Source organism: Haemaphysalis longicornis, unplaced genomic scaffold (assembly GCF_048455015.1).
Source record: "Haemaphysalis longicornis isolate Haplotype H1 unplaced genomic scaffold, Haemaphysalis longicornis Haplotype H1 scaffold_7, whole genome shotgun sequence".
Lineage (NCBI taxonomy): Eukaryota > Metazoa > Arthropoda > Arachnida > Ixodida > Ixodidae > Haemaphysalis > Haemaphysalis longicornis.
The window spans coordinates 74,933,610-75,076,476 of record NW_027526422.1 but is presented as its reverse complement, the minus strand read 5'-3'; the positions used below and the strand labels follow the sequence as shown (position 1 = coordinate 75,076,476).

The following is a 142,867-nucleotide window of genomic DNA, read 5'->3' as shown; positions in this document are numbered from 1 at the left end:
ATGGCACACTCTTGATCCGACCTGTTGGTTGAGGCGATGGCGATTTGGAGATCTGCGGGGTATTCTGTGAAGCTGACGCCGTCTTGTATGGCTGCACAGTCCATTAGGATGTGCCAGCGATTGGCCGTACCTTGTTTGCAGATGTCGCACTGTGCGCTGGGATAATCGTCGGGGTATACATGCGATGGAGGAGCGCCGGCATGAGCACCGACGCAGTTTGGAGGCGTCGTAGGTGGAGGCGTCGTAGGCGTCGTAGGCGTCTTACTGCTTCTTCCCTGCTTAGAGATTTGTGGGGTGAGGGGAATAGCCGGCGAGCAGCCCTCGTGTTCTTGAGGATTTCCACTGGGTGAGTCTTCAGTCGCCGTCCACCATTCCCACTACGGACGGGCACTTGCGGTGGGGGCGCGGTGGGTGAGAGCGCGCGCTTCCCTGTGGGCCGTCTCATTGTGGTTCGGTGCATACGGTGAACAATCTCCCGCATGGGCGGGGATCCATCTCAATTCCTTGCGTAGGCCTGGCGAGATTGCTGTTCGCTCTATAATGCGGGTGGCTTGGAGGTTGATGCGTCCTCTTGCGAGGTTGCGGAGGGCTTGTTGAGAATCACTGAGGATAGTGTCGCAGTCCGGTTCGGTCATGGCGAGGGCGATATCCATCTCTTCGGCCGCAGTGGCGTTGTTGCAGCATCAGCTGGCGGATTGAGTAGCTTGGCCCGTGCCGGCGTTGATCGCAACCATCCCGTATCGGCCGTTGCCGTACTCGGCCGCATCGACGTAGCGGGCGCGGGGGTCGTCCCCATATTGTTCCACGAGGAACTTGGCCCGGGCTTGACGGCGTTCTTGGTTGTGGTCAGGGTGCATATTCTTAGGGATACAGCTAGGGAAATATTCCACAAGTTAAGTACACAGAGGAAACAAACATGTAAAACAATCCAGCCTGTGCAGTGCAATAAACATGGGATAAATTCGGGAGCCATTTCGTTAACATTTTATTGTTGCGGAATTAATTTCAATTTCAATTTCAATTTCCCCCTTCTCCTCGCCACCGCTGTATCAAATTAAATGCAGCTGAATTTTAACACGAAAGTGTTTTATGCCTGGATACACCAAGGCCTCATATCCGTCACGACAATGACATCGCCCGAAAAGTTCCATTGACGAGGCTGCGCCATGAATCGAGCCGGCGATCTCTCTGCCCCCAACAGGAGGTGCCAAGCGCTCTACCAACTGCGCTGTGAACTTTTTAGGGTGGAGCCCTTTGTCGCGCGTTCGTGGGCTGAGCCCCGTCGCCTTTGTAACCGAGCGAACGATGGCGGGACCGACGAGTGAAAGAAAGCAGAGGAGGAGAACGTCGCGAAATCGGGAGGGGAGGGCGGTTCGCCGTGGTGGCGCCAGCCAGCGCTCTCCGAAAGTGTGCGGTGGGCAAGGGAGGGGGCAGTATGCTGTGCCCGCACGAGACGCTCGACGGCGCGACAACGTGAGGGGGGCGTGCGCGTGTCTATGATGTGCGTTCGCCTAAGACGCAGTTCATGGTCCCTTCCTCAGGCGCACTTCGCGCCGCCGACGCAGAAGCTCATCATCGCTGCCGTCGAGAGAACCCACGAGGGAGTGATGCCTCAGCGCACTGCTGCTGCGCATAAATACCGCATTAGAGAGTACCGTAAGTCAATTTTTAAATGCAGAGCATTTCTTTAACTCACAATGTCACCCGTTCGTTGGCGATCGGCGTCCGCAGCCAGCCAGCACGTGAGCCCCTCCCCCGCTCCTCCTCCCTCTCAACATTAGGTGCGGGCGCGCATGCGCGTGCTGCGGCGCTGAAAGAGGCGTTGCAGCAGCAGGTGCTACCTCCTCTCCCTCTACTGCGCGCGCTAAGGCAGCGGCGAAGCGTCAGCGTCGAGCGGCCGATCCCGAGCGTCGAGAACGAGAGGCCGCCGCCAGTCGTCAGCGTCGAGCTGCGGATCCATCGAATCGAGAGCGAGACACGGATTCGAAACGTCAGCGGCGAGCGGCGGACCCCGCGTTACGAGAACGAGATGCCGCGGTCGGCCTTGTTGACGTAGTCCACGATGTACGCCGCGCACGCGTAGTGGTCGAGGATGATCTGCAGGTCCATGTTGGAGTCGAGAACCCTTCCGATCCACGGGTTGAACGCGTTCACGCGCTTCTCGGCGGGGGTCCTCGCGTGAAGCACGCACGGACGCGACGCGCCAGCCCGCAGAATCTCCGAGTACTCCTCCCCGGACCGCACGTCGAAGGCGCGCAGGAACTCGTCCAAGCTCGCAAACTCCCCGTGCTCCAACGCCTCGTGCATTTCGTCGTACTTGGCCTTCAAGCGCCGTCGACGCACCCGTACGACAACAACAACTACAACTACCACCGCCAACTACCACAACCTACGCCACGTGATTACGCCCAATGTTCTGCATCTACTCGTGTCCCTCGCGCGGGGGCATGCGACGGAGGTTTTTTTTTTATTATTATTATTGCAAGGCTTGCACTTTACAACGAAATGTATGACACCAAACTGAAAAACGCCACAAACCCGACCCGAGCTGGCGTTATCATTTTAAAAGGATTTTAACGCTGCCAGTGGCTGCACACTTGAAAGCCATTCCGGCAGACATTCATGCAATTTATGTTTGATTTCTGTATACCTTGAAATATATTCGCCGAAATGCACCCGCGTCGACCGACGAGCGTCTACATCGCTGTAGACATAAGCCGAGCGGGCTCGCCGAATACTCTGGAGGCCCAACAACATTATCATGTCCAATGGCATACCTTCATTGTCATCCACTGCCAGGTAACGAATTCCGTGTGGGCTCAGAGGGCGCTCTTCGGGCATAGTCCTCTAAAGAACGTTCAAGAAAAAGACACCTTCCCAACGGTGATACAAAAACACGATCGACTGTTTCGGGCATTTTACGCAGTGTACATTGCGTACCCCACGGAGCAAATAAACCCCTTCCTGCCATCCATGTATTTGTATTTAATGTGTTGGTGTGAAGTTTAAAAGAAAGATTTCACACCTGGCGGTACTGACATTTTCTTAAGACGTTTAAGAACATTTTGCCCAGGGCCTCCAGCGTATAAGACTCGGTAGACAGGAACCGGGAGGATAACGCTACATACATCAATATACGATTTCTTCCGTGTAACAGCACTCAAATACTCCTTTGAAAAACGTACGCTCAGAAACCTCACCGCGTCGACTACTTCCTTTAAACAGCCATGGAGGCAGCCACTCATGCGGCCGCTGGTCACGACAAAATCGGGAAAAGCTCGTCCGATTCGAAATTGACATACAGCCCCTAAAAAGGGATCGCGTACATCGCGAAAAAAAATTAAAAGCCGTTCCACTCAATGTGAAAGCTGTCGGAAGTGCAGAGCAGTGATTCGCCATTATGGGCTGCAGCGCCGTTATCCGCTCACTGCTGCATTTCAAATTTCCCGCCTTCGCAGTGCTCGCGAGCCCCCTGCCTGAAACTGCTCCAGCGGGAGTTCTGTTCTCTTTGCGCTAGCTTTAATTTCGTTATGCTGGAGCTGTTTTGCGTCATTTCGAACGCGCAATTTTTTCTTGCGCGGCTGGAGCCTTTCTGCGTCATTTCGAACGCGCCATTCTTTTCTTGTGCGGCCGCTTTTCTCGCTTACTATTGTAAAAACCAACCCAACGATCGTTCCTAACTAAGGGAACGCAGGGGCTACCGGTTATATCAACAGATTTTGCCTCAAATGTACCTGAAGTTTTCTTTGCGCTAAATAACGGGATGATGTATGACAAGCGCCAGCGGTTCATGAGGTTTGAACGGTTATGACTACTTAAAAGGCGTAGTTTCGAAAATGTTGCGCAAATGTTGGCGAAAATCTCTGTGTTTGTTGGCCAGTTGCAGTGCTAGAACCCGACCCACTTTCTCCTGTTCACCACATGCAGGCTTCCTGTGACAACGCCAAACTGTTTCATGGTTTCGACTACGTTAACCACACTTCCCTTGTAGAACAACACCGCGACATCGTCTCCATAGGCCAGAAGTTTCACTTCATACGTACGTAAACGGAAATGTCGAATATGGTCGTTCCTTATAATGGTTAAACACGACATTTCAATGTATATGCAAAAAAGCAATGGGCTGACTGGGCAGCCCCGGTGTACCAAACGCTGCTCGTTAATCGGCGCTCCCCGTGACTTGTTTGTAATTAATCGCGTCGTACACTTGTGGTATACGCCAGTTTAGCTTGAGGAGCACGGTGCGGGTGGTGGAACCCTTGTCGTGCACACCTTGAACGTGTCAGCGTTCCCGGGTTACTTCACTCACTTTGCCGTATGCCGCAAACGCCGCCCGAATGCCCCTGTCCGCAGCACCGTACAACAGCTAGCGAAGTTTCAATTTCCCCACTTGGTCCTTCGGGTTCATGACCAGGCAGCGTAGTCGCAAGTATATTTTTCGTCTCTTCGGGGCTGTTAAACGTAACCGCCCAGACGTGGTTTATCTGATATGCCCCCAAGGTAACTACCTCGGAAAGCATACCACACTTGGCCAGCATGTCCCTGAAATCTTCCACTCGAAAAGGTCGAGCGCGCACGTCGCAACGCAGAAAAAACTGTGTTTAAAACGATACGCCCGGTAGGCCGAGAGGGCAAAATAATCTGTACTCTTCGTTACCATTCACGCCAATTCTGTTTCCACGGCTTGGCTGCGCCGCAAATGCAGCCCCTTGGGAGCACATGACCCTACGCCCTTTCACTGTGGTGGCCGCGGAAGTAAAATGCTGCGCTATCAACTCATCCGTGGAAGGATGTACGAACGCGACTTATACCTTTTCCTATAACCTCCTCCACTCAGATGGTGCTGCCGTCTAGGTGAGGGGAAACGAAGTCTAGCATCACGACGCTAATGAGCGCCGACAGTTGGCGCCTCGGTGGGGCAGCGTAAGCTGCGGTGTTTCTCCTGCAACGTTGCATTAAGGACGAAAGGCAGCGACGCCGACGGACGAATGTCGCGCTCGTGACTGCTTTGGTGCGGCGAGAGTCATGCCAGCGGGACGCGGAACGCGTTGACGCATTCACGGTCCAAGCTACGAACTCTGCCTCTGGCGTTCCACAAGATGAGCTCGTCGCAACGCAACTGTCTACCGTACACGCCACCGAGCAGGACCGAAGTGGTCGCACCTTTGCCGAAGCGCCCCGCCAGCAGGACGTCGCTCGCCAAGAACACCCACGAGACATCCCGCAAATCATGCTCCTTTCGCTGCAGTGGACCGTGAGTTCACCAAACGATTCGCTGACAACCCGTTCGGTGTCGTTCGCGCGGTTTGCGAGCGCCTGTGGTTTCAGTCGGATTTACGCAATGCTCCGGCGCGCGCAATCCAGTGTCTAACGTTGATGCGTCTAACGGGGCCATACCGACGAAATATAAATATTGATTAGCAAGTTCATATCGATGCACGATAAACATTCAACTGATCCTGTGAAGGCACATTTCCCTTAAGTGTTTTACCGATTCCTGTGAAAGAGGGATCACCTCGCTTTGTCCGTGGCTTGTCCCTTGGCGTCCGTGTACACAGTGTTGCGCATGCGCGAGGAGCATTGGATTGGATTGGATTTGGATTGAATTTGATTGGATTAAAGTGAATTGTATCGGATTGGACTGGATTGGAATTTTCTACCTGTACACACGCGTTGTCACTCATTTACATGCGCGAGTGGGCAATGCCATGAGTGATTTACGGTAAGACCCATCCTCAGAGCTTCGCCCACTAGTCATGATTCACTTCATGGAGATGCCTGAATTTTTTTTATATAAAAACGTTCAAACTTCTACCCGTAACTCCACCGGGAGCCTGTCGCTAATGCCATCGCGCACGCCATCTTCGAAGCTCCCGCGTCGAGGCTGACAAGTCCGAGAGCTGTGCGAACACCTACGAGACAGCGGCTGGCGCGTTGGCCGCTGGGACGGGGGCGTGTTTTTTAGGCTCGGCAGGGGGCGATGCGGGCCCGGGAGATGCGGCGGCGGCCTGGTCGCCACCGGCTTCGGGGGGCAGAGCCGACCCCTCTGGGATGAGCGGCTGCTCCTGCTCGCTAAGGGGGTGCATGCCCCGCTCCTGCAAGAAGCGCACGTACTCCCGGTACTCGTCGGGATCCTTGGGCCCCCAATCGGGCACCGGACGCAGCGCCTTGCGCACGTCCTGCGGCCGGGGAGAGCAGGCACGGATGTACACCCAGCGTTAATGAAACTTGCTCGTAAAAACCGGTACATAGCATTCGGAATAAAGTTTAGCGCAGGACAGACAACTCAAAAGAGGCAAACGGGACTGGCATTTCCCGCCAGTCTCTCTCGTGTTGTCTATTCTGCGCTAACTTTTATTGCATACACTAAGTCAGCGACGGTGAGGTCAGTGGAGGTCTGCGGCAGAGGCAAGCTTCCTCCTGAAGTGGACACAGGGCATGGAGGAGAGAGCCGACTCAGGAGAGACCCTGAGGTCACTTTTTGTGAAGCCGCTCCGGCGCGCCGAGACGACCACTGAGCTCACTACCCTTTTCCGTTCTTTTCTTCCGCTCCTTGGTTTCTCCGCCGCCACTTCCGTTCAAAGAGCAGCTGATAAGGGACGCTGGGGCACGCGAATGCCAAAGAATGCTGCTGACACCATAGAGTTTCATACTAATATATACTAGAGGGAAATCTGTCGCTGCAGACATATTATCTCTATGCTGCAGACACGGGCCGCCGTGTGCGGCGCCATTGCTGCTAGCGACGTTCCTCGCCTACTTGGCTTAGATAGCCATATGGCTTCTTTTTTGTCTAGAAGCCAAAATCGACAAAAAAGGGTAACATTTTTTTCTCGTTCATCGTGCATGAAACTTCTACATAATTATTGGAAAATTAATTTTTCTGGAGGTTTAATTTTATAATAAAACAAATTTGATGAACCTTCTACCAGAATATTGTTGCTTTTTGCAGCCAGAGCCAACTTTTCAGCCTGTTCAGGAGCCATGCCAAGGACAAGTGGAACGTGCCTGCCCGGTACATGACAGAACACTCGCCGAAGAGCGGTTCCCGTAGACAGTGGCGCCAGATTTCCCTGTAGTGTATATTAGTATGAACCTTTATGGCTGACACCGCGAAAACTGTTGTTCATATTGTCACGGGACGTGGCGGACAATCCCCGTGGCGCCATAGCCCACCACCAAGGATGGTGACGACGAAGAAGAGCTGGTGCGCCGCGCCTCAGATCATTATAAATCTCATGGGGAGAGAGCGGTCAGACACGGAAGTCTTACCGCTAGAGTAGGGCCCCAAACCAGCCCCTACTTATAATACTGTCCCCTTGTTTTGAGAAATGCGATAAAATCATCTAGGAGAGCGTTATTTTGCAGAACGTGGGGTGGACGCAGAATACTTATTTGAGACGTTAATACTATTTTATTTCTATAAGCTTCTATTTATGTGTCCTTAGCTCACTGTCACCGAATTAAAAAAGGCGAGAGACGCAGAAGATATTGTCACGGGACGTGGCGGACAATCCCCGTGGCGCCATAGCCCACCACCAAGGATGGTGACGACGAAGAAGAGCTGGTGCGCCGCGCTGCCAGGCCGGGCTCCGTTTTGGCATTATGTAAATAGTTCTTTAACCATTATGTAAATACATCGCTTCATCGCTACATGGTCCGTGTAATCTGCCGCCACGTAATAATATCTATAGTTCTGCCGGAGCGTCGTAAGAACTGCCCGGAGTGGCTCGCCAGATTTAGCCGCCGCAGCTGTAAAGAAGTAAGCAACACTGTCTGCGGGCGTCCTTAAAGTGACGTAACTTCCTCCACACTTACTGCAGTGCGTTGGGGATGCTAAGGGCCACTCCTGACATTCTTTCCTCCATGACAGATGACGATGGTGTTGATAAAGAAAAAAAGAAAACAAGTTTATCACAGCAACGACTGTTGCGTTAAGTGAACGCTTCATTGGGAATCTACTGAAGCGTGAGGGAGCAAAACAAAGGTACATGTTGGCTACTGCGCTGGAAATTCGTTCCTATTTTAAGGAGGGGGCGAAAAAACCGGATTCACGCAGCCATAGACTATCGAGTTTAGGCGTCTTTTTCATCGACACTTCTGGTTGTTGTTATGAAGTGTTGTCACAATACTCGCATTTTTCAAGCAAAGCTTTCCTAATCTCGTCGAGCGGTTTCACCGTCGCGGGAAATTTCACCTTCATTTGACCGCAGCTGTGCCGTATCCTTGGCACTGCATCACGTGACCCGAACGCGACCCGACGGCCGAGTTCGCTAGCCGCCGCCGCCGTTGCCGCTGCAGGGTTTGCGCATGCGCTCTCCGCAGCTGGGTCGACGCCTGACCGCGTGACTCAGCGCGCGCATGCGGGTTCGACCATGGATGAAAGCGAGGCCGGGCCGTCTTCTCCGAGCATTGCGCGGGAGCTGGAGGCTTTGAGCCGTCGTCGGCAAGCGGCGTCTGACCACCCCGCGGATATCGCCCAGCCGGCTACTTCGCTGGAGAGGGCCCGGAATTTCAAGCGCGCGAAGCTAGCGTCGGAAACTGAGGAAGGGCGAGCCGTTCGGCTCGGAAAGTGCCGGAAGCGGGACCACAACCGTAGACAAAGGCACGCTTTAGACGAATAGTATAATAATTACAGCTAAATCAAAGGTTAACCAAGTGAAGCCTAGACTAAACCAGGCTCAGCTTAGCTTTCGCTTTGCATATCCATGGTTGGCTGAGCTAATCCGCAGCCATTGTTTTGCATTGAGCTTCTTTGCCAATCACTTGTTAGTGATTGTGTCATGGTAGAGGGTTTGTTTACGAGCAACACCGACAAGATTTCGCCTCCAAACTCGCAATTCTTTAATATCAGTGCCCCGTCGTTTGTGCGCTTTGTGAAGTTTGTTTTCCCTCATAGTGAAGCGCTTTACGGAGAAGCACGCTTTACAGGAATGAACTTAATCGTTCTCGGCACGATGCCAATGGGGTACGCTACGCTTTGTGCTGCGTGATGTGTGTTGGGAATTCGGGGTGGCGACAACACACGCTGTGGGTTGCTGGTGCTGAGGTAGTTCCTTTACCAGAGAAGAACATATGCACAACTGTCAGGCACTTAAAGGAGCCATGAAGAGAAAACACAAGTTTGGTTCATTCAAAAGATTGTCTCGTTAGAATCATACTGACACCACTTTTAACGTAAATTTCGCTCAAATAAGCTACATAATTAGGAAAAACGGGAATGGTCATGCGACCCACCAGCTCATTTCCCGCAACAGAACCTATGATGTCACATGAGCTAAGCTCTGCGATTGGCTGAGGCTGGCAGAAGCAGACGCAAATTAGGTAGAGCTTACAAACTAGACGAACGAGCTATTTGCGCTTAAATTTAGGGCACATTCTTTACAAAGCAATAAGAATGATGGGACAAACAGTGGAAGTTACGAAAGCACATGTAAACATAGAAGTACTGATGCGTTCTGCTGTTCATACTGCGCACAGCATGCTTGGTTTAGCTTCACAGCACTACGGGGCTTGGGGTTGTCTCAGACGACACTGGCCGATTGACGCAAGCAACGGTGTCTTACGTGACCCCATTTGTCGAGCGAGCACTGTTTCAGGGAACGAATATTTTCTCCCAGAACAAAAACAAGCCAGGTTTAAATGCGGGCAAAAACAAACCAAACGCTTGCCACGGTATGGTGGCGCCATCTAGGTTACGGAACGTAAAGAAACGCGGGAACAAACCAACACCGCTGTACAGGGTGGAGACAACCTTTGAACGGTCCCGTGCCGCCGCAATTGGGCCAACGGGCTCAACGCGTTATTCTTTTCGTTTCCCACGAGACCTAGCAACGCGAAACAGACAATATGATTCAAACTTCTTCAGTAAACCGCGTTGCGGCGATAATTTTAGCGCGGTTTTGACACAATGACTTGCTTCTTCGGCGAGCGAGCAACCGAAAATGGCGGCGCCAGCGTATACGTGTCTCTACCCTGTACGGTGGATGCGTGAATGAAGGTACTCTAGGCTGCAGAGCGGTCGGTTCCTGTGATGTCATTTGGGACCACGAAAACGCACGATTGAGCGGGAAAATCAAAATTTTAACCTAAACTGTTTAATTCCTCAGTGAATAAAGCACCGTTTGTATCCGGACAAGCGCTGGGGGCACTATAAAACACGAAATCTTTCGAATAAAACCAACTTGCATTTTCTCTTCATGGCTCCTTTAACACACAGACGACAAAGGAGGAGTAAGAAGAGGAGGAGGTAAAAAAGAAAGGAAAGGCAAGGAGGTAAACGTATATTGGACGCGTTCTGTACGAATACCGAGAGCTTTAATGGCCTGCTTTCCAAATGGTACGCGATAGGTAAACGGCTGCAAAGTTACACAAAGTCAAAGTAAATTTATTTTTTCAACATCGCGTTCAATGTTAATTCCACCCGGACGATTCCCCAAAGCTGGTACAGTTCACCATCTGACTAGAACCACGTGCCATTTCTTGTGGTGATTGGGTGGCTCGCAAGTTCAGCCTGCAGTTCTAAGTCTGCGCGCGGGCTGAGCCTACAGCTTGCTTAGAAAATAAACCCGCAGTCTGGTTCTGCTCACCTTTCAAATCACTAATCTTTGTTCCTGTGGGTCCCTTAAATAATCCTCAACAGAAGCGTCCTTTTAGGATGTAAAGGATACTACCTCCCGTATAGATTAAATCCGTATTCGAGAAAATTATTTCAAGCTGTGGTCAGTCACCTCATCTATAGCAACTTTCTGGGAATACATTTAAGGTTCTTACTTCCTACCCGATATCCCTGCACGGCCTGATTCATAATGGAGGCGTGGACATGCTTGACGACGTAAGTTCAGATCCAGGGCGTCTGCGAACGGTTCGTATTCGTTTTCGTCGCTTGCAGTGTGAATGAGCTTTAAGCATTCAACGGACTCACCCATCCGCACTTGTACCAGTGGTAAATGGCGAAGCCGGCCATAATCTGCAAGGCCACGGTGACCGAGTAGAAGCCGATTCCGGTGGCCCACGAAGGGAACGTGTACTCGCCCAGTTTGAGCGGCTCGCTGTACAAGAACACGTCCGCAACCGCGATCCACTGCGAGGACACGGCCGTGAAGGCCGGTTATACGTTTAGAAGCGTGTTCACCAGAAACGGCACGGACGTTTGCAGGGACCACGTGATGGCACCAGTACTACTGAGATCATCTGTAGTGCACCAGGGGCGGTATTCTCGTAAGTGTCCCCTTTGAAAACGTCCCTTTTGCGTCCCTGGCATCGTGACGTACTTCCGGTTAAGCAGTGGGCGTTGGCAGTAGGTTTGCCGCACTTGCGCTACGTCACTTCCGGTTGTTTGCTTTTAGCCAATCAGGGCTCGCCAAAAGGGACACTTTTGAAAGGGACGCAAAAGGAACAAAACTCGAGAATACCGCCCCAGAAGATGTGTAGCATGGGATTTCAGGAAGGACAGAGTAGGTCGAAAAGACGAGGAGACGAAGTTACAACGCGCGCAGTACACCGAACAGAATCACCATTGTATTGTTTCGTCGATAGAAATTTTCGCTGTACCTACACGGCCGCCCTCTAAGTTGCGACAGATCACCATGCATTGCAGAGACAGTTGTCACTGGGGAAGGTCTCCACACGTCTCGGCCGCTGGTTTCTTCGCCTACACGGGTACAAACTTTGCCGTTGCGCAAAAGTAAAAAAAAAAATAAAACTCTTTACGGAGACTTTCTTTTAAAGACAATAGCCTTTTTTGGTCTACTTCAAGGGGAAAATTTTTGTCTGTCTGTCTGTATGTTAGACTGTGATAACTCGATTTAGCCAGCCCGCCGAAGTGAAACAGACCCTGCGCAATAATGCTATATACTCACGCAAAATATAAACGACTAAGTCTAGTGTTAATGTTCATATTTGTCGACATTGTTGAACAAGAACAGGAGATTACGCAAATATAAGGCAAAAATCAATACATGAGTGATATTTGGAGCGTTCCTTTATACAAAATTTACGGATACTTGCTTCTTTGAGAAGAAATAAAATACTACATCAACTGCAGAAAACTGTCGCTTGCCGTTGCCCGCGCTATCTGGCGAAATTCTAAAAAATCAAACGGCAACGGCAACGAAAGGTTCCACTAGACAGGTTTCGCGTTCCGCCTGGAACACTCGTGGAGTAGGGCAACGTGGTTCTACAGACGTTGTAGTAGGGTACCTCAATTCACGCGCATCTCCGCCGTACGGAGCGCTGGCATCGAGGCACCCGACTTGGAGCTGTGGAACGCGGTAAATTTAAATTGTCTTGAGCAAGCCTCCAGCGTGTTATCTTGGAAGGAACGAGACGGGAGAGAAACAGCTAGGGAGGTCAGCGGGAAATAGAAGGGATGCATTCACCTTGCCAGGGGCGCCAGTCGACTATCGTGCAACGGCACGAGCAGATACGTGGCCAGTTTTTTTTTTACTTTCCCCTCGATTGTGCCTTCGCACCATCGCAGGTTACCATCTAACCAAGGGGCTAGACAATTACGTTGACGTCAATGACCTTCCCATTTTGTCGACCGTCCGCGAGCAGGCACCTGCTGCCGCACAATAATTAACCACATCCCCAGTGCCACACAGCCACTCAAAAGTTATTTCCGCGGCAAGCTAAACCAAGCGAAGCTTGTTGATGTTACACTATACCGTTCCAGAGCACCATCCTTATGTCCCTAAATGAGTTCCTGCTACTCCACAAATACTCACCGGCAGATTTAGCTGCTATTCACAATTGCCCCAACACCATCTTCTAGAGAATTATGATCCTATCTGTACTCGTTTCTTATGGCCTCGGCTGTATACTTGTGCCGCTGGCAACATGACTTCGTGCGTGCACCTCCTGTAAGCAGCGACAACGCCCTTCTTCACTTCCTGATGGACCTTTCCTGCCTCTTCCCTGCTAGGCCAAAATATGATTTGCCAAGTTGGCCGTTATGTTCAACTACTTTTGGCCACCTGTGTAGTGCGTGCAAGGCGTATATCAGCTTCACACTATTGTCTTTGGCACTTTGGGTTTACGCGTTCTACCTATAGTATTCACACAGCGGAAGACCTCAATGCGGCGGAATTCCAGTCTCCTGCTTTCTGAACGCGGCGGAAGATGCCGCTAGTGCTCGTATAGCTTGTACTCACTGGCGAGGCACGCATGTAGGCAACCATGTAAGTGCACCGTTAGTGGTTACTTCGGGCTAGCTTCGCGGGATGGCGGTACTTGCCCGTGCTAAGCACATTATTTGTTTCGGACGTTCCAAACTCTACCCCACCGAACGCAAAGTAATGCCTCGAGTACAATGTGAGTGCGATTAATAACATCCCTGCTGAAGCCACCGTTGAGAATCTGGTTGAAACGGAGAAGACGACGCACGCCGGTGTTTTTTTTTTCTTGGGCGTGTGGGCGCAGTGGCACCAGCAGCGCCATCTCCGTGGCGCATCGGCCATGTCCGTGGCCGTTTCCAGGGTTGCGAAGAAACTGACGGCTAAACTTTTGAATGAATACCACCTACACAATACTAAAGTTTGGGCAGAAAAGGGCACTTGTGACTGTTTCTCTTCCTCACACTGAAATTACGTATATATACGCTTCAGGGATCTTTAGATTGCTCCAGGTTGCAAATAGAAGACAAAGACATGGACTCACCAAGAGACACGCGGGACAGCAGGCGGCCCAGCAGATCTTCAGTGCCAGGCTCGGCTGAGTACCGGACATGAACTCCACGTCGGCGCAGAAGCGCTTGAGCCCTGGGCGCATGATGAGAACAAGATAAGCTACATGCTCAGCTCGAAGACAGAAAGCGTGTTTGTGCATTACGCTTATCCTCACGTTGTTGCGAATAGATTTAAAAGTGCGTGCGGTGTAGTTATTGACGCATGCCGTGTTTGCACGATTCTAACGCGCACCTTTTTTTTTTTCGCTAAAAGAAGCCTTAAAATTTGCGTGCGCGTTACAATAGGGCTCAAAACCTAAATCTGATTTCAATGTTCACCGCATTTGTTTTAACGCCAGCAGCAGCTGGATAAGCAAGTGTATGAAGCACAAGCGAATTCGCTGCCACAGTTGCATGCGTAAAATAAAATGTCTTCTGTCAGGTACGTGGTGCCACGTCTTTTTTGCACCGGCGCGGTTGGATCTGCTTGAAATCATTTTTTTTTCATAAGTAAACTTACCTGCACGTTACATTCAGGGGCGCGTTACAATCGCTCAAATACGGCATGTTCTTGATGTCAAGTACAGAGATTTTTTTATCACCGAAGTCACCTGATTGTGTATAAGTTGTGCGCTTAGTTTTGTAAAAAAATTAGTTAATCAACGACCTTTTTCGCTTAGACCATTTTGAACTAGAAAGGAACTGTAGAATTGCTTGGAATTGGTATTGTTTTCGCATGTTCAAAGTGAGGTTTCTGTTTGCAATGATAAGTGGCTGCACTTCTTTAGTGCTCCCTAGTTGAACGAACTTCTATTCGTGGCAATTCCGTCATCGTCAGAAGAACTTGGTGAAAACTGGCGTGAATGGGTTGCATGGAGAGAGTCTGATTTGGCATATGCTGAATTATCACGACCCCCTATTGACGCTGCTTGATGTGCGAAAGTCCGCAGGCGGGCCACACCACTTGCTGAACAGAGGCAAGCAAGCAGGCCCGTATTCGTGAGCGGGAGTTAACCTCCGACGGCCCCACGCGGCAGCAAAACGCCAACACGCCAGCCGCGAGAAGTCGAAGTTATGGTGGCAGGTGGACCGTGAATTTGGTCACATACCACGCAACCCCATGGCGATGACCGAGCAGCCACTTTCCCCGCCCGCTCGATCCAAGTTTCTTCCTTTCACGAAGCTCTCTCTCTCCCTATATATCTGCTTATCGGGGTCTTTTAAAGCCTCGTTGTCACTCCGCTCTTTTCTTTGCAAGAGCACCTCAATTCACGTGCGTCCAAAGCGAGGGTGGAGCAAAATACAGGAGGCGATGGGTGGAGACACGTATCCGTTGGCACCGCCGTTTTGGGTCACTCGCTGGCAGAAGTCACTGTAGCAAGACCGCATTATAATGTTCGCCGCAAACCGGTTCACTCGCGAAGGTTGAATAGTCTTATTTATTTCGCGTTGCTGGGTCTTGTGGGAAACGAGAACAGCTGTGTGTTCAGCACTAAGACCAAATAGCGACGGTGCGGGACCGTTCAAAGGATGTCTCCACCATGTACTGCAATGCCGTTTTTTATTCACCTCCACCTTGTACTATCGGTCGTTTCGCTTTCCCTTGGCAGTTTCACACTAGTCTTTTTCCCTTTCAATTTGCTCGACCATGTCAGCCTTATATAACGCAGCGCGTGTCGCTTAGCTGTCGGGCTAGCGGGACGCCGTAAAAGGGAGGGGGCACAACATAGGCTTGCTTCTTTTACCTTGGGATTTCAGCTAAAGGTTCGCAAATCGCGCAAGAACGCGCTAAATATTGTAGTTTAAATAAGTTCGTAGCCCACCTGTTTCCTGAGACTGTCTACTAAGGCGGCATTTACCCACACCCCGGTGGTAAGACACCCCGGTCATACGACGCTTTCTCGCGATCCCTTGAAAGTCGTATTATCGGGGTTTCACTGTATTCGCTTACAACTTCCACTGCCTCGCCACCTATCTCAAATCGCTGTGCTATCCCGAGGTTATTGATGATTATTTTAGTTTTCTGCATATTATTTTCGGGCCCACAGTTCTACTGCTTGTCCAGTGCGGTAAACATGCTTTGCAATGCGTCCCCCGAGTTACTTATCAAGGAAACGTCATCAGCAAATCTGAGGTTACTGGGGTATTCTCCATTAACCCTTACTCCCACCTGTTCTCAATCCAATGTTCTGAATACTTCTTGTAAGCATGCTGTGAATAACATTGGAGAGGTTGTTCCTCCTTGTCTGACACCCTTCCTTGTAGGTATTTTACTGCTCTCCTTATGGAGGATGATGGTAGCTGTGGAACCGTTGTCGATATTCTCAAGTATTCTCACATAATGATCATCTACCCCCTGGTTCCGTAATGCCTGAATGACTGCTACGGTTTCGACCGAGTCAAATGCTTTGTCATAATCTGTGAAGGCTATATATAGGGATTCAGTATACTCCGCGCACTTCTCTATCACCTGATTGATCGTTTGAATATGGTTCATTGTTGAATACCTTTTACGGAACCCTGCTTGTTCTTCAGGTTGACTGAAATCTAAGGCTGCAGAAATTCTGTTTGTGATTATCTTGGTAAGTACCTTGTAGACGATTGGCAGTAAGCTGATCGGCCTGTAATTTTTCAAGTCCTTCATGTCAGCTTTCTTACGGATTAGGATGATGTTCGCGTTCTTCCAAGATTCCGGTACACTCGTGGTCATTAGGCATTGCATCTACAGGTTTGCCAGTTTTACTTGTTCAATTTTCCCGCTATCCGTCAAGCGTTCTGCTGTTATCTGATCTTCACCAGGTGTTTTGCGCCCTTTCATTTCTTTCAAATCCTTCCTTACTTCTTCTGTCGTTACTGGTGGGATGTCTATCTCCTCTAAACTACTTTCTCTTTCGGTATTGCCCTGGATGTCCTGGCTAGTGTACAGATCTCTATAGAACACCTCGGTTACTATGACTGTTTTATAACTATTTGTGATGACATTGCCTTGGTTGTCTTTCAGTGCATACATCTGATTTCTCCCCACGCCTAGACGCCTCTTCACTGCTTTCAGGCTGCCTCCATTCTTTACAGCATATCCGATCCTCTCCATATTATACCTCCATATGTCATCTGTCTTACGCTTATTGATTAACTTAGAAAGCTCCGCTAGTTGTATTCTGTCAGCTGGGGTTGGATATTGTCATGCTTTGCTGTTTCCTAATTAGACTTTTCGTCTCCTGGGAAAGTTTACCAGTATCTTATCTAGCCATCGTGCACCCGACTTCTACTGCACACTCCGTGATAATGCGTGTAAGATGGTCGCTGGCTTCCTGTGTCGTAAACTCTGCTTCCTCGGTAAGAGCTTAATATCGGTTCTGCAGCGCGATCCTGAACTCTTCAACTTTACGTCTTACTGTTAGCGGATTTATCGGCTTCTTACGTGCTAGCTTGTTACGGCCCCTCCTCAAATCTTGCCTAATTCGAGATCTTACCAATACGGTGTTCGCTACATCTTACCCTTCCGAGCACTTCCACATCCTGCACGACGCCAGGGTTATCGCATAGTATGAAGTCTATTTCATTTTTATGCTCCCCATTCGGACTCCTCCACATCCACTTCCGACTCTCCCGTTTGCAGAAGAAGGTGTTCATGATTCGTAGATTATTCCGTTCTGCGAACTCGACTAATAGGTCCCCCCTGCTATTTCTACAGCCCAGACCGTAGTTCCCAACTGCCTTGTCTCCAGCCTGATTCTTGCCTACTTTAGCATTGAAGTCTCCCATAACTACGTTATACTGTGTTTTTACATTAGCCATTGCCGGTTCCACATGTTCATAGAATCGTTCAACTAGTTGGTCCTCGTGGCGGGATGGGGGCGCGTAGCCCTGTACCACCTTGAGTTTGTATTTCCTATTAATCCTAATTACAAGACCGGCTACCTTTTCGTTGATGCTATAGTATTCGTATATGTTGCCAGCTATGCTTTTATTGACTAGAAATCCTACGCCCAGTTCTCTGCGGTCCTCTAGACCACGGTAACATAGAACGTGTCCATTTTTCAGCACCGTAAAGGCTTCGCCTGCCCTCCTAACCTCGCTAAGCCCTATTACATCCCATTTAATGCTCTTTAATTCCTGGAACAACACCTCTAGACTCGCTTCGCTAGATAAAGTTCTCGTGTTAAACGCTGCCAGGTTCATATTTAAATGGCGGCCTGCCTGGCTACAAGGATTTTTAGCACCCTCTACTGCGTCGGAGGTCTGACCGCCGCCGTGGTCAGTTTCTTCGCAGCCACTGGAGACTGAGGGCCGTGGGTTAATTGGCGTATTCATGGGAGGTTGTGGCCATTACTACACCAGAGTGGCCCATCCTGCTCTGGGGCAGTATTCTCGAGTTTTGTCGCTTTTGCATCCCTTTCCAAAGTGTCCCTTTTGGCGAGCCCTGATTGGCTAAAAGCAAACAACCGGAAGTGACGTAACGCAAGCGCAACAAACCTACTGTCAACGCCAACTGCCTAACAGGACGTACGTCGCGATGAAAGGGACGCAAAAGGGACGTTTTCAAAAGGGACAGTTACGAGAATACCACCCCTGATTGGCTAAAAGCAAACAACCGCAAGTGACGTAGCGCAAGCGCGGCAAACCTACTACCAACGCCCACTGCTTAACCGGAAGTGCGTCGCGATGAAAGGGACGCAAAAGGGACGTTTTCAAAAGGGACAGTTACGAGAATACCGCCCCTGATTGGCTAAAAGCAAACAACCGCAAGCGACGTAGCGCAAGCGCGGCAAACCTACTACCAACGCCCACTGCTTAACCGGAAGTGCGTCGCGATGAAAGGGACGCAAAAGGGACGTTTTCAAAAGGGACAGTTACGAGAATACCGCCCCTGATTGGCTAAAAGCAAACAACCGCAAGTGACGTAGCGCAAGCGCGGCAAACCTACTACCAACGCCCACTGCTTAACCGGAAGTACGTCGCGATGAAAGGGACGCAAAAGGGACGTTTTCAAAAGGGACAGTTACGAGAATACCGCCCCTGGTGAGGGAGTGCGTTACCCGCAATGGTCGCCGGGGTCAGGCCGCACCCCAAGCCCCATTCTGCAATTCCATCAACACGCAGATTTTTTTAATCCGGCGGGAAACCCGGCGGGAATTGTCTGGCACCGGGATTCGAACCACGGTCGTTCTACACGCGCGGCAGGTACTCTACTTCTACGCCACCGCTAAACCCCTTTGTTTCAGCTGACTGGTAAACACAGAGAGTGCAATGAGAACTTAGTAACCTCCCGCAAGAATGCGAGTACGAACTTAGCCATTAATAAGTGGCTACACGAGTACATGAGGGACAACAGGAGAAAGAAGGAGAAGAAAAAACTTTATTATAGTCGCCTCTGTTAAGACGGAGTCACTGCTTGGGAGTGGCAGTGTCCTCGTCCCTTCAGACGGCGGTCAGGAACCCATGGGCCCTGGCGGCGGCTTCCGCCAGCTGGACGACTGCTGTTTGGACGTCGGGTTGGGAGCTAAGCAGCGCGGCCTCCCATCGCTCGTGCCTCGTAATGCGTACACCTGGTGTCTCCGGTTTACTGAGACACGCCCAAACCGCCGCACCACTTGCACTTATCTGTGTATGTTTCTGGAAAGTTGCGGTGGCACAGGGCGGCGTGTGGGAAGGTGTTCTATTGTACCCTGCGCCATGCAACCGATTGCCTTCTGCTAAGTGTACGATGAGCGGCCGGAAGTGTGCGTCCGCCCAATCTATAATGCTGGGTAATTTCTTGATATAAAGCCAGCCTGTCCCTGCCCCGTCGATGACGGCACGTTGTCTTTGAAGTCGGCCTGGTAGCTGAATCCTCGAGCCGCTTCGTGTGCCATCTCGTTTCCCGGGAGAGACGAGTGTGCTGGTGTTCATATCAAACGGATATGTCGTGAGGGCAGGATTGGTCTGCTTTGAATTATCTTGGCTGCAGCTTCGGATATTCTTCCTCGTGAATAATTTCGTAGTGCGGTCTTGGATTCGGAGATAATTGTCGTGGCCGACGTGCCCGCAACGGCTAGAGCGATGGCTACCTCTTCCCCAATTTTGGGATTAGCCCCTGTGACGGAGAATGATGCGACCGTATTGCCCTGCTGGTTTGCTGCAACAACCCCTGCCGCTCTTCGTCTGGTGTAGTCCGCCGCGTCAACGTAGCAGACCTCTGAGTTGGAGTGGTACTGCTTGTGAAGTGCCGTGGCTCGGGCCAGCCGTCTCTCTTGATGATGCTCCGGATGCATATTTTTAGGTAAAGGGGCCACACTAAGGTGTGCGCGTAACTCGTCCCCAAGCAAAATTTTCGACGTCACATTTGTGAAGCCGAGTACCACCATGACTTGAGCCCACTGAGGCTGAGCCCAGCTCTCTATACCATCATCCTTTGCTGCCTCCGGTTTGATTTGACTAACATGGTGTCGCCCTGCCCTCCCGCTTCGAAGCGAAAAGAGCTTCGTCGCTAATTCCTCGGTGCGATGTCATGTTCTAAGCTGTTGATTTCGCCTTCAATTTGCCCATTCTAACCCTCACGCAAAGTTTCAATCGAAAAACTGCCTTTGTTTTTGGGATAGAAGGACGATTTTTCAGCTATTAAGCCTGGCAAAGTAGCGTTTATCGTCATCATAGCAACAGGCTCGCGGGGTGGCGAACGCAGACGACGGGAGCATTGTTTGGTGTCGTACAGCACTGCGGTCTTTGCGCGCTACGTCACAGCAGCGATAAATTTCACTTCACTTCACAACGAAGAAACACAAAGTGAGCACGAACTGTGGCTCGCGACATCGCTGAGCGTAGGGGATTTTCCCGGCAGGTCGCCGGCGGCGGCAGCGGCTCGCTCCGCCGATCTCGACGCGACGTAAGCGCCGCTGCGGCCTGGGTACGAGTTAAGGCCGCCTCCGACGGCGGAGTTTTCAAACTGGCCTAATCTAAAAACGTTTGTAGTAGCGACTGCGCGGGTTTGCAAGCGTAGCCAGGCAGCCACATACCAAGCGCCTTAAAATTTTGTCCGTTCTATTCGCCCAAATTTGGCCGCCGCTGTTATAAACAAGTAAGCAATATTGTCTATGGGTTCAAGAAAAATCACGTGACTTCCTCCACACTTTTCGCAATGCATTGGGATGCTAGGGGCCTCTCCTGAGTATTCTTTCCTCCATGCCCACTGCCAACTTGATGGCTTTGCGTATAATACGCTCTATTTTTTCTTTCTCTGTTCGAGTGAGCTTGAGGTACGGGGTGACGTAGGTAATTCTGCATATAATGAAAGCATGCACGAGACGTAGGATGTTGCCCTCTTTGAGCCCATGGTGTCTGGTAGCTATTCTTGCAATTAGCCTACTAATTTGAGTAGCCGTGTTATGCAGGGCCTGTATTGTGACCGTATTGGTCTTCGTTTACTGGATGCGCAGACCAAGAATACGCATACACTGTGTTCGAGGTATGCATCTTCCCTGTAGCTGAACCTGTATATCCGGATCATTTCTCCGCCTCCGACCGGCTGTGGTGGGTCTGAAGAAGAGGGTCTCTGACTAGGCGAACACGCGAGTCCGCGTGAGGAGACGTAGTTTTCAACAATCTTGGCAGCCTCTTGTAGTCTTTCTTGAATGTCTCCGTCCGTGCCTCCTGCGGTCCAGATTGTTATATCATCAGCGTAGTGGCGGTGATGTACGTCAGGGATTTGCTGTAGTAAGGGAGGTAATTTAATCATGGCCACATTAAATAGATCGAAATGGTGATAAGACCGACCCCTGTGGGGTGCCACGGTTACCCAGACTTATAAGGTCAGATTTGAGGTCCCGTACCGTTATTCGGGCGGTCTTTTGGACAGAAAGTCGGCGATGTAGTTGTACGCCTTGTTGCCCACATTGCGTGCAGAGCCTCTTCTGTATACTGTCTTTGGCCTTCCACATGTGCAGAAGTAATGACTCTATATTTTCAAGACTAGCCTCTTCCGGTACTACGTGTGTGGACAGGTCAACGTCATTTTGTAAACTTTGCACCCATGTGTCCAAGTCCTCGATGGTAGGGTCCTCTCTTCTGTGTCCTGCACCCGCCTTAGTTGACGGAACGTATCCCAGTTTACTATCTTGTACTTCCGGCCGGTCGGCTTAGACGGTCCTGTTGTAAGCGTAGTCTCCTAGATGAAGTGGTCACTGCCCAAGTCTTTAAAGGTGTTTGTACACGTAGCGCTTGGAGCATTATTTACGAGTGTGAGATCAGGGGTGGTGTCTCGTTGGACACTGTTGCCTCGCCTCGTTGAATGTGCCGGATCCGTCAGAAGTGTCAAAATGAGTTTTTGTATGGCTTCCCAGACTTTCTCTCCTTTTTAGTTGGCCTTGTGTAGCCCCGTGCGGGATGTGGAGCATTGAAGTCGCCCAGAATGGCCAACGGGTGTCCACGGGACGTGTGGAGGGCTTGGTGTAGTAGCTGCGTGAGGTTGCGCGACTGTTTGGGTGCGCTGTACACACTTAAAATGTACAATCTCTGGACGTTCCGAGCAGACGTAGGAAGAATTTCTAAAAATACGTATTCAGGGTCAGCGCTGTTGACATACAGTTGTTTGGCGGGGATGTTTCTGTGCAGCAATGTTGTTACCCGCTGCTTCTGTGGGGCGTCTGTGTCAGCTGCGATACCCTGAGAGTTTGGCCGGAACTTCTGTTTTTTTGTAGGGCGATTAGATCCGGCGTTAGGTGTGAGTTATGATACAGGAAATTTAGGAACATATGTAATACTCCCTTTTTGGATCTGTATCCTTTACAGTTCCACTGCCATGTGTGGTAGCTGTTATTACGTCTTGTCGTTATCATTGAGAGTTGTGTTTTGTTCAGTCCCGTTGTTCAGAATCGTGACGGTCTTCACTGCACGCGTACGAGCGTAGGGAGGAGGCCGCGTGGGACCAGGGGAGCTGTGCGGAACACGCGTAAGGCTATATTCCAGGGATGTTACCTTCCTGCCAATCGTCTCTTTGAACTTGGCGAGCGCTCCGGCCAGAGTGGCTACCATGTTGGCCAGCTTGTCAAATCGCTCGTCGAATTTCTTTTCCAGCTTGCTTTCCAGTAATTGTAGGTCGTTGTGTACTATTGGTTGTTGACGGGACGTGTTGTCCTCGGCTCGTCGTTTCGGTGGGGAAGGGGTCAGTTCTGAGGAATATGTGACTTGAACTGCGGGTGTCGTGGCCGGAGTTGATGTAGTGATTGTGCTACGTTTGAGTTGTGCTATTTCTGCCTTGAGCTGTCTGTTTTCAGCCACGACTTGATCGAGTGTGGCGCGTATGCTAGCTAATTCGGTGTGCGATACCGGTTGGTGTTTGGGAGGGGTCCTGGTGAGTGTGTCCCTGTGAACTGCCCTTACATGAGGCCATCGCTACCCAGCTCAACTGTGAGGTACCATCCGGTGGTCTTCTGGTGCTCTGCCGATCCTGCTGTACAGTGGAGCCGTGCCTCGACCACGCTTCTTCGATTTAGAGCGAGGTCGTCGCTGGACTGATACACTGGTGTCTCCTGCCGATGCTGAGCGGAGTGGTCCCGTCGGCGTCCTTGCGAATGTTGACGAGCGGCTTGTTCTTTCCGCCACTGACGCTGTTTGAGAATAAATGGAGTGCGGTAGCGCTGCGCGCACTGTTTGTCGCCCGTGGGATGGTCTTTGCCACAAAGGGCGCGCTGGATGACACATTCATGTTCGTTCATAGGGTTAGCGAGTCCGCAGGCACTGCAGTAGGAACGGTCCGGATGAGGACACACACCCAGCTTGCCGCAGGTTGAACAAACCTCATGCTTCTTCTTGTGAATGTAGCACCTGTACTCGGCTTTCCTGTAGTAGACGAAGTACAGCCCTCTATTGCCGGAAAAGGCGATAATCGCCGAATTTGTTCGGCCCATGCATCTCGCATGCAATGCGGTGGGGTTTCTTGAGTAAAATATGCTTCGAGCTATATCCTCTGCCGAGTCGTATGCAGGGATATTGTGCATCACGCCTTTTACGGAGTTTTCTGGGGTCGTGACATACGCTTTGGCGGAGAACGAGGTTTCCCCTAGTTCTTCGATGCGCGCATAACGTTCAGCTCGATCTAATAGTGCAGTACTTACCACGAGGATGTTCTGCTCGTGGTTAACTCTGAGTAGGTATTCGGTTGCTTCGACCGGTTCCAGGCCGGCGGCTTGTAGTACGCTGTCTCTCAACGAAGCGTCACTTACACGAGCTACATTCATGGCTTCCCGCGGGTGGATGACGACCTTGATATCGTCTCCGGGGGGTCTGGGACGGGGGCGCTTACTCGTACGGAGGCCTTGACGTCGCTGTCCTCGGGTGGTCCGTTGACGGTGGTGGAGAGGTGGTGGAGAGGTGGTGATCATGTGGACGCGTTGCTGCAGGGAACTGCTGCAGGGCTTGGACAATCCGCTTAACTTCGTGGTTGCCAATGGTCTAGACCGTAAGCGCACTAGGGGTCGGCCAAGGACTTGATGGAGTGATGAACTGCGTAAATTCAGGGGCAAACAGTAGATGTGGCTAGCACTCGATAGGCGTATGTGGAGATCCTTGATTGACTGTAGGGTTCAACGCGCATATGCAACGCAGGCGAGGAGGCGCGCCGTAGAGGAGGGCTCCGGATTAATTCTGACCAGCTGGGGATCTTTAACGTGCGCCGAAATCTCGTGTACGCGGGCGTTTTTGATTTTCGCCTAAGTGGAGATCCTTGGGAGAAGCGTTCGTCCTGCAGGGGACACAGCCAGGCTGCCCAAAGGTGGTGATGGCGACACGAGTGGCTACGTACCGTATCCGAGGAGCACGACGAGCAGCTCGGCCAGTCCGATCCAGGGGAGCAGGTAGCCGCCCAGGTAGGTGTCCATGAGGGTGAGGATGTAGAGGCCGCCCCTGCAGGCCATGGGCATGCCGCAGACGCACATGAGCGCGCACACGATGAACGACAGCAGCGTGCCGTGCGCTCGAAGCCACGGGTACTCGTCCTTGAACGGCGTCAGCAGGCACTCCACCGACGCGAACTGCCCAAGGGAGGAAGGACAGGGGTGACGGAGGAGACATGAACTTCAGGAATAAACTTTGCCGAGCAAAACGGTGTGCCGGTTGTGCCCGATTCCCCCGGGGGGAAAGTGCCTCAGTCCAAAACACGTACTCCTGGGACTTAAAAACTTATTCTGCAGAGATTCAGAGAATTATGTACCAATGCGTAAGTCTTGAGTGTGAGTTTTCACAGTCAAATGTTTTTTGGTTTTTCTAAATCCTGTCCGATTAATTATCTCAATTTACGCTATTACAACGATTCGAAGTGAAAAATTCGCAAAATTTGCATTATTGGAGGAATGCAGGGCGTGATACGGTTTCCGATTTTTCGTAATTGCTTGATATTTTTCGTATTCCTTAGTTTTTCAAAATTTCGTTCCACCAAATATCTCCATTTACGCTGTGGAAATGCAGGGCATTACACGGTTCGACATTTTTCTTAATTTTTGGAGCTCGTATTTTTTTAGTTTTTCAAACTTTCGCGCGACTAGTTATCTCCATTTACGCTATTATAGTGACTACAGGTGCAACTTCCGCGATATCTGCATTTTTTGTGGAAATGCAGGGCGTTACCCGGTCTTGGCTGTGGGGCTATCCGGCAAAGAATGCTACGCATTAGAAAGGCTGTGGTGGCCTGGGCAGGACGGGTCCCCTTCTTCTGGTCCTCCAGCGAGGAGCTGGTCAGTGTGCCCCGCACGACTCAAGTGTGGAGAAGGGTTTTAAAGCAAAGCTTTCTAGCTCTACCAGCCAACGGTTCTTTCGTGGCGTGCGGGACAAGAAACTCCCAACGCGACTGCGGAGGGAAGGGCGGTTTTCCCTCACGGAGCACAGTGTAGATGGCGCGGCGAATTTACGCAGCGTTCCCCGCGCGCTCACGCCAGCGGGCGCATCGGCGCGACCCGGCTTTGTTATCTGCTTCTGCGACGGTTGTTTTGGACCTGTTTAGGCGCAGCTTCGCGTCCAATGCGCGCTTCCTTCGCACGGCTTGATTAAATTGTTCGACAGCACCTCCAGGGTAACCCAGACACGGCGGAATTGAGTGGTCGTACGGCAAAGATACGTTAAAGATTCCTTTACGGGACATGAAAACAAAATGTAGAGACCACATGAAGACACCTGGCCGCTAAACAAACACAACCTTTTGCGCATTGCTTGCCACGAATGGGACTCCGTTTCATAAATGGTGAATTCGGTTGTGTTTTAAAAGGCATTACGAAAGGCGAAAGGAGCAACTGGTTCTGATAAATAGCGATTACAAGAGTCCTCTCAGCTTTATCGCAATTCTCGAACTTATGAAACTAACTAGTTTAAATCGGTATAAATGGGAATCACTAAGTCACATGCCCTATTGTTTCGGTGTTTGCGCTTGTGCCGCGTGGTGATGTAGGCCCGAGCTAGCACATCACGATGGCTAGGTTTCGCTGTCTCACCCTTCGAAAGACGCTCATATCCATTTTCTTTCTGTCTTCGCACGTCCGGGCTACAACGGCGGAGTCCGCCACTCAAGCCCGGCCGTGGCCGACGCTGCTGCTGCGTTCGGGACGCCGCCCCAGCGAATTCTAGGTAACGCCAGGCAGAATCTCTGGGTTTCACTCTTTGTAGAGCCACGCGTGTGAATTCAAGTGACGTCGCATGGGCAGTTGTTGTGGGTATCGTTTAAAGCTTTTGCTTTCCAACCACCTTCACAGCGTGGATTGGAGCCAATTTTTTCTTTCTCTCCTTCTTATTGTCACCCTTCTATGGCCCGTCTTCTTTTCTTATGTTCTACTTAATTTTCCGCAAACGTAATTCACACACGCACACCATACAAACTGGCAGACCAAATTCCTCATCGGTCGTGCTTGTTTCTTCTCTCGTCTGTGCATTTTTTTTTCAGTATTTGTCTTCTTTGCCACAATAAGCGTTTTAAATAGAGTGAATGGGGAGCACGCTCACCTCTGTGTCTATGGCCAGGAAAAATAGCATCGCGTAGAACACGACCGCCCAGGCCTGCGGGTAGGCGATCATGGTCAGCGCTTGCGGGTACGCGATGAACGCCAATCCGATGCCTGCAATCGAAATAAAATGGCGCCATCACGCTTGCTTGCTTGCTTGCTTGCTTGCTTGCTTGCTTGCTTGATTGATTGATTGATTGATTGATTGATTGATTGATTGATTGATTGATTGATTGATTGATTGATTGATTGATTGATTGATTGATTGATTGATTGATTGACTGATTTATAGTGGTATACCCTTTGATGACGGGTTGTCATCGTACCAAGAAAAAAACTAATATATCTATTTTTTTGTATACTAGCGCTGCTCTGAGGGCAAGCACACAATACTTTTTTCCTGTTGCAGGTGGTAGCTGTCGTAGACATTATTTCCCTCTTTGCTTTTCGTCCACCAGCATTCTAATCTTCTTTTAGTCGCCTCGACAGCCTTGAAGTTAACTCCCTCTGTTCTACCCGTACATCCTATAGCAGCCCAATGTTTCCCTCTTCAAGATCTAGATAGATACACTCACATTCTAAAACTATGTGCCACATAGTTTTTTTTTTTCGCAGAACACGCATACCCCGTCATTGGAAATGCCTCATTGGAAATGCCTCCCCCTTCCATCTTCTGCCACGATTTTTGACAAAAAAGCAATAAATTGCTAATTGAGCAAAAAATGCGGCGTTTGGTGTCCGTGACGGAAAAACGGCTACTAGAGAAGCGTTCCAGAGCACAAGGCGCTCCACAGCGTGAATTTAAACTCGGCAGTAACGAGAGGTAGTCGTTCACGCCTTTACAGTGCAGATGGAGTGGGCGGAAGAACGCAGCCAAAAGAGCAAACAGACGAGCAGTGAAATTCACCATCGTCTTCAACTCTCCCATTATGTGGCGTAACGAACGAGCGGGGGCGCAATGCGTGGTAGTCGGACAGAAGCCGTTCGAAAGCGGTGAGGCTGATCGTAAAGCAAAACGTCTCAAGGGGCAAGATTACGAAGCCCTTCGAGAACGCGAGCAGCAAAACAAGGTGTCCCACGCGTTCCATCCATGGGAATCTATGCATTCGCAGTCGCAACGCATAAGAAGTACTCAGGTATCTTCGTATTTTTTTTTTCAGACAATCGTGAACATGACAGACAAGACAGTTCAATTTCTTTAAATAGGACTAAAGCGCCGGTAAATAACAAAAAAAGTACAGCCGCAGAACAATCTACACAAGTATAACAAAATAAGCCGTGTGATGCAAGCAGATGGTACAAGAAATGCAGCAGTAGATAGATTGCAAATATTGTAATTTTGCGTGCTTATTAGGTTCTGAACATAAAAACACAAAGACGGTAGAAACAAAATGGGGGGGGGGGGGGGGGGGGGAGGAAGAGGCAGAAGAACAAAAGACGGTTAAAATATATGGTACATCAAGGTTCGCTGATCTGCGCTTACAATGAACGACTGCATTTGTGTTTAAAAATAAAGATGACCCTTACAGGGCAACGATATACTAGCCGGTAGCGAGTTTAAACATACACACCCACGCACGCGCGAACAGACGACCGCACGCAAAAAATATTGACATTTTCAAACCTCGGGCTATCAAACCTCAGCAGGGATGTCAACGACCGATGACACAGGGGCAAGGCGAGAAAGCGATAAGTTGCCGCTGCTTCGTATCTTTTTGTTATTATACAGGTGGTAAGTTCGCGTAACAGTGGTAGGGTTCTTGCAAGTGCACCGCCATCTTTTCAGTGAACCAAACTTGTACTTATAAAAACAAAGCCGCCAATTTGACACTGTTAACTTCACGCCCGTTGTGGAAGTGCACGCAGGTGCATCAGACCCGAAAACGAAAGGGTGGTTGTCGTCCCCGCCCCACCCACGTCGGCTCCCCTGAGCGAGCGTTCTCGTTCAAAGTCACGCACCGGAGGACACGACTTCGTGCACGGGCACGCCCAGGTTATGCGCCATGTTGCCCAGCACGGAGAAGACGACCACGCCGCCCAGAACGCTCACCACAAAGTCGGCCAGGGCCACCACGAGCACGTCGCTGCACAAAAAAAGAATGGTTAAGGTTCAAAGGGACCCTGCAACACGTTTTTCAACTTTTTTTGAAATCCTAAATGCTTGCAGAAAGTAGTCACCCAACACACCCGGTCCCAGAAATTGGTTTTGGAGGGGGCAATTTTTTTTTCGGGGGAGAAGGTGGGGGGGGGGGGGGGAATAAATAACCGCTCCCCTACTTGCACCAGTTTTGCGGAGGAGGTGATCACCATGCCGGCGTGCGCGCGTATGCGGAGTAACCCGCTTGCGCACAATCCCTTAGTGGCACAGTGGTTTTTGGCCCCCCCTAGGCGGTACAACGGCAGGCTCGAGCCCGCATTTCTGGCGGTCACAATACGTTTGCGACATCGCACAAGTGGGATGCTTAAAAAAAGAACGAAAAGTAAGAAACTGAGAACCGCTTTGGGGGGGGGGGGAGGGGCGATCGCCCCCTTCGCCCCCCCCCCCCCCCCTTGGGACCGCCACTGCACCCGGTACTTAAACTAGGGGGTCGCAAGTACCTCAGCCAAAAATTACTGCTCTATGCTCATCAGATAACTTGGACACTCGCTCAAAAGATATTTCTCTCTTCCGGTCTTGACGTTCTTCCACAGGTCGAATTACGTGAATAAGGCCATAAAGCGGCTGTTGGCCGGTTTTCCGTCAGTTGAAGTAATAAGCGCTTTTCGATAGCAACTTAAAAAAAAAGCCACAAAAACAAAGCAGAAACGGAAGGCGTATTTGGTGTGACGAGCAAATCACGCAGTGCCGCTCCGTACTGGCAATGGTTCCCGACGCGAAGGAAAGAGCGAAAACGCTTATCGAAAGTGTTGCAGGGTCCCTTCAACACTTCTAAACCTAGTTATCAAGAGCCAAAGCAAAGACCGTGCACACAGCGTTTCGCGAAAGTTTGCCTTTGATTGAGATTATGCAGCCTGTCGTCTAGCTACATCTACTGGACGATTGGATTCAGCCTTTCGCTTGTGCTGAAGGGCACTTACAGAAAGTCCAGGCGGCGTCACCCATAAACAAGACTGAGGGGTCATGCGCCGGCGAAGCAGCCGTTAAACCCCCGCCTAGTCACGTGGTACCGCACCGGCGATGCTCTGAGCGGTGAAAAAGAAAGGCGCTGCTTGCGCGCCTGTGGTTGAAGGTCAGCTGCGACGCGATGAATGACCGTGGAAGATGCAGTGTAGTAGAGCTTTTGCTCTAAAAATAAGCGTCAATTAGTTGCAGCCGTTCAAGACGATTCCAGTCGGTTAGAGACAATATTCTCAGTTTTGTCCAGGCCATGTCCGTTTTAAGGTGTTCATTTTGTGCGAGCCCTGATTGGGTGAAAACGGTCGACCCGGGCGTGACGCAGCACAAGCTGCGGCCCTGGCGTCGATTTCTGTGCATGTCATTGGTCAGAGGCCTCGCAAGTGCAAGTACGCCACGATCGAAACGGACGCGAAATGGACATTTTTAGGGGCGAAGCAACTTGGGACCTCGCTCTGGCCGGGGATTGGCGTCCGTGTACACATTGTTAAGCATGCGCGAAAACCGTTGGAATGGATTGGATTGGATTGGATTGGATTGGATTTGGATTGGATTGAAATTGATTAGATTGCATTAGAATTGTATATACTGTACACAGGCGGTGTCAGTCATTTACACGTCTAAGCCCGGTTTATATGTTCATAATTGTCAACTTCGTTGAACAAGAACAAGACGTTACGCAAATATAAGACAGAAAATTAGTACACAAGGGATATTTAGTGTTTTTTTATTAAAACATTCATGGATGCTTGGTTTTTCGATATCTGCATCTACTGCAGAAAACCGCCGACTCCTGGCGGCATATGAAAAATCACGCGGCAGCAGCAATGAAAAGTTCCACTAGCTAGGTTCCACATTCTGCTTGGAACGCACGTGGAGCATGGCCACGCGGTTCTATAAACCTTGTAGTCGGCCGCCTCCATTCCCACGCGTCTCCGCCGTACTGCAGCTCTGGCATCGAGGAACCCGGCCTGTAGCAATGGAACGCGGTAAATTCAAATCGCCTTGCGCATACCTTTAGTGTGTTTACTTTGGGATGAGCTCGACGGTATAGGAACAGCATGAGAGGTGATCGGGAAAGCAAAGGGGGGCATTTCCTTGGCAAATGTCTACAAAGACTATCGTCTTTTTTAGTAGGCGTTGGCGATTGAAAACTGTGCAAACCCAGTCTATGATCGCACAACGAGGACGCTGAGTCCCAGCGCCGTAGCCAGAAATTGTTTCCCGGGGGGAGGGTTGTGGGTTATGAGAAGGGGGAAGTTTTGCCAAAAGGAGCACTAACACTCGATTACACGCTTCCTAGAGTGTGCACTTTATCGCCGGAAGCGGCAAAAGACACACATACTCGGATACAAATTAAAGGGGTCATGCGGACGAAACACACACTTGGTTCATTTGAAAGATTGCCACGTCGGAATCATACTGACACCACTTGTAACGCACAATTCGCTCAAATAAGCTATATATATTAAGGAAAGAAGGGAATGGCCATGCGACGCCACCCACTAGCTCACTTCCCGCAACAGAACCTATGATGTCATATGCCCAGCTGTACGATTGGCTGAGGCCGGCAAAATCAAATGCAAATTAGGCAGGGCTTGCCGAACGAGCTATTTGCGCTTAAATGAAATGCATATTCATTTTCCAGCAGCAAGAATGGTGGAGCAAACTATTAAAGTTGTGAAAATGCACGTAAACATAGAAGTACCGATGCGCATTGCTGTTGGTACTGGGCGCACTATGCTTGTTTCAGCTGCGCATTAGTCCACCGTTTCACAACACTGGCCCATTAGCGTAAGCGACGTTGTCTTATATGACCTCCTTGTTTGTCCAGGATGTCCCATGTTTCACGAAAAGATTACTTTGTACCGTAACAAAAACAAGCCAGGTGCAAATACGCTCAAAAACACAGCAACGGCGGACAACGGTCCGCGGCTTACTATGGTAGCGCCATCTGAGAGGACTGACGGTGAGAAAGGCTGCAGAGCCTAATGACGCACTGGAAGTTCGTTTGAATACCCGCCCTCATGACTGCATAGCAGGCGTCACGAAAACATACGATTTGGCGGGAGAATCAAAATTTTAACCGAAATTGATTAATTTCTCAGTGAATAGGGCACCATTTGCTGCCTGACAAGCGCTGGGGGCACTATAAAACGCGAAATCTTTCGAACAAAACAAACTTGTATTTGGTCTCCGTGGCCCCTTTACGAACGACAACGGAAGTGGCCACTGCACCTCACTCACAGCAACCGGCTGTTCCCCCGCGCGGCGAAAAGCGCGCCTGACTGCGAGTATTTTAAACATGACGCCAGAAATTTCGGTTATTTTTCAAACGTAATCTGGTTATAAATTACCGCAGTGATGACAAACAAACAAACTACGTGAGAAAACATGGTTAAGTAGCGCGACTATGTGAGAAAACATGGTTAAGTAGTGCGGTAAGGACGGAACAAAAGTAGAGACCACACAGGACTAGCGCTAGTCCTGTGTGGTCTCTACTTTTGTCCCGTCCTTACCGCGCTACTTAACCATGTTTCACAGTTTCAAACCAACTAGCCCACATTTACGCGTTGATATGTGAGAAAAAGCAGGCGATGTCACGCATTAAGCGCAATCGTCTTTTCAAACGCGCGCCCGCGCTGACATCCGGGGCCGTCGCATCGGCGGAGTGATACAATGCATGAGCTAGATAAGCGCATTCGTTAGTTTGACGATATTTAGTAGCAGGTTTAAGCTGGCATTCCAGGGGCCACAGGGTTTCCTACTAGTATAGGTTAGAGGGGAAAATGTCGCTGCCGTACTACGCCGCCTTGGGGCCGCCATAACAGCTAAGATTGCTCTATTCTTACTTGGACTGGCTTGCAACATGAGAGCTTCAAAAAGCCCCCTCAAGAACTAATTTAAATTGGTCCTGGGCCACCAGGAATTGCTGTGGGGGTGATTAAGCGGCATTGCGCGCACCAGCTGCTTACACATGAAGCCGGTTTCTGAATTCGTTGAATCCACCGAAGCAGATGATCATTCCCTCGGCGATGCTTAGAGAGTAGAATATCTGCTCAGCAGCATTCTTCCAGACCTGGAATGCCGAATGTTCCGCAGATGAGTAACCGATCGGCCCACCACACTCTGTCCTAACACTGAAAGCAACACTAGCAATGGTTAAGCTACCGTTAGGCGCAGCCAAAACCAGACGAAGGAATGAATGCTGCAAGGACAGCCGTTTGTCATTGTCTCTCCCGTCCTTTGTCTTGTTTTTGCTGTGCTTAACGGTGCTTAGATGTACTTAACGGTGGTTTAACATGGAGTACGATCTAGCGCGTACCCATACGTCGTTTAGCATTGTAAAGGTTGTTGCTGTTGTTGAAAACGTTTATTGAGAAAAGGAGGGAAGAGAGTTTGGTTAAAAAGTGGTGAAACGGGTGGCCATTCTATTGCGGCAGGCCGCAGCCTGTGGCTGCAGTCTTCGCCCGCATAATCGGGGCTTTCTGTTCTTCGAGATGGCAGCAGCGCAGCACCCGCTCCCAATGCTCAGGAGAGGGGGGGGGGGGGGAGAGGGTAGAACAACTCCTACACACCATGTTTGGCGTTCGGGCGCAAAGGTTACCGAGAAAGTGAAATTACAAGCGCGAACGTGCGTTGTCAGTGAGATGTTAGAAAGACTGCAACTTCAAAGCGGTGATAACGGATGTTTCCGCGGTATATTATACAGATTAAGAGTATAATAAAGCCTGAAGCAATGCACATGATGCCAGTTTATATTTTGTACTAATTTTAAATGCAGAGCATTTCAGTAACTCACAGTAACTCACGATGTCACCTGCGTTAACGTCTGTAGTCGTAGTCCGCACCTCTCCCCCTACACTATATAAAAAAAAATACTATTCGGCGCCTGGTTTCGATCCCTCGACCCTGCGGGCGGAACGCAATGTACATGGTGCTCTACCCACTGCGCCACAAAGCCGACACAGAATGGGAGGCTACGAACGCGCCTTATATCCTTGACTCATTCAAACTACGTCAAGAAGCTGCTGATACAACGCATTCACTACCACCAAACTCCAGAAAAAGCGGCAGTGCAACGCCAACATGCGCGGGAGGTAAAACAAGCACAAAAAGAACAGAACTCCTGCTGGCGCAGTTTCAGGCAGGGGGCGCGCCAGCACTGCGAAGTCGGGAAATTTGAAATGCGCCGGGTGGTAGCAGTGAGCGGATAACGGCGCTGTAGCCCATTATGGCGAATCAGTTCTCTGCATTTCTGACAGTTTTCACGTAGAGTGGAACGGCTGTAACTTTTTTACGGCAGAGCTGTTCTGGGGCTGCCCCTGACGACAGTCTCTGCTGGTATCGTGTCACGCTATCTCTGAAGCAGGCTTCCCCGCCGCGCAAAAAACCGTTTGCCAGTATAGGAAAAATCATAAAGAACTGTGGTTGATTCCTCTGTCATACGAATCGGTAAAACAAGAAAGTGAAATTTGCAGCGACATCTGCAGCTGAGCATGATTTGCGGGTCGACGGCTCCCTTATGGGTGGGCTTGGCGAGCGACGTCCTGCTGCCGGGTCGCTTCGGCAAAGGTGTACTGGCGTCATTTCCATGACGGATATGACGACAGTGAAATATTGGTGTATCCCGGCAGAAAACACTTTCGTGTTAAAATATAAAACCCGAAAACGAACAGTCGTAAGTAAAACGTACTCTTTAGTACTAAAGGTTGCTTCCCCGAAAGAAGACCCTGTGTGCAGAGGTGCACCCTTTACAGGCCGCTTGCTTCGTTGTACTGGTGCCATTTCCGTGACGGAAATGACGTCTGCGAATTGTTGGTGTGCCCCGAAATAAAACACTTTCGTGTTTTAAAAAAATGCCCTATGTTTTTCATATTTTGATACAAAACGACTCGTTTGCTCCGAAGAAAATGTCTTCCTAGCAATGCGCTCGCGTTCAGAGGTAAAGGCAACTTTAAGGTAATCCCTGTAAGCTTGTTTTTTGTAAGCTGGCTTCCCCACACCGGGTGTTGCACGGTCCAGCACGGCCTCCTAAGGAGGGAGTACAATTACACAAAACGGCTTTAAGTCTTGTGTTATGAAAAGTATCTCGAAACACGTTTTATGGCCAATTAGCCGCTAAGACGACCTGCTACCATTACGCCGAGTTTAGTTTGTTTGCAATGATCAGTTAGTTCCCAGTGAGGTTGTAAACGTTACAGAATCACTTCTGCTGTCAATACGTGACCATTCACGGGGTTACAATAAACGGCTTTAACTGTCATCTTGCAGGAAATATCCGGAAACAAATTGCATGACAGTTATCCGCTAAGACGACTCCAGCGTTACGGACCACATATTTGCTGGTCAACGTTCTCCACAGCGTGGAAGGGGAATGATTTTTTTGTTGTTGTTTTTTTTCAACGAGAAATCGATGGTCATAATTGGACGTCGAAAGACCCCGGCGTGGTCGTAGAGAAGATTTGACACGCAAAATGGCCAAAAGTTAAAAAAAAACAAAAATATATGAAAGAATGCTCAAATTGGCGCCGAATTTCTCAGGGATGTCCCCAAAACATAGTAATGTAATTAACATAAAAATTGAAATAAGTAAATTTGGGTTTGGGCTGAATTCCAGCTATGGGGCTTGGAAGTACGAGACAAGCATGCGAACCTAACACTACTGCGGCCCATTAAAAGACTAAGTGTGGCCCTGGCGAATGCGTTGGGGCCTTTGACCTGTTGTGGTGTCGCCTTGTTTCAGCCAGCTGTCTTCTGGCGCCGCCCGTGACGGGGGGCACAAGGGGGCGTGCCCGAATAAAGTACTTCTTGTTGTGACGCTGACGGCTGCGGTGGTGTCTGTTCTGGCCCCGACAAAAACAGCGTCGGGGTCAACATAAACACAACATGGTGTCAGAAGTGGTCGAATAGACGCCTTCACTTATCCTTACTGAGGCAGACGAAGAAATTATGGCCGACGAGCAACAGACTCCTGAATGCAAGTGGCTCTGGGTTTCGCTTCGGCAACCCGACACGTTCGACTTCACCAACGCTGCGTCTTGGCCAACGTGGAAAACACGTTACGAGGACTACACAGCGGTCTCCGGAGTATGCCACGCCTCTGCTGAAGTGCAAGTAAGCTCACTTTTGTACTGTATGGGCCCCGAAAGTCGACCCCTGCTCGACACTTTCTCGCTTTCTGCGGACGAGCTGCTCTCCTACGAGACCGTCGTCAAGCGTTTTACCGAACACTTGTGCACCCGGCTAACGAGCTCTATGAGTCTTCTCGCTTTTAGAAACATGTGTTAGAAACATGTACTGAGTACTAACGCGTGTACTAACGCGTGTTAGAAACATGTACTGAGGCCGACGGGAGCAATTTTAGCACGCTGATAGAAGTAGTAATTAGGCGAGTAACGAAGTGCGTTTCCGCTAATAGCGTAGATATAGGCCCATGGTAAGGGTTAAGGCATTCGAGCATGATAACGAAGTAGAAAAAATAACCCAAAAAGAAAAAAATGATGATGGTAGTAAGAAGGCGTAACGATGGCTCAGGTGTCCCAGTAATTTGTTTTTGCGTTGGGCGCGAGAAAATGAAGAGCCGATCCAAGGACGAAGATAGATAAATTAATTAATTAATTACTTCACACTTTCCTTTACCTATGAACCCCACACTCCACCCTCTGTCATACTCTTCGCCTCTCTGCCCACAAAGCCTCACACAGCACACCCGCTATCACTCTCTCTCTGTGCGAGTGTCCCCACAACCCGTTTCCCCCTTTTTCTTCCCCTTTACACTGGGAACAGGCCCTGGAAAGATCCGACCCGGAAGTGCATTTGGCACGAACCAATCGGGCGTGCCATGGGTCGCGGAAAACTTAGCGTGCTCAGCCACCCCTCTCCACTAGCCCCAGTTTTAAATAAGGTGTTTCTCCTCCTCCTCCCAATTCATTCATTCATTCATTCATTCATTCATTCTCATTCCTAATTTACAAAATTATTGAATCAAGCCTTAGTTTGATCAGTAAAAGCATTACAGGACTCTGGTTCGGTTAAGTGCGCGCGAAGGAGTGAGTACCTTGGTCTGCATTATGCTGGACCACTTGGGCACCAGGTAGAAGCGGATGCCGTCGCCGGCGCCGGGCAGGGTGATGCCGCGCAGGAACATGCCACCAAGGATAAGGAACGGCACCAGGGCCGTCACGTACACCACCTGCGACAGCGACGATGCACGCAGAGCGCACTGACGCGTACCCATCCCTTTCGCGGGGAGTGCAGCAGACGCTGCCCGTTTCTTTCTCACCTTCCCCGAGGTCTTGATGCCCCTGAAGACACTCAGGAAGACTAACATCCAGGACACCACCAGCGCCACGGACAGTGGAGCCTGTACGGAGCCCAGCTCTTCGATGCCGCTGCTCAGATTCAGTACGTTCCGGCTGCGTGGACGGAACGGTAAAAATTCCAATACCACGAAGTTTTACGGACACGACGCGTGCCCGGACCAGGATCATGACAGCATCGGAACAGGTTTCCACTTGGTTAGGGAAGGCAGCAACTGAAATTCACACCCCTTTTACAGCGATGATGTACGTGCCGAAGGTCCCGTAGAGGTTTCGTGTCCGTGGGCAAAAGCACGCAGCGCTACGTGTCGAATGTCCGCCATTATTCCCCGGTTGCGTGCCATCCATCAGCAGGTTTATTATCGTGTCCGTGGGCAGACACTCCCAGCGCCACGTGTCCAAAAGCGGCCATTGTTCTCGGGTTGCGTATCATCCATCAACAGTTTAACTTTCGTTTCCGCGGGCAAAAACTCTCAGCGCTGTGTGGTTAAAAGCAGGCATCGTTTTAGGTTGCGAATTATTCATGAGCAGGTTTTGACAGCTGTTAGAGTTCCGCGCCTTCTGCCACAATGCACTGGACTACATCGGAGAAAGCAATGGCCAGTTCCTATCGAGCCACTGCGGCAGTGCCGAGTGGCCGGAATGTGCAACGCGACTGCGTACGGTGAAAAAGAAGAACGCCGAAGGATATGCTAGAAAGGCCGGTCGTATGCGGCAGGCCAGAAATGGGGTAACGCGTGGTTAGAAGCGAATAACCCGGCGAAGGGACGCAAGTGCGACGCTGTCAATACGGAAAACCTTTAAATGGGCGTACGGGAAATTGAAGAGAGACTTCAAGAGAGAAATTGTCTGGGTAGACAGTTCCGGTTTAGTTGTGGAGTGTGCACCATAAGATCCGTTGCCTCGTTCATTTCGCGCAAGCGGGACCTCTCCTCCAGCATGCACGTCGGAATGTACACGACGTCATGGCTACTAACGGGTATGCCCTGTTACAATGCACCATGGAATCTACGTTGCTTCCTGCGACGACTTTTTGGTCGTTTTCGGAGTGTTTGCTCCCAGTACTGTAAGTATCTGCGCATAACCGCAATTTACAGATCAGCTGGCCCCCCGCCTACGCAAGGCAGAATGACCGTAATTGTTTTTATGCCTTGATGTCGGGTTAATGAATCCGTGCTCTGGAAGGTCGCTTCCCATGGTTTCCGAAGATCATCGGAAATATTCAGAGTAATGGGGTGTCTTAAATATATTAGTACATTCCAAAATATACCAAGAGTCATAACGTTTAAACGGCGTTAGGCCGCTTTTCTGATGGAGGCGAAAAGCAAAAACGCCCGTGTGTACGAGATTTCGGCGCACGTTAAAGATCCCCAGGTGGTCAAAATTAATCCGGAGCCCTCCACTACGGCGCGCCTCATCGCCTGCGTTGCGTCGGCGCGTTAAACCCTACAATCAATCAATAAACGGCGTTAATATACGTCGAAGATAATGATGAAACCCGAAAGAGTGGAGTTCTTCGGATGACTTTTAGACCAACATGTACAAAGTTTCGCTCGGTAAACCTTCAAATGTCAGCTTTCTAGCATGAAAGTGTTTTATTCCCGGATACACGAAGATTTCAGTGACGTCGTATCTGTCACGGAAGTGATGCCAGTACAACGACGCAAGCGGCCTACATAGGGTGCACCCCTGCACAGACGTTGTTCTTGCGGGAAAGCAACCTTTAATACTAAAAAGTATGTTATACTTCGGGCTGTTCGTTTTCGGGTTTTATATTTTAACGCGAAGGTGTTTTATGCCGCGGTACCCAAAGATTTTACTGACATCATATCCGTCACGGAAATGACGGCAGTACACCTTTGCTGAGGCGACCCGCCAGCAGGACGTCGCTCGCCAAGCACGCCGACAAAAAAGCCGCCGACCCGCAAATTATACTCAGCTGCAGATTTCAATGCACCTTTTCACTTTCGTGTTTTACTGAGGGCTATGACAGAGGAATCAACCACAGTTTTTAAAAACATTCTCAAGTGGGAGGGTACCTAACATCGAAAAGTACGGTGTATCGGCACTCAATTACAAGCGTATTAGTAATCTGAAATCTCAAAAGCATCCGGTAAATATGCGTGGAAAGTGTCGCTTGAGGGAAAGTCTCTTTCGAATAGCTGAGCCCCTCTCTAGTGTTCGCTTCGTGTAAAAACCCTCTTTAGGGAGCCTGCTGCAGAGAACTCGGCCCTAGCTTAGCAGTCACTTCAGCTCCGTGTGGAAACATCTGCGAGAGTGAACTGATCGCCTCCTGAAACTACTTTTTGCCGTGTCAGTCAAGGAAAGACGTGCCTATATAATATACATAGCGAGAGTAATTCCCCATGTAAAAAGTGAACTGCAGGTTTCAGGAAAAAAGCAATGAATCCAGGATCATAGACGCGGTTACAAACCGAGGTTAGAGAGATCGCTGTGCAAAGTTAGGCGTGGTCATCCAACGGAACTCCTTAGGGGAAGTTTTCCTTCCGGTGAAATTCGAGGTCAACACCAAGTCTGACGAAAAGACGCCGACGCTACCAGACCGGCATGATTTCAAGAGAAATAGGCGAAGACAAAGAGAATAAATGAAAAGTAATATTTTGCTGAAACAGCTGGCGCAGCCATTCGTAAATGATGCAGGCAGGATTTCGCTAAGTTCATGCTGAGATTGGCGCTCCCGCTTCTGACGGTAAACCTGATTACCTCTAACCTAAAACTGGTTATTAAGGCGAATACGAGCACGAGATCAGCGCAACCCAACGGTTTTTCACCGATACAAACACACGCTGACCATCGCCCGTTACAAGGCATCGGGAAGGCTTCAGCAGGAGTGTCGTCACGGCCAGGGCAAAACTCGCAGCAAGATAAACATGCACAAATGAGTTTTAACAGTGGAGACATTCTTCGTGTGCATCGCATTTGCAGTTCCGTTGTGCTTGCCGTGGGAAACAAATCTTTTCAACGAGGTTACGTGCGCGGAACGCGGTGTACAACCCCGGGCGACACGATACGAAACAGGAGCTGACCTGCACAATCGATTGGCCAAGCCTGTCGCTATAGAGCCTCCGTAAGCTACCCAAAGAGGGATTCCTCGCTTGCCCCATATATCGATCTCCTTTCTAGTTAGGCGCCTATCTCGGAATCTTTCTCGGAACTCGTTAGTCCATTCACGACGACCCTCGTATCGGCGACTTCGTCCTCTGCAACTTCGATAGATAGTTTAAAAAACACAATACGATAAAACGAAACAAAAGTTCATACGTCCACTTATTTTCCAGCAAACAGTCCCCACGAATGTTAAACTCTGACAGGGTTTGTTCCAGTTAAAACTAAGTGCTCCCCAGCATCTTTTCTCCCCTTCTTAGGGAGATAATTATTCTGAAGGGAGCGAGCTTGCCATACATACATACATATATATATATATATATATATATATATATATATATATATATATATATATATATATATATATATATATATATATATATATATATATAACACAGAAATAAGAGTTGGAAGTCAAGACAACCTCGGAAAGCAAAGGGGAGGATGTGGTTTCAATTGTGGTTGAAACAGATAAAGGATTTGGAAAGAAAGGAAGAAAGCGGAGAAAAAATGCCCACCAGGTGGGATCCGAACCCACGACCTCCAGAATACCGGTCTGGTGCAGTAACCACTACGCAAGCGGCGGGGCTATTTTTTCCCTCCACTTTCTGGGGTATTTATGTCAATGTAATTTTTTCCTGTGCTTAGGGTGGTAGCCAGCGCCACTCCAAGGGGAAAAATAGCCCAGGAAATCACAAATACCGTATTTACACGATTCTAACGCGCCCCGATTTGTATCGCGCACGTAAATTTACGTGCGCGACACCCCGCGTTAGAATCGCGCAAATACGGAATTTTATTTATTTATTTATTTATTTATTTATTTATTTATTTATTTATTTATTTATTTATTTATTTATTTATTTATTTATTTATTTATTTATTTATTTATTTATTTATTTATTTATTTATTTATTTATTTATTTATTTATTTATTTAAAGTGCTCACAAACAGCGCAAGGGCCTCCTCGGGGGTTGCACTGGGTACATGAATGTAAGGCATACAACAAACATATAGGAAGGGAACAGCGAACAATCGTGCGCGTTAAAATCGTGCAAATACGGTACTTGAATAACCCAATGTCAGTTTTATCCGCCATGTCTTAGCGATGAGCTGACCAGCCAACCACATTGTGTGCACGGGGACGTCGCACGGCGGCACGCGCAACGCAGGGCAAGGCCGCTCACTAAAAGAACTGCTCCGGCGCCGTCTGGGTGGCGTTGGTGCAGGAGTTGGTGAGCTTGACGAACTCCCCCAGGGGCACCAGCACCGCCTCGTCCCCCCGCCGAAGAACGTGCGACTCGGGACCAGTGTAGTTGCTGTCCACGTACCGCTTCCACAGGTTACCCTCGACCGACCCGCACTGCACCTGTAGACGGAAACGAGAGCAAATAAGGGTGGTAATGCGGCGCGTTCTCCGGCTACGAGGGTGGGGTTTTGGGGGATCCGGAATGACCCACATTTTGCTCCGTGTTTTTTTTCTTCTGTATGCTACTGCGAAGCAGTATACCTCTAACCAGCCAAGGAAATTTTCGTGTAAGCGTCAGCAGTAAACCTCCAGGCTACTACTGGCTACAAAAAGAAACATCCCAGGCTACTGCTGGCTACTGGGTACACCCAGGCTGCTGGCACCCCAAACTACTGGCACCGCCAGGGACCGAACCTGGGCCCGCATGGAGAAGCGGAGCGAGAGCCGGTCGTCTTGCCGATTAAGCTACGCCCACACGTGGACACGGGGGAGACAGACGGTGGTTTGGATTCAGCGTCCGGGGAGGGGGATGGTGCTCTTAGGCGGCGACGCATGAAATACGAGTCAGGTGGAGGCAGTGGGAAAGATGAAACCATAGCCGAGCGTGCCGCCCTCCTCCTAACCCTTCGAAAGACGCTACTCTCCGTTTTCTTTCTGCGGACGCTGCTGCGTTCGGGACGCCACGAGCGCGAATTCCAGGTAACGGCTGGCAGAGTTTCACTCTTTGTAGAGCCACGTGTGTGAAGTCGCATGAGTAATCGTTGTGGGTGTCGTTTACAGCTTCGCAGTCCAACCACCTTCACAGCGTGGATTGGAGCCATTTTTTTGTGTACCGGAAGAAAGCGTTATCGTCGAAAAGAGTTTTGCCTGTAGCGAGTAATGAACAGAGGGTCCGGAACTCAAGATTGAAGTGTTTTACACATCGTCTTACTCAAAAAAAGGGCCAGTAGGTAAACATGAGAGGAAAACATGGTAAACGAGACCAAAAACAAGGAAGAAACGACAAAAAACAAAACAATGGGTTTATTCAAAATAAAAATGAAAGAAATATGTGAATACTGTGGTTCTACTATACATGATACTCGGATTGCTTTGCTCAATTTTTTTTTCGGGCAATCCTAATGATGATGGTTGGATTTTTATGCCGAAAGGCCAGATGGTGCGAAGAGCGCACAACAGATCTTTGGGTCAATCATAATGTAACCCATGCAATTCCTTGCCGGCGTGCTGGTGGTCCCTTTCATATCTCGAACTGCCGTAACAGTGAGCCTGTCCCGGCCTCTCTGTACAGAGCGCTCTCTCCTTGCGGTCTTGGTTACGGTCTTGGTTAGCGTCACTAAATAAGCTACGCCAGAGTCCTTCGCTACGCTTAAGAGTACCGCCACTTCGGGCACCCGGAAGCGCCTGGGGGCCATTTTGTTTCTGTCTTGCAGTGTTACCTTTCCCAACGAAACCGCCGCCGGTTCTGACGGGCAGAGAGTGACGGCCGCTCTAACGTCCGCGCAGCAGAGAGAGAGGAGAGGCGCCCAGAAACAAAATGGCTGCGCCCATACGCAAACAAATATCACGTGGTGCAGACCAACCAATGAAAATCCTGGCGGCACATAACAATGAGAGAAAACAGTGCCGACACTCTAAAAGCCTTTATTTAGTGACGCTAGTCTTGGCTAAGGGGGACTGACCTGATCACGTTCCTACGGGACTTACTAATTCATGAACCACGGGCTTAAAAAGCATTGTGTACCGATACGAAACGTTTTAAAAATCCATAAAATAGTTCCCAACGACCTAGTTTGCTTCTTTTAGAACTATAACACTTGTTTACTGTGATACAAAATAAACAAGAAACGCATTTTGGTTTATCCAGTTTTCACTAGATGGCGCTAGCTGCATAGCAAGCAAGATTTTTTTTTTTAATTTTCGTACAGAAGTGACATACCTCTAAAATAAGGAAACTAGGCCGTTGTGAACATTTATATGCGTTTGTAATGCTTCTCGTATAGGTGCATGATGGTTTTAAAGACCGTGGGTAATGAGGCTGTAGGTCCCATAGGGATGTTAACAGGAGTAGTGACGCGAAATTTCAAAGCTGAGATAACTCTGTAAAATACTTCCTTTTTATCAGGCGATATCTTCCAGCAAGTTTAAGCAGTAGACGTTCAGTATAACATATTGTAAATCCATTTTAATCTCTGCCCGCGCGAGAAAACCCAGAGCGGCCAGCATGACAACATCTTATACTTGCCCCAAACTGCCGACGTCGGGGCTCCCGCGACGTAGCCGACGCGCTGGCTGCGGTTGGCGCGCGCTGCTACACCGTGTGTACACGTCATGGTTTTGGGACTGACGTCATACTTCCAGGGCGCGCGGGGATGGTGAAGACCTCGGCCGGTCTGGGCGAGGGCGTTCGCTCGCCCGCGCGCGCGTCCAGACCGGCAGCGGGGCGACGAGGACGGTGACGTCATGTGCTACCTCCTGTCATGGCGGCCGCTCGGCATTCGTTTTGTCGAAACCGAAACTGACATGAATAAACGACGCCGTAAATGATTGTTTACGCTGCGATCGACCATCTAATGTGCCTTATATGATTAGTGGGCTAATAGGCACCCATAGGAGCGAAAAAAACGTAACACAAAAATTTCGCGTCGGTACTCCTTTAATCGATCGGTTCCGGGATGGAGCGAGCGGGAAGAAGGGCACCATCGCCATCCCTAGGCCGATGTAGACACGTTTCCACATGCGGCGCTGCGTTTCCTCGTTCGCTACTCTCCCTCTCCGCTTTCGTCCTCACACTCTCTCTTCGCTATCACCGCCATTCATTCTGCGCTGCGCGTTCGCTCTCTTCCACCCTTCCCTGTGTCAATAGATCGTTCACTCGGTCACGCCGACAGCGACAGCGCCGCCAAACGGACGATAAACTGCATGATAAACCCCAGGTAGCGGCTGGCAGAGTCTCTGGTTTCACTCTTTGTAGAGTAACGTGTGTGAATTCAAGTGACGTTGTATGGGCAATTGTTGTGGGTGTCGTTTAAGCTTCATTTTCGAACCACCTTCCCAGCGTGTATTGGGGCCAATTGTTTCTTCAGCGTTCCTCATAAGTACAAAGGCAATGCTTTCAGTCTAAGGCCCTGTCCTTACGATGTGCTACGAATTGCGTTCATTTTTCTCGCCCTTATAATGGCCTATGAAGGGACAAGTTATGACGACGGCGGGAGGCGTGGTGTGAAGGTCATGTGAGACCAGCAAAGCTACTACGTGTTCCTTCGGACTGGCTGATCTGTCTGGCTAGTTAATCGGACTGGATGGTTAACCGGGCTGATTAATCAGACTGGATAGCAACGCTACCGCATTTAATGCTCCTTGAAGGCAGATTAGAACTTTGTTAAATTTAAAGGAACTATCATATGGTAAGTCACTCAACTCAATTCATTTCAAGCCCAAAAAGATGTCTTTGAAACCAAAACAAAAAAAAAAACGTAAATTATCGAAAAAATGTCAAATTTTTCGCTAAACGACTTCAGCAGTTACGAAATATAGTAATTCTAAATACAGAGCTAACAGTGTGTTAACGGGATGTTAGCAGTCAATTAATTGATGCATCAAACGGAATTGCATATACCCGCTGAAATTTCGCAGTCATGTTTCTTGTCGGTGGCGCCTTTGGTCGGCGGCCATCAATCCCACAAACAACTTTCTGTGACGTCATGCAGGACGCGCCAGAAAAGGGCTAAGGAGTCTCCAGAGATTTATCTTCTCCTTAAAGGGACCCTGCAACACGTTTTTCAACTTTTTGAGAAATCTTAAATGCTTGCAGAACGTAGTCACCCAACACACCCAGTGCTTAGATTAGAGGGTCGCAAAGTACCTTAGCCAAAAATTACTGCTCTATGCCCATCACATAACTTGTAAACTGGGCCGAAAGATTTTTATTTTACTCCGGTCTTGACGTTCTTCCACGGCTCGAACTACGTCATTAAAAGACCACGTAGCTGCTGTGGACCGGTTTTCCTTCAGTTGCAGCAAGGAACGCTTTCCGATAGCAACTTTAAAAATAAAGCCACAAAAACAAAGCAGAAACGGGAGGCGTATCTGGTGCGACGAGCAAATAACGCAGTGCCGCTCCGTGCTGGCGATAACTCTAGCTTTCTCACTGCTTCCAGACGCGAAGGGAAGAGTGAGAGCGTTTATCGAAAGTGTTGCAGGGTTCCTTTAATATCTGCGCTATTTGTTTCAGGTTTGAGATAGAATTGGTTCCACTGGTGTCGGGTCAATGCTGTCTTTTGAATTAACAAAACTGGTATTTTGTGCTTCTTGTTTTGCTATTGCATTTCGCCACTCAGCGGGCTGCTGCACTTTTTCCCCGGGGGTGCCGCTGCCCGAACCGCGCGTTCACTATTCCCAGAAGGAAAGCAGCAGCAGCCGCCAATCACTCACGACTCCGGGCAAGGGGTTGTAGCAGTTTTCGTCTGCCCAGCTGCTGTAGTCGCAGCTCTGCCAGGGAAGCCGGTTGCTGAATGAGTAGGCCAGGTAGAGCAGGGCGTAGCCCAGAATCACGTTATAGTAGAGGCTGATGAAGGCGCACGCGTACACCATGGCCCAGCCCACTCCTGTGCACGGAAGGCAAATCGAAATCAATTAATCAATCGATCAATCAATCAATCAATCAATCAATCAATCGAACGATCAATCAATCAACCGATCGATCAATCAATCGGTCACTACTCAGTCAATCGATCTATCAATCGATCGATCAATTAATCAATCGATCGGTCAGTCAGTCAATCAATCAATCAATCAATCAATCAAATGATCAATCAATCGATCAATCAATCAATCAATCAATCAATCAAATGATCAATCGATCGGTCAGTCAGTCGATCAATCAATCAATCAAATGATCAATCAATCGATCAATCAATCAATCAATCAAATGATCAATCGATCGATCAATCAGTCAATCGGTCACTCCGTCGATCGATCTCTCAATCGATCGATCAATTAATCAATCAATCGATCGGTCAGTCAGTCAGTCAGCCAGCCAGCCAGCCAGCCAGCCAGCCACTAGGCAGTTCAGTACACCATTAGGCTATGTTCAAACTACCGACGTAACAGCTATGGACGTAAAAAAAAACGGCGTGTCACGCAGTTCGGTTGGCTGAGACGTGAAATGACGTCATTCTTTAAAGATATTACGGCAGTTACGGCAACAGTCGGGTCCCGGCCTTACTTTGTACCACAATCTAACATTATCCGTAATAATCGCTTATTCATGCGACATTTACGTGTAACCAGTAAATATTACTAACCAATCATTTCCTTGCTAAAAGAAGCGAACGTGCACAGACAGTTAACGCAAAAACGTCAATGTTCAGTCCAGACAGGCTATTCCGCAGTATAACGAATTAGTCGATACAATCAAATTAAACCATAACTCCACCATGTGTATGCATCATTGAAACTATTTCGCAATGTAACGAATTAGTCGATACAATGAAATCGGACCATAACTCCACCATGTGTATGCATCAGTGAATGTAATGTACAACGCCGGTGTTCTATACTGCTCAACAGCCGTCCGCGTGTGCGCCCAGAGTCCTCACCCACGGCGAGCGGGAATCCTCCGAAGGACCTGGCCTGCGCACTGCTGGCGAACTGTCCCATTATGAGCTCCAGGTAGTACATGGGCCGGCCAACCACCAGCATCAGGATCATGTAGGGAACCATGAACGCCCCTGCAGCAGCGCACAGGTCGAGACATCTCTTACGCACAGGCATACAGCCACGCAGGATGGGAAGGAAAATCGTCAGCTGCGCTCCGAGCACCGCTATTAAGCGAGATGTCTATATAGACGAAAAAAACCGTGCTTGATTATTACTCTGTCATAGGAATCGGTAGAACACGAAAGTGAAATGTGCAGCGAAATATGCAACTCAGAATGACTGGTGGGTCGGCGGCTGTCTTGTGAGTGGGCTTGGCCAGCGACGTCCTGCTGGCGGGTCGCTTCGGCAAAGGTGTACTGACGTCATTTCCCTGACGCATATGACGTCAGTTCAATCTTGCTGTATCCCGGAATAAAACACTTTCGTGTTAAAATATATAACCGGAAAACGAACGATTTAAAGTATAACGTACTCTTTAGTAGTAACGTTTTCTTCCCCGCACGAAGAGCCTGTGTGCAGTGGTGCACCCTTTACAGGCCGCTTGCTTCGTTGTACTGCGTTTTCGTGACGGATATTACGTCACTGAAGTCTGTGTATCCCGGAATAAAACAATTTCATGTTAAAAAATATTCGCGTTAATTGGTTGTTCCCACAGCAATGCGCGATACGCAGCCACAACCTCCGTTTCTTTGAATGCACAAAACACACCGATTATTCAACGTACGAGTTCGAGCTAGTTGGTACTTCGTGCGCGGAAAAAAACCATAAGCGCGAAACATTTTACGCAAAGAAGGTGAGGCGCAGAGACAGGTACTACTGCCCTTGTGTGACAGGTCTTCCGACTAAAAATTTTACTTTTTATGGTGGTTGATTCGGATTCAGTGGCACAGCGAATAACGTTCCCGTTTGTGCGTCTAGAAACCCATGCATCCAAACGGGTCAGAGGAACGGCATTTTTTTAGGCTGCAAACCGTCTTTCCTGCTCTCTGCCAGGTCCACCCGTTACACTGGTGAGCGAACAACACTCCGCCACCGACACTAAGTTGCTGAGAGAGAAGCCTTAGAACGGTTCAGCCATATAAATATTCATGGCAATTTGTGCTGAGGGTTACGGAAGCTTAAAGGCAACACAACGCTAACAATCGCAACGAGTGCGCTCAATCGTCTGCCAATCTTTTCTCTAATCCCTTTCGCCTATAGCATATTCAGTTTTTGAACCTCTTCCAGCTCCTGTAAGCATATGTAGGGAACGAATAGGTAAAAGAACGTTAGAGACTTTGAATAAAATTAAAAGGTCGTGTCTAGAGGGCCGTCCGACGGTATTATAAGCACTCACTATATCGACGTCCACCGGCGTTTTGTGAAAAAATTGCCGCGTCTGGCCGTACATCGCTCTAGATAACGTTAAGCTGGGCAACCTAACCTAAACATAACATGACGTAACGAACAGGAAAAAATCATTTAAGTCACCAAAAGTAATCTAAGCCGTAAGAATTTAAAGGTGAAAAAGGAAAAAAAAACCGAGGCAAGAGCCGGTCTTGAACCACCATCCTTGCGGTCAAGAAACTAAGACGGATCCTCTACACTATAACGACCTTTTTTTTTTTCTTTATTGCCATACTTTGACACACCACAAACAAAACAGTACACTCTTAAAAACTCTAGCCAGCACTTCACTGAGAGAGTAATGGCTAAAATTGTTTCATGTTTGTTAATGTTTCAAACACGGCAACCATTCCGGGGGCTCGGGCTGAGCCCTTCACACTTCAATAATCAGACGAACAGACTCAGAAAAGTACTCTTTGGACTGTTTGGCATCGATGTCGCGATGGCGTTTGGCCGTGCGCAATTTCCAAATGCCGTGCAGGGCCAGAACCATGACGAGTTCATATGGTACCCCATCCTCGCTTTGAATGGGTAGAAACCTGATCCCGTAGGCATCCAGGGGGAAGTCCTTCTTTAGTGTGCGCTGAAGCACATCCCAAAAGAAGACCCCATCCCAACACTTCAAGAAAACATGTTCAACCGTCTCGGGTTTTTTGCATGGGTAACAGTCAACCCCCCATGGAATGTATAGACCTTTCTCTTCTTGCCAGGTTTTTACTGGAAGGACGCCCACGTGAAGTTTAAAAAAGAACGTTTTAACCCATGGCGGCACTGCCATTCTCTTTACTCGTTTAAGTACGTCCTGCCCAGGCCCTGGACGGTACATGGACCTGTACATCGGCTCAGGCAAAACAATATCCGCAAGGTCATGGTACAGTCTTTTGCGCGTCACGTTTGACAAGTATTCAAGCGTGAAGCGGGCCCGTAAAAACTTTGTTGCCAGTACCACCTCACGAAAATATCCTCTGGGTGCACCAAAAGTAAAAAACGCAGAAGAAACAACAAAATCAGGTAGCGCCATAGCTAGCCTCATCTGACACACAGCGCGCAAGAAAGGATCGTTCACGTCACGCAGAAACAAAAACCGGTTGACAACTTGTCGCAAAAACAAATGCGAGAGAGAAAGACCCCCGACGCGCACCCGCCGAAACAAGTTCGTGCGGCTCGTTTGTTCGCACGCGGACCCCCACATAAACAGACGCTTTGGCGGCAGCTAGCCTAGTCTTTAATATTGTAATGTCGCCGGACGGCACTCTAGCCATGCCCGCAGCGATCAGCTAGAGCGCCGTCGGACGGCACTCGAGACACTGCGAAATGAAAAGGTAGTGTCTATTATCACGGCAATCGTGAGAATTACCGTAAGGAATTTCTCACGGCAGTCGCCTCTGATTGGCTAAGCACGCCCCCCGAAGACTTTAAGGGAGGAATATTTCTGTAAAACTCGTTCCCACAGCTTCTCCTGTGGCGCTATGTTGTAGTACGTGCTTTCAAAACGAGAAGACTCAGGTTCGAGTCCCGCATAGCCAAAGTTGTGTTCGTTCATGGTGATTTATTTTGTTAATGATTTTTATTCTGGTTATTATTATGCCAGGAGATCGACGTACAGGACTTCTAGAATATGTATATAGGTTGGATTAGGTTTAATATAGATTGTATTCTGCGTCGTTGGCCTGGGTTAGGTTAGGATTGTTGCAGCTGGGTTCGATTTAGCTAGGTCATGATACGTTAGGTTAGGTTACGTTGGGTTAGGCTTTGTTGGGTTGCGTTGAAGGCAAAATTGTTCAGCCAATTTTAGGCCAGCCAACTTTTATAGAAACTGCCGGGAGAATTTCGCGGAAGCAATTCTCACGGTTACCGTGAGATTAGACGCAGCCAATTAAAAAATGCAGCAGAACGGACGATACTGTCCTTTCCTTTTGCCCCTTATTTTTCAAGTGTTTTGTCGGCCAAGCTGAACGTTTAGATCCTCAGGGGATATATATCGGAAATCCAAACAGGGCACTTGCCTCCACCGTTCTCGAAGACCACGTAGGGAAAGCGCCAGACGTTGCCGAGGCCCACCGACATGCCGATGCACGAGAGGATGAACTCGACCTTGCTCGACCACTTCTCGCGTTGAACCTCGCCGGTCATGGTGGCGACTCCTGAAACGGCGGCTCAACCGGAACAGCGCTTGTTATCAATGCAAGCTGCAGGCCGCGGCGGGCGTCTCCGGCGTCGGGCACTGTTCGGTATACAAACACGGCAAATACGGCCCTGTGGTCGACGACGTTTACGACACTAGGCAGAAGAGAGGACCGGGTCCTCCGCCTCTGCCTGGATAAATGGGAGGTAGCAGGGCCGCTAAAGCTTTCGAGGTGACCAGTAGCGTAAAAGGAAACGGTGAAGAAGAAGAAGAAGAAGATGATGATGATGATGTCCTCAAAGATTTCGGCACCTACCCACAAGGGGGGATTGGCCAGGGCTAAATCGGTTGTTAAAGACGTGGGGACTTCAAAATACTAAATTATTTCCGGAAAGAGGCTGTAAAAGGAAACTCAGCTGTGGAGGTCCCGCTACAGTCTCTGACCTTGGGACCTCCTTCTGTATATAACCTCCATGTATCATTTTGAGATATTAATAAATTGATTGAAATTGATTGAATAAAACCCGAATTACCCATTAATTAGCACCCTTCAGCAATTCAAACGACCTGAAGCAGAAAGAAAATTTTGAATGCAATTATATATACCCCTTTTTGAAAACCCCAAATTTGATGCGCCAACAGATAATATAAGTGGAATCGAAAAAATCAACCCCAAACGCTCAATTGGGCCATTTAAAAACAGTTGTCTAGCTGTTGAGAAACGGGGGCAGTCGAGAAAAAATGTTCGACTGTTTCAGGGACCTGGAACCGCACACATAGTTCCGTAGGTGAAAGTCCTGACCTGAACAGATAGAAATTAAGCCTTGGAATCCTGCAGCGCAGCTCGGTGAAGGTCACCTCGCACTGCCGAGAACCACAAAAATGAACATTCCACCCGAACTTTAAATGTTGGAACTCTTCAAATGATAAAAGTGAGTCTGAACGAGTAGCGTCTAAATGCCAATATCGTCTTAATCTTGATGGGGCAAATAGAGCCACATTAGGAATGCCGAATTGAATGGGAGCTGTGACAGCGAGGTTAGCTAAATGGTCCGCTAGCTCGTTGCCCCTGATGTCCGTATGGCCAGGGACCCAAAACAAGCGTACCTCGTTCACGTGCCTTGCAACAAAAAACAATAATGAGTGGTACAAGGGAGAGTCGGAAGAGGAAGTTAATTCCGATATAACTGTCATCGAATCGGATAATATGATAATTTTTGATACATGATGCGGTACTTTGCATAGAGCGAGAGCCATTGCCAAAAATTCGGCCATAAAAATGGGTGTGTAATCCGGGATTCGTAGCGAATAACTCCAATCTAGAGATTGTGAAAAAATACCAATTCCAGCTTTCTCGCCATTTTGAGATGCATCAGTATAAATCACAGAAGAAGCAGGATACTTGGATAAATATTCATTTAAAATAGCGGCTAATAGCGAGCGGGGGAGAAGTTTTGCAGCTGGAAGGGGTTTTGAAATAAAAACTCAGTTTCTCGCTCAATTGTGGATACCGGAATAACTTCATATAGCTTAACAGAAATACAATTCAGGCATGATTGAACGAATAGCACTTGGGGGGAAATACGTTTAGGCCACGGAGATGTAAAAAATAAACTCGGATCACAAATACATACAGGCTTGGCAGCTTCTTGTTGTTGTTGCTGCTGCTGCTGTTCCTTTGTTTGTGGCGCATACCCACTTGGGGAATTGGCCAGGATCGGGAGCTCCTAAATCGGGCACATTAGCCCCAATAAAGCAACGGTGAATTCTTCTTTCGCAGGTGGTAGCGGTGATGACCCATAAACTGGCGCATACCCACTCAGGGGGGGGATTGGCCAAGAATATTAAATGCAGAGCATTTCAGTAACTCACGATGTCACCCGCGTTGACGTCCGTAGTCGTTGTCCGCATCCCTCCCCCTACACTATATAAAAAAAATACTATCCGGCGCCTGGTTTCGATCCCTCGACCCTGCGGGCGGAACGCAATGTACATGGTGCTCTACCCACTGCGCCACAAAGCCGACACAGAATGGGAGGCTACGAACGCGCCTTATATCCTTGACTCATTCAAACTACGTCAAGAAGCTGCTGATACAACGCATTCACTACCACCAACTCCCCAAACACTAAACGTTAACGCAATACACCCACCCCCTATGCGACGCATTTACTCGAGTCCCCCTCGCGGAGAGATGGGCCCAATTTTTTTATTTAAAAGAGCCATATAAGGCAAAACAGCACGGCCGAAGTAAGAATTTAGTACGTAGAATCAAGAGAGAAATAGAAAAAAAGGAAGAGGAAGGAGAAAGCCTGATCGGAATTGTTTTAGCAAATAAGTTAGTATTCTGAGGTCCTCACGTGTTTTAACAACCAGTTTAGCCCTGGCCAATCCCCCTTGTAGGTATATGCCATCCTTTGAGGGCATTAACATCATTATCAAGGTAGACGAGCCGTCTCTGAAATGAAGGAATGGATGGCGTGACAAGCCCCCCCCCCCCCCCCCCCCATGGCAGTGGCCTAGCTTCGTGCCCCCCAAAGACAAAAGCACTGGCAGAGAGAATGGCAGTCCAGGACGTCGCAGGGGAGCCTGCAGCAGCCTTCTTCCATGATGACAGAATCGGCGGCAAAAAAAAGGAAGAAATGTTCATCTGATTCAATTTCATGGCAGAAGTGGCACAATGGTGAGGTTGTTAGATCTGCTCGATATAGGTATCGATTAAGTGGGGGAACACCACAACGAAAGGAGGCCAGCGAAACGTCGCACGAGCGAGTTTGGCAGAGGCGTCATTTCCAAGGGAACCTGAGACGTTCGAGTTCCGGAGAAGTGGGTAGCCCGTGATCAGACACGTCCTGGGCCAACAGGTATTGGCGATAACGGGCTAGCAACACGCAAGTGAACGGGGGAAGCACCTCCAGAATCGGTAAAGCCATTGTCATTTTCGCTAACTTATCAGCGACATCATAAAGAGATAATCCCCAGTGGCCAGGCAGTCAAACAAGCCTAATTGCCCGCACATGAATGGGAACGCAGGAATAAAAAGTTTTAAGCATAGGACCGACAGTTTCCGAGGAAAGGACCATGCACACGGGAAGGTAACCAGTGAGTATCATCACTGAAGATTGCGCCGAATCGAGTTTCAGGACGGCAAGAATAATAGCAAGGCGCCTCCCGAAGCGTGGTCACGTGAGGCATGCAGGCAGCTGATTTGGTTGGTCGGTCGGTCGGTCGGTCGGTCGGTCGGTCGGTCGGTCGGTCGGTCGGTCGGAGCCATAACAAGAATGACACATACCCCTCTGTGGTAATGGCCAAGCCTGATTGTGGTCTCATTGTTGAAAAAGCTTACGAATTAAAACTAAGGAAAAATTGAAGTGGGATAATAGCGGGTAAAGTGATGCTAACAATTTGAGAACCAAAAAAAATCAATTTCCTTTTTCTCATTCTTTTTCTTCACATTAATGTAGAGGATCGTACCAACACAGGGGATTGGCCAGTACTTGAGAACGGCTATTTAGTTAAGCAATGCACCGGATGTAGCTGCATTGAACTGCCGAACCTGTACTAAACTACATACTCTACTGCTGATAACATGAACTGGCCCAAGAACTAGCCCATTCATTCAAAGAACTGAGCCTTTAGAAACTACCAACATTTGCTTATTTTTCCTTTCCCCCTCCTCATCCCTTTCCTGCATCGTGACAGTACTCCTTTATCACTAAAGGTTCTCTACTATACTAATGCCATGATACATAGCAGAGTAAAACAGCAAAAAAAATAACCAAATTCATTTCGTAGGGGCGGGGAGACATAATGAAACGGTCGTTTTAACAAATGAGCCTTCAGGTGGCCGAAATGAAATGGCGAAACAAGAAGTAATTCTCCCGTTTTGAGTTTCCGAGGCTGTTAGTGCCGAATGAAGGAAGTACAGCACCCTGTGTGCAGGGGTGCAAACTTTACAGGCCGCCTGCTTCGTTGTACTGGAGTCACTTCCGTGACGGATATGACGTCAGCGAAAGCTTCCTGTATCCGGGAGTAAAACAGTTGAAAAAGTTTCCTGCGGTCGAAACCGAGCCTGGAACACTCACGTTAGGAAACCGGCGTCTAAGCGATTGCGTTATCGCATTCTGTGCGTACAGCATTTCCCCTGGGGTTCATAGCGCGGGCGCTGGCTTTAGAATTTGGCTGAGTTGAAGTGGACTTCGGCAGTTTGGATTTTGGACTTTAGGAGGGTGGATTGTGGACTTTGATTCAACTCAGTTTGCATCGAGAAAGCTTCGCTTTTTAACCATCCCTCTCTTTAAAAAGAGGCAGACCTAAGAAAAAAAAGGGCCAATCTCCCCGCGAGGGGGACTCGAGTAAATGCGTCGCATAGGGGGTGGGTGTATTGCGTTAACGTTTAGTGTTTGGGGAGTTGGTGGTAGTGAATGCGTGGTATCAGCAGCTTCTTGACGTAGTTTGAATGAGTCAAGGATATAAGGCGCGTTCGTAGCCTTCCATTCTGTGTCGGCTTTGTGGCGCAGTGGGAAGAGCACCATGTACCTCGCGTTCCGCCCACAGGTAGTGAATGCGTTGTATCAGCAGCTTCTTGACGTAGTTTGAATGAGTCAAGGATATAAGGAGCGTTCGTAGCCTTCCATTCTGTGTCGGCTTTGTGGCGCAGTGGGTAGAGCACCATGTACCTTGCGTTCCGCCCGCAGGGTCGTGGGATCGAAACCAGGCTCCGGTAAGTATTATTTTTTGATATAGTGTAGGGGGAGGGGTGCCGACCTGTTGTTGAGAGCGAGGAGGGTAGCGTGATGCGGGAGAGGAGGAGTGGGGGAGAGGGCGCACCTGGAACGGCTGTTGCGGACGCCGAGGCACGCCAACGCCGACAACGCCGGGTGACATCGTGAGTTAAAGAAATGCTCTGCATTTAAAACCAAGTTAAAGCTAGTGAAACCCACCAGCTGCGCGGTTTCCTCAGTCTTCGCATCTCAGTTGCGAAGGTGGCCGACCTTTTTGTGACCTCCGGAAGCTAGGAGTATATATCTTCTGCTACTTTGGAAGTCATTATATTTCCTAGGTACCCACTGGATTTTACGAAGGTGGGTATCTCGTCTCCTGCTAGTATTTTTGCCGCTTACAGGCATAAGCGACTAGTGGTGACGCTCGTGACCGCTTCATAACGCCGAGGCAACAGCTCTCCACCACACTTCGCCGACTCGACGACCACCCCTTTACAGCGCAGACAATTTTGTGTCATAGGCGTTGTCCGTCACAGGCCGAAAAGGCTATAAAAGCCTTACTGCGCTCTTTTTGAAGGACACGGGCCTGTCTGAACGATTGTAGGAACATTACTGTAGTGCAGTGCCCTAGTTCGCCAATTTTATCAGTGGACCGTATTAGTTTTTGTGCATTTTCTGGTTGTGTGCGTTGTTTGTACCGCCTCTCTAGTTGCCTGGTAACAGTTTGTGTTTTTCTACTTTTCTTTCTCTCATTTTCTCCTTTAATATGTACCGCTGTCCCTTCTTTCCCTTTCATTTCCCGTATCCCCTCCCCCCTGAGTAGGGTAGCCAACCGGACAGTATTCTGGTTAACCTCCCTGCCTTTCCTATACTATTCCTTCCTTCCCGGTCTCGGATACGATAACGGGGTCGCTTAAGCGGAACAACTGCCGGCAGTTTTATGCAAGGCTAAGTCCGCTTCATCAAACAACACTTACTACTACTGCTACAGCCAAGAGCCTGTCTTTCCCGTCGGGTTTCGCAATGGCAGCATTAAAGTCGCGGACGATAACTCTCGATGTGTCATCTTCTCGTCTGACATTTAGTTCTGGACGTTTTTATTAAAGTGCTACGCTACTTACATTTTTACGGCTTTTGGGGCTCGCACTATGCAAGAAATCCTGGGAAAAAGTGCTGGCCAATGCACCACTGCAGGCATGTGCCGCTCTATGTGCATATAATTAACACTGTGTGAGTTTTGGGTCGCGCACGAAATGGAAAAAACCGCGGGTAAGCTTTGGCCAACCGACGTAGCGGTATGTGTTGCCCTGCGCGAATGTAGCACTGTACTAGTCAGCACAGCCAAGCGACGCGTGGCGACATCTAGGGGAATGTTTGAAGCTATGTCCACGCGCATGTGCTATGTGCTATGTCCACGTATCTGTATCGGGATTATTTGCGTGCCACTGTTTAAATTACGACGACGACGACGACGACGACGACGATGATGATGATGATGATGATGATGATGATTATCGGGACTGGCACCAACTGAAAATTCCCGGGAGAAAGCCTTGGCTTGTATACCTCTGCGGATGCGTGCTACGTCCCCTGCAAGGTTTAACGGTGGGTTGGTCTAACGTTCAGCTTATAACGAAGCGCCAAGCAACGCCCGTCTTATTATTGGTCAAGTTACGGATACCTGCTTACGTCGTTAGGCCTCAACGCGCAACGTTGGGCCTAACATCAGGATAATTCCGGGGAAGCGTATTTCCAAACGCTTCGCTGCACAGAGCACCCACATGACATCTCTGTTCAAGCGATGCAGAACGGTAATTAAATGTCATCATTGGCAGCACCCCTAACCTAAAGCGACCTAAAACATACGAAATCACAATTATTAACAGAAACAACACGTATATTTGTTTAGAAAAAAAAACATCAAATTTAGAAAAAAAAGGTAAGCAATAGAAAAAACTGGGGTTGATTCCTTTGTCATAGGACTACTACTACTGCTGAGAAGGTGTTACTTGAGAAGGAGGAGAATGAGTTACTTGGACAAGGACTACTACAACTACTACTACTACTACTGCTACTACTACTACTACTACCACTACTACTACTACTACTACTACTACTACTACTACTACTACTACTACTACTACTACTACTGCTATCACTACTACTACTACACTACTACTACTACTACTGAAGGATCATCATCAGCGCTTGTGCAGACAAGAAGCTCCTGCTCCTGAAAGTAAATGCTTTCTACCCCCCCATCCTCGCCACAGTGGTCTCGTGACGAAGTCGCTAACGACGTTGCGGAAGAAGAAAACGTGCTTATACGGTTACGTGCGCGTTATTTATCGTCACATGAGTATTAATTTTTCTTTGTTTCTAGAAGCTGTATTTCCCCAAGCTTTTCTGGCTTCTAGCTCCACCTAGTTTTACTTCTTAACCTTCTTCAGGATCAGATCTCAGTCCGAGTCAGCCAATCTCCCACAGTAGCTGCGCACCATTGTAATCTTGACTCCAACCAACCAACCAACCAACAAGATGAAGTAGCCTTACCCGAACACGGCAGGAGTGAAGCTCTGGGAAATGACCGCAGAAGCACCGACAGCGCCATCCGCGTGGTGCAGCCAAGCTAGCAGAAACCCCAGCAGGATATAGTCGCGAAGACAAATCAGGCATCACTCAGCCGTACAACTTCTCGAGGTTATAATTCACAAGCCGAGGATACTCTCTGGGGCAGTGGCAGCGATGGCGACGGCCAGTGCATAGCACGGTGGGCGGTCGGCACATACCCCTCTGCAGCGGCGGCGGGTAGTAGACGAAGAAGTGCACGTAGGCCCGTGTGCACGGGCCGAAATGGGCCCGCCTGCAGCCGCCAGGAGGTTTTTCGAACACAACGTGGTGGGCTGGTCGGTGTCTGCGTGGCCAGCCGTCTCTCTCAGCCGAGGCCGCCGCAAAAGTCTTGAAGAGCCATGAGCACCGGAGCCAGGGAGCTGCCCGCGCGCAGCGTCTCCTCGGCGCAGTGCCTCATTCGGGAGGGCTACACCGTCGGCAGGACCATTGGCGAGGGCTCCTACTGCCGGGTCAAGTAAGCCTCGCGCCCATCACCCGCGCTACCCACCCGCTTCCGCCGTAGAGGGGCCGCGCCGCCCTCACGACCAGCCGTCCTCCGCGGTCGCTGGGCTACACCGGTTATCAATTAAGACAAGCTGCCGAATTTTTAACGCTGGAATAATATTTTCTTTGTCACAATCTCGCCGTTAAATCAGGCGGTTCTTTCAGAAGTACGGCCGCAGGTTTCGGACCCGTAACACCATTGATGCGGGCGCGCGCAGGCGTCGCCAGTTGCTGTGTGGCGATGGTTTTGAATGTGCGAGTTAATGGCGAATTCGCCTCACCGAAACCCTCCGCCGCCTTATGTGGGCCTTACTACCGCCGATTCTGGTTTTCCGTGGTGGTTCGCTAGGCGACAGATAGGACACATGGTTCTCTTACTCGGTCGCTCTTCCCCCAAGTCTGCTACACAGGCTGAAATGCCATAAATACCGTATTTTTTGCGATTCTAAGCACCCTCCCCTACTTTCGGGGAAAAAAAATTGGAGAAAAAGTTTGCATGCGAGTCGAAGCACCCTCTTTTTCTAAGCAACCATCACAAGGTGGATTTCAAACGCGTGGAAGCGGGCCCAAGTTGATGTTTTGCCCGTGTCATTTATGAAATTTTCAATTAAAAAACCACTTCAGCGGAACAAAAGACGACCTGCCGGGGGATACTGAGATCGGCGGCCCAAGCGGCGCAACAGACTCGAATGACAGTGAGGGTGACTATCAGATGTAAACAGTGGGTTAACTGTCTGTACCTATTTCTCTAATGAATGTTTGACAAATGAAACATTTCTTGAGCCCGCCTCGCCGAGATACGGTCGCGAACAAAAGTGGCGGGGGAGGGGGTAGTTTAGGTTTTTCGAATCTAAGCACCACCCCCCTCGCTTTGGGCATTGTGATAGTGGAGAAAAGTGAGGTGCTTATAATCGAGTAAATACGGGAGTTTGAAGCGTGTCTGTTTTGAATAGCGCTAAAGAAAGCCGAAATAGTTGGTATCGTTGCATTTTGAACTGCGCCAAGAAGGCGCGGTCGCAGGAAGACGAAACAGGTGCCGACCATCAACTAAAGATTATTCTTAGCGCTTGTTCAAAAATAATTGCGAGAATAACTGTTATTGCTGCGGGCTTCGGTTTTAACGCCGGTAGACTTTGCTCCTCAGTGAAGCCACTTACAACGCGACAGCTGCGTTTACATTCTAGCAGGCAGTTTCGCATAAACTCGCAACGGCACGTAACGAACTTTTCTTTGGAAATTCAGTAGCAAAATAATTTTTGCAAGCAGAAGCCTTTTACAACCTCGATATTGACACACGGCCCCAGCACAATGTTCTCACCCGGCTGCAGCCCACACTGAAAATAACCCCTCAGGACATTTCATCTGGTCTTTTCGTTCCCACATAACATCACATAACATCAACCCCTGCGTAGTCTGCGCCGAACAGTTCGGTGTTGCAGCTTGAAGCCCTGGTGCAGCGAGCCCGAATTCGGGGAAGGCTCGCGGCCTCCTGGACATCGGGGAGTGACCACGTCCCCATCCCTATACCACCTTGCTCAAATAAATGTCTATTCCCCTTCCCACACGGGATCCGCTCCCAGTAACATCATACAGCGAAAGCAACGTCCAAAGAGTCAGAAGGACATGAGGAGTACCCAACAAAAAAAGTGTAACGAAGCTGCAACTTTGATAGAAGCGGGTCCTTATTGCGAACTGTCTGATTCATGAGGCGCACGATGGGCCTCTTTTGGATGTTCTGCGCTGTAAGCCAGTCACGAGGTAACCGCGTCTCTTCGCACGCAGAAGTCGCAGTTCTATACCAGGTTGAAGCTACACCGCTGCAGTAAAATGTTCAACTTGCACACGCAAACTATTTGGACAACGAAATTTGTAGTACCAGGTTGTGCTTGAAAGCTAAGGACCCTGCCCTTCCACTGTTCCGCAAGAAAAAGGAGGATAGTTACCGTACAAAATGTTTTTTTCATAGAGTTAGGACATGGTGTATGATTTGCTTAAAGCAAAAACTGGTTTACACACCGGCGTCATCACCATGGTAAAAAGCCACCCCCCCCCCCCCCCCCCCGATTAACTTCTGCGGATGATTCCCTTGAGCTCTGCACAGCACCGTATCTGTTTACTCCAATAAAGTCCAATCTAGCATGGTTGGCGTTTGATGGGTTGACTGAATGACTCAATTCCACAAAGCGGTAAAGCTTAAAAGAGTTAAAAAAGGATGTTCGTTCCTCCCTAAAAGGGCGAAAGAAAGTTTTTATAAAAAGGACTGTCTGAGGTTCCCGTGAAATAAATTAAAAATATATATACGCTGTTACCTGTTTTATGGTCGGCGTCTCTGTCGGGCGTCTTATAAACGTCGGACTCCGATTAAGATGTCACCCAATGTTTTTATATATTTCTGATACCTTCGAAGCAGCAACTAACCCAGCAAACTTGTATGCTGAACACTAAAAATTGAGACAGACAACCGGATACCAGAAGGGATACGAAACATTTGTATTTATGATTTGCGTGCGATGCAAATTTAATTCGGTAACTACATACGGACAATTGCAAATCAATAGATAAGATGTCCTATTTCCCCGCAGCCCACGGGCTAGTTTTGCTGTAGACACTCGGAAATATTACGCATAAAGTACAGGAAACAAGGAAGTGCCACGGATGAGTACGCGCTTGGAAATTAAAAAAAAAAAAAAAGGACAGTGACTATGCGAGCAAACGAGGACAGACGAGACGGCACAGGACAAGCGCAGTCACTGTTTTTCCGAGATCATGAACTGGCAAGCCACAGGGCCTTACTGGGCTTTTGTTCGCCCGTGGTTATCTTTGACCAAAGAGCACAATACCGACCTGACTTTTTTTATATATGAGCCTTCTTTTGTGCGGGCACAATTGTAAGCACGAACGTCATGTTTGTGCTCACAATTTAATCCGCACTGGGGCTTTGTGGCAAAGCTAAACTTATGCTAAGAGGCGCGCCATAGCGGAAGGCTACGAATTACTACGTCTACTTCATCTACCGTTAGGTGCAAACAGCAAGCAAACGTACAAAAAACAATCGTACGCATCTATTTTTGCACACAGGATATTACGGCTCGAGTACGGTTACTGCTACTTATTTGCGGAGCCAACCTACGATTACCATCGCTTGCTGTTGCCTGTTGTTGATGCACTTCCCGTGCTCGCAGGGAGATTTCTAAGGGCACCGAGCGCTACGCGGTCAAAATCATCGCCAAGAACCAGACGTCGTCGGACTTCGTAAATCGCTTCCTTCCCCGCGAGCTGGACATCCTGCCGCGTATCGAGCACCCCAACATCGTCAAGGTCTATCGCATCCTGCAGGCGCGAGAGAAGGTCTTCATCATCATGGAGCTCGCCGAGCACGGAGACCTCCTGGACCACATTCGGGTACGCGCGCACTGTATACACTCGGGTGCAGGTGGTGTGGCGTATCGTTTTTTAGAAGTTGGTTGTACGTCAATTAATGGGGACAATTTTACAAGTGCCAGTTGGGCATGTTGGTTCATGATTTGGAAAGCGCCATTGAAGACGAAGACTAGGCAAGAACACAGAACGAAGCGCTTCGTCCTGGATTCCTGCATATATATAGTCGTCTTCAACGGCGCTTTCCAAATCATTTACGAGTGGTGTTGCTTGCTCCGAGTTCCCTGCAGGCCTTGTTAAGCTACCCAACCAGCGCCTAAGTAGAGGGAGAGAGCAGGGTTTTACATAGGAGGAGAGGTGGCTAGGGTACAAGGTAGCAAGTCAGAATGAGGATCATAACGACGATGTGCATAATAGGTCAGGGGGAAGTTTGAAGGTCATCCCTGCACGAGGTAAGGAATGACTAATAGGTGACCATGAACATGTTGTGAACAGGAAGTTCCGATACTTGTTTTGAGTACCAAAAGGTCAGGGCAGACAGCGGAACTTTTCGACTAATTAGCTGGAAAGGTCAGCTGTCTGCCCTGGCCGAGGCGATAATAAGCAATAAAAGTGCATCCTCGCTTTTTTTTTTTTTTTTTTTGGAGACACTACTTCTCAAATGACGTCAGGCGGGAGCAAGCAAAAGGAGGCGTGCTCACTGTAGCGGCGTTATATCCTTTGAAGCCGTAGGCTCGCAGGGTCATAAACTCGTTTTTCTACCTGGAAGCCTGTCCCAATTGGTGAAGAGCGAGCGGGTACACAAACCTAACACTTTCCCTCGCGCAGAACCACGGCCGCATCAGCGAGGACCGTGCGAGGCGCTACTTCGGCCAGCTGGCCAGCGCGCTCAACTACCTGCACGGCAAGAACATTGCGCACCGAGACCTCAAGTGCGAGAACGTGCTCCTCAAGGACGAGAACACGGTCAAGCTCACCGACTTCGGATTTAGCCGATTCTGCCGTGAGTACATATGCGCGCACTACGCGCAGTCGCCTCTGGTGGTGGCGGTAAGAATAAGTTCATAGGAGGCCGGTATAAAGCGCAAAGTCTCATGGGTACGCCGCGTGCTCCCGCCACTTCCCGTTGAGATTTCTCCTCCCCTTCCGACGCCGGCGGCTTTCACGCGTGCGTGTGCGTGCTTTCTGTCAGAGTTTACCTTTCAGAGAAGCCCTAGTAGGATTAATCGTTGTTATTCATTGCATGCGTGATGCATGAGCGTTTTTTTTTTTTTGGTGGAAATATGTAACCCGCACACACGCGCGTGGAAGCCGTCGGCGTACGGAAGGCCAGGAGAGCTCTCAAACCGGATGTGGTGGGTCTCCGCGGGAGCAGACAATGTACCCATGAGCCTTTGCGCTTTTTACCGGTCACCTATTGTTGGGTAGAGAAAAAGTGCCGAGGAAGGGGCGAAAACAGTCCACGCACTGTCGAACACCGTTGCCACCTTGTCCACCAGTACAAGACGTTGTCTCGAGTTGTGGGCAGCCTCCCTCTGCTGGAACGTAACTATAACGTCTCTCCTCGTCTTGCTCGCAGACGACCCTACGGGCAAACGCGTGCTGAGCTCGACGTACTGCGGCAGCGCGGCGTACGCGTCGCCCGAGGTCCTGCAGGGCATCCCGTACAACCCCAAGATGTACGACGTGTGGTCGCTGGGGTGCATCCTGTTCATCATGGTGACGGGCACCATGCCCTTCGACGACACCAACATCAAGACGCAGATCCGGCTCCAGATGCACCGCGACGTGCGCTTCCCGCCCAACTACTCCATCTCCTCGTCCTGCAAAAGCCTCATCCGCCACATGCTCGAGCCGGACATTGTCAAGCGCGCCACGCTCAAGCAGGTGCTGCGTCACCCGTGGCTCGAGGAAGGAGTCTCCCCCTGACCACCATGGCCACGACGATGACGAACCATTGGACCAGTGTGCGTGCCACGCGGAGAGAACCACCCCGGACACACCCTGCCTCCGGCAGGGCCGCTAAATTCCCGCCGCCACTGCAGACGCCGACGAATACCATCAAATAAAGCCCACACCACGTTAAAAAAACACCTCCCCCGCCTTCACTGAAAATTTCCAGTGCGCTAAGTAAACCTAAAAGCTTTTCTCCTACCTTCCTTGTGTCAAAGCTCTGACATGTTTCCAAATTTATCTTGTCTGAATTGTCATTAAATGCTAGTGATCAGGGTGTCTTGCGACAAAATTTTGAGCAGTCGTTGGCGGCGGACCTTCTGCTGGCCGCTTGTCCGGACTGATGCACGATCTATGCTCAAATGTGGTACACTCTTCCTGGCAAGAAAGCAACTATCATGGAAATGCATCATTATAGATGAAGGCTCATCGCAAAGTGAAGCAGGACATATCAAATACTTGGCTGTAAAATCCTACAGCCCACAGTTTCCATGGCAAACAAGCCAGGGCTTCCGTGAAGCACTGTTGGTACATCTCTCCCAATGTATTTCTGAAACTGCTTGAACATTTCGGCGCAAACCTTTCACCAATGGGTAGGCAAGGTGGGCACAATGTCGGAGCATAGTTGCACAATTGAAAGCCCGCTTACATGCCGTGCTTGTGAAAAAGCACTATTGCCCTACTTCTACCGTTTCCGTGAAAATTTGTGAAATCTGTTCGGGGAAGCCGAATTCATGAAGCCTCTTGTGAAGCCGCCAGTTTTCTTTCAGTTCACTCACGCCAAGGTTGATTCGCAGTCAAGGGAGGGGGCGAAGCAAACATGCGACAGACCAATGTAGGCTTAACAACGTACTCCGAAGTCAACGTTCTCAACCGGTAGCTTTAAGCTTCACTTTGCTGACATTAAGCCTAAACATGCAACGTTAGACCGAACACCACACTTGGAGATCGAACGTGAACCAGTACTCATCAGAAAAGTTGTTTTTGTGTCAAGCTGTGGGTACAAAGACCTCAAAGCCAAACGTTAGGCCTAGGCTGCCGCATACCCAAAAGTAACTGCTGTCATTTCAGGAAAGTAGTAGTATCAGCGGTAAGCTTTATTTGGTAAAAGGGAGAAGGGGAGAGATCAAAGGTGGGACCTGAATTCCAGGACCCCAGAAGCTATTTGGCAAGCTATGGCCCTACTATATAAGCAGCGCAAGCTGCTGTGCAGGCTCCGAGCTTGACAGGGACTCTAATGAGGTTTTGTGGCTATTTTCGTCACAAGTAATCGAGCAATTCCAAACTGTGCGGAATAAATAGACTTTCTAGTGACATGCCGTCGGCATCATGATTTTATGGAACATAAGTGAGAGTCCGAACTTATGTAAGTAGCTGTTTATCAGTAGTTTTATAAGATTTTTCGCTTTTTCAGCACTTAGGATGGGGTGTGGCGTAGGCATTGATCTTTTTTTTTTAAGCCTACACGATGTTACTTTGTCTGTGCCCCGACAGTATGCTGAGGGGGAGGGGGGGCAAATATTCTGGCTGTGTGTGTTTTAGAATTTTTGGAAGCAGTTTTTCTGCATCCCTGCGGATGATACTGCAGATGGAGTTTGTTATATGGCCCTTAATTGGGCTGAATTCAAGAGCAAGGGCTCCACTGATTCCAGCGAAGCGGTACATGCGTACTTTTGCACACATGTGCCAAGAGGCATCGGTCCACGATTCGAGGGATTGTCAAAGAAACCTAGGTCGGTACTTTGAATCCTGTGTGTGTACTCTGAAGCCAACTTGAATGTCATAGACCCAGAGTAGCCCACGCCCATAGGGGGTATTCGACCCCGTACTCTTTCCGGCTGAAATGTTATCTCCTTCTCTTACCTAGCAGCTGTTTAAACTGTTGCGTATACAGCTTCCTCAGTCTTTTGTTGCCCTGCGACAAAATGACACACTAGAAAAATAAAAGCTGCTTCCGTACGATACCGAGGTTGTTGCAGCGTCATAGCGCCTGTCATTTTTTTTCGCATGTATGGCTGGTAAAGCAAGTGATATATATGATAATCTTGCAACGCCCTCCTGTTAGTCAATGGGCTTTCTTACCGGGCTCCTAACTCCACACAAGCCCAGGCGATTGCCATAGCGCTCGCCGCCTCGGACCCGAAGTCAAGGACTATAATCCCGGACTCTCGCCGAGCCCGTGAAAGCTATTTAGCGGGCAAGGTACCACCCTTGGCCTACAGTATTTTAAAATGAGTGGTGCGGTTTGTAGACCCGCACCTACAGAAATTGTGTGGTATCCGTGGCATTAAGGTCTAAGAGGTAACAAGGCCGCGCAGACGGCTGCCCGAGCGCTTACCTACCGGGCGCCTCACCCATGCTCTCCGGCTCGGGGATTAGCAAACCACTTCTGCGGTTTAAAAAAATCGCTAAACATCACTGCGATAACCGCCGGCTTTACCCAGTCCCTGCAAAGGGTCTGAGCAAGGTCGATGAGCTAATACTGCGGCGCCTGCAGACGGAACACTTTTATGTGCGCTGCAGTAGCAAAGCATTTCGACCCTAAAACAGATGGTCGGTGTCCGATACCTTCCACATGGCGTGGGCATGCCAGAGCAACCCTGAGTTATTTCTTAACCCTTCCCCTACCAGAGAGGCATGGGAGGCAGCCCTGCTCAATTGCCGGGGGCTGGAGTTTCAAAGGGCTTTAGCTCAACGGGCGTGAGCGGCGGCCTTGACCAATGGGGCCCCGAATAGAAACTGCACCTGTGCAGAGGGCCACAGGCCCTAATTCTCTTTTATTCTTCTCATAAAATAAAGTTTCACTCCTCCTGCATGTTCAGCTAGCATGTTAGGAACTGTGAATTAAACTGTGCTTGGCATAACAAAAGCTAATTTATCATTCAAAACATCTTGCTATGTTGGCCTCAGTCCCTTGTTGCGAGTGCTTCAAAGGAACACTCATGCATAAAGAAGGTGGTACTAATAAGAACATTTGTGTTGCATGTGCTACTAACAACCCAATTTATTGTTTAGCGCCCTTGTGCAGAGCACAGAAGCGCATGAGCAAAGTGGATCATGCTCAGCAATTTTTTTCCCTTTGCATTCACGCAAAGATAACAACTGCCCCTATTATCTCAACCTTGATGGCGCTGGCAAATTGATGAGCTTATTTGCACAGGCCCCGAACAGTAGCCAACACAGGGGTACAACGAGCCAAAATTAGATTTGGAGCAAGATAATCTTGGTTTTGGGGCAATTTGTGGAACAAAAAAAAATCTTGGTTTTGAAGCAATTTTTGGAGCAAGAAAATCATAGTTTTGGAGCAGGAAAATTAAAATTTGGAGCAGGCTACGGCGAAAATATAGCTTCCTTTCGGGGCACCAAATCCCAAATTTGGAGCAGTTTAATATTAAACATGTGCAAACAATTTAAAATCGGTTCAGCCATGCTTGAGCTTCAGTGGAAAAGGTCCTGCAAATGTGACCAACGAATTCTCCAGAACGTTGCAAGGCCTGGTGTATTTGTGCCAATCTGCATAACAGGTTGAAGATCAAGCAACAAAAGAAAAGAAAGCGAGAGAGAATGGTATAAGAGCTGCCAACGATACTTCTATTGGTACTCTAAAGTAAGTGCCCTTATGGATGACCAGCCCTAACCTAATTGCATAACAAATAGTTCTTCCACCTGAGCAGCATCTGGCTACACTATATACAAATAAGAAAAAAACGTTTTCTTTTCAATACATCACCAGTGATATCTGTATTGAAAAGAAAGAGTAGAATATACATGACCAGTGCAGACGTCATTGGTATGACATCAATGACACCCTTGGATATTTTCTAGCTCACCAAGCTGCTCAAAGCTTCCAAATCGCTTGCTGGTTTCGTGCAGCGCATTGTGCTGGGGTGCTGCATGTATGTAATGCTTTGTATCAGTGCAATGGCCGTGAGAATTATATTCACGCCCATCCTGCTCGCGACCATCTTAACGGATACGGCGAGCTGCTTTCGTTACTTCAAGCGACACGCACTTTGTGGTGCAGCTGATGGTCATGCACAAGGAATCTCCGTTGGCTAAAATGCCAAGGCGCCAAGAATACTTATACGCTGCATGCTTCGCCCCTCACCAGGTTTCACGTTAGGGCAGATAGCCCGGGATTTTTTTTTAAAGCACAAAATCCACTGGGTGGTTGAAGTTTAGGAGGTTAAAGATAAGAAGTGTGGAAGGCGGCAGTGAACTTTGTTTCGGTTGTTGCCTACTATCTGCCGGCAGTAGGTTTACAGCTGCACCAACAGTGCTATGCCACATGCACTTCTGAGCAGATAACTGAAAATGCTTATCAAAATTACGATTTTGGAGATAAGCCGCATTGGCGTGCTCATTGGCGCGTGCTATCGCATTTCTGCCCTTTTCCTGTTCTTAACACTACAGGGGTACCTATGCTAAAACTAAAGCCGCTTCACTCTTTAGACAGAGTTTAGTTTCGGCAAAGGTCCAGAGTACTAATGATTGATTGCAGGGTTTAACGCGCTGACGCAACGCAGGCGATAAGGCGCGCTGTAGTGGAGGGCTCCGGATTAATTTTGGCCACCTGGGGATCTTTAAGGGTCCAGTGTACCAGAAGTGGCACCGCCAGCATTGGCTGTGGACTGTGCATGAAGGCACGGGCTGTCTGTCTGGCTGTCTGAGCAACTGGATTGGATTGGATGACATACAAACCTCAGGTTGCCAACACGTTCTTTATTCTTGGCTAAAGTTTGCAAAACAGTAAAATTTTGCGCCTAGTCTGTTTTGGCGCAACGTGCGCAATTTAAACGAATTCCATGGTTTTGGCGCAGCTTGGCTCAAAATATGAAGTTGTATCAAAATGGTGCAATTGGCCACCAGCATCTTCCTATTCCTTGCTGGTTCAAGTGTAACACATTCTGTTCCTCACACACGCATTTTCTGTCTACCTAGGTGTAATTTACTGGCTTGCTTTGAACAAAACATTTTTTTATTTCGTCAAGTGATTTTAGGATAGTTAGGCGTGGGGCATAGCCTATCACCACGTTTAATTTTCTGCACTGTAAGTTCCTTATTTATCACGGAATAGAATATTGCTTCATGCACACTGCAGATTAACAGGCAAGCTGAGTTGTGTAACACATTCTCATGCCAGGACAAGTAATGCTCATGTTACTCTGCAGAGGTGAAAAAAAGAATATATACTGCCCCCCCCCCCCCCCCCCCCCAAAAAAAAAACCGTGTTGGCTCCAACACACCTCCTTGATGGCATTGCACCACCTTGATCTAACAAGTGCCACAAGACACCAGGCATGCTATGCAGAAAGTTTTATGCATGTTTAAAACTGCACGCCAGCAGTAGGAAATGAAGCCCGGAAGTTTATTATAAATAACTGCACCAAAACACGTTACAAAACTGCAGAATGGCTTTGCTATTCCCCTTTTTTCTTGAAGTTGATCTTGAAGAAAACGAACATAGGGTTGGTGACATCCACGACTTCAAGCTCCTGGCCATTCACAAATCCTAGTTCTGCAAACAATCAAAAGAAAACACACGCAAATCACAAACTGCACCAGGTGGAAACTTAGTTGCCATTCTTTCATGCAGAAGCAATTGGACGGCTTGCATGGCGACACTACTTCGTGATGCAGCCGATCTGGAAGTTAATGTGTAGTCAGAACAACAGGGAAAAATTGGGCCCATCTCCCCGTGAGGGGGACTCGAGTAAATGCGTCGCATAGGGGGTGGGTGTATTGCGTTAACGTTTAGTGTTTGGGGAGTTGGTGGTAGTGAATGCGTTGTATCAGCAGCTTCTTGACGTAGTTTGAATGAGTCAAGGATATGAGGCGCGTTCGTAGCCTTTGATTCTGCGTCGGTTTTGTGGCGCAGTGGGAAGAGCACCATGTACCTCGCGTTCCGCCCACAGGTAGTGAATGCGTTGTATCAGCTGCTTCTTGACGTAGTTTGAATGAGTCAAGGATATAAGGCGTAAGGCGCGTTCGTAGCCTTTGATTCTGTGTCAGCTTTGTGGAGCAGTGGGAAGAGTACCATGTACCTTGCGTTCCGCCCGCAGGGTCGTGGGATCGAAACCAGGCGCCGATAAGTATTATTTTTTTATAAAGTGTAGGGGGGGGGGGGGGGGGGGTGCGGACCTGTTGTTGAGAGCGAGGAGGGTAGCGTGATGCGGGAGAGGAGGAGTGGGGGAGAGGGCGCACCTGCGCGCTGAGCTGTTGCGGACGGACGGCGGACGCTACATGTGAGTTAAAGAAATTCTCTGCATTTAAAATAATTCATTTAGGCACCTGAATTTCCCGCCAACGTATTCAGAGGTTGCTCAGCGCACTGTAAAGGGTGCTCCACCTTATGGACCAGTGCGTGAGGTGAAGCACGCTTTAGGCATAAACTGCACCTTGCACTCAGGTGCATAGACTGGTGCAAGCTTTACAGGGTCGTCACTGCTTTTTTTAGGGGCGAAGCCCCTCAGGGTTTGGGGCTGTTGGCGTCTCCTGTCGTCGTCGTCGTAATCGTCGTCTCATGTAGCTACGGTACTAAAACACCAGGAAACTCGTTTATGCCTCGCACTTGAATGTGACGCGTAGTAAAAAAAAACACCGGGACACTCGTGTGCGCCTGGTGCATGAGAGCTTCGTGCTTCAAAGACAAGGGACTTTTACAGCAAAGCTGTATACCTCTACCCCCCAACGGTTTCATCTCCGTTGGCAAAAACGCCAAGGCACCAAGAGTACACTTATACACTGCATGCTTCGCCCCTCCCCAGGTTTCACATTAGTGGAGATTGAAAGCATGAAATCCACTGGGTAAGAGAAGTTGAGGAGGTTGAAGATAAGAAATGTGGAAGCTTTCATGCAGAATGACGTTGCTATGAACAACTGACACGGAGTTGTGCAAGCTGGTTGTGTAAGCTTCCTAACCACTGTAGTACCCCAATGTGCTGAGCCCGTGCATTGGTTACCTGCACTTATAGTAGGGTTGTTTGATAAGTTCAGTAGATTTTATCAGTTGGTGCCACTATACATACGTGCAGCAGTGATGCCATGGATAGCAAGTGTCTCTTCAATCTAGCTCAGGTGACACAATATCAAAAGGAGCGGCACTGTGTTCATCTGGTATATGCTGCCTTGCATATGCGTATTTTAGTCACAAAAATAGAAAGAGACAAGCTCTGTGCACTGATAAAACAAGCTTCTTAACACTTTCATGACCACGCCTATTCCCATAGATTATATGTTATCGATGAATACAAATTCAAATTTTAGCCCTCTCTGACTGAAGGAGGAAGCATTTTATCAGTATCGCTTTCAAGTTTAGTTTTTCTGGAATGGGGTAGATGTTTAAATGTCCTTCACCGGTGGGAAGATGAGCTTACATGGTTCAAGTTATGGCGCTGACGCCGCTCCCCGATGCTTCGTGCGAACAGCGAATTTCGACGAATTCCGATGTATTTGAGCTTGAATCTGTGCATGATGGTAGCAGCGCAGGCACTGAAGACGACTTCGATTCATCAGACTTGAGTACGGACAGCAAAAGTGCGTCAAGTCGCCCCGGACCATCAACAGGTGTGCAACGCTGAGTTTCTCGCTTTCTTTTCGGTCGCTCTATCGCTGGGCACGTCGTCGTAAACAGATCCGGCCCTGTTCTAAAGGCCACAGCTCTTATCTGCAGGGTGTCGAGTGCATTTGGGCAAGACCATTTGGCTCCGACTGCACAGAGTCAAGTTTTCTTCCCGAAGATGGCCGGCCCGTAGTTGTAGCGCCAAGAAAAAAAATTTTCCTGGACTACTCAAGAACAACCGGGCAAGCACTAGTGTGTATGTAAATAACTTCTGTACTTAAAGAGCTCGTTTTTGCAGTATTACTTTATAAGGGCTTTACGTTCAAATCGTAAAGTACTTCAAACTGTTTTTATGTGTACCCTGTGAAAAGTGGCATTGATGTTTTCATCATTTTTTTTTTCTTTTGTTACTTTTTTGTTTTGATCATTTTTTTTATAAAATTTGTAATAAATTACTGTTAGAAAGCCCTATTCTTACTCCATCGTTTCGTACCTTACACTTCAGCATCAATCATTTTCTGTGGCAAGAAAAAAATATTTCCTGGAACACCCAAAAACAACCGATTTTTCCGCAGTCACAAAAGTGTTAAATTAGAACAGGAGTGCCGCGCACAGCAAAGAAAAGTTCGGTTACGTTCACCAGAACCATGGACCATCGCTGAAGACTCTTTACTGTTTATTTCTGAATGAATTATTCAAAATGAGGCCGGATATAAACATAAGATGAAGCACGCACTAGACACCCACTTGAGGTCACCACTGCTGACATCGCCCAAAAGAACTCATGGAACTGTTACGCAGGATTGCCAAATTACAGCGCATAAGATTGCCAATACCGTAGACACTTCAGCAGAAAGGGTGCCCAAAAATTTCTCAGGGCAGTTAAGTCTGCTTACGGCCTTTAATGGTGAAAGAGTAACGATACTTATCGACGACAACTGTACCGCTTTATCGTATTTGCGTCTCTTTTTTGTCTTTTGGCCCGAAATACCTTGACAGGCTTCCTTTCTGTAACATTGTGCCCGCTTCTCTTTCGTTATTTATGTTCATCATTTTCATTGGCGTACAATAATTCAACAGACAAACTTCCCAGCGCCAGGGTTCTGCGTGACTGGGATGCACCTGTCCTACTCAGACGGTGTCCCGTTCACTTGTCACCAGGCATGCACTGATCGAACATATCTTCCACCACTGGCAACAGTGTAGCGGTAACACACAGACACTGGAACCAGGTTCAAATCCCAGGTGCACTACAATCTGTTTTTCGTTTACTCTTTACAGCGGCAGCCATTTTCTGTAACAGACAACGATGACGACAGTTTTTCCCACAACTTGGCACTTAAGGGGGACTCGCCTGTTAACCTTCCTGTGGGACTTGCGACTTTATGACCCACGGGCTTAAAGGAGTACTGAAACGAAATTTCAAAGCTTAGATAACTATGTAAAATGCTTCCTTTTTATCAAGAAATATCTCCCAGCAAGCTTCAGCAGCAACAGTTCGGCGTAACATATTTTAAATCTATTTTAATCTTCGCCCGCACGAAAAAGCCCGGAGCGGGCCGACACGACATCATCTGCTACTTGTCCCAAACTGCCGACGTCGGAGCTCCCGTGACGAAGCCGACGCGCTCGCTGTGGTTGGTGCGCACTGCTCCGGCGTGTGTACACGTCATGATTTTGGGACTGACGTCTGCTGCCCGGGCGCATGGGGACGGTGAATACCTCGACCGGTCTGGGCGCACGTGTGTGCTTGCTCACGCGCGCGTCCAGAGCGGCAGCAATGCGGCAAGAATGGTGACGTCACGTGATACCTCCTGGCTCAGCGTTCGTTTCGTCGAAACTGAAACTGACATGAATAAACGACGCTGTAAATGAATGTTTACGCTGCACTCAACCGTCTAATGTGTCATTCTATGATTAGTGGGCTGGTAGGCACGCATAGCAGCGAAAAAAACGCAATGCGAAAATTTCGTGTCAGTACTCCTTTAAAAACCATCCAGCATCAACACGAAAAATTTTAGAAATACCGTAAAAACCCGCGTATAATACGAGGTTTTTTTCCGAATTTTACTATGTAAAATTTGTGCCTCGTATTATATGTGGATCCCAAAGTTTTCAGCCGAAAATTCGCACTTTTGGTTTCGGTTTCAGCGGAGGGTGGGCTATCTTGCGGTGGCGTTAGCTGGCGGCTGCTTCTCTCAGTCGGCGCCAATTTGATTGTTTTGACCACGCGAAGGATCGGCACGTTCACCGCAAGTCTATCACGATGTCGGGTGCACGAAGGCAGTATTCAGCGGCAATTAAAATGAAAGTTATTTTATGTGCCGAGACCATCAGGAATTGCGCCGCAGGACGGCAGTTCGGCGTCACCGAAGGCAGCATTCGCGGGTGGAGAAAGCAACTGGTGCTTGACTTGATAAAGTCTGTGTGGTGTCGGCGGCCTTGAGCACTGTTGGGGGTTCCCGTCAGTGCTCGTGTTGGACGCCTTTCGCTGCCACCTGGCCGATTCCGTGAAGTTGTTGCGCGAACCCCCATAAAACTCGTTGTCATTCCAGGAGGAATGACATCCCAGCTGCAACCGCTAGACGTTTGCATCAACAAGCCTTTCAAAGACTACATCAGGTCCTGCTACCAAGAGTGGATGAGGTCAGGACACCCGTAAGTGACAGCTACCGGATGGCTGACGCGGGCTTCTCCAGCGGTGCTTTGTGGCTGGATCGCGGATGCGTGGGCCAGCATCCCAGAGGATGCTCGTCAGTCGCTCTTTTAAGAAATGCGGCATCTCGAACGCCCTTGATGGCACTGAGGACCACTTTCTGTGGGAAGACATTTCCAACAAGGCGACTTCAGGAGACAGCGGCAGCGAACCTGACGATGACTGAACGGACGTCGGGAGACAGTGCCAGTGGAAACTGACAATGACTGAAGGGTAACTGCAGTGCAATAAATTTTTTCTGTGCTCTTTACCTCGTATTATATGCGGATGAAAACTTTTTTCTGATTTTGCTGTCCCCGAATTACACCTCGTATTATACGCGGGTCCGTATTATACGCGGGTTTTTACGGTACATAGACATGCGCACAACGACCTAGTTTGCTTATTTTAGATATATGTCACATCTGTACTGCAATAAAAAAATAAATAAAACTCTCGCACAGAACGCTACTAGCACCATCTACAGAAAAATAGATTAACCAAAATGCATGTTGTCTTTATTTTTTATTTCAGCAAAAATACACTGTTTTTTTTTTTAAGACACAAACTAGTCCGTTAGCAACACTGCGATGGGTTTGTAAAACTTTTCGTATTGGTGCACAAAGCTTAATTTTAAGCCCGTGGATCGTGAATTACTAAATCCCAGAGGAATGCAATCAGGCGAGTCCCCGTTCAGGCATTCACCTCAAAATTCTGGACCAATAATTGCAGATTTAGAAGTTGTGTCCGCAACAGGTTCCCGACTGTTTACTGCTGGCAAAAAGAGCGCACAATGGGACATTCCCGTGCAGTGTCTGGTGATGCTTCATCCCAATCCACAGGACTTCTTGTGCTGATTTGTGATAGGGATTGAAACATGCAGCAGTAAAAGCAGCGGGGAGCACCTGGTAAAAGCAATCTTCACAAAGCAAATGCCGTTTTGTTTGCTATAAAATAACATAATACCTATCACTTAGTTGGAGAATGCCAAACATTTTAACAGGCCAGTGTTATGTTGTGTCTAAAGGAAAAGCTGAAAAGCAAAAATAAGCAGACACAAGCGGTGCTATTGTAATGTTTGGAAAAAGAGCTGGAAAAAAATGGGTTAAAAAAATTTGCTCCAATCCACGCTGTGAGGTTGGAAAGCAAAGCTGTAAACAACACCCACAATGATTACCCACGCGACGTCACTTGAATTCACACACGTGGCTTTACAAAGAGTGAAATCAGAGATTCTGCCAGCCGTTACCTGCGATTCACAGGGGCGGTGTCCCGAACGCAGCAGCGTCGGCCACGGCCGGGCTAGAACAGCGGATGCCGCCACTGTAGCCCGGCCGTGCATCGGCAGGAGAAAACGGGGACAAGCGCCTTTCGAAGGATGAGACAGTGGAACCTAGCCATCCTGATGTGCTGGCTCGGGGCTACACCACCGCACGACACAAGTGCAGACACCGAAACAATTCGGCATGTGAGCTTAGTGATTCCCATTTATGGCGATTTAAAACTAAATGGTTTCATAAGTTTGAGAGCTGCAAGAAAGCTGAGGGAACTTTTATAATTGATATTTATCGGAACCAGTTGCTCCTTTCGCCTTTTGTAATACCTGTTAAAACATACCCGAAATGGTATTCACCAATTTAGAAAACGGAGTCCCATTTGTGGCAAGCAGTGCGCAAAAGGTAGCGTTTCTCTAGCGGCCAGATGTCTGTATGTGGTCTCAACAGTTTGTTTTCGCGCCCTGCAAACCAATCCTTAACGTATCTTTGCCGTAGCACCAGTTAATCCCGTCAGGTGCGGGTTACGGTGAAGGTGCTTTCAAACAAGTTAATCAAGCCGTGCGAAGAAGGCAGCGCGCAATGGACACGAAGCTGCGCCAAAACAGGCCCAAAACAAGCCTCGCTAAAGCAGACGACAAAGCCCGCCGACGCGCCCGCCGGGGCAAGCACGGGGACGCTGAATAATAGCGGCCACTGGCTCTGCCATCTACACTGTGTTCCGTGAGTGATGGACATTAAGGGCCTGTTGGAGAGAGCGAAGTTGGCACTCCTCTTTATCTTACTCTGCGGTCGACTCCAAAAAGCGCCCACCTCCTCCTTAGCTGTGTTGGGAGTTTCTTGTGGCACACGCCACGACGAAACTGTCGTTTGGTAAGGTAGAAAGCTTTGCTTAAAAAAACAAAACAAAAAAAAAAACAAGAAAAGTGGCACACATAGGAGTGCACTTTCATTGAGACAGTGAATTGTCCCACAAATTGGACATAAAAATAGTGAAATTGCATGAATTTGGCTTTTAACTGATTTTTTTATCCTACCCGTATTCTCCAGACTTAGCCCCGTTTGGTTTATCTAGCTTGGTGGGAAAAAATTCCATCCGATGAAGATGCCATCATCACCGTCAATGCGTATTTCGCTGCACTGTATTTGTCTTTCCTAACTTTGTGATCCGGATAAAAAAAAACTGGAAGCTCACTCATTCAAGTGTGCAGCCCTCGAACGAGACTATATTGGGAAATAAAAAAATATTTCCAGAAAAAGCTGTTCCAACTCACATTTTCGACATATGACAATGATGCTGTAGACCAGTGAATCAGACATCTTAAGTGCCTCCACATTTTTAGTGAGTTAGTACTAAAACTAAAAGATCAGCCACTCAATATTTTTTACCTTACACATCAACAATTCATCTAAGCTGGAGTACTCATACAACTTCATGGTATCTGCATAAACTTTAATCTTTTTCAAGCGCAAGCTGGCAGAGAGGGCAACGCGAGCGGGTCACCTCACAGGCATCCCGGACTAAGGACGCCTTTCACCGAGCGGGCGCCCTAACATCGCGCTTGCTGTCTTGAAAAAAAAATTTATTCAATCAAACCCCGTGTTCTCACCTTTCAGTGTCTTCTTTAGATTCTCCCTCGTCCGCTCCTCAATGCTGGGAACAGACGGCATGTACAGCGTCTTGTTGCGGCCCCCTATCGTCGTGGTGATGCCTGGAGCCTTCATTTGGCTGCGAAACAAACCACTGCTAAACTCAACAAGTGAAAACAGATTGGAGCCTCAAATCCCTGTCCCCACCAATGTTCGTGATGGCAACCGGTAACTGCAAGAAGTTTAGTAGATGCTGCCATGTATCCCCCCCGTCCCATATACTATATGCACAGGGAGTGTACATATGGAGAAGAGAAGAGACAATATGGGAAAAAATCAGTAGCTAAACTTACTATTCTTGGCTTGTCGTCAAGTGGTCGTAGATTTCCTGAAGCTTGGCATCTTCGGGAAACTCAAGTGAAATCGCCACCTGACTGCAGGCAAGGCATTTCTCCTGCATGCAAAGCACACTGTCAGCACACCACACACATCGACTGAGTTGCTGATGCGTTTGCCTGCCTAATGACCGAATATCGAAACGCCGACGACAGGCTAAACTACTTGAGAATGCTAAAACGTTAGGTGACGCTTTGCTACCGCTACTACTAAAAAGTGGCATGTGTTGCCAAACAATGCTCAGGGAGTAAGCAAAAGCAATTTACTGCAGCACAGTTTACAAAACCACTGTTTTCACGACAATGTCTGAGTGAAAGCAAATGCTGCACATCAAGAGGTCGAAGCCAAGACCGGTTTTATAGATAGCCACCTGCCCATCGCTGCCGACGGCAATGGGAGCCAGCATGCCGAAAAATTGCCGTGTAGGAAAGGCACGCTCCGTAAGGCGGGGCTAAGCTTAATCCCCGAACTCGCCAACTTCGCTGCACTCGCAGTGGGGCCTGCGACAGCTCACATAAAATATACCAGTCATACCAATCAGTGCCGACTGTACCGATCAGTACCTATATTACCGGTACACCAGCAAAGAGTATACACGGTTTAATACAGAACCGTTCCTTAGCTACCCAAGCGTCAACATGCACAAGTAAACCACACTGCTACCATATGCTCCTGCTTGACTAGCACTTTTTATTTCGAACACTTCCGTTCATATAAACATGCTTAAACTTTGTCGCCTTTCACTTTACGTCGAGGAGCTTTCTTTTGACGTGAAGCTTGTCTATGAACTTTAAAAAGTTCACAGAGAAGGCTTGAATTTGTATAAACATCCCAACAGTGCCATTCCGAGCATGGAAGCACCATCATTCTTGTGGAAAAAAAGTAATGTTTCTAGTATATCCAAGGGAGCACTATTTGACAGCAAGCTTTTCACAGCCTGCAGCATTTTCGCGATAGCTGGAGCGTCCCGTTTGGAGGAGCAGCATTGGAGGGGCTTACAAGCCCAACAAATGGCAAAGTTAGGTATGCCAGCCATGCCAGGACAGTGGTTGCGTTAAGAACCACCGTTATCTTTGAGATATCTTTTTGAGCCACTCCTCCTGTACCTAAGCGAACGGTACCTGGTGGAAACAAATTGCCTTTACCATGCGCCTGCTAGGCTTGCTTAGCTGAACGCAACAAATACCATTCGGTACGATGTGTTCACTGGAAGTACGATGCAAAAATATTGCAGTATCTTTTCAGCACGTTCTTTCGCGATTGCGTTTCTTTTGACTAGTTTTGTCACCGAGCCTAGCCTAAATCGACTATAACCTGCAATCATTACGCCGTAACAGCACAAACTTAAAGGGACGAGAGCAGGACACAACATGAGCGCTCGTGTTCTGTACTTCTCTTGCCCCATCATTAAGTTTTCGCTGTTCCATCATAATGAATGCATACCAACTAGCCCAGCCCTCGATTTTGTTATAACCTACTACTTTAGCATCCCACTCACTGCAGCTACTTTTTGGAGAATTACTATTCGCGCTGCTGCTACGCTGCCTCAGAAGCCGAATGGCAAGACTGCGCAGGAAATGTCTGACGCACGCTAGTTTCTTGTTGTTGTGTTATTTTACTAGTGCTATGCGTCATAAGTCAATGGTGATTAACCGCGTGCCAAGTGCTTCTTCGTGTTTTTCCTTTGTCCTTTGATGCACTATATGAAACAGTGCACGCAAGGTGCTTCTTCCTGTTCATTTTTTTTCTGTTGCATGCCATAGAAAGAAACACGCTGAATCTTTCTTTCTGTTTTTAATCTTTTAGATGTACGCACGCTATCAAACATGTGAAATTCCATGGAACGTGTCAGCAAAGGGTAAGCAGCTGTGGACAGTTTTTACGGACAATATCGGGGTGGGTGCGGGTTCGGTGGACGCCGGCCGGGTGCGCGCTTTCGCCAGCCTAGCCTAGTAACAATTTCGCGTTAAAACAAGTTTTGCTTGAGCACACCACCGATTCCACAGAAGGTGTGCATTTCCCCCCGTGTGAGTCGGCAAAGACTGAGCCCAACGAACCGACAGAAAGACGAAATAACAGCAATGGCAGGCCGAGCAAACGTGTATACAGCGGAGGAATGGGGATTAAATGCAGTGCCAGCCAGTCCAGTGCCGTCAGAAGAACTAAGAAGAACCAAACAAGCAATCACAAATTTGGCACGCGGAATCGGCAAGGATGGGAAGGTTGCTATCTATCAAGCCGGTCGTGGTCGAAGCCATCGCCTCCTGTATTTTACAATGCCAAACGCATCGCCCGCTTCCCAATGGGAGTGAATGGTACGCCTGCAGTGTCCATATGTCACAAGGTGGGGCCCAGAGCTGAACCGGGATCACCCAACTGTAACTAAATTCGAGAGAGGCTTGTGCCTGGTTGCCAAGGCAACCAATGTGTGAGGTTGCCAGAGTAACAACGCTCTCGCCAGCGTTAGAAAACTCAGATCTGCGGCGGAGCACGTTTTGCCAACGTTGCCGCTTTCCACCACGCGTCGCCCAAGATGAACCGGTCACATGACTGACTAAAGCGCTGGTAAGGCTAGCGATTGGGGGAGAGTGGCCGGAGTAGAAGGAGAGGGCTTGGTTGGCCAGTACGGGATGATGCGTTTGGCATTGTAAAGATACAGGAGGCGATGTCGAAGCAGCCGTTGCGACTAACTTTGCAAATCGCACTAAACGTTTTAAAAATTAGGCACTTGTAAACGCTTGCTATTTTCGTCAAGTGCACGAAAGATTGAACAAAAATGACACCAGTCAAAAATTACCATTTTGCTGGTTAAAAAAGAAATTGGAAATAAGAGAAGGCCCATGTTAAAAACCCTCCTGAATTAAAAAATTGTGTGTCTCAGCTTCGAAGAACATAATAGGCGCCAATTCTGTGAATATGCTAACACACAGAGTTCACTCCGCCTAGTGATGGAAAACATGGACACATCATGCTGCAGTTCCTACGTAAAGGCAAAAAAAGGAAACATTTACTCAACATTTCGTTCGGCCTCAAAAGTGTACGTGTAGATGCCGTCGGTGTCGTTGAAAACCACGTAGTTGTTCAGTGGGCTGCAGCAGCTACAAAAAAATAATATAATAAATAAATAAATAAACACCGCACACCAGCCGTAACCTTGAACCCACAACATTCCAATAATACACATGTCCATTAGAGCAATGATATCACATTACTAAAAACAGCATAACAATATATTGTTAAACCTGTACTTCACTACATACTGGACTAGGAACTTTGGTGGAAACCCCCATATTTATGTATGGATTTGTAGTTTAGAAGGGATGCAGCAAGTAAAAGGAGTTTTTTTTATTTACGGACCAAGTCTAATAAAATTAGGAGCATTTATGTAACTAACCATCCTGACAACAAAACTGAAAGTTGTTTTAGGATTTCTCCTATACTTTTTGAGCGGCAAGACTAATTACCTGAAAGCTGAATTAAGCATAATTAACTAATTTGGCAAGAACTCCGTAAGATTTTTGTCAGTGTGATCAGGAAGGTCTATTTTGTGCCGACAAGCCATTAAATTATTGTTTCATATCAGGAATGTTTCATGTCAAAACGACAGTGAAACTTCTCTCTTTCTGTATATTTGAAGGAAAGAAAGCAATAATCTATAGCTTCTTGGCCCAAAATACGCCTTTCCTGATCACACTGAAATGAAATTCTTGTTGAATTTTCGATAATTAGTTAACTCTTTTGTGACCGCGCCTATTCAAAATCATTCAATTTGAACGATACCTTGGGAGTCCCTTTTAACTTTTCCACGACCGCGCCTATTCAAAATAGTTCAATTTGAACGATACCTTGGGAGCCCCTTTTCATAGCGTTCCAGGCGTTGCTCGAACAAGTAAAGCTATTTGGAGTTAGCTCAGAAAATGCCCTTTCAAAATCAGTTTTGTTTTCATTTTTGCAACAAAAACGTGATTTTTGACACGTGTTTGCATCACAAGAAAGTGGAAAAGGGACGTGGTCATCGCGCGTCACTGCTACCAAAGAAGAATGCATGCAACTCGTAATTACTCTGCGTCAGCGTTTGGTTTTCGTTATCAGGGCACGAATAATGAATCAGCAAACGATTTTCAATCGTCAGGTTTGCACTCTGACAGTAATAACCCCTGGAATGGGCTAAAAATGTCAAGCACTGCCTGTTTGCAAAGCTACTTTATGATTTTAGGCAGTTTTATTGCCTTTGCGCACGTTGTTCTAAGTTGTGTTGTAGTTCTACTTACCACAGGACCATTCGCGAACAGTTTACAACAGTTTCGGTTTTGTTTCTGCATCACGAAATTCATATTTGGCACTACTACGCAGTTACCTAACTTCAAGGCTACCTGCCATTGTGCCTTGAGCGTCCGCTACTGATCCTCGAACAAAGCATGCCGCTCCTGATTTCACCCCACCCTAACCTGACTTCTGCGATAAGAACTTCCGGTGCAAGTCAAAAGATAACACCCAGTCGCCAGATATTTGTTCCGACGAGGAGAGCGCTTCAAACCGGCCTTACATACCATCAGCTGTTAGCCTGCCAGTTTCGTTTCCATATGAGGGTATTTCCGGCAGTCTAGTGTTGCTTCTTAGTTGAACTCTCTATCCAGACGGAGTCTTCAATAAATTTTCTACGGTATCATTTCAAAAATTTTAGGTGAGGCTGCAATGTAGGAGGCTCATAGTGCTGATATTTTTTTATCGCGCAACAGCTACTCGGCTAAAGTTTGCAGGGCATGATTCTAGCGCATCGCACCTCATTCCTGTAAGCAAGGCTACAATTGCGAGTCAGAAGACGATAATTAAGCTCAACTTTATGTTTTGAGAGATAACTGACAGTGAACGTCAACAAGCATCAACCACGGAGTTCCGTCTTCAACTCCATGCATGTTTTTCCGCATCGTGTGCTTGTCCAAATACTGTGCTGGCCGTAAACGCAAAGTCAGTCATTGACAAGATGTTTTTACGTTACGTGGGGGCAAATTGGTGCCTCTGATAATGTCAAACCACCAGATTCCTTCCAGGGAACCACCTGAAATTGCACATTTTGAAATGGAGGTTGGGCTTCACCGCATGGCACAAGCACCATGCATGCTAATATTTTTTTTATACCGTATTTTCGTGCACATAACCCACTCCTGCATATAACCCGCACTCCCACTTTCTGTCGACAAATACAAAAATACATCCCCGCGTATTATTGCCCGCATATTTTATACAGAAGAAGATGGACCAAATCTACTACTCAAGCAACATTAAACATTTGTTTACACAAAAGAATGTACCTAGCTGACTACATACGTAGATGACTTGCCGCATACATTTTTTCAGGTTGGCATTTTGTTGAGCTGTCTGTGCAAAATAAGCACTGTCAATGGGATAACTGTGGCTCAGTCGCTATTACTGCTGTAGGCGCATGATGGCCCAACGCGCATTGCATTGAAGCTGCACCAAAGGAAATACCTCGCACATAGTCTGCACCTCTACTTCACCCTCGAACTTTTTGCATTTTTGGTGCGGGTTAAGCCGCGGGATTCACACGACGGAGAAACCCTCTCTTTTTGGCCCGCAAGACCCCCTCACGTGACCGGTTTTAGGCTCCGCCCCTCGGTGGGGATAGCCCGCGGTGGCTCCGCGAAAGAAAATGCCTCCGCATGTTTTCGCTCGACGGCGGTGGCCCTCGGCGGGGAATGGAACCTGTTCCTCGGCGCTGTCATCTGCTAGTCACTCCGCGTAGCTTCACACGTGTGGATGCGCTGCCAGGCCGGATAATCCAGTCCTGTGCTGTTGACGTCACACATCCGTCCGCCTCCGTGAGAGGGTTTCTCCATCGTGTAAATCCCGCTTTATACGCGCGAAAATACGGTATCTGACAAACTGTTCCGCACAATTCGACAGTTTTTCTACAGCCTGTTCTTGAAATGTTTCCCTACAAAATGCATATTCTAATTTTTTTCTACTACTGGTGGTTTGTTATACACAACTCCATTTTTATCATTTTCTTCGACAACATGACTAAAATTTTAAATTTTAATTTTTTTTCGCAACTATGATGCATGAAAACATTTTAAAAACTGGTGTTATTTGAAGGACGTTAAATAATCTGCATTTTGTGTTGCTGTAATTAGTGCCTAACCAATTTTTTTTTAGCAGAAAAACAAAATGTTTCCATGAACTGCGAAAAATCTGTCAATTTTCCCGCGGTCACGAAAGAGTTAATCTTGGGGTGACTTTGCGAAGGTGATTTGTCTTGTAACTCAAGAATTATGGAGGATATTTTTAAGCTGACTCAGTTTGGTTATTAAGATTGTTAACTACATAAATGCTCCGAATTTGGCACATAACAAAAATAGTTAATAAGTACCTTGCTCTGAAAGATAAGCCCAATCGGCCTTCAATGGGCAAATTAGCCTTGTGGGTTTTCTCCAATAGTCTAGTATCAGTGATTGACTTTAAACGCCTGCACATGCATACGTGCGTACTGTGCATATGTGACAGAGCTCTCTTTACCTAGGTTTTTCCCTCTTTTCCTTTTTATATTTTTTACCATTTCACATCGTCTACACAGCATTAACTCTTTCGGGACCGCCGGAAAAAGTGATGAAAAAGGGAGGTCTCGGTAAAAAATTTTTATTACATGAAGCAAAGATACCATCCTGCTTTAGCATATACCAAAATGCAGCTAATTATATGTTCTTTGACATACAATACCGTGTTTTACTTCAACGCTGACGATAGCACCATGAAAAAATCAGAAAGTAAGAACTTCGCAAAAAAACTACTGAAAAAGATAGAAAAAAGCGTAAATCTAAGAATAATTAAAAATAATAAAATTATTTCAGGATATACAAAATCTAACACAATGCTTTGTTTATTCATCACGAAAGTTTGATGCGGCTAGGTGTAACTGGTGTTTTGTTTTGTGTGTGATTTCTTTGGCACTAGGGCCATGGCTACGTCGTCGCCCAGGTACACGCCGGGCTCTCGGCTCGGCGAAAACTTGATCCGTTTCTGCGCTGGTGGCAGGAGATCACCACAATAGGTAGTTAACACCCTAGCGAACAGATATAAACTAGCCAGAACATATTTCGAGCGCGCATACCTACTTCAGGGCCAATTGAAACCGAAACCAACACCCACCTTTGAGCGCGATTCATGTTCCAGGCTGATCGACACCCGAATCCTCACTTGAGCTGAAATGCGATCTCTAAAGTCGCATTTCGACTCTTCACTGCCACTCTCATCGTCAAAATCCACAGTAGAAGGCGAAGATATGCGAGACGAGACGACGCGGATCTCTTATCGCGCTCGCGCGCGAGTATGTTTACATTCGGAACCACCGCCCGTCAGAATAAAATATCTGATGCGTTGCCGCCTGGCGATAAAAAAAGAAACTTCACAAAAGAGAAAACTATAGTTTTCAAACTATCTCCTAGATGTCGCTAGGTGTTCCATCGAGCGAAAATTTTTATTCTGCAGGCTCGCGAAACCATCGATCATATGTGACCGATGGCCTATAGGAGCGGTCCCGAAAGAGTTAATAAGCCTACTGCTCTGTAAATCATCTGAAGTAACAAACCTTGCTGTCCGAAAAGCTGACCTCATCAAGGATGGTTCTCTTTACCCTCTCTCTCAGCGATCAATATATGTATACGCATCATCACATTTTATTCGCCAGAAAAGTGCTTCACAATCTGAAATAGTGCAGGTTCTACATTGAAAGTTTATTAGGGCAGTATCCTACCAGTTCTCAACATAAACTGATTTCACCCCGTGTAAACTTCAGCGCATTCGTGAAGTCGATGCAGCAAGGACTGCAGTGGAAAGAAGAAAAGGCAAGGGTGGCAACTTACCTGGTAGCAAGCTTGAAGACTTCATTCACACAAACAGCGGCTATAACTGCATTCGTCGAGGCCACAGCTGGAATGATCCTCTTGACTACACCTGCAACGGAAGTGAATCCATGGGGAAATTAGCTGAAGAGACGCAACACACCTTCCCGGTCAACACAGGAAAAGCCACACCAAATAAATAAATTAATTAATAAAATTAAGCTGCACCCGCTAACTGCTACACGTGAAACAAAAAGTGCTATGATTTGTGCCAGGCAGCCTGATGGGCTATCAAAATTACGCTGTCAGGCGTTATCTTTTTTTGAAAAACTTATTGGAAGCGCTTGCTGCCACAAGACACAGTAGTATTAATCAGGGGTGAGACAGCTCAATCAGATTTGGGAGCAGTTTTTGGAGCAGCGAAATATCGATTTTGGAGCAGAAGAATCTTGATTTGGAGCAAAAGATCGACATTTATTATCTCACCTTAGGAGCTTAAAAAATCAAATTTTGGGCAACTCTGGGGGCACAGTGCACTTTTGCAAAGGACACTTTCATTATCCCGTCAATGCCGAAATTATTATTTTTGTAATTCCACACTCGGCTTTACGCACAAGCGTAGATCCACGGCAAAAGTTGCTCAAAGCGAGGTGACAGTCGTTGCACCCCGGCAGCCCTCCCATTTCAATCCCCAAGGTGCACATTCACTACGATCGTAATTTGAGTAACATTGGTATGTTTACCCACCTCCCTTTTGGCATTAAATTTCACTTCAGATAGATGAACCATTAGAGAGTTTTAGTATAGCAGAAAGCACCACTTTAGCGTGCCCATAGCGTTAGCGGGCATGCTAACCGTCGCGTAACGAGGTGCTATCCGTTTGCGATTGCAGCGCGCAAACGTTAACGCCACAGCTAAAACGCTATACTAAAACTCTCTGTTCTTAATAGCGTGCAGTGATAGCGCCCGTCCCGCTATTGGACATTGCTTGAACATTCTGCGGCGATGTAGCCTGCACCGCCAGTTCTGCAGTGCCGATCGTCCCATTCCTACCATTAGCAAGCTCTCTGTCAAAAGCAGCAATAACTCGGTGTTTTAGAACACCGCAATGAGTCCGAAATTTCCCTTCAAGCAAGCACCGTTCCTCACACTCAAGGCTGACACACGGCGAATTCGTGGGCACCCCGCTGTTTTTGATGAACTCCCGTCTTTCAAGTGGCGCAACTTCCCGCAACAGATCAAACAACTAAATGTAAACCCAGCCACTCCAAATAACCAAAAGCACAGTAGAAATCGGCGAAGGGCACTCTGACTGAACGACGAGCAACTGCTTCGCCTGTCTGCCATGTTTCCCAGTCTTTACCACACCAAGATGGCGGCGCCCAGTAATGGCGTTCCGGAGATCCGGCACTCCGAAAATTGCTGTTTTTCATCAACTTGCACAAGTAGTTTGTCGCCTCAGTACACAAAACACATAAGTATTTTTTCTACAGGACATCATAATGGTTTTCGATGGGAAAACTAAAAACTCACAGAATATAATATGTGCAACCCAACATTGTGACTTTAGAAAAAGCTATCTCGGGGACATTTTATGCGGGTTTTTTTATTGAATGTTCAATTAATTCATTAAACCTTTACAAACAGCAACACCTTGAAGATGCTGGAAAAGTATGCCGCCAGTAAGAATTTTTCCCCACTAAAACTGACGGGAGCATTAAAATCCTTGGCTCTCAGACTGTTTTGGAGCAGTTTGGCGCAATTTTTGCAATTTTCAAGCTTTTGGAGCAGCCTGGAGCAGGGAAACAAATTTGTATCAAAACTGCGCAATATGTGCAGCTGTCTCACCCCTGATTATTACAACATCGAGCATCAAACCAGGGTGTGTACCATGGCTCTGAGAAATCTGAACAGAGCTTTACTTAACATGAAAGAATAACTACTGCTATTGGCAATAGCAATACCAGCCATCTATATATCAAACCTTTCATTCCTCAGACAAATAGATCTGTCTCATTTTTTAAACAAATGAATTTGTCTCATTTCTTACTACAATAAATTAAGGAAGAAAAACCGCCAAGTACCACCATTGTTTATGTCAGGCAGCTGCGATATCATTAGCTATATGGAGGGCTCCTGTACAATGTAAATTGAAGCCACCATTAAGGACTAACCACAGGACGCGATTTTTGCGAGTGGCACGACAAGCACAACTCAATAGTTCACAGTAGACTAGTGGTGCGGGTGACAGCTGGTCCCCGTCGCTGGCTTTTGGTCGGCTAGAAGTATTCCGGAAGCAAGCGACGAGCGACAGCGGCTGAGGGGACTAGCGACAGTGACGACAGTGACCAGCTGTCACCCGCACCACCAGTCCACTGTGAACTGTTGAGTTGTGCTTGCCGCGCCGCTCGCAAAAATGGCGTCCTGTGGTTACCCCTTCAAACAGCAACCACTGTATAGATGGTTTGTGCAGTCATGAGATCCAATTGCCCCCCCCAACCACTTGAGTCACAGCAGCACTGGGTCATTGCTATGGATTAAAAGAATGCACAAGCCTTTTTCATGCTGCAACAAATGCATCCCCAAAGGTGCGTGGATTTTTTGAAATGCACATTCACTGTGCAACAAAGTACAGTAATGGTTCCACCAACACTTGTAGAATTTAATGTTTTCTTTTTTTTCCTTTTCTGTCAAAACAGAGGAACAACTTCACACTTTACACCATAACAACTGTATTGCTAATAAAACAAGTAGTAATAAAAATGCTCGCATGAAATTGTACTCTAGAAGCATTACTACTGCCATTTTTGCGAGCACTAGTCCAGTGACTTCCCCTAATGATTTCCCAGCACAACTCTTCGGCCCTGTGTGCCTTGATTCCACGGGATGACAGTCGGGACTCCTTGCCTTGTGTGAGCCTGTAGGTGACTCCGCTAATGTTGAACTCGTTGGCCCGTTCCGTCGCCTTCTCGTGGATCCACTGGATGTGATCCGGATTGTCCCCATCGATGGCTGTCTCCTCTGGCAACGACACGTTGCGTGGCAGTCAAGGAAAAAAAGAGGGCAGGTGGAGGAGAAGAAGGGGACACGTCAACCACTGCAGAGCATGGCTTCCTTGCTGAACCCCGATGGGGCTGCACTTTACAGGGTTTAAGGGGAGCACATGGGTCTTTGATCAAAAACATTATTTTCGCAGTTATGATGATAAAAACTGGGGGACATATGTAGCCTTTCATTCTGATTGCAGATGTAACATTTGTTTTTGTGAACAACGACTACACTCAAATTTATTCGAATTTTTATACTCGATTTTTTTTACAACTTTTGTACAAAAAACTGCTGGAGTGATGCAGCTGGACAAGGTACCAGTGAACTTTGCACAAATCCAGGAGTGCAATAAGACTAACAATACCATTCTATCTGGTCTGTAGCAGCCCTCGTGTGTGTCTATATCTCTTCCTTTGTGTCCGTGTTCCAGCTGCGCTGTCGTATCTTAACCATGTCTTTCCTTAAAGAGGCCATGAAGACCAAGCTCCAATTTGGTTCTTTCGAACTGCATGGGCCCTGTAACAGTGATGTCAAACTTAACGCTAACTTACAACGAGTAGCTCAGATACTAAGGGAGACAGATGAAGCAGTGGGATGTTCAACAGCAACTTTCTTGCCTTGACCTGATGCCACAGAGACTTGTTCGTGCTTTGGGGGATTCGTTGACCAGGGCCACCGTTCAGAAAACATGACTGTGCAACTTTACTGGTGCTTCTAGTTCCGTTTGATCACATCACTTGAACGCTAACGTGCGGTTAACACAAGGATAACTCTGTTTTTAGTATTTACTAGGGGTGTGCGAATATCAATTTTTTGATTTCGAAGCGAATTCGAATAATAAAAATAAAGTTCGAATCGAATCGAATATTTTCCGAATATTTTTCGAATACGAATACTTATTGTTTTTTTGTAAAATTAAAGTTTTCACCATCTAGAGACACAAAAACTGCAACTTTATTGCACAACAAATCATACAAAGTAAAATTAGAAATTACACAATACCATTGCACTCAACAGGTTAAGGTCTGAACTCACTTAAATGTTAACATGGAGAAAGGTTAACTGCTCGACATGTTCGGGGAGCAGTGACAACCTCCTGCTCGTCACGACTCCACCCGATACCGAAAGTAGCCGCTCACTTGAGACACTAGTGGCTGGCATGCCCGAGTTCGTGCACATTGCCGCGCGCTGATACAGTAAAATCTCGATGATACTATTCTTGCGGGACCGCGAAAAATATTCGTATCATCCGAAATTCGTATGAACCAACACAGACCAAAAAATTGAGCGCTGAAAAAAGTTTTCGTTTATTTCTTCTCTTACTTTCGCGTGAAGAAATTCGTGATTTTTTCTGCTTTTTTTAACCCCCATGTCGCAAAGCAGTCCTTTCTGGAGCACGTAAAGCTCTGCGCTCGTCTCCTCACTCGCTGTGCCCAAGCTCGCTACACGCCGCAACAGTCAAGCGTGAACCGCATGGTGCGTTTTTGCACGCGATTCGCTCGCCTCGGCTCTTCGAGCGCTGTATTTTCACGCCCGCATCGACGATTTCGCGCCCGCGGTAGCGCCTACCTCGGTCAGAAAATGACGCACGACGGGCGCGGCAGAATGGAGGAGCCTGACTACTTGCGATGAGATCGAGACAGCCGGCTTGGCTCCGCCGGAAACGGTTAGGCTTAGCACCCCGGCAAATATTTTACGGGCGCTTTCTAGCGGCGCGGGTGATGTTTTATAGTGCCGTTTTCGCATGCATTATCAGCTCCTTTACCACACAAGCAACTTCGTGTCTCCCTTGAGCCGCATTTTAAAGAGCGGTTAGAAACGGTCGCTCGAGCGCCCGCGCCACTTCGCGGCTGGAGCCATGTTGACGCCGCCGGCCGCGCCGCGCGCAGCGTGGGGGTGGTTTCCCGGCAGCGTCAGCGCGCGTTGGGCTTCGCAGAGCGTTTTCGTGAGCAGAAAACACCGATACAGTCTGCGAAAGCACGTACCGTTCGCCGTGTATATGCTTCGCCACTTTGCTGCTAAGACACGCTCTGAATTTTTTTTTTTAGTTTTGGGTGGTTCGAATATTTCGAACCATAAAAGTGTCATTCGAATCGAATCGAATACCAAAAAATTCGAATCGAATATTCGAAGTTTCGAATATTCGCACACCCCTAGTATTTACCCCATTACATCACCCCTTATATCGCATAGTGAGAAATTTGAAAGTTTTTCTAATTTCTTGTCTTTGTTTTTCAGTTAAAAAAACGCCTTTTGGAGCAGGAATTGCGCAAGCTAACAAAGGTTGGTTCTTGATATACGACAGAATTGTATCTCGCCACCACGGCCCATTTGATTGCAGAGCTGTCACGTATAACGACACAGGTTCTGTTGCAGAAAATGAGCCAGTAAGTCGCATGGCCATTCCTTTTTTTCCTCATTATGTAGCTTATTTGAACGAAGTTTACGTTAAAAGTGGGGTCAGTACGACTCTAACGAGCCAATCTTTCGAATGAACCAAACTTGTCTTTAGCCTGCACGGCCCCTTTATTACTCGTCTCAGCTCCATTAGACATTAAAGGCATGAAAAAAGACGTCTCGCCGCAATACCTAAAAAAAAAAAAAAAAAAAAATGGGCCACCCACCTCCAAAGGGTTTCTCCTTGGGCCACAAGAGGACCTTGACGTACTCAATGCAGTGCTCGGGAAGCCGTGGAGTGTGAGCTATGGTACACAGGGGAAAGTTCACCTGCATGACAAATGAAGAGGCGTAAAGGGAAAGAATGCAGGATTGCCTGCACTTTATCCTCGGCAACCAACTGGCCCCTGTTGCAGCTCTGTCAGCTTGCACGTAACCTAGCTGGTTACCACAGGCCTGTCGCATGGCTGAAGCAAATGCTCTGGCAACTACTAGTTTTATGCACACACTAAAAATGTGGAATGCAACAGACGAAAAAAAAGATGTAGATTAAAGTGAAACAACCAAAGCTGCACGTAGTTTCTACATAGCACCACCACATATCTTTCACGCGACACTTTTACGCTGCGCAGTGACAGCCAGACTTACGCTGCCCTAACTCCTGTCTGCCGCCTACCACCTCTCTGTGTTGTACACTTCCCTTGAAAAGGCTCCAAGTATGCAGTAAGGCCAAGGCTCATCCTTCGAAGCCTGCGTTGTCGACTCTATTGTATTGATAGAGTCAACAGTTGTTCGCAGCTGGAAAAACTTGGCCAGAAACATCATTCACGAAACACTTTTGCTCTGTTTGCTTGGTTACTTGCTTCTCGTACCGCCCCTACAGGTGTGTTCATCCCTTATCTGATCTCATAGAATGCAGCTTGGCTTGATACGAGGACAGCAGAACTCCACATACAAGCTGAAGTTGTGCTTGTGAAATGGCAGTCGTAGCACTTCTAGCCAGACAGTAGGTTGCTTGCTGTCAGAACAGACACAGCATGTGAGAAAGTACGCATACTTGGTATTGCAAATGTAGGAAGAAAAAAGAAAGCTTTAAAGAAAGACTCACCTTGCGTAAGAAAGTGAATTTATTGCGGAGGCTAACAAAGTGAATAAATCAGTGCGCATTTTTCTGACGTGACCTTGAGCTAGAGAAAATAACACGAAAAATGTAACAGAGCCCGCTGATGCAAGCAGAAAGAACAAAAATGCATTTTCTTTGCAGATATTTTTTAATGATAAGAATTTTGAATTATACGAATATTTTTCAGCCCTTCAGAAATTTGTACCGTTGAGATAATGCTACAGTTAAGTGCAAAGGAAATCAAGGAAACCCTAGACATCTGACAGGTTTTCTGGGGGTTTTTCTTTTTTTTTCTTTGCCATCACTTTTTGCTGAGAGATATAGCAAAAAATATCTTCTGCCACAACGAAGAAACCTAGCACTGCTGACATGGCTTACACGTGTCAACATAGTTTAGCTGATGGCAACCTTGGGCATCTTTGAAGCAAGACATAAGTACACAACCAAGAATAACAGAGTTCTTTTAACTAAAATACTCGCTGAATTGCTGGAGCCTTTATCGAAACAAATGGGAAAAAAGATGGATAAAAATGGTGCTGTAAAGAGCAGACAGAAGAGCACCACAACAAAAAAAAAGGATAAGAAAAAGATGCTGTTTCACACTGTCAGGTTCAGCGACATAAGTGTGTTCAGGTGGTTCAAACTACACATATCCGGTCACCTCCACCACTCGACGGTTAGGTAATATACAAAAGTATGATGGTCTAATGAGAATTCGTTTCAATGGCGTGAACAAGCCTCATCTGGTTGTTCATGCCATGAAGTGGGTCAAACAAATTTTGGCTCCCTTTGTTTAATGTGCGTGCTCCAGAAAGGATAAATTTCTGCTCATAAAACTTTGTCAAGTACACCGCTGGGGAGTGTGTGCTTCTCTGTGGTTATTCTACCGGTTTGGCTGCACTGTTCTTGGCCATGCATCCTCACTGACTTGGTCCAAGGACATCGCCTCTAGGTAAGTTGAGGCTCAAAAACATTAATCTCAGGCTAGTCATATCCCGCAGGGACTTCTTTTTCTGTCAGACTAACAATCACTTCCGGCACGTGTCTTTAGGCAATTGACTAATCATATGCGTCGCATGCTCCGAGCAATCCTCCGTGGGCTCTCTTCTCATGCTCCATACCCAGGCGCGACGCCACTCATAAGCTGGCAACCTTAAACAAAATGAAGCCCTACGGAGCACAGGGAAAAGCCAACAGTTCTCGATAGCTTTCCCCTCCCCTGTTATACCATTTCCCAACACATCTGAGCTGTCTGGTTACATTTCCCCTCCATGTGCCGACACCCTCCCAAACAGCTTGAAAGTTCACGTGCCAGTCTTGCACCCTCGTCCACCAGGATTGGGCAAGAACGAAAGAGGTGGCCGCTGCTCACCTGTGGTGGGTACAGGTCCAGGGTGCAGTCGACGCAGGCATTCATGGTGGGCACGATGACGCGTGCGTTGCCCTTGAAACCCTCGGTGCCACCGTCCACCATGGGGGTCGGACAGTCCGGGTTGTCCAGGCTCAGCTGAGTCTGCGTTAAAAAAACAAAAGTAAAGATGTCTCTGCAAGACTCTCTTACGTCGTGAAGATGACAGTGAGGATGTTGTGGACGTTGCAAAGCGAAGAAGGCCTCCAAATGAATGAATTGAAACCACACTCAGTTCTGCAGCAATCCCGACGCAGTTTTTGAGCTTTACCTCATCCAATGCTGCATGCAAGAAACTGGGAGACAAAGAATTTCACACGACACAAACCGAGCGGAACTTGGTAAGAGGTGCGTGCTCAGGAATAACTATGACGACCCATTCACTTTGGGACTTGCGATGTCAACTGCGATGAGGGCACAGCATGTACCAGACAAGTTCCACGTAGAATGAGTTCCGCCTAAGACCAACACAACGTTGTGTTGCTTTAGAAAAACAAATTGAGGCAGCTATGTATCCTTCGCTCAACCTGGGCATATTGCTGGCTGAACAGACAAGCTACTAAAGGACTATGACCTGAGGAATTATTTTGGGTGACTTTACGCCTTCTGCATTCGTTTCCATGCAAGCAGGGAATTACATTCAAGTGAAGTGCCTTTGAGGAAATTTTATAGATTCATAGACAGTCTTCTTAACTCTTTCGTTACCGCACCTATTCAAAATCCTTCAATTTGAAAGATACCTTGGGAGTCTCTTGTCATAGCGTTTCAGGCGTTTCTCGAACAAGTAATGCTATTTGGGGTTAGCTCAGAAAATGCCCTTTCAAAACCAGTTTTCTTCTCCTTTTTGCAACAAAAACGTGATTTTTCACACGTGTTTTCATCACCTCGGTGTGGAAAAGGGGCGTGGTCGTTGCGTGTCACTGCTACAAATGAAGAAGGCGTGCTCCTTTTAATTACTCTGCATCAGCATTTGGTTTTTGTTATCAGGGCACGAATGGTGAATCAGAAAATTATTTTCAATCGTCAAGTCTGCACTCTTAGAGTAATAATTCCTGAAATAGGCTGAAAATGTCAAGCACTGCCTGTTTGCAAAGCTACTTTATGATTTTAGGTAGTTTTATTGCCTTTGCGCACGTTGTTCTAAGTTGTGTTGTAGTTCTACTTGCCAGAGGACCATTAGCGAACAGTTTATAACAGTTCCGGTTCCATTTCCGCACTGCAAAATTCATATTTGGCGCTACAGCGCAGTTACTCAACTTTAAAGGAGTACTGACACGAAATTTTTATGTTACGTTTTTTTCGCTGCTATGCGTGCCTACCAGCCCACTAATCATAGAATGACAGATTAGACGGTCGAGCGCAGCGTAAACATTCATTTACGGCCTCGTTTGTTCGTGCCAGTTTCGGTTTCGACAAAAAAACGCTGAGCGGCCGCCATGACAGCATGTATTACATGGCGTCACCATTCTTACCGTACCGCTGCCTCTCTGGAAGCGCGCGCGAACGAGCGCACGCGCGCGCCCAGACCGGCCGAGGTCTTCGCCGTCCGCACAGACCCGGGCAGCATGACGTCAGTCCCAAAACCATGACGTGTACACACGCCCGAGCAGCGCGCGCCAACCACAGCCAGCGCATCGGCTTCGTCACGGGAGCCCCGACGTCGGCAGTTTGGGGCATGTAGCAGATGATGTCACGTCGGCCCGCTCTGGGCTTTCTCGTGCGGGCGAAGATTAAAATGGATTTTAAATATGTTTCGCTGAACGGTTGCTGTTGAAACTTGCTGGGAGATATCTCCTGATTAAAAAGGCAGCGTTTTACATAGTTATCTCAGCTTTGAAATTTCGTGTCAGTACTCCTTTAAGCCTATCTGCCATGGCACCTCCACAGTCTGCGACTGATCCTCGAACAAAGCATGCCGCTCGTGATTTCATACCCCCATAACCCGATTTCTGTGATAAGAACTTCCGGTACAAGTCAAAAGATAACACCCAGTCGCCAGACATCAGTTAAAACAACAAGGGCGCTTCAAACCGGCCTTGCACACCGCCAGCTGTTCACCGGCAAGTTTCGTTTCCATACAAGGAGGGTATCTCCGGCGGTCTAGTGTTGCTTCTTAGTTAAACTGTCTATTCAGACGGAGCCTCCAGCAGGTTTGGTATTGTTTCTTTCCAAAAATGTTAGGTGGTGCTGCAATGCAGGAGGCTCGAAGCTGAACTCTCATTGCGCAACAGCTACTTGGTGAAAGCTTGCAGGGCATGATTCTAGCACACCGCACCTCATTCCTGCAAGCAGGGCGGCAAAAGCGAGTCAGACGATGATAATAAACTGCAAGTTTATGTTTTGAGGGATAACTGACAGTGAATGTCAACAAGCATCAACCACCAAGTTTCGTTTTCAACTCCATGCAGATTTTTCCGCATCGCATGCTTGTCCCAAATTGAAATAAAAAGTCAGCCATTTGAAAGATGTTTTTATGTTATGCGGGGACAAATTGGTGCATCTGATAATGTCAAACCTCCCGATTTCTTCCAAGGAACCACCCAAAATTGCGCATTTTGAAATGGGGGTTGGGCTCCATCCGACAAGCTGCTCTGCACAAGTTACCATTTTTTCTAGGACGTGTTCTTGAAATGTTCCCTACAAAATGAGCATTTCAAATTTTTTCAACTATCGGTGGTTTGTTATACACGACTCCTTTTTCACCATTTTCTACGGCAACTTGACAAAAATTTTGATTTTGTTATTTTTTTTCGCAACTATGATGCATGAAAACATTTTAAAAGCTGGTGTTGTTGGAAAGGTCATTAAATCATCTGCGTTTTATGTTGCTGCAATTAGTGCCTAACCAATATGTTTAGCAGAAACAAAATCTCTTCTTAGACCCCTAAAAATCGGTCAATGTCTCGCGGTAAGGAAACAGTTAATAAGGCATCATGCATGTTAGGACTCTTTTTACTAAACGAGTTAGAAGCAGGGAAAATCATTTATGCTTATAGTCAACTTAATTTAAAAGTACAAAAACATAAACGTCAGGCAGCTGTAGTCCAAAACACATCACTAAGAACCCTGACTTGGGAAAGCGGAAACATCTGCTCTAGCACCAGACATGCTGCATTTGAAATACAGACATACATAGTTTTAAAGGAGCCATGAAGACACAATACAAGTTGGGTTTATTAGAAATACTGCTTAGTCCCGATAACAATGATACCAATATCATCGCAATCTTCGAACAAATAACGGAGATATTAAAGAAAACGTGTGAAGCAGTCGCTACCCCCTAGCCAATTTCCCGCAACTTTTCTATGACATCACGGAACCTTGTTTGTGCGATTGGCGGCCGCCTAACTCACCTGTCGCGACGACACATGACTGGACGTCTGTAATGGGGCCTCTAGTTCCATTTGACCGCATCACTTGAATGCTAAGTGCAGTTAATGCACTGAAAATCATGTTTTATTGTTGGCCCGTATGACGTCATTCCTGCTCATAACACGTCACTGTGGCGCAAAATTTGAAGGTTTTTAGATACTTGTTGCTTTTTCTTCGTTAAAAAACATCTTTTGTGGCTGTAATGGAGCTGAGTGAGATACTGAAGACCCTAGTTCTTTGAAATTAAACGAAGTTGTATTTTCCCTTCATGGCTCCTTTAAGAGCAGACTACGCCCAAATGGCTTTGCATGAACATTAATTACTTGAACAAAGTTCAAATTGCTAGGAGAATAATGCATTCCTTCCATTTAAATAGAAAGAAGAGAAGACAAAAAAAAAAAAAGCTTATTATGGAATCAAATTATACGTAACTAAAAAAAAGTTTGCTATAAAAATGGGCTATAAAAGCACAACTTCCCCAGATTGCAATGCAAGGACCGCGCCAAAAACTGTAGTTCCGTCATTCGAACTCACCACCATGCCGTTGGCCCACCGCCGTGCAACAATGGAGTCAAGGCCGCACACGACTATGTGAAACTCTGCGTAAAATGAGAGGGAAAAAAGGGTGAGGCCACATCACGTTTACCCGACCCCTGATTCAAGCCACAGGCAAGCCTTGATGACCAAAAGGCTTTATTTCAGGTGGCCACTGACGATTTCACACAGTAAACAAACTTGATACTATACAATGTTGTTGTACATTTTACAGCCAAGCCTGAGCCAACTTCAAAAAACTTCACTTTTTTCAGACTGAAAAAAAAAAAAAAGGATCGTCTTAAACTGCGCTCAACTGTATTCCTCCCACGTGCTTATGCCACATAGTGTTGAAAATCTGCTGCAAGAAGACACAAGCACCTCCCACTCTGCACGACATATTTCAGCAGCTGACAAGGGTTGACTGCAAAAGGCCAATAGGTCATTACGTCGTATTTTGTGGGGCCTTCTTATTGGATTTGTCTTGGTTTATTTGTATTTCTTGGCGAAATAAAAATCGGTTGTAGTTCAGTGCTTGCCCTGTGTTCTCTTCCTCGTGTATCATCGTCTTCATGCACTGTTAACACCTTCACGATGCCCCCCCCCCAACTAGCCCACCAAGTCATCCTTGTAAACTTTATCCTCATTACAGTAGGCCCTTATTGATACGTTAAAAACACAAGCGAGAAACGCACTATCCAGGAAAACTTACTATCTGGGAAGAAACGTACTATCGGGCATTTTTAGTGTTCACAATTGAGAGCGTAGTAACCAAAAGTCGTATGAACCGGGAACGTACTACTACTGACCATACACTAAAACAGCAATCAGCCCTCCAGGAATTGTTGAGGCACGACTCTACAAAGCATGAAATAAAATGAAGTGTCCAAATTTTCCAGGAATGCACATTATAGGGCAATATTTCGGAAACAAATGAAGCTTAGCACATGACTTTTAAGCAATAGCCGCTCCACAAGACCGCACATCAATGAGATTTGGCACACAGCAGTTGCTAGTACATGCTGGATGAGGAAATGAGATGTTGCAGTGTGAAGGCTTGGTCTGTAGCAAGCACTTTTGTACTGCCCTACTACGCTTTGCATGACTGCATTTACGCTAACACGTGAACCTGTCACACAAGCTTCAGTTCCATCAACTCTACCCCCAACCTGTCAAGATCAGTCATAGCTGTGGTCATAGTTGTCATAGTCGTGTTTAGGCACACCTCAGAGAAAGAAGCACCCCTGGTGTGAAGGCAAAACGAGAGCAAATGTGCCCGCCCTGCTTTCACACACAGAAGGATGATCCTGCAGATCGAAATGATGCCGATAGAAACGTCCAAGCACACTCTGACTCACTTTGGTAGAAGTCTCGTTCATAGTCTTGAATCTTCTTGAAGTGCCTACATGTCATATGTGGAGTAGTGAATCAAGGATCAATCAATTTTGCAGTAACATGGCGAACAGCAGCTGCCGAAGCCGTCCAGCACTGGGCTGACATAAGCATAGCTAGGCCACCCCCTCTTTCCTTAACGTGAAAGAAAAAAGAATGTTACAAATGATTTTCACCCGCCGCGGTGGCTCAGTGGCTAAGGCGTTGCGCTGCTGAGCACGAGGTCGCAGGTTCGATTCCCGGCCGCGGCGGCCGCTTTTCTGATGGAGGCGAATAGCAAAAACGCCCGTGTGTACGAGATTTCGGCGCACGTTAAAGATCCCCAGGTGGTCAAAATTAATCCGGAGCCCTCCACTACGGCGCGCCTCATCGCCTGCGTTGCGTCGGCGCGTTAAACCCTACAATCAATCATCACAAATGATTTTCAGTCACTGGATATACTACATAAACACACACACTTAAAGGGACCCTGCAGCACTTTCCATTGACTACTCGGAAGGTATTTTGGGGTAAAGTCTATTTTCTCAGCAATCTCTTTCCACAAGAATTATGAAACTATCACCGAAACTACGCGTGATGAGAAATCGTGCATAATCGTTCCCTCTCAACTCGACCGCGGACATCGCAGACAGCGCGACGAAAGCTAGGCGCTCTCTCCCAGAGAGGGGGGCGGCTCGTGACGTTCTCTTCGGCGGCCTTCGATATACCACAGGCCGCGGAGTTCTCTTCTTTTCTCCGCAATGTGGAGGGGTCTGTTTCCGGCCTGGTGCCACAAAAAAGCAGGCATGGCTGCCTGCTTGCAAGCGTGCACTCAGGCTGGTAGGGTGTTTGTGAAGCAATAAACATTTGTTATGGAGTGGTCTCGTTGAAAGGGGAGTATGAAGTTCATCACTCAAACTCCACGTGCACTCAAAACACAAAAGAAACGCTAAACTGTGCATACAGGTTCAGGCATACAGGAGGTTAGTAAACAGCGCCGATGACGGTGGATCGTCACAGGAAATGGCAGAAATAAGCCGCGAAGTTGACCAGCGACAGCCAGTAGGACAGCCATGGCGGCAGTGACGTTGTTTAGGCCATGCCAGGGGTGCATAACGAGGAAAATTGATGAGAGCGCAGTTTGTTTTCCACGTCTTTCACAGCGATATGCACGCTCACCGCTTCACGTGCACAAGTGATATTTGGCTCAGGTATTCCTGGCAGTGTAATCTAAACGTCACGCAGGTTTACTTGCACTGCTCAAAGAGTGGTGCAGGGTGCCTTCCATGAAGACAAAATATGTTTGGTTCTTTAAAAAGACTGCTTTCTCCCGGTAACAACGGTGCCGATTTTATCGCAAACTTTGGAGAAATAATGGCGATATTAGGGAAAACAAAGGAACCAGTGGCGACTCCACAGTCACTTTTCGGCAACTTTTCTACGACATCACAGAATCTTATTCATGCAATTCACAGCTGCTGGCCTAAGCCACCGCCAAGAAACATGCCCGGGAAATCGTAGGAGGGTCTTTAGTTCCGTTTGGTTGTATCACTTGAGTGCTAATAGTATGCAGTCAACACGCTGATAACTGTTTGGTGCTGGCCCATTTTCAAGTGTTATAGCAGAGATGAGAACCGGTCCCAGTACAGTGCCCGGTACACGGTAGGTGCACCTGCGCATGTGTGCAGCCAATCTCTCCCCCTTTGTGCACGTGCACTAGCACCGGTCGGCTACTGGGTGCTGTACCAGGTCCGGTTCTCCACTCTGCTATAACTTTCTATTACGTGACTCCTGTTCACCGCTGTTCACGTCACTGCAGTGCGAAATTCAAAAGTTTGCAGAGTTGTTTCACTGAATGTATTGTGAAGTTTTCCAGTAAAAAAAAAAAACAAACAAAACAAAAAACACCCTTCGCTGCTGGAATGGAACTGAGTGAGTAACTAACTAAAAGCTAGTTCTTTTGAATTGAGCAAAGTTGTACTGTGTCTTCATGGCCCCTTTAAAGGGACACTGAAGTCAACATACAAGTTGCTTTAGATCGGTAGATTAGCTCACTGATAACACGAATATACCCCACTTGCGTGCAGCTTTTGTAAAAACAAGGTAGAAAATGGCGAAAATATGAGAACAGGCGTCGCTGCCCCTGGCTATGCCGTGAAACCTGCATTGGAAGAGGTTGAAATTGCATCTTCGTTTTTAAAGTGAACGCTTGCTTAGTGGGACCAATGACGTCCTGTCATAAAACTAATGCATTTCCTCATAGACCAGCTGGTAGACCGAAAAGCCCCGATAAGATATCTGGACACATGATGGCACGTGCGTGACACCAAGCTTTCATTGTGTCAAAACTGTGGCTTGAAAATCGTGAAAGATGCGGTTCTATAGATAAGACAATATGTGCATCGATCATGACGAAGGAGCACAATAGCATACTTTAATCTCATAAACCACAAACCGCGAAACCAGTGCACAAAAAATCGTCGCATGGCTTTGTTCTTCGTTTGCAATTTGGGTCTTTGAAGTTGAGTGGATGCACTTTTAGCGAAAGCTTTGACGCACTTTTGACACAGTTGTGATGTGAGAAAGCTTTCGTGCTCCTCTCAATTTTCATGGGGAAAGGTTGGCAGAGCTGTTATATTTTTGTTCAAGGATACGGAGTCACCTGGCAACCAGGCACCCGTTGATTGATGAAGGCTGCGGCCACCTCAGCTTTCGGCTTCCCGATGTCACTTTTCCTGCAAACACACAAGCGCAAACATTCAAGGTTCAATGAACGTGCACAGCAAGTTGAACAGACAACTACAAGCCGACAGTCGCAACAAAAACATACCTGAACAGGAACTGCCTGTTGAGGTTGGACAGTTCTATCGTGTCCATGTCGATCACGTCGATGTGGCGAAACCCCATCAAGGCCTGCACGCAATGCGAAACGAAGGATTACACGAAAGCTTCGACTTTTGTCCGTTTCAATACTGCGCAGCCACCACGTACAAATGTGACGGGGTTAAAGTCAGCTTGCGGTGGTTAGTAAGGCACAGTAGAAGGTGCTGGAAAAATAAAACAGAATCGCAATTCATTGCTACTGGTGTAACTTGCAGATGTGTGTCGTTGGCTACTACTTGAAGTGAACCTGCATGGCTGTGATAGAAACGTTTTAAGATTAATGATTAAAGCAGCGTGACGAGCTGTAGTGGTGTTGAGATTTCGTCCATCTAATGCCAGTATATACAGCTGGCAGTAAGGCAATCAGCAACAGCAATAAATGCTCCTATTGGGAGTGGAAGACAACAAGATTGCAGCGAAACAATTTGTACAAGGTACGAACGCCCTGTTAATTCTTCGCGTGCACATGCGGCCTTACCAGGTCTTTGAGCATCTCACAGCCGAGGCCCCCAGCTCCGATCACCAGGACTTTGATGTTGCTACGCAGCATCTCCAGGTTCTACAGTTGAAAAAAGAAGGTGCAAAAGTTTGAGGTCCCCCAACAGCGCAAATGTTTCTATGGCGATACCGCCACACCAGTGGGAAAACACATCCGCAGACTTACAGCTGGGCCTTTCTCGAAGTCTGGATGAACAAATGGACCGGTCCGCAGTAGAAGCTTCTCGATGTGAGTCCATCGCTTGGGCCAGTCCGCACTTCAAATTGGGGGGAAGGAGATTCAACACTAGCTCAGGGGTACAAAAGTTACGGAACTATAGGAATTTAAAATGAGCTGCAAAGGCAAACTTCGCGAATCCGTACAGTAAAGGCTAGCTAAAGACCGGCGTTGGTACTGAGTATTCTTTGCTAGTTTAATAGGGGCACACAAGACCACAGCGAAGTGGAAAAGCGACACAGCTAACGTCCACTGGACTGTGCTTTCTGAAGCGTCCGTGATGAGAGCACCCAAGTACGTTTAACAATTCCATCTTGCAAAGAACAGTGCATGACGATGCGTGAATTGCGTAACAATGTGTCTTATAAGAGCAAATACCCTACATGCGGTGACATTTGAGCTAACTGGCGCCGGTTGCATTTGCATTAGTTCAGATCAAAATATGGGTCTGGTGGTACACCATTGGCCTGTAACAGCCTTTGCCCCTCGTTCAACAGAATCATGAAAGAGACTTTCGGATATACACAGCTCCAAAAGTAACAATTCAAGGACATTTAAACGGAGAAACATACCCATCCACATCCATGTTAGAGTGAGCGCGACTCTATCAGGGCGTCCATCGAAATAGCAGACTTTTCTTGGATTGACTCGCACATCGAAGTCGAGGCCTGCCAGCTGTGTTTTTAGAGAACCGAAACTTTTTAGTTTCGGTTCTCTAAACACAGCTGGCAGGCTTTGATTAAATCTAGTTTGCGAGAAACGTTGAAACAAACAAATCCTATTTGTCCAGCTTATTATTATTTGTTGTTGTTTTATGTAGTAGAAATGTTTATCGCGTGTTATCAATGTTTGTCTGCTGTGCCATTGTCTGTGGTCATTGTCCCAGAGAATTTTCAGGGTATCCGCAATTTATTGTTAACCAAGATTCTTAAACGAAGATTGCATATACGAGAGCAACTGACTGTTTCACACACGAGAGCAACCAGTTGTTTCAAACTATAGCGTGTAATAATTACGATGCGGCCTGGGCGATGAATCAGTTTGGCTCATCGCCACTCCCATCAGGTTCCGCGATTCACTTCTCGTTCCCCTACGAACGCGCAGTGTTCACTACCAACTAGCTTTCATAATCCAGCGCAAGCGAGAAACGTCCTGCGGTCTGCGCGAAGTGGTTGACCTGCAGCGCTCTCGCTCATTGAAGCATGCCACAGTGGGAAACAAAGGAACTACGAAGTACCAAACAACCAAGCGAACATTGCGCGTGCCGCGCAGGCTGTTCATGAGTGTCCTGCGAAAAGCGCTCGTCGCACGGGGCTGGGGGCGCTGCCGTTGCGACCGAGACTCTCGACCTGCCTGCAAAAATCGATCCGCAAAAGGGAGTAGTGCAGTAGAGAGTCCTTTCCGTGATGTCTTCGCTGGTGGAAATGGAAATGTGCCGCCTTAGCCGCTCGTGCGTGTTACACTAGTCAAAAGTGACGGCCCTGTGGACTAACCTGTGACTTCGCTAGACTATCAACATGACCAAGGACAGACTCGCCGCCCTAAAAGCGGTAAAGTACCCCGTAACCGAAACGGCAACCGCGTCTGCGGGGCGGGTTGCATCGGCACTGCGCTACCGCCTTGGGACGGGGAACTCACTGGCTGTTTGAATCGTTTTGGAGGGTAAAAAATGCACTGGGGTAGATGTGTTTCCAGCCTGTTGACTTTTGGAGTGAGTGTTTGACCGGAAGTAACTTCTTTCTCCACTTACTTTCGACTCGGGATAACGTGGATAGGGAAAATCGCAGCGTTGGCGCGGTGCCGTGTGTCACGCAGACGCTGCACCAAACCCCGAACTTTCCTTCGAATGCCGCACGTCTCGGTGGAGAAAAAAAAATAACCTGCGCCCACACGGCGCCGCTCATTGTAGCCTCGCCGCCGTAGGACATTGTCCACACGCCCGCCCGTCCCTGGCTTCGCGTTTGGACGCATCTGTGTGTTTTAAGCTACGAGGGCACGCATTGAATCGATCAATTTGACGACGGATGTGGGTGCTTAAGCCTAAAATAGTGGCTCAAACACCTCAAAAGATACACCGACGGTCGTCGGTTTCCGTATAGCGAGGGGAAAATTGAGCGATCGTGCGGTGCTCCGAGCTAGTTTCGGTGCCGCAGTGTGCTGCGCTCGCGGAAGCGCGCTGTGGGCGCTGCGTTTCGTTACCGATCAAAAACTCCCTATGGGAGGGGGGCGGTGGAGTTTCGCGTGTGTTTGTAGCCTTGCTAACTGTCAGAAGCGTTGCGGAACCGCATATCCGCCTCCCGTTAGCTTCGATATATCGTCGCCAGCGGCTCGTGGGTGTTGGGCATGAACACTGCGGTCGTTCGCCGATTAAGAAAAGTCGTCAGTCGTGTGGTGCCCGCTTGTAGTGCGGCTGCGGCGTGCTAGAAGGGCGTCGCGGAGGGTGTTCCGCTTAGCTGGCTCTGATCCTTTTGTTTTCTTTTCTGCTCGCCTCGTAGTGTGTGGAGTTGGGAGGGGTGGGGGTCGTCCCCCTCTCCCCTCTTGTGTCCCGTGTCATATCTTTCTCCCCTCGCCTCCCGAGACGACGACGTCGACGTTGTCAGCCGAGGGGCGTGGGTGTTTCATTCACCGACGCCAGGAGCGCGGCGTCTGGCGGCCCCCCTCGCAGGAATTCGATTAGTCAGGGCTAATTGGCCGGTCCTGATGAAAACGGCGTCATCGGTCGTCGAATATAAACTCGTTTGCGCCTCTCTCTATCTGGCCGTCTTTATGCGGGGCTTATTGTGCGTGGACATGTAGCGCTGGGGCAGGGGGGGCATCTTGCGTGCCCTTTGGAATGCGTGGTGGTTTACGCGTATGTGCGCAAGGCGTGTTCTCGCTTGTGGAAGAGCGCGGCGCGCCAGCCGGCCGGCCTGTTGAATGTCAGGAGAGCGTTAAGAGTTACGACTCGTGGGCGTAGCTGTTTTTTCGCGCCGGGGCATGTCGTGGGACGGCAGCTTTTGTGAGGGACGCAGCACCCGGGAGACGTCCTGTGAACTTTGCGAACGCCGCCGCCTGTGTAGCCTAGATTGCTGTGTGCTGCGAAACTTTTGTCTGGAGCGGTGTCTGACCCCCCCCCCCCCCCCCCCCTTTCTCTCCACCCCCCCTCCCCGCTCTCCTACACAATCACAGAAATTTCTAAAAGATGAAAAGATGCGACGAACTTTTCTGTACAGTGTTTCCTCGTGATAGGTGCTCCGAAACTATCTTCTGATTACAAGTTATTTGCCACTTACGCCAAGAAACAATCGGAGCCCTTGAAGCCATGAGACATTATTTATGCGCGTTAATTATCTGAGCAAACGTTATCTTGCCGTGGGAATAAACGCTGTTCTATTATTATTACCGATGTAGTACTGGTTGGTACAAACTAGCAAACATTGGTGCCAAAATTGCAAAATCAGTGCAAGCTTTATGTAAAAACCTTTTACGGGACATTGATAATATTAAAAGTGGCGATAGCCGCTAAGCAACTATCCTCCTGTAGTGCCTGACAAAAGAAATGGCAGTACAGTGTTAAGGTGCCAAGGCTTGTATTGAGCAAAATATTTCTCAATCAAGTCAAGCACCATAAATGGTGTTTGTGCCACTGAAACACTGCTGCGCTTAGGGTGTGCTTAAAACATCGAGATTCGGTGACTGAACCCAGTCACCGAATCTTTCCATGGTGCTGCATGGAAAGTAGTTCCACAGATGCCATTGAAAGCGCACCTATGAGTGTAGCACACAACTGCTTCACCAGAAAAATCTTTCACATTTGTGTAGGTCATAGGACAGTCATACACTTTGTGCGTTACTTTCACTTTGCGCACCGATGTGTACAGGTAGGAAGTTTGGCCAGTGCTAACGTATTCCTTGAAGTCTGAGAACTTACACTCTTTATGCACAACTGAGAAATTTCACATTGTATACAAAGAAAGCAGGCATGCTTGAAAATACAACCAATTGCAGCCTTGATACCTGTCTGCGACATTTTGTTAGTTTCAAATGCAGCTTGTGTGTAAACCATGTGTCAGTATTTCGGCGCATGGAAAAGATCCCCAGGTGCTCTTAACTTAATTCGTGTCTCTTCATTACGGCACATATCATAGCCCAAATGTAGTCTTGATGCAATCCCCAAAACGTGAAAAAGTTTTAGGTTGTGTAAAAATTCATTTTGGACTAAACTTTCGCAGCGATAAGAGCTGCTTTCTTGCATTTGTGGAAAATAAATGATACGGAAACATTCTTTTGGGGGGAACTAAACAAGTGCCAAGAAGCATCCATGCTTCTTCCTCCTGTATCTTTTATTATTTTTTTTTAGGAAGTAAACCTTGTGAATTGTATATCCCACATATGTTAACATTTTTTTAGCCAAGTAAGTCATGTCACATGGGTTTCGTGCAAGCAGTCATCGCCTAGGAATGAAGCACAGAATAAATTAGCTCATGTCAGTTGAATCAATATTTGTAAAATATCACCTTGAACTGTGGATACGTTAGTGATACGTGCCAGGCTGGAGGTTTGTGTAGCCTTGCAGACCAGTTTTGGTTTCATGTATGAAAAACATTTTCTTGTTGCACTCTTTATTTTTATTTCAATGTTCCCCTGTAATTATTGTTTAATAAGTAAAAAAGCTAATTCTGTAACTATGAATTGCAAGTAATTCCTGCATTCACTCCCATCCACTTGTTTATTTCAAGTACCCTCATAATCCAGTGACCGTTAGACTAGAGATTGGTACAAATATGAAAAGAATGAGCCAAGTGATAACAGACATAGTTTCTTGTGAACGCAACAAGTTTTATAAAAATGCATCTGTTGAAAAAAAAAAAGCATCTATTGGAAGGTTTGCACACGGTCTAGAAAAACGGTGAAACACACTTAAATGATTTGCGGAAACAAAAAAAAAAAACACTTTAGAGAAGTTTAATCACTGCATGAAATGTATTTGTGAAACTTTTATGTTTTTGATGCAGATAGAGAAGTTTAATCACTGCATGAAATGTATTTGTGAAACTTTTATGTTTTTGATGCAGAATTATGGTTCATTTCAAGCAAAAAGGAGCGCACACAAATAAAACTACACCGAAAAGGGATGAGGATGCATTTGAGAATCCTTGTTCTCGAAAGTTACTCGTGCCCTCTCCCCACCCCCCCACCCCCTGCCTTTATTTTGCCCTTTCATTACAATAATATGCAGATGAGTGTAGTATGCACATTTACAACATGGTGGTATCAAATTGCATTTTAAGCCAGCCTAAATAAATTAGTCCCATGTTTCCCCACAGCTTGGTTCTTTTTAAACCTCCCAACACATCCTACATCTTCGAACATTTTTGTTCATGTTCCCCCATATATAACTTCATTTTTCATTGATCGCAGATATTTAACACATCTCTCTCTCTATCTCTCTCTCTCTCTCTCTGTGTCGCGCACACACAAACAAGAGTTCATGGTAGGGTGGCAATCTGTATTTTCACATTGCGTGAAAGCGTAGGTGGTCAGTCATGGGTGTCCTAATTGCTCTCGCACCCCTTATATCCGCCCAAACTCGTATCAAAACCAAAGCCCGTGGTTTGTTTTTGATGAATGATGCTGTTGCAAACATTGTTTGACACAGCAAGTAAGCGACGCATCCTTGCAACCTCCTTTCTGTCTTCAACCCAGTGCCTAGTGTTAAACTGTGTTTGCGTGTGGCTAGGTGGGTGACTCCGCATACTTCCTTGTTTGTTTGAGTCACTGTGCGTAGGAAGGGGGTGTTCCCCGCTGAAGCGTGACGTTTTCGCTGCTTCTACATCCTTAGCGCTGACGCCAGCAGGCAGGATGTGATGTGGGGGCGCTTGCTAGCAAAGCCTGCAGCAGCTGATACGCACTGCGTTACTCAGCTTTTGTTTTGGTCCATTTTTATCTGCTGGTATAGAAGATTTGGAGTGTTAAAAAATATTGAGCAGCATATTGACTTTTAACGAGTTTTTATCATGTCGAAACCTTCAAAAAACGCAACACTAAAAACGGGACGCAAGCGAAAGAACCACAGGACGCTTTGTCATGTTTTGAGGGGTTGAGAGAAAACTCTGCAATCCGTTTGCGCTGTACATGTTGGGACAGTTCTGCTGTCCTTGCTCTTAGAAACCTTACAATAATTAATCAAATTACAATGGAATTTGTAATTTTATTATTTTATATTGAAATTATTATGATAAAATTATAATTTGTGCTGGCACAGTGCGTGGAAGTGAGGGGAGATAGTTGTGTAGGAATGCTTGCCAAAGCAGAGGTACAGGCCAGTATTGTTTTGTGTACATGTCTGGAATATGACAACTTGCGCTGATGCCAGGAATTTAGCTTAAGTTTTCCATCCAGGCCAGTTCTGACGCTTGATCAAAGGGAGTCGGGATTTGAGTGCCCTCAGAAGTGACCTTGATCTTTCTGGGTGCGATAGTGCCATTTTTCACGTGACATTGACGCATAACACCTGTTCAAGCATTGCTTTTGTTTCCTTTATACCCTTTTCAGTGCCAGATGAGTGTGTTCGTTTTTCCTGTGTAAACAGCTGTCTCGTTTTCGCAAACCGAAATCCCCCTTGCTGGGGCGTTGTTACAACCAAGCTGTACCCGCTTTGATTAGGAAACATTTGGGGAGGGCGGGCTTACTCACCTCTGCGTCATTCTGTTTCACCACATACCGTTGTTCTTTTTTACCCCTTCTTTGCACTAGGTTTGATGAAAAAAAGGAATGCTGGGACGCATGTGATGCCATGCACATTGTTAGATCCTCTAGAGAGAGCGAGAGAGAGAAGGCTCTTTATTGAAAAAGCAGATAGGTTTGCCTACGTTTAGTCGCCTACATGCTTCTCTGCCGAGGTATGGGGATGGGGGAAGAAAAGGCCTACGAAGGAGCTGGGCAGAAAAGAACAAGGGGAAAAAAAAGCTGTCGTAGACTTGGAGCGATAACGAACTTTCACAAATTTGGTTTTTGGTCTGAGCTTGGGCCACGTAATTTACAATTTTGAAATTAGGCCAATGTCATCCAAATAAGAGAACAGACTCCGTAGAGCTTGGCGCTGCTTCGAGGGACAAATCCGTGGTCCTAAAATAATCTTGAGAGCTGTTGGTCCCTGTTCCAGACGTTCAATGTTTTCAAAGAAGTTGGATCCCCTAAAAACGTTCACAGCACATGCAGACAGTTGAAAAAAGAAACAGGTGCTTCTCGAGGCAGCTGAAATTGTGCTAATACTCAGTAGAAATACCCACAGCTGACAGGAAAGACAGTGGAAAGAGGAGAGAGACGAAAAACTAAGAAGGGTGGAGCAGAAATTAAAAAGGTTCATCTTTTTTTTTTTTTCGGCATGCATACAAAATCAGCTCCACAGCAAAGCCCACTACTGAGAACAGTCTCTCGAATAGCTGGAAAGGCATGTCCATGTCTCCTGTATGTTCATTCGTAGATGAAGCTTCTTGATTGCGATGTCAGATGTCATTTTATAAACCTGGGCTGGAGAACCTGGACCATTTTTATGAATATCTCTTACTCTGGGTAGGAATGACTGCCAGGCTGAGATGGGAAAATATTTCTCTTCAGCTAACACTGGTTAATCTGCAGTGAATATTTTGTTCAACATGTGTGGGCTGTTTCAGGGCTTTCAGGCGCCTGCAGATCAGTGGCAAAGATCATTAATCACACTTTCCGAATTAAATGCACAAGTCAGTACCAAGCGCTTTCGATTTCTCCTTGTCCTTTGTGGATTACCCCCTCTGAGCACTGCCGGATGCAGCCAAACAGACACTTTTATATATTCATGTGCAGAATTAAAATTGTCTCGATAGTAATAGTAAGATCCCCCTAATCCCTGTTTTAAAAAAATCAAGTTTCATGCTCACAATTGTCATCAAAAATTTACCATCCCTTCTTTAAAAAACTTGAGAGAAGTGCAAAAGCTTTCTCCCATCAAAACTGCACAAAAAGCGTCAACCTTCGCTAAAAGTGCGTCCATCCTTCGGTAAAAGTGCGTCCAATCGATCGTCAAACCCATAGGCGGAAAGTTTTCATTTTCCCGAAGGGGGGGCACCCCCCCCCCTCTCTCTCTCTCTCTCTCTCTCTCTCTCTCTCTCTCTCTCTCTCTCTCTCTCTCTCTCTCTCTCTCTCTCTCTCTCTCTCTCTCTCTCTCTCTCTCTCTCTCCACACATACACTCTCATGGAACAATATATTATATTGCATCACTTGCAGCCCATGATGATAGTAAGATGATGATGATGATGAAATGTGCCCATCATTATCATCATCATGCATATACACTACATGGCATGTTGAGATTTCGGCGCATGCTAATGATCCCTACGCAGTCATAATTAATCTGGAGCCCTCCACTGCGGCTTGCCTTATGACTGGGTGTAGAATTCGGCACGTTGAACACCATAATCTGAATCTGATTTGGATTTTGAGTGAATGCGGCTTCGCCTCATTTTCCGTAATGAATGAATTATATGTATTTATGAACTCTGCATGCAAGTGGCGATGTCTTCATACCTAAGAAATGTGAGTTATTAGAGGAGCTTTTTTTTTTTCCATGAGTTGTGTCAGGATTGCCTACTGAAAACAGTAGCAATACTGATACACAGACCACTCGCGCGCATTTTAAGAAGCTGCTGATAAAAAACTCTGCCAAAACGGTCACTGAATACTGCAGTTTTTTTTTTTTTTTTTTTTTTTTTTTTTTCCTGGTTCGAAAAAGCACACAAGGCAATTTAAAGTGAGGTGAACATGCAGCAACATATTCACTCTTTGAGCATAGGCTGTCCCTAACAACATTGGACAATGATGGTTATGAGGCTCCATCCTACTCTCCAGAAATATTGTCTATTCCTGTGTGTATATTTAAACATATTTTCTTTGTACGTGGCATTCGTAGTCGAAGGTTTAAAAGAAAAATTTGAAATATGGGTGACGCAATGGCCGCTTATGCTTCTAGGGCGCTTGTCCTCCTATAGAATTCGAAGGAATAAATGGAAAGTATGAAAGTAAGTGGTGCACGTCTGCGCCAACAATGACGCAGTGCACTTTTTGCCACAATAGAATTTTAAGTGTAAAGGTAGAGGCAACTCAAAATAAACTTCAGCTGGTAATGGCACTGGCAATTCAACTTCGGGTAGCTGAGGGGCGGGGTCAGCATCACCCACTCTTCTGCCCCCCCCCCCCTTACTCCCCAGGAAATCCTGGAGGGTGCTCGGGCCCTGGAGCCTCTCTCCCTCCAACACCCCCCCCCCCCCCCGTAGTTGGTGCCTATGGTCAAACTTTCAAAGATACAAATTGTAAACGAAGTACAAACCCATGAACGAATCTAAATGTGTTCCGATACGTGGTTTATGAGATAAAGGTATGCTATTGTACTCCTTCGTCATGATCGATGCATGTATTGTCGTATCTGGAACTGCTCCTTTTTCGCGATTTTCAAGTATACCCGTTTTGTCACAATGCGAGCCCAGTTTCACGCACACGCCGGGCGTCCAGAGGTCTTATCAGAGCTTCTCGCTCTACCAACCGGTCTATGGGGAAATTCAATAGTTTTTTGACAGGACAGGGCGCCGTTGGTCCCACTAAGAAAGCTTTCTCTTTGAAACTTACCTTATCTGACTTCCTTGCTGACTTCATAGCAGTTGAGTTTCGTGGAACAAGGGGATGGCATTTGGTTGAAACTAAAAGCCATGGGATAAAACGACCCTAATGGCAACCAGGAGACATACTGGAGAAGAGCGCTTTGTGCAGAGATATCTGGCATAAAATGCCTGAGCACGCTTCATGACGAGGGTGCCACTGGCGTTTTATTTAGGCTTGTGGGGGTTGCGGGTCGTTCAGCAGTTTTACATTCTCCCCTCCCAAAAGGGTGAAAGCTTGCAGGCGAGAAGAGGGGTATTTCACCTTGAGCAGGCACCCTGTTTTGTTTTTGAGCCTCTCAGGCACAGACTGCTGCATCGAAACGAGCTCTCCTGTTTTCAAAAGTTGCTCCAAATATTGAAAACAATTGTACAAGAAGATATCGGAAAAATAATTGCTCTCACTGGCTTGCTTTCGTGGCTTAGAGCTTACACTGTTAGCTGTGGCTCTACTTTTGCAGGTACTTTATTTTGAGCTTGCAATAAAACTAGAGGTTGGCACAAAGGCCATGACTATCAAACCTGGGAATGCACATTCGTAAATTTTGCCTGGAACGCGCATGGGGTGGAAATCTGGGAAGAGCAGTGCAATCTCCTCAGCTCTGCTGTGACAAAGGCCAAAAGGCCTGTACTTGTTGACTGCGCCAAACTTTGCTCATGCTTGTTTCTGGGGCGAAAATATGTTAACTGTATTTGTTTCCAGTGCTTTGACCTGATTAGTCAAGTGGCACTCTGCAAATATGCCTTATCTATTTTTTCCCTCCATTAACAATCACCAACACTGAGGTGGCCTTTCGCATTGCGCTGTCCTATTTACCGACGTTTGATGCCTGCATAGTTGTCTGTTGCAGCGGCTAATTTTTCCTTTTGCTATATTCACAGGCGCAAGGCGAAGACGACGTCTCAGTCACAGTAGAAGATGGAGCAAATTTTATGGACGAATTTTTTGCGGAGGTAAGTTGGACTAGTTGCGAAGTGCTGCGTCTCTCGGGCGACTGACTTGCGGCAACCACTCTTTGCGTGAGATATTCGTGTGCGTGTGTTAAATAGGGACTTGAAACGGATTTCACTGATAAGACGGTGCATCAGTACCCGATACAAAGTTGCTTTTCTTTTTCTTTTCTTTTTTCCCCCGGTTCACAAGAAAGCAATCTGTGCTTTTTGCGAGCTAGAGTCATTACTGCTGTACTTGCTATCTTCCTGGCACTATGCCAGAGTCTTCTCGTAAATGGCGCCTTTTTCCACTTTTCGTCGGGTCGCTATCACCTTGACCCATGGCAATCAAAGTTGAAGCAGTGCTTTGATTGTTATTCCTGTTTTGTTCATTGTTATGTCTTCTTCTGGATATGAGGAGGCTATATGTGTTCCTGGGAGCTGTTTTACTTTTTTTTTTTTTTTTTCAAATGTCTCGTTCTTTTTTTCCTTTGTGTTTTCTTTGAGCAGCTGTTTGCTCCAACTGTTACTTCACGGTAAAAATCCTAATACAGACGTGCGCCTCGCAAGGCTCTCGCGTCTTGCCGCGCTGGTGAAAGTTCATTGACATTGCGCCGCGACCGAGCAGCTGCGAGTTTGACAGCTAACTGGACGCTGACGATGACGCACGTGTCGTCTCGATCCTCTGGGGCCACCTGTGCCTCCTGGTTGGGCTTTGGGAATATGAGAAGTGTTTGGGAGCAGAGTCGTGCGTTGCTGTGTCGTCGCAGGGTTGGGCTGTTGCCTCGTTAGAGTTGTTTTGGTCCTTGTTAGAAAATAGCATCCGGCGAAACAAAAGTACTTCTGCAAATATGAACTGCTTTGTCGGCAGTGGGCGGTTGCGCCCCATGAGCTGTCATTCGGCTTGAAGGTGTGCCATAGGGACAGTCCTTGCAGAACTGTTTATCAGATCTTATGTAAGGTGTGGGGGCGGTTCCTATCAGTGTATAAAGGAGCCACGAAGAAAAAATACTTTTGGACAGTTTTGTCACGAACTTCAAGCAAATAGTCAAGGTTATACAGAAAACAAACTAGGGGGGGGGGGGGGGGGGGGGCAACTTCCGAGAAACTTTCCAGCAACCTTTCTATCACTTCACTGAATTTTGTCTGTGCAATTGGTGGCCAAGCACTTAGATATTGCCAAGGAACAGGACTGCTGGCTGCAGTGGGGCCTCTAGATCCGTTGGATCATATCACTTGAATGTTAATGTACAGTTAACACACTGATAACTAGGTTTTAAGTAATGGCCCATATTGCATCACTATAGCACAAAATTCTAAAAATTTTCGATATTTCTTTTTTTTTTTTTTTTCGGTTGATAAAACTTCTTTTGGGGCTGTGATGGAGCCAAGTGAGTTCTTTCACGCTGAACCAGGTTGCACTCTGTGTTCATAGATTCTTTAAGAAGAAGGTGCATCTGCAGCATTTACCTGCACATGTGCCTGTGAATTATTTTCATGCCTGGTCAAGATAAGAAGGCAAAGGTTTAGATGGGCTAAAGTAATTTTTCTTATTGGAGCTTGCTTGGCAACGTCAAGTGGCCCTAGGAGTATGTCTTCTGTATGTTGTGATCTTTTGTTGGATGCACATCGTAGCCAGAGTATCGCATAGTTTACGAGGTTACTGCAGGGCAACATTTTGGTAGGAAGGAAAGCAGCAGCAGAGGTGCTACGGTGGGTAAAGAGCAGTGTTCCTAGCGTTTCTTGCTCATCTGTTTTAAAATTTGCGACGGGCTCAAAGAACTGGTATCAATGGCTTGGCAAAACAGTAAGGTATTATTGGAACATCGGCTCTCGGTTCCAGTACAACAGTATTGTGCGTTTTGCTCGGATCAATTGGTGTGAAAAAATTACTGCTGCTCTGCACTTTGCAAAGGGCATGTTAATGATTGTGCTGAAGGTCAGCAAATGACCTTCTCTGGTTTCTTTTTTTTTTTTTTGTCCCATACTATTGCAGCCAGTAATTTTAATCAGTGGGACCGAAAACAGTTGCTCTGTGGTGCCTTAAGAGCACTGCGACAGAGCTCCTCACTTGGTGGATTATGTTTTGCCCCTGTCTGCAGACGCACGACTCACTCTCGCTCTTTTTGTTCTTTCTCGATCCATTCGCAGGTGGAGGAGATTCGAGAGAACATCGACAAAATACAAGCAAATGTGGAAGAAGTAAAGAAAAAACACAGTGCCATTTTATCAGCTCCACAAACAGATGAGAGTACGTTTCAATTGTCTCCGTGTTTTTAACTTCACGTTTCTCTTTCAAGGGTTTGGTAGTTAGGTACGTGTGTGCCAAGGTATTCTTGCATAAAGTTGTGTGCAACATTCGGAACTTCTTGCCTTGTTTTCTCAGAACCAGTGTTTTTCTCTCTCTTTTTTTTTTTTTTTTTTTTTTTTTGCGATTTCAGCTGTCGCTCACAATATTTCAAGATGTACCAGGCTGATTCATGTTATTATTGCTACTTTTGAAAGCTTACGAGTTAGAGTAGTGCAATAAAATTGCAAAAATATAACTTTCCTTCTTGCCAGTAGTAACCTCTATACTCGGTTACAACTCAAGAACGGCACCACCTCATGTAGTGTATCACTCCGCCAAAGCGCCGGACCCGTGACGTCAGTGCACGCGCGTTTTGAAAGGGGTTTGCTATGAATGCGTGATATCGTCTGCCTTGTCTCACGCAGATTGTTTGTCGTCACTGGAGTCGTTTATAAGCATATTAAGTCCAAAAAATTACGGGAACGGCTCACGCTATGTTCAAAATATTCCCAGTAACGCCCTACTTGCGCAAACATCCGGCTACGGTGATAAGGCACAGCGGCAACTTCCGGTGCCGTTCTTAAGTTGTCACTGAGTATAGCAATTAGTTCATTTTACAAAAAGTCTAGTGCTTCCTGCACTGATTTTCAGTATGGTTTTAATTGGTGCTGCAGTGCTCTTGCTCTCCCTAGTGCTTTTAGAGCACCAAAGGATATGAAGTATTCATGCATCTAGTGTGTAGACTGCAAAATTTTGTGGTGCAGAGGGATGGCATGTAGACAGAAACTGACTTTACGTTTAACCTCAAGATGGTAAAATATCCTGATTTATAAAAACCCCAAACACATAGGCTAGGAAAGGGACAATAATATCCTCAATTCTGATGGACCCCTTAATTTCATGTAGATGTTTTCTTAGCTGCCGTTGTCATTCCTAAATAAATACTTTCAACAGCTTTTTAAAAACCGTGTCAGAGGTTTCAATGCATGTTAAAGGAGCCCCAGGTTGTTTATGTTCACTTGTAGCTTGTCGCTAAGGCGCACCTCAGAATTAAACCTCTTTAGTCACTTTAGTCAATAATTAACACCTTTGTTTAGACCAGCAAGTACGCATTGTTTTATCATATATGCTGTTCGTATTATTTATTTACTATCATAGTGGATGGTGAGGCAGCAGGAAAGAAAGCTGCTCACGGGCACTTTGAGTAGCCCCTGAGACTTTATTTTATTTGGCTTGGTAGAACAGCACAGCTGCACAATGGAACTGTACACACTGTTGTCATAGCAAGTGAGCTGTGAAATACACTTGAAAAAAAAAGACACTTTTCAAGGCACTTGGGTGGGGAAGAAAGAGATTGCCGTGAAAGTACAAAAGCACGATAACAGGAAATCACAGAGAAAGAAAGTAATCAAAATTAAGCACAATACACGAGTTGGAGATTCCGATAAGGAGAATAAAACAAATCAAGTCATCTAATTTGTAGGTGTTCAAAGGAGAGGATAATGTGTAAGATAAGTGCCGGTATTGAGATGATTATGTTTTTACCAGTTTTTATAGCCACGAAGCTTAAATGAAAGTTCTTGCTTCAGGTCTAAATGAATGGCTGCAAAGAAATCCCCTTTTCCAGAAATACCACAACTGTTTAGCCAGTGTTGTGTAAATCACATTCATTGCATTTAAATAATTGTGCTGAAATCAACTTATTGGTATTGGCCCGCTGCACTAACTTAGTGGCTAAGGTGTTCAAGTGGTAAGCCCCAGAAAGGCTTAAAAAATGCCGAAACATTTTTTTTGAGCTGTTTGAATACCAATGGGCACAAGAAAAGGTTTGTGCCTAACTGTCCTTGACACAAACTCCATAACTGAGGCTTTAAGTTGTGTGACCTAACATCCAGCTAACGTTTTCGGATGGAGCAGCAAATCCATTTCACTGGCTACAAGCATGCTTGCTTGGCTCTTCATTTTGACAGTAAGGCAAGTTTTGGTATAGCCGAGGTAGGCTTGAGGCCATAAAGTTTTGTGACAGCCACGGATGACCCATGGAGAACGTAGATGTCAGTGCCTGCCATTTAATTTCTGTCGTTCTCCTTCCCCTCCTTCTCTTCGCAGAGGTCAAGCATGAGCTGGAGGACCTCATGGCCGACATCAAGAAGACCGCTAACAAAGTGCGGGCCAAGTTAAAGGGTGAGCACAACACCGAGGACGGCGTAGATTCTCTTGGCCTCATTTTGCCCATTACCACACAGTGACACATGCCTGGATGTTTGCATGACGCTAAACTGGGCCTCACGGTATGCCGTTTAAGGTTGTAGTGCAGTTCTGGGCATTCAGTTATGTGGTCAGGGAAACACTTAAAGATTTGGTATTCGTGCAAATTGCATATCACTTTTAGCCATATGGAGATCAAGAGTAGCACCTGTGGCAAGAAAGTTTGGGCAGACTGTCCGTATCTCATTACTGCGGAACATAAGTGTAACTAAACCGCAAAAAAATTATGGTTTTATTTGATATACTTTATCCAACATTCAATGCATATATATCATCGTGTCACAAAACACACCCAAAAGCAGCGCACTTCAGTTAGTGAATAGCTTAGCATTGGATGATTGCCTACTCGTAACCCTAATATCAATTTATTCAGACGTGCTAGAAAAGACTGGGGTACCCTTCGTAATGATTCATAAGGGGGCAAGTGTTGTGACGTGACTTATCGTACAGCACCAAGGCTGTCCATAAACACAAGTATGCTGCCATTTACTCTACTTCGACAGGGGCATGAAAAAGTCACAGCTGCAGCAATTTTGCTTGATGTTGTAGGCGGATTGTCTCATTGTATTTTAAAGGAGAAACATAAGCTGTATTGTTGACATCCCACTCGTAGGAGGCTTGAGTGGCAGTTTTAACACCCGTCCATTCTGCTGTCGTTCCGTCACATTGTCATCAGCTGATGGTTTGATGGTTCAGCTTTCGGGCAAGTGTTGCTCAGATTGATAAATCCTTGAAATCTTGGTGCGCTGAAGTGACTATTAGCTCCGAATCATGCACACTACCTTCTGGCTCCACACAGTACACTCTGAACTATGGTACTGGCGACAGACCCGGCTTGCCAAAGCCACTCGGCTGTTGTCCTCCATATTACATTCTGCCAGGCAGCTTTCAGCATCCGCGCAATGCACCAAGAACGTGTGTCCATTTGTTCTAATTCCTGTGAAACGTTACAAGCAATGTCTCAATTGATGGTGCCGGAAAGATTGCTTCAAGAGTGCAAATTGTGGTGCAATCCAGTCGTTGAAACTCTGAATGTACTGTGTTGTTTGACAGGGGGGCTCATGACGATATACATTGGTGTAGTGTTCCACTTATTTAATAACTACGGGTAATTTCTCCATTTTTAGGTTGCCCGTTTATTTTAAGGCGGCAATGTCAATGGTCTGTTAGGTAGTTGACAAGCGCACTATGCAGGATCTTGTGTTGCTTCACATGTGCACAGCAGATACTCGTCCAGCTGTGGGCATGTATTGTGGTGTGTAAAGATTGTCAGACGTGAAAAAAGGGAATTTCTTGCTGATGTTCATGTTGGCAGCCTGGAGAATCGTAAGGGGGCCTTAGAACGTTAGCTGTCGTGACAGTTCTTTCTTCACGGGTGTCCGTTGCCTGCCGAGGAAATATTTGCCGAAACAGAGCAGTCTCATAGAGATTAAAAATGTTCTACCCCTTCTCTACTTGCATTCGCACAACCTTCCAAACTTCTTTTTGAATGTCTTTGTGTTAAATGCATCTGTCTGTAGTTGTCCAGCTGTAGTGGCATTGAGGAATGAAAAAGTTAAGGTAAATCTAGGCATTCATTAAACAAAGGTTCATTACATCCATATTCTATGGCAATTTATTCTGCTAAAATAGGACTTCGTGAACACATAAAATTACTCGTAAGTTTGCTGTCACATGGATAAAATGGGAAAGCAAACTGGATGTGCTGGTGCATAAACACCCAGCACTTGGAAATTTAGTCAACTTGGCATATTGGCTAAAGTTTTTTTTTGCACTTGTTGCTGGTACGTTTGCATTCATCTGCATGAGTAAGCCGGTGGAAACAAAAAAAAGTCATTCACTCCTCTTCGGCCCATTCAACACATTAGCGAGGTGCACATAACAATGGTACCATTCCTCGTGAGCCTGAGTGATTGTGGTTGCTGTCCTCAAGAAAAGAACAGGAGCGGCACTAGTCACAAGCTGCTATGACTTGCCCATTTAGTGGATGCACTTCTGGAATCAGGTCATTGTTTGGTCAGAAATCTATGTGCGCAGCTTTTTTGTTTGTTTTTTTCTGCAAGGGTTAGTGCACTATAATTTCGGACTATGTGCTTGAATGTGCTTCACAACTTTATCTTCATTGGAGCTTGTGGCTTTAATAATTGCATACAAGGGTGCCTGAAATTGTTATCAAGCCAATTGCATTATAATTCTCGCACTGCGGTATTATGGCATGGTACACGACATCTTTAGTGCATATATTGCGGTATAGGGTTGTTCCGGACTACATAGTGAACTGATCTACCACAAACAAAAAAAAAAGGTTGGAAAGGAATGTTAATTTTGGTCGAATACGCTACTAACCCGCAATGTCTTTCACTCATCGCCGGTAGTTCTGCTGGTGAGGAGTTGCGCACAGTGCGGGTTTAGGAGGAGGATCCTTGCGTGAAGCGACGCTACCCCGTGTGATGATTTTCTCACTGCCTCCCTTTTTATTTTCCCCTCTTCCCCCTCAAATCCGGCTCCAGTGATGGAGCAGAACATCGAGCAGCTGGAGCAGACGCAGATGATGTCCGCAGACTTCAGGATACGCAAGACACAGGTGACTCGTCTTTCTGCTGCTTCGAATGGAGCACACTTGCACATTGCGGCGATGGATGTTGGTCTTTGTTTGTTACAGCCATTGCAGATTGACACAAATTCCTTAAATGCACGGGGGAAGATTACCTGACCGTTTAGCAACGCAAAGGGGCATAAGTGACTTTATGCGAAGTTCATTTGTAGATTTGACGGTTATTTATTACAGTTGTACCTCTGACGAATCACGAAAGCACCCTTTTGTGTCTAGCATACCTGATATACCATGCCCATGCGTCTCTTATCTGCACAACCCCAGAATTAAAATGTAAATACATCTCATCGTTAAAAGCTATGTAGTGCGTAAAGTTCTATACAAAGTAGATTCGTTTTAAAAAAAAGAGTAATTCAAATGAGTGTTTATTGCGATCGATATGTGTAACGTTCAGGATGCTCGCGGCTTCAGGCAATGCATTGTATAAGCACTTCATTGAAAAGGGTGTTTAAGACTACTTGTGAAATTGCTTCCTTCTGGGACGCAAGATTTTTCTATATCGCGGAATTTCACTTGGGCTAAGGGGGATTGGACATGGGTAGGAAATGCCAAGTCTTAACCTTTCTTAGCTCTGTGGAAAAAGTTGTAAGCTACTAAGAACTAGTCTAGTTTGTCCTATTCCCAACTTTTGTTTGAGACATTGGGCACATCACTGGTATGCCTGATGCACAGTGTTTTTCAGTGCATTTCCTCTGTGCCTTTGATGAACTGGGTACACTGATATTGTATTGATGAGTTCTGCATTAATTGGCAGCATTGTTACGGGACCTTTTCTGACGATTGGTTCAGGAATGCAGTTAGCCATTTTTCCTCACCAAAAGTTATGTGCACTTGCCAAACCCCCACTTTCATTTGAAAGCCAACTGCACCCAAAATTTCAACCTCTTGAAAATCCTGTTCTTGTATATTATGCTTGAAAAGGCTGCGAGGTACAAAATATATGACAGCTGAAATACGGGTATCTTAGGCGCAAACTACCATCGAAAGTCGGTGATTTTGAAACCAAAACAGAGAAGAGCGCCGGCCATTACAGCCAGGCTGTAGTGACATTACAGCCGGCCCAGCCAGCGACTGAGCGGCCGCCGGAGCAAATCTACGCGTGACGCTTTGCCCTCACAGCAGCCATATAAGAAAAGTGCACCCTCCTGTCCTGGCTGGCCGAAGGAAAAAGCGCCCGGCCGGCCACAATGTCACTTCCGCTTCATGGCTGTTTGCGCGACCGGCCAGCAGGTGCAGCAGAGCTATTTTAAACATTCATAACTGATTAACACTCATTTTGGGGGGCTACCAGTCATGTCCCAGTTGGTTTGGTGGTGCACAGTGTTCATTCACAGTAAATTTGGCCGAGGTGAACTTTGAGTGCAGTTGGCCTTTAATAAGCAATGCAAGTGGGGGAGAAAAGTGGTTGATCCCTTCATCCCCGCTATTTGTTCACTCTTGAATACAGCCGGTTGAATATATTAAGACTGTTTTTCTGACAGGTGCAGAGCAAAAAAGCCTATGTGTAGAGACTTCTGCATGTGTCGAATTGTGGCCTCTCCGCCACGAGACTTCTCATATCCCGGGCATTGCTCCAGCCTCTAAAACCCTAATTGTAACTTTGAACCTACTTATTTATTTGTTATCCGTAATACTTTATAGTCACTTGTTTCTTATATACATTAAAACGCCTAGTAATATGTGAGGAATTCGAGGTGTCACGCAAGTAAACTAATGAGGTAAAACTAATTCTGATTGTTACGTTTCGAATTGAATTTATATTCTAAATTGTCTACGTTCCTTGATGATGGCAAGAGGCATGCATTTTCTCCCGCTGACCTTACGCAGTGCTCCAGGGGCACTCTGAGACAAGGTAGCTGTATCTGTTCGTGTCGCTTTCTCATTTTCAGCTTCACACGAGCCGTCTACTCGTGCTCCACCAACTGTGCTTGTGTGTGGCCCTGTCGGTGGAGCATGAGAATAAAATGCCTCACGTGGAAACTGGTGTTCGTTCCCACCGTGGACTGCTAACTTTTCTGATACTAGTGTAGCATTTTAAGTGGAGAGCACTTAGGGGCTCACCTTGTCGTCGTAGCTCACCGTAACGCTCGATGTCAAGCGACTGCCGGAATCAGGTGGTGCAGCGAGATAACGGCGTACCCATCTTAGGGCGTCTCGCAGAGGCTTCGGAAACCAATCGGTTTAATATTAAATAGTCATAACCGTTCGAAGCCTGTGAACCGCTGGCGCTTGCCATGCATCTCCCAGTCAAATTTCCCGCGCTACGGAGGCGGGAAATTTGAATTGCTTTGGGTGGTTGCAGTGAGCGGATAACGGCGCTGCAGCCCATTATGGCGAATCACTGCTCTGCACTTCCGACAGCTTTCACCTTAAGTGGAACGGCTTTAATTTTTTTCCCTCTCTCTCTCTCCCGCGTACCTGCAGCACTCGATGCTGTCCCAGAAGTTTGTGGAAGTGATGACAGACTACAACAAGACCCAGACGGATTACAGGGAGCGGTGCAAGGCTCGCATCCAGCGGCAACTAGAAATCAGTGAGTGGCCTCTTCAGCATCGCCTGGTGCACTCTGGGAGGGTCTTGGCTTGACCTGGCTTCGCTTGACTTGGTTGTTGAAGCCGCGTTTGCTTTTGTGTTTGCTGTCTGTCGTGGGCAAACAATGCGTTGGGGTGAAGCCAACACTGTCACGAAAACTCTGTATTTTGTGTTTGGAATACTAAGTAGCGCGTTTGACCGCTAAAACAACTCCATGGCTGTGTCACATTTGAATTTTGTAAATTCCCATCCATCCATCTAGGGTTGATACATGGGCTTCTGCAGAAGGAGCATAGTTTATAAAAAAGTGTAATTAGTGTTCTGTAAGAGTCATCCTCAAACAATTACATGACATTTGAATGCCAAGATGGCTACATGACTGTGGAGAGTTTCATCTCAGCAATAATTAATGGTAGTGGCAAGTTTGATAGTGAAAGCTCGTTGCTTTGAACTGTACGATTTGGTTGGGCGAAGCTCCCATATCAGTCCATGTATAAAAAAGCCCGTTAATTCAAACACGGGCAGCAACTCGGGGCCTGGCCCAAGGCCAGAGAAATGCACCCGCTGCCTACACATCGAGGCTGTGTCACCTTCAGAAAAAAGAGAAAAACTGAGAGAGAATTTAAAATTGGGGAAAAGCAATGTAAAAGCCCCTGGTGGAGGTTTGGAAGAATTTTTATTGCGGGCTGCATCGATACAAGTTCAAGGTGTCAGGCCTGCTAACAGATGGCATCATCTCTGAGGTTAGAAGTGTAGAACCTGTCGCTGCCGAAGACGGTCAGGAGGGGTTGGATGAAGCACCAGTGCGGCCATCGCTCGGAAGTGATGACTGGAGGGAATGTTGCCCATCTCTTCAAGATTGAAGGCAGAAATGAGGAGGCCTTCCGCTACATTTGCTCATTAGAGAAAGAAGTTCTAGCTTTTGCCTTCAAGCATAAATGCAGGTTTCGGTCCCACCCTTTTTCAAGCATTCAGTTGCTGACATGCTGTGCTGCTGCACGATCACATTATACAGCTTTTGTTAGTTCGGACTTTCATTAATTCGAACTGAAATGGAGTCCCCTTGTGGGTTGAATTGACAGGCTTTTAGTGTATAAACAATATGAAACTGCCATTTCCGGAGTGGTTTGGTGGTTTGTTAAAACAGTTATTGAACAGGTTGTAACAACCCTGTATTCATCTGCTAGAACATAACTATGATCCCACCGTATGTAAAACCACCCGTTAAAAATTGGCATAATTTACTTTCTGGCACTCGTTTGGTCATACCACAAAGAACAGCTTCCCAGTCATGATTCAGCACAGAAAATGTCAATATAAAAATTTCAAAAATTTGCAAAAAATTTCGGGTAGGAATTGCCCGATTCTTTCCAGCCACTCATCTCCTCAAATGCACATTGACTTATCCTGTGTCTGTGGCTTTTTTTGCTTGTTGTTTTGGCGGCTGGTAGGAATGCTGCGACTGAATCCCTCACACTTTCATGGTGTCTTCTTAGTCTTTCCTGTGTGTATCATTTACTGTCGTGAGATTTTGGTTCAGTGCACAAAATCAGTGTGGTAAAGCCAGCTTTACGGAAACCAAGTCACTGTATAGTAAACTTGACTGCTGTGCGCCAGGTTCTTATAACATCAGCTTCACCACTATACACAAATGCACTGCGTAAGAGACATTTTTCAGGGGCATTGTAGGAACTGTTGTATCAACATATGAAGGCCCGAGGACTTCTTATTAAAGGGGCCATGCAGACAAAACACGGTTTTTTTATCCGAAAGATTTCATCTTATTTAGTTCCTCCAGCACTTGTCCAGCAGCAAATGATGCCGCAATCACTGAGAAATAATCAATTTAGGTTAAAATTTTGATTCTCCCGCCGAACTGTGGGTTTTCATGACATCTGTGATGAAGTCATAATGGCATGTTTTAAGACGAACTTCCACTGTGTCATTCCGCTCTGCAATTTTGCTTGCCTTCACAGTCCTCCCAGAGGGCGCTACCATACTCAGCCATCGACCGTTGGCTGCCGTTGCTTTGTTTTTGACCGTATTTATACCTGGCTGGTTTTTGTTACGGTAGGGACTAATCATTTTGTGAAACATGGGGTATGCTCGACAAACAGGGTCACGTAATACAACATCGGTTACGCCAATAAGGCAGTGTCTTGTGAAACAACTCCAAAGCGGCTGTGCAGCTAAAACAAGCATAGTGCGCCTGGTACCAACAGCAGTGGGCATCAGTACTTCTATGTTAACGTGTATTTTCGTAACTTTCAATGTTGACCGCACCATTCTTACTGCTGTTAAGTGAACATGTATTACATTTAGGCGCAAATAGCTCGTTCGGCAAGCTTATAAGCCCAGCCTAATTTTCGTTTGCTGTTGCCAGCCTCAGCCAATCGCACTGCTAGGCACATATGACATCATAGGCTTTGTTGCGGGAAATGAGCTAGTGGGTCGCATGGCCATTCCCTTTTTTCCTAATTATATAGCTTATTCGAGCGAAGTGTGCGTTAAAAGTAGTGCCAGTAGGATTCTGACGAGGCAGTCTTTCGAATGAACCGAACTTGTGTTTTGACTGCATGGCCCCTTTAAATACCGCCTAAGGGCCGCATATCCTTATGGAGCCCTTTAGAGTCTGCTTCACCGCTCTGCTTCACTTTAAGAGGTGGGGCAGCCAGTGTGTTTGAGGCATGCGGCTGTAAGACGCGTGCTTTGTTGTTCATCCTCTGCAGCTGGACGTATGACAACCAACGAAGAGCTGGAGGAGATGTTGGAGAGCGGGAACCCTGCCATCTTTACACAAGGAGTGAGTGCTTTGTCCCGTGGGATGCGCTTTAGCAGACTCTGCGAATTCACCACACTCGCCCTGGGATTGTATCCCGAGTAACGACAATGGATGTACCGTATTCACTCGAATCTAGGCTGATACTTTTTTTAAAAAAAGCCGTTTTTGAAAGTTAGGGGTTGGCTTGGATTTGAAGATGTGGCTTTCTAGTTGCCGCCAGACACTCAGTGCCATCTCGCGGCCACAGGCTTGCAGCTTGCAGGTTTGCGGGCTCCATTTTGCTTGTCCGAACGTTGTGAACCCAGCTCACAACGTTCTGTGCTTGCTTACGTCGCCACTTGAGCTCGAGAAGCGCCCGTATTTGCGGCACAATGGCGGCCACCGAGCGGTGCCACTACACCGCGGATTTTAAGCAGGAAGTGGTTTCGGAGGTTGAGGGAACTTCAAACATCCAAGCACAGCGCGACTTTAGCGTCGTGGAGAAGAACACGTGCCAACGGCGGAAGCAGCGGAACGAACTTTTCAACTGCGCTGCCAAGCGAATGTCATTCACAGGACTCAAGAAAGGTCGACACCTTAAAGTGGAGAAGGATTTCACTGGCTTTATCCAGAAGCAAAGAGAACTTTTCAACTGCGATGCCAAGTGAATGGCATTCACAGGACTCAAGAAAGGTCGACACCATAGAATGAAGAAGGATTTTGCTGGCTTTATCCAGAAGCAAAGAGAAAGTGGAATGCCTGTGATGGCGGAGATAAGACGGGTGAAGGCTAGAGAGCGCAAACATTCAATGCATCGCACGGGCTCAGTTCAAGGCCAGCAGGGGCTGGGTCACTTGTTTTATGAAGTGGTTCAGGTTCACCTTGCGACGGTGGATGTCTGTGTGCCAAAACCTACCCTGTGACTTAGCGGAGAAGCCAGTCACATTCCAGCGCTTTGTCAAGAGGCGGAATGAAAAGGAGTACAGACTGGGCTAGAGATCGGTAACGCCAATCAGACCCCGGTGTATTTTGACGTGCCTGTGGCCTACCCAGTGAATGAGAAGGGCGTGAAGTGAAAGTCAAAACTGCAGGCTACGAGAAGCAGCGCACAACCGTGATATTGTGTGGTACGGCCGATTGGCAAAAGCTGCTGCAGTACATCATTTTTAAGCGGAAGACTTTTCCAGCCGGGGAAGTTTTCCCAAAAAGCGTTGTTGTACGAGCCCGTGAGAATGGGTGATGAGTGGTGCCATACAGCCTTTGTAGCCGTATGGCTGCACTCAGGTGGATGTCAAACTTTCCTTTGCAGAAACTTACTCCACCTTGGGGATTTCCCTTAAATCTGGCCGATTAACACCTGTCCTTCACTTCAAGTTGTTGATCAGTTCGTTCTCGTGCTACAAACGACTAGTCTCCTGGTTAGCTCAGTTGGTAGAGCGACTGCTCCGGCTGAGCGGTGGTCTCGGATTCGAATCCTGGGCCAGGACGAATTTTTCTTCTACTGCGAAGTTTCTGAGGAAGCTGTAGCTTTCCTTTGTAGCCAAACTTTGTAGTGGATGTCAAACTTTCCTTCATAAAAACTTGCTCCACCTCGGGGATTTCCCCTAAATCTGGTCGATATGGACATTGTGGTAATACCCGGTGGTATGACGAGCCAACTACAACCGCTCGACATGGCCATCAACAAGCCATTCAGGTTCAGGCTGCAGAAACATTACGACGACCGGCTGATGCTGCAAGACCTCCAACTCACAGTGGCCGGGCGGACCAAGCGTGCTTTATTCAGCCAAGCAGCAAACTGGATCGTCGCGACATGGGGCAAAATTCTAGTCGAGCTACCGCAAAAACCCGAATCCAAGACGACCTTTTTTTCCAAAAATGGAAACGCCAAATCGCAGGTTCGTCTTGGATTCGGGTGCGAACAAAAATCCTAAAAATAAAAAAGAGGGGAGGGGGGGGGGGGGGGGCAGCGGCCGCCGCGAGTATACCTAAACTCACGAATTTATTCTCCATCGGAACAAAATAATGTGATCAGTCGCCCAACGATTTGTCTAAAAAACAAGCGCGGTCTTGGGTGCCTGAATGAGCGCGCGCGCATGTCCCTCCGTGGGAGACAGGGAGCATGCACGCATCGAGGCTGTCGAGGCTCGATGCGTGCGTGAGGCCGTCGAGGCTCGATGCGTGCGTGAACCGCGAAACCCAGCGCAAAATATACATACCGTAAACCATGCGCGGCGCGGGCGCGAGCAGTTCGTATGGGTTCGCAAGTACGTCTGGTTGGGAGCACTGCGGTAGAGAGTGTACCTAGCTGGTTGGTCCGCTCTGTCGTCTGCTACGGCGGTCCGCCGTGTGGATGCTCTCGCCGCTGCATCGGACCGCGGCCGACCGTGACGTAGCATCACGTGACCGTTTGGACCGCGGACTCGGTCCGTCGTGTGGATCGGCCTTTGACGTGTTGCTTTCGCTGATCGTGTTACATCGCGCCCATCGCGCTTTCAGTTGTAACTCCACTTTCGAAGCAGCGGATGCAATGTCATCCCGAAGCTACTACACAGCGTCGTTCAAGCGAAAAGTCATTGTAGTCGCGAAGGAGACAGGGAACAATCTCGCTACAGCAAGGAGGTACGGCGTTTCCGAGGCAAATGTTCGACGGTGGATGAAGGACGCTGATCGCCTGCAAAGCTGCTCCGGCACTCGGAAGGCATTTAGCGGGCCGAGAAAAGGACGGCACCCAGAACTTGAAGAGGAGTTGCTGACATTCGTTCGGAATGCAAGAAATGGCTGCATCGCCGTCACAAGCGAGATGGTGCAAACAAAAGCGAGGGAAATCGCTCGGCAGCGTGGCCTTTCCGCAGCCGTGTTCAAGGCCAGCAAACATTGGGTGCAGCGGTTCATGAAGCGCTCTGGACTCTCTCTTCGACGGCGGACTTCAATTTGTCAACGCTTACCAGTCGACTTTGAAGAGAAGCTAACCAGCTTTCAACGCTACGTGATCGGACTGCGGCGCCGCCACGGCTATTGCCTGGGTCAAATAGGGAACGCGGACCAAACTCCGATCTACTTCGACATGCCCCTGACCCGAACTGTAGAGGCAGTTGGAGCCAAGCAAGTGAAAGTGAGAACGACGGGCAACGAGAAGCAACGAGTTACTGTCATGCTGGCCTGCACTGCAGATGGGAGGAGACTGCCGCCCTACATCATCTTCAGCAGGAAGACTCTTCCGAAGACGGAAGTGTTTCCTCGTGGAGCCATTATCCGCTGCAATGACAAAGGGTGGATGACGGCCGAACTGTTCGACGAGTGGATTCGGCTCGTCTGGCTTCGTCGTCCCGGAGCACTCCTGAGTCCGCGGTCCATGTTGGTCGTGGACTCCTTTAGAGGCCACACGTGCGATACCAGCAAAGCGTTGCTGGCGAACAACAAGTGCGACATGGTGGTCATCCCAGGAGGGATGACTTCCCAGTTACAGCCTCTGGATGTTTGCATTAATAAGCCTTTTAAGGACAGGGTCAGGTGCCTGTACAACGAGTGGATGCAAGAAGGTGACCACGCGCTCACTCCAACGGGCCGTCTGAAGCGCGCGTCACTGTCTCAGCTTGTGGGGTGGATTTTGGATGTGTGGCACGGGATTCCGGACACCATGGTCGTTCGCTCGTTCCAGAAATGTGGCATTTCAAATGCGCTAGACGGGTCGGAAGATGACCTTCTCTGGCAAGAAGTCAGTGACAAGGAAGTCAGCAGCGATAGTGATTCGGAATAAACGCATGTAAGCTTTCTTTTCTTTTTTTCCAAAATTGCTTGTTGTCACTTAAGGGTTCGTCTTGCATTCGGGGTCGTCTTGGATTCGGGTTTTTACGGTAATTGTGTGGGCCTGCTGTAAGTGCAGCATTTTGAATGCACCGAATATAAATAAGGACAGTGCACTGTGGGAGAGCACAGCAACAAAGAGGACAGCAATGTCGACGAAGACTTCGACGAGTGAGCATTGAACATGCTACAACGAGTGCCACAATCGTAATAAAAGTGCATGTTCTAGTTCAGCCCAATGCCTTATTTCGTTCAGCTTACATTTGAGGTAAGCTTTTTTTTGTGTGTGTGTGTGTGAACTTCCGAATCTTGGGGGTCGGGCTAGATTCGAGTAAATACGGTATGTTTCTTGCTCAGGGTAAAGCTTTTCGCGCATTTTTGTTTAAGACGAAAGCCTTTACTGGCTCATTAACATGACCCTTAAAACAATTTCTTTTCATTTTTAAGTAAACTCTGAAACTTGCCAGTCTTGCTGTTTTTTTGTTTTTTTTTCCCAGTGATTTAAAATATGCCATTACTTTTTGAGTCAGTCAATTAGCTACCAAGATAGTGATAGGTAATTAGCCATTTTTGGAGGAACAATAGACAAACAGTGTTAGTCATAAAACTGTAATCTTTACATTTTCTAATCTATCAACCCTGGTGAATGCAATAAGAGAAGCAGTTCTTTGATGCATCCACTTGGAACTTTGGTGCTTGGAATGGGCATTCGAAATGGTTCCTTGCCTCTGGAGCCACCAAGGTTTTAAACGTGCAGTCGACTTTGTTCTTTTTCTACGTGATGTGCTGTGGTTGCGGGGGGTCACACGGAGGGCAGAGGAAGTTCTGACCTGTGGTGTCCTGTGGCTCTGTCGACCCTCCCCCTCTCTCTCCCCCGTGCAGATCATAATGGAGACGCAGCAGGCCAAGCAGACGCTGGCGGACATTGAGGCCCGCCACGCAGACATCATCAAGCTGGAGACCAGCATCCGGGAGCTGCATGACATGTTCATGGACATGGCCATGCTGGTCGAGAGCCAGGTAATTTGCGGCGGCTGACTGCCGTTCCCCCTTCTCGTTCTTTCCAACGAAGAAGTAATTGTGGGAAGGGTCTGCTTTAGTTGCTTGATAGAGAATTTTGGCTTTGATTGCATTTAGCAACTCCAAGTTGGTTGTTTGAAGCATTTGGAGCTGGCATAAACCAGTGTGAACCTTAATATGGGAGTACCTTCTGGACTGTTGTTCATGGAGGTCGTACTTGCGGCGTAGTGTTCCGTAGTTTCAGTGCAGTTACGAAGTGAAATCATTGTACCTTGTTTTAATCTTCCTTTTAAACGAAATCTTGGCATTCGTTTGTTCAGGCGTGTGGTTTCTTGTTGGTGTTGCCACACTACAGGAAAAGCATTTTCGTGTGCACAATTTCATTCAACCTTTATAAATTTGTTCACTGTTTAAAGATCATATACTTAAGCTTGCATTGAACAAGTGAGCTTTATGCTAGGAACCTAGGATTTTTGCAAGTTCACGGATCATGAATGGTAGCATACACATTAAAGAGAACCTACGAGTTTGGGTTACTGTTTGAAGGAGAACCTCTGGGAATTGCAGTTTAATGATCTCTCCCCTTCACCCCTATTGCTCCTCAGGTTTCTTCCTATGTCGGAACTTCTGTGGCACAAAATGCTGATTTTAGGAATGACCCTGACACATGTCGTTGTGTACCTTAACTCTTTCGGTACGGCGGAAAAACGGCCGATTTTGAGTGCTCCCACAAAATGTTTTTTTTCTCTTGAGTTACTGGACACACTTAGCCTTGCATGAAATTGTAGCTTATAGATTGCTCTTCCAAACACAAAACAGCAGTTTTGTTAAAGGTACAATTACTTACAGTTTATTCGTCAAGTAATAAAAAAAAAGCCCCGAAGAAAGTATACGAAAAACGCAAATCGGCAATTTTACCAAGACTAAAAATTATTTCAGGAATTTTAAGATATATAAATTGTTCCTACGGTACTTGGCTATGATTCAATATATAAATCAACAGTGTACACCACGTTTTGGATTTTTGAGGGCCCGTCATCCTAGCGGAACTGACGGCTGTGCCACGCCGCGAAGGCACTCAGGGGTGAGTGAGTCTCTGTAAAATGCGCATCCAAGTACACTCTTTTGTGTTTCCGCACAAAATCCTTATCAGTTCGGTGGTAAAAACAAGAAAAAAAAATCCAGCGCTCTCGAGAAGCGTCGCACCTGAACCCTGCAGCGCTAATCTGACACGAGCGCCAGGTTATCTTGAAGGTAATAGCGCGATATGGCGTGGTGCATTTGGCAAAATATCCTGGCCGTACATTGTCGAGACTCTAAACACATCATCAAAACCGCAGTCATCAGATAAGAACCACATTTTGTTCATAAATACAGCGCGGAGTCGCAACGAAATTACTTGCCAGCGCTTGTTGAAGTTCAAGGCACCTGAACCGGAGCTTCGTCGTCCGAACTGAAATCTGAAGATCCCACATCATTGCTTGACCCCTCACTGCTCCTGGAATGAGAAAAATCGACAGCAGTAGCTGCCAAAATGCTTGCTACAGCAGTCCGACTGTGCAGAGTGCGGCGCGAACCCGACGCCATTTTTCCTCCTGCTCCCCTCTACCTTCGGTTCAAATTTCTCTTGCTACACCGCCACCACACGAGACGCATGAACAAACGAAACCGAAATTGAAAGAAAAGTTGCCAATGAGCACACCAGATGGCGATAGTTGTCTGTGGAGCGCGCGTTTCAGATTTTGCGGGAGATTTGAAATCATCGGACGCTGGCTTCCGATTGCCTATGGCGCCATCGTGAAAGAGTTAAAAGCTGCCTAAACAATTGAAAACAAATTGGAAAGACACCTTCAAGTTCTATCTAGGTATCGGGGTGTTAGGGTAAAGGGTTTGTCACAAATGCGACAAAGGCTTAAAAATTGTTTCTCTCTCTTACAGTAACTCACACCTGTTCTAAACCCGGCCAGGTTTTTGTCTAGCGTATGTAGCAACTTTTATTAGCTTTTAACGCCACTTGTTACGACACGAAGACAGATTGGTTGTTACTTGTATAAAAGTTTGTTTGTTTTACTCATGGAGTTTGGCACAAACAAAAGTTTGTTTTCATGTTGGTGGCTTTTCTCTCGAGATACCTTCGCATACCTTGTGGGGTCTGCGAGTTGTTTTTGAAGCACTGCACTGGGTGACATAAGCCCCTACAGTTTGGCAGAATTCATGTGGTGTTAGTGAGTGGTGTTTGAGTTGTGTTCGTTACACAGAGTTATGTTTCCATTTGTGGAAACAACTATTCCTGTTAATTCGACTGTTAGCATTTCGTGTCTGTTCAAACTGAAAGTGTGTTTCAGTGAAACCGATAAAATCAGCCCAAAAAGGCAGAGTAAAACTGTGGCACAAAAAAAGGGGGGGGGGGGGGAAGAAATCTTGTCTGGGGACGACAGAAACAACCATTAGAGATTACTCCTGCTAATGTGTACAGAAGCATGCGGATGCATTGCTGCCTTGTAGACGGCTAGAAAGACATTTGGAAAACTATTTAATTTTGTCAGTGGATATGCATTGCTGCCTTGTAGACGGCTAGAAAGACATTTGGAAAACTATTTAATTTTGTCAGTGGATGTCTCTTATTGTGGAAACTCTTCAAAAAGCCAACACCAGTAGTACTGGTTGAGAGATACATTGTTGTGGTTTGATAGGAAGGAGCAGCAGCCTGACCACTGCAAGGCTCACTTTTGCGGACATTTCCGCAGCCTCTCGAACAATTTGTTCCAACCGCCCTTGTGCCCTCTTCCTTCGCTCTTTCCCTTCTTCCGCACAGGGTGAGATGATCGACAGGATCGAGTACCATGTGGAGCACGCCCGGGACTACATTGAGACGGCCAAGCAGGACACCAAAAAGGCACTCGTCTACCAAAGCAAGGCCCGAAGGGTGAGTAGGGAGTGCAGGGGGGAGAGGGAGGGCGCTGTTATTGCATTTACAGTCGAACCCCGCTACAACAAACTCCGCTTCAACGAAATTTCTGCTTCATCAAAATATTTCCAATTCCCAGTCAGCTAGCCATAGAAGTAAATGCGACAAATTCCTCGCCACAGAGAACCATTTCTCTGGTATGTTTTTGCTTCAGCGAAATTTTTGCTCAGTCGGGCTGTGTTTGAACATTTATTTTACTGGAAAGTAAGCGTAAAGCCAGCCTTCTGCAATTTTTTATACATCCGCACCGCTTAGTTTCACCGAAAGCGTGCGCCCACACTACCAGCCATAAACTAAAACTCGTTAATGGACGCCGTTGTTTGCTGGTGATAACGATGTGGCTGGCCGTCTTTACACGAGTGAAATCACGCGAATGAGCGCTGCTGACGCTGTGATGTATGCATTGTCAGCAGCTGTCATTGCAGTCTTCCTTCCACCGTTCTTCAAAGTCGAAAGCAAAAACAATGTTCTCCTGTTTAGTCTTCAACCGGCATCATCCTGTCTTCATCGCGAGCACGCACTTGCGATAAAGGCAAGCATGCGCAGTTTGCCTTCCAAGGTCAGATGCCGCCATGCGCAGTCAGACAACAAGATAACGGCTGCCACTCCTGCCTCAAGCGAAAAGCGGTCTTCCGACAACCTATAAGCCATCTGCTAGTAATCAGCTCAGTAGATGCTATGCCTTGTTTATTGCATGGCAATGTTTAGCAGCTGCGTTTTTTTGTCCCTGTAACGCACTCTTCACGTGCGGGTAAAAACAGTTTGATAACCACTGGTACCTTCGTTTTCTAACTAAACACAATGTAATTGCGCATCACTTCTTTTTCTAAAGGTTGCATTATGCGCTCAGTGATGCGGATAATGTGCAGGGGTATTTTTCTTGCCCTCTTGTGGTGTGTTAGGGCAGATTTCGCCACGACGAATTTCCACTTAAGTTAAATTTTTCACACATCCCGTCAGTATTTGTGTAGCGGGATTCGGCTGTATGGGCACATAGTTTGTGGAGAGAGAGCTGCCGGTGTAAAGTGGCCAGCTAACCAAAATTTGGCGAGATTTGTCATATTCAGTCATCGTCAGGGGTCAACATACCTTGCCGGGAACCGTTACTGAATGGATCAACGGTCCTTATAGAGAATAGTGCTATCAATGCAATTTGGGCAATTTGAGTTTCACCACAGCAATGAGTTTTGCCTAAGGATACACACTCACTTTACCAAACCGTAGTAGATGCACTTTTGAACCCAGAAGTGGTGGAAACGGGCTTTTAAAAATGTTTTCTTTTAATTATACTTGTTTTACGAGCAGCAGTAAAATGTTCGAAGGATACGGAGTAGCATGTTGCATTACTAGTGTATCGTTTTGTCTCTGCCATTCACTCAAGCCTTCAAAACCTCATTGCTGGGAAACCCTTTTGTAGCAGTGCAGCTTCCCATGTTTAATGCAAGAGCTCCTAGGGATCACTTCTGACAATCTCGTAGAAGCCACGTATGATGCTTAACCTAAAAATACCTTTTTAAACCTTCGTTTACTTTTATCGTTAGCATGTCTTATGCTTTGTGCACTTCTTTTGTTGATTGTTTTTCTCCTTATTCTGTTATTTGTTTGCGTACTTTCAGTTTCTGTGACTTATTATTTTCGTTTGGTTTTTCTCCACCCCACTCCCTCCTCCCCTCATCACGCATTGATTTCTGCACCACCCCATCCTCTGATGAAACACCAATCACGACTCTGCCCTTTACCGCTCCGTCGCCACCTCCCAGAAATGCATCATTATAATCTCCATCGTGGCTGTGATACTCATCATAATTATCATAATTGTTGCCGTGAATCTGGCGTGAGGACCACCGCAACAACCAAACGGCCGACAAGAAGACGACGACGCCGAGCCTGCCGTGGCTAGGGATTGTGCAAGAACGCGCGGTGACTCCGTCGGCGAAACTAATCTCTGCCCGCTAACTGGCAGGTTGAGCTCGAGAACAAAGACTGGGTGCTGACAGACTTTCGAGTTTCCCGCCTTTTTTTTGCTGCTGCCAGTGACGAGAAATGGGGACCTTTTGTTTTGACGTTTGTATTATGTTGTGCCTTATTCTCCTTCCTTTTGTTGCCTTGTTTGACTGAACTTGGAATACAGCTTTTTTGCTTCGTTTTGATGGGGTTTTTGGTTGTTGAGTTGCTGTTAGCGGGAATGATTATGGTGTACCCATGAATGAGAAGTTGGATGCTGTCTGAAAAGAACAAAAGAAGTTTCCTGGTTGCGGGCTGAAATTTTACGATGCGAGGATAACCAGTTTCTCTCGAAAGCGACGTAAATCGAAAGGGGGCATTCTGTTTCTCATGCTCAATCTCAATCTCATCAACCAGGATAATTTCCTTGTTATGAGGGTGTTGACCGGAACAAAGTAGCGTGCATGCCTTGCGCGAGTTGGTAGCGCACAGTTTGCGTAGAGAAGTTGCGAAGCAGTGCGTAGAGACGCAGCAGAGGCATTAGTTGTGAGAGACTGTACTGAAAGCAAGTCAAACACAAGACGAAAGAGACACATGTATACGTTTGTATCCTCTTAGTTTGCCTTGCCTTTTGTTCCTTTTTTTATGCTTTATACATCTTGGTTTGTTGTGTTTGGTGGTAGAGCTGCTCTATAGAATTGTCTGGAGAATAAAAGAGTTCTTGGTGTCACGCCAAATGCTAGGGTGCCTAAAGCAGCTACAGCTCACGTTGTTGCAAATATGTCAGTTGCTTGCACTTTGCTGCCAAGTTTCAGTCAGTCTTCCCATGTTTGAAAGGTTAAGGCTGAAGATATCGCAGTTTCTGTGCTATACTTGCGCTTATTTTTGTGCTAAACTTCAACTATTGAAGTGGGCTAGTGTGCTTACAGTAAGGAAAGCAAGTGTTAAAAATGGAAAGCTTTCTACTGAGCGATCATAGCTTTGTAGCCTTTGGGGTCATGTTTCACGACACGTGCTAAGTGTGCTGGATTCCTTGGAACAGTGTGTTTAGGGATCCCCCACCAAAAAACATCGAATGAGGAATAAATCATTAGAAAGAGAAATTCCCTTTGAAAACATAAACTGGTCTCTAGCCTGTGAGCTTAGTTCATTTGTGTTGCTTCCCCCCTATGTTTTTTGTGTGCTGATTAATTGCTGTTATTGTTCGCTTCGAAGCAATGGCCAATCGTGCCTGATGGTTTGTTTGTAAGGGGTCATATGCGTCCCGGTAATTTCAGGAGCATTAATGTATATCGCTAGTCGCGTTACAAGGTTCACAATGTCGGGCCTTTTGTGTCTTGCTTTGGCATCAAATAAGGCATCCATCCGTTCCTAGCCACTTTTCTCAAGTTATTGGACAGTTCTTCAATCACACAGTGGTTAGCTTTAGTGGTTGAGGGCCTCTAAGACACCACCATTTTTCCTCCATTAGCTTTTGTCATAACTTACTAGCCAACCGCAAGCCTTGCTTATATTTTATCCCATGTATGTACTGGATATGAAACATTGAGTTATGTTCACGGAAGCTGCCACCTATGCGCATATGTACGCAAGATGTGCGTATGTATGTGCACGTATGTACGTATCTATGTACGCTTGGTACGCAAGAAACGCTAGTGTTTTCTGTCACTGCCGTCATGAACAAATCTTCGCTTTAATGGATACGTCTTTTTGGTTTTTTTTTTTTTTTTTTTACGGAATGTATTATCTACAATCCATTTGTTACATAAGGAACAGGGTTGGAGGAGGTAGCCAACTTATAACGTCATTTCGCTGCTCATGCCTGTTCCTTATTGGTTGCTCACGCACATTTTTCTTTTGTACGTCACTTAGCAGCTCTTTCTCTGTCACTTTAAGCTATGACGACTGTTAAAAACCGCTCATAATGTGAGAATGGCTATTTCCACTTCCCCTCCTGGTAGGGCAAAAATCTCTCGATACTTTGTGCTGCACAATGCGCAAATTTTTCGTCAACTTGCGTATACAAATTTGAATGAGAGAAAGCGAGAGATACATTCAGTACTCGCGTTCATAAACTGCCTTACTCACTTCAACATCTGTGATTCCTTATACTAAAGACCAGGGTAATTTTATGCTCGTATAATTGGTGCAAAGCATATGTCAAGGAAGTTAAAAAGTTCCACTTGGAAGAGCAAGAAAGGGCCTATGTGCCGTCCTGCTTGTCAGGAATCTAGTGCCTTTCTCATATTTTTTTTTTGTCTGTGAGTATGTGTGTGTCTGTGTGTGTTTTCAGTGATTGTGTGCTCCTGGTAGTCTGAGAGTGAGCCTGTAATCATCCAGAGAGTCTGTAACGACCTGCTTTTTTTGGATGTAATTGGGGCATTTTTAATCGAACGGTGCTTGGCTACTGATTTGGTGTTTGCTGCCTCCTGTAACCAAATGCTCGAGACCAACTTGGCGACTTGCGTCGTCTGCTCGGCTGTTGAAAAGGGAAAAGAACGTGCATAGCTACTTTATGTTATAATGTTTTAGTACACGATGGGTTCCCTACTTTTTAGCTCGCCCAAAATGTTGCCTGTGCGCATTTCTTTGTATCAGTTTCATTGCCTAGTTGTTCGTAATAAGTAACTGTTTGCGCTGCAAAGGAAACATACGTGTGCATATATAAATACGTATATATATGATTCTGTTTTGTGTTTGTCATTCTTTTGTGCCTTTTTTCCCCACACTTTCCTATTTTCGCGATTATAATTTTGTTTGTTTTAGTTTTGATCTTTAGCCTAAGTATTGCGCAAGGTAAGGTGCGGTGGCAAACTTTGTTGTGGGGGTAAACTTCATGTTTCCATCCAGCCTTGCCACTGACATACCAGTACATTTTTGACGCACAAATGTTTTAGGGCACCTATAGAAAGGAACTGATACTAAGTGTGCATAAACACTGAGAAGAAAGTCAGACACTAATAGAATTCATTAATGTGCTTTGAATGTTGCTTTGGTTTCTGATACTGTGGTTCATAAATGGTACCAGGGGCCAAATAAAGTAATAAGGTTTCTTCAATGGTGATAACACTGCAACCTGCCAACTGCGCACCATTTGTTCGTATAGCTGATGCGATACTTGAACCAGTCTAGATTAAACAAAAAGAAAAGTTCTGCAGTGGTACAGACATGGCACAGCTTTTTGCAAAGCTTGGATCAGTGATTAAGATGAAAAGCTTTGAATGTTACAGCTACATAGTAAACAGTTGCCCTGGGTAGCTTGGGCCATATTATGCTGTTTTGACTCTTGGGTAGTTGAATACATTAGAAAATAACTTTTCAACAAGAGATTTCAGCTGAACAGTTTCTAATAGAAGGTTGTAGTGCAACTAGTGCACGAGTTTCTTTGAAAATACTTCAGTATAGCTCTTTCTCAATGCCCTATACAAAAGTGCCAAATGGAAACGGTTGGCTTTGGTAAAGCAAATGTTGCTGTGAATTTGCACCGAACGTAGTTGTACTGAGTCTTGTGTCTGGCGTAATTATCAGCTTACATGTGTGACCAAGGTTTCGTGGGTTACCTACATTTTTCGGCATTTCATTCGTGCACCGTAAAGTCCCTCCTGTTCATGGTATATTCCTGAAAAAGATTTGTTATTCAGCATTTCTGTAAACAGTGTACAACAGCATAATTGAAATGTTTCTGCTGGATTCACTCATCGATATGTCTATCGCAACTGATTTCTTTATCAAACTGCAAATATATTATGACTCGAAGGATTAATGAATTTGTTGAAACACAGCTTTCCTTCATTTAATTCTTTGTCCAGTTTACAGGAAACACCTGGCATGCAAATTCTTTGGTTTGTATTAAAATAAATTGAAACTGCATTTTTTTTTTAACCTGTTGGGCAGGAAGTACGAGCACTGAGAGACATTTCTAGTTTGCATTTCTCTGAAGTTTTTTCTGAAGTTTAAGCAACATTGCTACTGTTCAGCTCTACTTTACTTGATTGTGATGGAACAGCACAAACTTAACGGTACGAGAGAACAACACAAAACTCTTCCTACAGCCACCTATTTACCTCCGCGTGCTGCATATTTTGATATAAGATAGCGCATATTGTTCCTTGAAATATATTGTAGCAGCAGCTCCAGCAGCAACGCTGGATTGATTGATTGAAATATGGAGTTTATTTGGCAGAATGGCGTACATGGTGCCGAGGCTAAAGGCAACGTGAATGTCGCCTGACTTGACCTCTGGCTCCCAGTGACACTGGCAGCACAGACAGCGTTTCAAGCTTGGAAACGTTTCACATAAAAAAAAAAGAAAAAGAAAGAAAAAAAGGAAAAAGAAGGGGGACAATCAGATGGCAACATAGAGTTATACAATAACCAACATTTCCCACGAGAATTAGCAGGACTACCCTAATACATACATTGTAGCCAGCCAACAAATGTGGTTGCATAGTTTACAATCCAAATAAACACTACATAAACAGATGCAAAGAGCATGAAGGTAGCAAATCAGGTCAATGTAAGTCATAATAAATTCATAAAGTAAAGTAATCGAGCGCTGCCCCTCGCGCGGCAGCCCGAGCTACATGGCGTGACAAGCTGCACGGCCACACGGGAGCCCAAGACACGGGGTATCTGTTTTATCACGCCGACACACGGTCGTCCTGTCCGAGGCTCCTTTCTTACCCATTTGACATAGCGCATTGCAATGTCTTCCTAGCAATGCACTCGTGTTTAGCAGTGAAGCCGACTTTACAGGAACCCGTGTCGGCTTGGTTATTGTTAGCTGGCGTTCCTACATGGCGTGTTGCACAGTGAAGCCTTGTCATAAAGAGAAAATAGGCTGCAGTGGGCGTGGACGCGGCGGAAGGAGGGCACCGTCGGCGATCGAGCCGCGATCGCCCGATGCCCTTCGGGAGCCCGAATACAGCGAGATGGAAAATGCATGACGTCGGCCTGGCTACAGTCCCGTTGGGCGCTTCTTCGAAGCGGCGGAATGGTTTGAGCGGGAGTTTGTGGCCAACCAATAACTCTCAAACGGCTCCGCTGGTCATGCACCGTCACAGAGTGAAAGGATACTAAATTTTTAAGACGGAAGCCTTGTAAGCCTCATCAAGCGCAAAATGTGGGCGTCGGCGTCAACACAAATGGTACAAAAACGGCTGTCGCTGCAAATAATACAACACCTTTAAACCCGAGTCACCGGAACAGGAAGCCAGCCGTTTACCGCTGCGCTAACTCGGAACTCTTCCGGAGAAGAACAAGATTTTTCCCGATTCATGTCAATTTATGAGTATTTAAGATTTCAAAGATCATATTTTCTCAGAAGTACGAGAGGGGAGGCTGGGAGTAAAGGCTACAAAAGCCTGACAGAGGTCCCAGCCTCTTTCGGTGCAGTTCTATGGCAGCGTGTGTACAATCATTAAGAAGCAAAAATTGCACTGCAAGCATTTTGTAGAGATTAAAAAAAACATACGATGAAAACATCATGCAATATAAACAAGTGGCGATGATCTTACGCTTTCAGGTTAATTAAACAACAAAAAAGAAGCATTACGCTAAGTAAAAAAACACAACCACTCGTGTTTTGCGAGACATAAAATATATATGCAACAGCTGCAGCACTAGACAGTGAAGTACGTGCTATAATTGAACAGTAAAACCTTAACTTGCATTTCAAACAAAGGCACAACTATAAAAGTAGCGCAGTGAACAACAAAACCTAAACGGCATGCACAGTGCTAGCCATTGAAGTATAAACAGACTCAAAAGGGCACGCGGTGCTGGTAATTAAAAGTTAATTATTGATAGATTCGTGATTTATAGTGATAATTGGTGAGCGTGTATTAATGCAGATAACGCTGAATTAAGGTGTATTAGTACGGATCAGTGACTTATTAGTGATCGACAGTAAGATAAGGTGGGGTAAAGGTGGATTAAAATGAGCTAAGATGTATTTAGGTGGATTAGGACAGATAAGGGTACACTATAATAAAATATCACTTTAATCCATCCTAATCCACCTTATTCATTTTAATCCACCGAAATCCTTCCCAATCCATCTTAATCCAACATTAATCTATATTTTATCATCATCATCAGCCTATCTACGCCCACTACCGGGCAAATGCATCTCCCATAGATCTTCAATTATCCCGTCCTGTGCTAACTGCGATCAATTTATCCCCGCAAACTTCTTGATCTCATCTGCCCATCTAACCATCTGTCGCCCCTGCCACGCTTGCCTTCTCTAGGGATCCACTCTGTCACCCTTAATGACCAATGGTTATCTTGCCTTCGCATTAAATGCCCTGCCCACACCCATTTCTTCTTCTTAATTACCACTAATATGTCCTTAACACGCGTTTGTTCTCTGACCCACTCTGCTCTCTTCTTGTCACCTAATGTTACACCTATCATATTCCGTTCGATTGCTCTCTGAGTCGCTTCCAATTTAAGTTGAACCCTCTTGGTGAGCCTCCAAGTTTCTGCCCCCTAGGTGAGTACGGGTGATATGCAGCTGTCATACACTTTCTTCTTCAGGGTAAGAGTAGGCTGCCATTCATTATCTGAGAATGCCTACCGAATGCACTCCACCCCAATCTTATCCTTTGTTAATACGAAGACCTACATCAGGCTTCACCTGCGAAAGAGTACATTTGAGGCAGCGCACGCTTTACAGGGGGAAGTTGGCTTTCCCGCAGTGGGTTGTGAGGTGGATTACAGACGCTATCGACGAGACAAAGAAAGCTGCGCTTCAAGCTTCGACCGTGTCGGAATGGCGCATCGGATAAACGTCGGCTTCATAAAGCGAAGGACCCAGAATCTATTCCGACCACAGGAATCGTTTTTTTTTTTTTCTTTTACTTCACCCACGACCACCGTCATAGTCCGGGAAAGTTGGCTTTCCTGCAGCGCGTTTTGAGGTGGGCTACAGATTTCATCTGTGACACATAAAAAGGTACGCTTTAATATGCCAGTCTTGCACCTGCAAGGCATCTCAGGAGACTGCCCCGACCAATTTTGTTTCATCAATGCGTGCAGCTCAATGAAGCCGAAGAAGCAGCCTCGCTCAGTAATCCGCCAACGTACGGAGGGTTCGGCCACTGGGTGTGTTAATTGAAATAGCTGAATGTGCATACCATGTGCACTTCTTCTGCCTTTCTTTGCATTCATAATGATGCAAGCGGTAGTCAAGTATACCAAAGAGCGCCTACAACTGAAAAGAAAAATAGGGAAGGCGAAACTTCCAATTCTGAATGCATGCTGAAATCATATTACGCACAGTTCTGCTCCTGCCTGATTTGATTGTGGCGTGACTATATGACGTGACTAGTCCCGTTGTCCCACATCCCACCTGTGGTGGGACGTGCTTTCGCATGCAATGTCAGAATTTTGCCAATGCATTAGGGGTTTCGCTTTACTTTTTCCTCGTATTTTGGCGACGGGAATCGATAGCTGTGCTTTCCAGTGTAAAGCTAACCGTAACTACAAAATAATGGACGTAGTTGAACACTTTGCTAATTCAGAAAACTTTTACTGATACTCTAAAGCCACGTCATTATGCTGGAAAATGTACATTAGTTTTAACTTCGGCGCTGTAAACGTTGGAAGATTTTTTTTTTACTTTTAAAAAGTATACACTACATCAGAGTTTTATGCGAGTGATCCACTAGCAGTAGGCACCCTCTGTTAAACCAGTCAACGCAACAGTTACCGAACAAGGATATGTGTATACTTATATGTAGTTATAAAATATATCCGCAACACCCAGAGCCTTATATTAAAACTGTGTTCTCAGTTTCTACCGAACACAGTCAGAACTTCAGTTATGTTTTATTGTTCAGAGGGTTGTCAGGGAGGCGGTGACCATTCCAAGGAATAACGGTGTCTAAGTTCCTTAACGGAATACAAAACCGTATTTCTAAATTTGACACAAGCTAGCTTCCCCACCTAACACGCTTAAAATGTCGGCTAGGTTCCGCTGTTCAGAGAAATCATGGGGCGAGGGCCACTGTGAAGAATAGTGGGGACAAAGTTCCTTGACGCACTAAGCAAG

The 142,867-nt window shown here is 47.1% G+C and overlaps 5 protein-coding genes across 8 annotated transcripts; 2 read left to right on the top strand and 3 right to left on the bottom strand.

The window, feature by feature from the left end:
• Positions 1-5,826: 5,826 nt before the first annotated feature.
• LOC144144496 (sodium- and chloride-dependent glycine transporter 2-like) lies at positions 5,827-13,770 on the bottom strand. Its single transcript, XM_077675966.1, has 3 exons — positions 13,660-13,770; positions 10,925-11,083; positions 5,827-6,179 (listed from the first exon to the last, which is right to left on the bottom strand). Exons 1-3 carry the CDS (start codon positions 13,768-13,770, stop codon positions 5,913-5,915), a joined length of 537 nt encoding a protein of 178 aa, XP_077532092.1. The 3' UTR covers positions 5,827-5,912.
• Positions 13,771-24,110: 10,340 nt separating this feature from the next.
• On the bottom strand, positions 24,111-50,579 carry LOC144146358 (sodium- and chloride-dependent glycine transporter 2-like). The gene is made up of 11 exons (XM_077678315.1): positions 50,492-50,579; positions 47,039-47,170; positions 45,873-46,045; positions 41,377-41,558; positions 37,026-37,158; positions 36,801-36,935; positions 32,716-32,819; positions 28,585-28,709; positions 26,627-26,739; positions 24,444-24,672; positions 24,111-24,145 (listed from the first exon to the last, which is right to left on the bottom strand). The coding sequence occupies exons 1-11, from the start codon at positions 50,550-50,552 to the stop codon at positions 24,111-24,113; spliced, it is 1,422 nt and encodes a 473-aa protein (XP_077534441.1). The 5' UTR covers positions 50,553-50,579.
• A 7,724-nt stretch (positions 50,580-58,303) lies between these two features.
• Positions 58,304-63,914, top strand: LOC144144495 (testis-specific serine/threonine-protein kinase 1-like). Its single transcript, XM_077675965.1, has 4 exons — positions 58,304-58,419; positions 61,631-61,850; positions 62,655-62,829; positions 63,406-63,914. Exons 1-4 carry the CDS (start codon positions 58,304-58,306, stop codon positions 63,753-63,755), a joined length of 861 nt encoding a protein of 286 aa, XP_077532091.1. The 3' UTR covers positions 63,756-63,914.
• A 5,217-nt stretch (positions 63,915-69,131) lies between these two features.
• Uba3 (Ubiquitin-like activating enzyme 3) lies at positions 69,132-102,723 on the bottom strand. 4 transcript variants are annotated; one of them, XM_077677869.1, is made up of 15 exons: positions 102,578-102,722; positions 101,955-102,045; positions 101,769-101,849; positions 101,238-101,320; positions 101,062-101,142; positions 98,395-98,438; positions 97,037-97,101; positions 93,095-93,235; positions 90,827-90,929; positions 88,062-88,175; positions 85,176-85,266; positions 80,312-80,393; positions 77,253-77,353; positions 76,920-77,053; positions 69,132-69,297 (listed from the first exon to the last, which is right to left on the bottom strand). In XM_077677869.1, the coding sequence occupies exons 1-15, from the start codon at positions 102,589-102,591 to the stop codon at positions 69,200-69,202; spliced, it is 1,323 nt and encodes a 440-aa protein (XP_077533995.1). In that variant the 5' UTR covers positions 102,592-102,722; the 3' UTR covers positions 69,132-69,199. The 4 variants fall into 4 exon arrangements, with proteins under 4 accessions (XP_077533995.1, XP_077533998.1, XP_077533996.1 ...); XM_077677872.1 differs by having other exon boundaries at positions 76,920-77,038; XM_077677870.1 differs by having other exon boundaries at positions 69,234-73,186; positions 102,578-102,723.
• Positions 102,724-103,346: 623 nt separating this feature from the next.
• On the top strand, positions 103,347-137,495 carry LOC144145979 (syntaxin-1A-like). Its single transcript, XM_077677868.1, has 10 exons — positions 103,347-103,555; positions 112,557-112,628; positions 114,759-114,858; positions 117,007-117,081; positions 119,676-119,749; positions 122,204-122,312; positions 125,041-125,114; positions 129,762-129,899; positions 132,715-132,825; positions 134,628-137,495. The coding sequence occupies exons 1-10, from the start codon at positions 103,523-103,525 to the stop codon at positions 134,703-134,705; spliced, it is 864 nt and encodes a 287-aa protein (XP_077533994.1). The 5' UTR covers positions 103,347-103,522; the 3' UTR covers positions 134,706-137,495.
• The last annotated feature ends 5,372 nt before the right edge of the window (positions 137,496-142,867 follow it).

Excerpts from the sequence above, each read along its gene's own strand:
- Uba3 (XM_077677869.1), bottom strand. Across the intron at positions 97,102-98,394 it reads TGAACGAGACTTCTACCAAA|AGTTTCACATAGTCGTGTGC; the intron begins GTGAGTCAGAGT and ends CATTTTACGCAG. Across the intron at positions 80,394-85,175 it reads GTCTTCAAGCTTGCTACCAG|CTGCTGCAGCCCACTGAACA; the intron begins GTAAGTTGCCAC and ends ATTTTTTTGTAG.
- LOC144146358 (XM_077678315.1), bottom strand. The coding sequence starts at position 50,552 with ATGTCGGTGGGCCTCGGCAACGTCTGGCGCTTTCCCTACGTGGTCTTC. Across the intron at positions 37,159-41,376 it reads GCGCCGGAGCAGTTCTTTTA|CCGGAACGTACTGAATCTGA; the intron begins GTGAGCGGCCTT and ends CCGTCCACGCAG. Across the intron at positions 28,710-32,715 it reads TTCAGAAACCGGCTTCATGT|CGACGTGCTCGTGGTGGCCC; the intron begins GTAAGCAGCTGG and ends TTTTTTGTGCAG.
- LOC144145979 (XM_077677868.1), top strand. The coding sequence starts at position 103,523 with ATGACCAAGGACAGACTCGCCGCCCTAAAAGCG. Across the intron at positions 112,629-114,758 it reads TGGACGAATTTTTTGCGGAG|GTGGAGGAGATTCGAGAGAA; the intron begins GTAAGTTGGACT and ends ATCCATTCGCAG. Across the intron at positions 125,115-129,761 it reads CTGCCATCTTTACACAAGGA|ATCATAATGGAGACGCAGCA; the intron begins GTGAGTGCTTTG and ends TCCCCCGTGCAG.
- LOC144144496 (XM_077675966.1), bottom strand. The coding sequence starts at position 13,770 with ATGCGCCCAGGGCTCAAGCGCTTCTGCGCCGACGTGGAGTTCATGTCC. Across the intron at positions 11,084-13,659 it reads GCTGTCCCGCGTGTCTCTTG|TGGATCGCGGTTGCGGACGT; the intron begins GTGAGTCCATGT and ends GTGTCCTCGCAG. Across the intron at positions 6,180-10,924 it reads ACTGGTACAAGTGCGGATGG|GACGTGCGCAAGGCGCTGCG; the intron begins GTGAGTCCGTTG and ends CCCCGGCCGCAG.
- LOC144144495 (XM_077675965.1), top strand. The coding sequence starts at position 58,304 with ATGAGCACCGGAGCCAGGGAGCTGCCCGCGCGCAGCGTCTCCTCGGCG. Across the intron at positions 58,420-61,630 it reads GGCTCCTACTGCCGGGTCAA|GGAGATTTCTAAGGGCACCG; the intron begins GTAAGCCTCGCG and ends CCGTGCTCGCAG. Across the intron at positions 62,830-63,405 it reads CGGATTTAGCCGATTCTGCC|ACGACCCTACGGGCAAACGC; the intron begins GTGAGTACATAT and ends TCTTGCTCGCAG.